The sequence below is a fragment of the Pelophylax lessonae genome (assembly GCF_965119305.1).
Source record: "Pelophylax lessonae genome assembly, chromosome: 7".
Lineage (NCBI taxonomy): Eukaryota > Metazoa > Chordata > Amphibia > Anura > Ranidae > Pelophylax > Pelophylax lessonae.
In genome coordinates this window covers 27,952,929-28,097,107 of record NC_138774.1, presented here as the reverse complement: position 1 = coordinate 28,097,107, position 144,179 = coordinate 27,952,929, and positions in this window count along the sequence as shown.

Below are 144,179 nucleotides of genomic sequence, written 5' to 3'. Positions count from 1 at the left end.
ACACAATGCAGATCTCTTTTAACTCTTTAGAGTTACTTTACTCAAAAGAAAGGCTTAAAAGAGGTATTAATCAACGAGGCCCTAGATAAACCACCAGGACTTAGTTGAAATAATACTAGTGTAATGGATTCCGATGACCCACACTGTACTTGTGGTAAGTAAGTATATGGCTTCCTCGCAGTAATGAACATAGATATCAAATCCCATCCGCCGTCATACAAAGCTAGCCTGACAATTTGTTTGTATACTGGAAACAACTTACTCCATTATTGAACATGGAACAGACTTTAATACACTTGAGAAGAAAGTCAGTCACTACATGATTATTTACCCAAAATATCACACCATGGTTAGATAACGAGGTACAGCTGACTCATGGCTAATCTCCATTAACATGTTAATTAACTCAGTACACTTAAGCCAGCCTGGAAGACCAGACTGCCGGCACCAAGGCTAAAACAAGATACAATACACATATCATAGTGTAAATACTGAGAACCCACCGTAAACAATAGGTGAGAAAATCAGCATAATTTACAATGCGTGGAAGACAGGTGTTTGAGCTGATGACATGCATCTGTTACAAGTCTGACCAACTGAAGCAGTCCAAACCATCAATTTATCTGTCACATTGGTTTTTTTTTTTTTTCAGTCTCAGTGATGGTGCGTACCATCACAACTAGGAAAACAGTTAAGTAACCATTTGCAGTAACAATCAAATAACACCAGTATACACAGTATCAGAAAGTAGTGAATGGATCACTCAGAAAAACTATGAATTGCTTTTAGGAATACTCCTACTAAAGGTGGACCCCAGACCAGCCTATAGTACCTATATCCTAATGGGAGATGAGGTAATCTAGATACAAGCAGCGTGTCCCCTTTAAAAGCAATAAAATAGCAATGTTTAAAGTGCAAGACCTTGCTATTATCTTCACCGGCAGTTGGAGTCCAAAGAACAAAGATTTCCCAAATGTAGCACAGTGTGAGACAAGCAGTGCAAGATAGCTGGATCTGACTAATAATGATCCGCTATTTGATCCAGATGTAGTGTGTTTGTATATCCCGTGTTTAAAGGGATGTAGTAGTAGCTGATAACTTGATTTTGAGTAGGTGCTCTCCCACCGATCCTGTTGACTGTTTTATAACTCCTTGAAGACCAAGCAATAAAGTATACAAGTCATCAGATACATTTAGATCATTTTGATAACAACCCATTAATAGATTACGGACCCACCAAGAAGTGTCAAAGGGTAGGGCAGGGTCATCCTCCAGCAAAGGTTTGGTAGAAGAAGCTGGCACTTGACTAGAACGTTGAGCTGTAGAGATGAGTTCATCAAACTTTCTCCAAGGGTGTCGTATGTTAGTCTCTTAGGTGGACGGATTAGCCGTCTAAGCCTTGAATACATGTCTCCTACAGCTTCAGACTCACGATCGGTATTATTATGTGATAAGCACTGAACAAATTGCCTAATAGTGCTACGTAAAAACTATGTTTTTCAAAATAGAAACAACATGTTAAAATCTTGATGGATTTTCACAATATCTCATATTGTTGTGTCCATTTGTTCAGATGGCAGTGGTAGGGTTGACCGTGTGGCCTAATGGATAAGGCGTCTGACTTCGGATCAGAAGATTGAGGGTTCGAGTCCCTTCATGGTCGATTTTGCACTTCTGCTAGTTATTTGCAATGAACCCACGACTTCTAGATAAAGGAATCATGATTGACTATTAGATATTGTATATGTTGTACAATAAGAAATGCTAATATGTGGTAAAAAAGGATTGAGTCAAACATTCGGAAGTTCACTGAACGTACAAATTTGTCGAGCGCTTGCCCCACCGAACATCTTGCAAGGCACCGGGCACTGCACAAGGCATTCTGCACCCTTATTGGGCAGAGCTTTGCCAAACTAGGGTGCAGTGTAAGCTGGTAGTTAAGCAGTGGCGTTCTTATCAACTGATGGGTCAACAGTTTCGATGGGTTTCCCCGCTTATAGCTGAATTTAAAAAAAATATGCCATTTAAAAAAAAAAACAAAGGCCTGTGGTTGTCCCCAATTCTATATCAGACCCTTCGGGTCTGGTATGGATTTTATGAGGGTCCCCCCAAAAACCATATCAGACCCTTATGCGAGCATTCAGCCCGGCAGGTCTGGAAAGGGGTGGGGGGTGAACAAGCGAGACCGCCCTACTAGGCCACATGCCCTCAACATGGGGGGGTGGTTTGGGGCAGGGGGGCTGTTCTTCCATACCCCACAGCACCTTGTCCCCATGTTGATGGGGAAATGGGTTTCTTCCCTAAAACCCTGAGCTGTGGTTGTCGGGGTCTGCGGGCAAGGGCTAATCGGAATCTGGAAACCCCTTTTATCAAGGGCACTCCCAGATCCCAGCACATTGTTAAGAGTTGTTCACTTCCCAACAGTTGGGTGTTCTGGTCTCTGGTTGGAGGCGTAGGTTCAAATCCCACTTCTGACAGTACACTTTTCTTAAATTGCATTATAATGTATTTATCACATCAACTCTTCAAAGAATGAATCTTGTATATCTAGCACCATACCTCCTATACTTCTATTGTTCAGATTCCATTTGTCTTTGTAGCCTATGTTTGCATGACATGTATGTCCCTGTCAGTTCCACCTAAGCAGCCACCCTTATGTGCATGCTCCCAGAGGGACTATGAAGGTTTGGGTGGAGGAAATATGGGGCATATAGTTCTGACACAAGAGTTCACCTGAGAATAGTGCAAATCCCCTGATTACACTTACTAGTGAATGAGGCTGCCCATATATCACTAGTCAATTGTCAGGATGGCCGAGCGGTCTAAGGCGCCAGACTCAAGAAGTGTGTTCTCTTCTCAACAGTTGGGTATTCTGGTCTCCAAATGGAGGCGTAGGTTCAAATCCCACTTCTGACAGTACCCTTTTCTTAAGTTGCATTATAATGTATTTATCACATCAACTCTTCAAAGAATTCATCTTGTATATACAGCACCATACATCATGCACTTCTATTGTTGAGGTCAAATTTGTCTTTGCAGCCTCTGCATAGCATGTATGTAGTACTGACCCATTAGGAGTTGCTTGAAATTGCATGTTCTTCTGTGCCGCCTTGACCCTGTGAACTGTTCAGTCCTCCTGACACTCTAGGTTCAGACATGTTGTGTATACCTTTAAATGACACAATGCAGATCTCTTTTAACTCTTTAGAGTTACTTTACTCAAAAGAAAGGCTTAAAAGAGGTATTAATCAACGAGGCCCTAGATAAACCGCCAGGACTTAGTTGAAATAATACTAGTGTAATGGAATCCGATGACCCACACTGTACTTGTGGTAAGTAAGTATATGGCTTCCTCGCAGTAATGAACATAGATATCAAATCCCATCCGCCGTCATACAAAGCTAGCCTGACACTTTGTTTGTATACTGGAAACAACTTACTCCATTATTGAACATGGAACAGACTTTAATACACTTGAGAAGAAAGTCAGTCACTACATGATTATTTACCCAAAATATCACACCATGGTTAGATAACGAGGTACAGCTGACTCATGGCTAATCTCCATTAACATGTTAATTAACTCAGTACACTTAAGCCAGCCTGGAAGACCAGACTGCCGGCACCAAGGCTAAAACAAGATACAATACACATATCATAGTGTAAATACTGAGAACCCACCGTAAACAATAGGTGAGAAAATCAGCATAATTTACAATGCGTGGAAGACAGGTGTTTGAGCTGATGACATGCATCTGTTACAAGTCTGACCAACTGAAGCAGTCCAAACCATCAATTTATCTGTCACATTGGTTTTTTTTTTTTTCAGTCTCAGTGATGGTGCGTACCATCACAACTAGGAAAACAGTTAAGTAACCATTTGCAGTAACAATCAAATAACACCAGTATACACAGTATCAGAAAGTAGTGAATGGATCACTCAGAAAAACTATGAATTGCTTTTAGGAATACTCCTACTAAAGGGGGACCCCAGACCAGCCTATAGTACCTATATCCTAATGGGAGATGAGGTAATCTAGATACAAGCAGCGTGTCCCCTTTAAAAGCAATAAAATAGCAATGTTTAAAGTGCAAGACCTTGCTATTATCTTCACCGGCAGTTGGAGTCCAAAGAACAAAGATTTCCCAAATGTAGCACAGTGTGAGACAAGCAGTGCAAGATAGCTGGATCTGACTAATAATGATCCGCTATTTGATCCAGATGTAGTGTGTTTATATATCCCGTGTTTAAAGGGATGTAGTAGTAGCTGATAACTTGATTTTGAGTAGGTGCTCTCCCACCGATCCTGTTGACTGTTTTATAACTCCTTGAAGACCAAGCAATAAAGTATACAAGTCATCAGATACATTTAGATCATTTTGATAACAACCCATTACTAGATTACGGACCCACCAAGAAGTGTCAAAGGGTAGGGCAGGGTCATCCTCCAGCAAAGGTTTGGTAGAAGAAGCTGGCACTTGACTAGAACATTGAGCTGTAGAGATGAGTTCATCAAACTTTCTCCAAGGGTGTCGTATGTTAGTCTCTTAGGTGGACGGATTAGCCGTCTAAGCCTTGAATACATGTCTCCTACAGCTTCAGACTCACGATCGGTATTATTAAGTGATAAGCACTGAACAAATTGCCTAATAGTGCTACGTAAAAACTGTGTTTTTCAAAATAGAAACAACATGTTAAAATCTTGATGGATTTTCACAATATCTCATATTGTTGTGTCCATTTGTTCAGATGGCAGTGGTAGGGTTGACCGTGTGGCCTAATGGATAAGGCGTCTGACTTCGGATCAGAAGATTGAGGGTTCGAGTCCCTTCATGGTCGATTTTGCACTTCTGCTAGTTATTTGCAATGAACCCACGACTTCTAGATAAAGGAATCATAATTGACTATTAGATATTGTATATGTTGTACAATAAGAAATGCTAATATGTGGTAAAAAAGGATTGAGTCAAACATTCGGAAGTTCACTGAACGTACAAATTTGTCGAGCGCTTGCCCCGCCGAACATCCTGCAAGGCACCGGGCACTGCACAAGGCATTCTGCACCCTTATTGGGCAGAGCTTTGCCAAACTAGGGTGCAGTGTAAGCTGGTAGTTAAGCAGTGGCGTTCTTATCAACTGATGGGTCAACAGTTTCGATGGGTTTCCCCGCTTATAGCTGAATTTAAAAAAAATATGCCATTTAAAAAAAAAAACAAAGGCCTGGGGTTGTCCCCAATTCTATATCAGACCCTTCGGGTCTGGTATGGATTTTATGAGGGTCCCCCCAAAAACCATATCAGACCCTTATGCGAGCATTCAGCCAGGCAGGTCTGGAAAGGGGTGGGGGGTGAACAAGCGAGACCGCCCTACTAGGCCACATGCCCTCAACATGGGGGGGTGGTTTGGGGCAGGGGGGCTGTTCTTCCATACCCCACAGCACCTTGTCCCCATGTTGATGGGGAAATGGGTTTCTTCCCTAAAACCCTGAGCTGTGGTTGTCGGGGTCTGCGGGCAAGGGCTAATCGGAATCTGGAAACCCCTTTTATCAAGGGCACTCCCAGATCCCAGCACCTTGTTAAGAGTTGTTCACTTCCCAACAGTTGGGTGTTCTGGTCTCTGGATGGAGGCGTAGGTTCAAATCCCACTTCTGACAGTACACTTTTCTTAAATTGCATTATAATGTATTTATCACATCAACTCTTCAAAGAATGAATCTTGTATATCTAGCACCATACCTCCTATACTTCTATTGTTCAGATTCCATTTGTCTTTGTAGCCTATGTTTGCATGACATGTATGTCCCTGTCAGTTCCACCTAAGCAGCCACCCTTATGTGCATGCTCCCAGAGGGACTATGAAGGTTTGGGTGGAGGAAATATGGGGCATATAGTTCTGACACAAGAGGTCACCTGAGAATAGTGCAAATCCCCTGATTACACTTACTAGTGAATGAGGCTGCCCATATATCACTAGTCAATTGTCAGGTTGGCCGAGCGGTCCAAGGCACCAGACTCAAGAAGTGTGTTCTCTTCCCAACAGTTGGGTATTCTGGTCTCCAAATGGAGGCGTGGGTTCAAATCCCACTTCTGACAGCACCCTTTTCTTAAGTTGCATTATAATGTATTTATCACATCAACTCTTCAAAGAATTCATCTTGTATATACAGCACCATACATCATGCACTTCTATTGTTGAGGTCAAATTTGTCTTTGCAGCCTCTGCATAGCATGTATGTAGTACTGACCCATTAGGAGTTGCTTGAAATTGCATGTTCTTCTGTGCCGCCTTGACCCTGTGAACTGTTCAGTCCTCCTGACACTCTAGGTTCAGACATGTTGTGTATACCTTTAAATGACACAATGCAGATCTCTTTTAACTCTTTAGAGTTACTTTACTCAAAAGAAAGGCTTAAAAGAGGTATTAATCAACGAGGCCCTAGATAAACCGCGAGGACTTAGTTGAAATAATACTAGTGTAATGGAATCCGATGACCCACACTGTACTTGTGGTAAGTAAGTATATGGCTTCCTCGCAGTAATGAACATAGATATCAAATCCCATCCGCCGTCATACAAAGCTAGCCTGACACTTTGTTTGTATACTGGAAACAACTCACTCCATTATTGAACAAGGAACAGACTTTAATACACTTGAGAAGAAAGTCAGTCACTACATGATTATTTACCCAAAATATCACACCATGGTTAGATAACGAGGTACAGCTGACTCATGGCTAATCTCCATTAACATGTTAATTAACTCAGTACACTTAAGCCAGCCTGGAAGACCAGACTGCCGGCACCAAGGCTAAAACAAGATGCAATACACATATCATAGTGTAAATACTGAGAACCCACCGTAAACAATAGGTGAGAAAATCAGCATAATTTACAATGCGTGGAAGACAGGTGTTTGAGCTGATGACATGCATCTGTTACAAGTCTGACCAACTGAAGCAGTCCAAACCATCAATTTATCTGTCACATTGTTTTTTTTTTTTTCAGTCTCAGTGATGGTGCGTACCATCACAACTAGGAAAACAGTTAAGTAACCATTTGCAGTAACAATCAAATAACACCAGTATACACAGTATCAGAAAGTAGTGAATGGATCACTCAGAAAAACTATGAATTGCTTTTAGGAATACTCCTACTAAAGGGGGACCCCAGACCAGCCTATAGTACCTATATCCTAATGGGAGATGAGGTAATCTAGATACAAGCAGCGTGTCCCCTTTAAAAGCAATAAAATAGCAATGTTTAAAGTGCAAGACCTTGCTATTATCTTCACCGGCAGTTGGAGTCCAAAGAACAAAGATTTCCCAAATGTAGCACAGTGTGAGACAAGCAGTGCAAGATAGCTGGATCTGACTAATAATGATCCGCTATTTGATCCAGATGTAGTGTGTTTGTATATCCCGTGTTTAAAGGGATGTAGTAGTAGCTGATAACTTGATTTTGAGTAGGTGCTCTCCCACCGATCCTGTTGACTGTTTTATAACTCCTTGAAGACCAAGCAATAAAGTATACAAGTCATCAGATACATTTAGATCATTTTGATAACAACCCATTAATAGATTACGGACCCACCAAGAAGTGTCAAAGGGTAGGGCAGGGTCATCCTCCAGCAAAGGTTTGGTAGAAGAAGCTGGCACTTGACTAGAACGTTGAGCTGTAGAGATGAGTTCATCAAACTTTCTCCAAGGGTGTCGTATGTTAGTCTCTTAGGTGGACGGATTAGCCGTCTAAGCCTTGAATACATGTCTCCTACAGCTTCAGACTCACGATCGGTATTATTATGTGATAAGCACTGAACAAATTGCCTAATAGTGCTACGTAAAAACTGTGTTTTTCAAAATAGAAACAACATGTTAAAATCTTGATGGATTTTCACAATATCTCATATTGTTGTGTCCATTTGTTCAGATGGCAGTGGTAGGGTTGACCGTGTGGCCTAATGGATAAGGCGTCTGACTTCGGATCAGAAGATTGAGGGTTCGAGTCCCTTCATGGTCGATTTTGCACTTCTGCTAGTTATTTGCAATGAACCCATGACTTCTAGATAAAGGAATCATGATTGACTATTAGATATTGTATATGTTGTACAATAAGAAATGCTAATATGTGGTAAAAAAGGATTGAGTCAAACATTCGGAAGTTCACTGAACGTACAAATTTGTCGAGCGCTTGCCCCACCGAACATCTTGCAAGGCACCGGGCACTGCACAAGGCATTCTGCACCCTTATTGGGCAGAGCTTTGCCAAACTAGGGTGCAGTGTAAGCTGGTAGTTAAGCAGTGGCGTTCTTATCAACTGATGGGTCAACAGTTTCGATGGGTTTCCCCGCTTATAGCTGAATTTAAAAAAAATATGCCATTTAAAAAAAAAAAACAAAGGCCTGGGGTTGTCCCCAATTCTATATCAGACCCTTCGGGTCTGGTATGGATTTTATGAGGGTCCCCCCAAAAACCATATCAGACCCTTATGCGAGCATTCAGCCCGGCAGGTCTGGAAAGGGGTGGGGGGTGAACAAGCGAGACCGCCCTACTAGGCCACATGCCCTCAACATGGGGGGGTGGTTTGGGGCAGGGGGGCTGTTCTTCCATACCCCACAGCACCTTGTCCCCATGTTGATGGGGAAATGGGTTTCTTCCCTAAAACCCTGAGCTGTGGTTGTCGGGGTCTGCGGGCAAGGGCTAATCGGAATCTGGAAACCCCTTTTATCAAGGGCACTCCCAGATCCCAGCACCTTGTTAAGAGTTGTTCACTTCCCAACAGTTGGGTGTTCTGGTCTCTGGATGGAGGCGTAGGTTCAAATCCCACTTCTGACAGTACACTTTTCTTAAATTGCATTATAATGTATTTATCACATCAACTCTTCAAAGAATGAATCTTGTATATCTAGCACCATACCTCCTATACTTCTATTGTTCAGATTCCATTTGTCTTTGTAGCCTATGTTTGCATGACATGTATGTCCCTGTCAGTTCCACCTAAGCAGCCACCCTTATGTGCATGCTCCCAGAGGGACTATGAAGGTTTGGGTGGAGGAAATATGGGGCATATAGTTCTGACACAAGAGGTCACCTGAGAATAGTGCAAATCCCCTGATTACACTTACTAGTGAATGAGGCTGCCCATATATCACTAGTCAATTGTCAGGATGGCCGAGCGGTCTAAGGCGCCAGACTCAAGAAGTGTGTTCTCTTCCCAACAGTTGGGTATTCTGGTCTCCAAATGGAGGCGTAGGTTCAAATCCCACTTCTGACAGTAACCTTTTCTTAAGTTGCATTATAATGTATTTATCATATCAACTCTTCAAAGAATTCATCTTGTATATACAGCACCATACATCATGCACTTCTATTGTTGAGGTCAAATTTGTCTTTGCAGCCTCTGCATAGCATGTATGTAGTACTGACCCATTAGGAGTTGCTTGAAATTGCATGTTCTTCTGTGCCGCCTTGACCCTGTGAACTGTTCAGTCCTCCTGACACTCTAGGTTCAGACATGTTGTGTATACCTTTAAATGACACAATGCAGATCTCTTTTAACTCTTTAGAGTTACTTTACTCAAAAGAAAGGCTTAAAAGAGGTATTAATCAACGAGGCCCTAGATAAACCACCAGGACTTAGTTGAAATAATACTAGTGTAATGGATTCCGATGACCCACACTGTACTTGTGGTAAGTAAGTATATGGCTTCCTCGCAGTAATGAACATAGATATCAAATCCCATCCGCCGTCATACAAAGCTAGCCTGACACTTTGTTTGTATACTGGAAACAACTTACTCCATTATTGAACATGGAACAGACTTTAATACACTTGAGAAGAAAGTCAGTCACTACATGATTATTTACCCAAAATATCACACCATGGTTAGATAACGAGGTACAGCTGACTCATGGCTAATCTCCATTAACATGTTAATTAACTCAGTACACTTAAGCCAGCCTGGAAGACCAGACTGCCGGCACCAAGGCTAAAACAAGATACAATACACATATCATAGTGTAAATACTGAGAACCCACCGTAAACAATAGGTGAGAAAATCAGCATAATTTACAATGCGTGGAAGACAGGTGTTTGAGCTGATGACATGCATCTGTTACAAGTCTGACCAACTGAAGCAGTCCAAACCATCAATTTATCTGTCACATTGGTTTTTTTTTTTTTCAGTCTCAGTGATGGTGCGTACCATCACAACTAGGAAAACAGTTAAGTAACCATTTGCAGTAACAATCAAATAACACCAGTATACACAGTATCAGAAAGTAGTGAATGGATCACTCAGAAAAACTATGAATTGCTTTTAGGAATACTCCTACTAAAGGTGGACCCCAGACCAGCCTATAGTACCTATATCCTAATGGGAGATGAGGTAATCTAGATACAAGCAGCGTGTCCCCTTTAAAAGCAATAAAATAGCAATGTTTAAAGTGCAAGACCTTGCTATTATCTTCACCGGCAGTTGGAGTCCAAAGAACAAAGATTTCCCAAATGTAGCACAGTGTGAGACAAGCAGTGCAAGATAGCTGGATCTGACTAATAATGATCCGCTATTTGATCCAGATGTAGTGTGTTTGTATATCCCGTGTTTAAAGGGATGTAGTAGTAGCTGATAACTTGATTTTGAGTAGGTGCTCTCCCACCGATCCTGTTGACTGTTTTATAACTCCTTGAAGACCAAGCAATAAAGTATACAAGTCATCAGATACATTTAGATCATTTTGATAACAACCCATTAATAGATTACGGACCCACCAAGAAGTGTCAAAGGGTAGGGCAGGGTCATCCTCCAGCAAAGGTTTGGTAGAAGAAGCTGGCACTTGACTAGAACGTTGAGCTGTAGAGATGAGTTCATCAAACTTTCTCCAAGGGTGTCGTATGTTAGTCTCTTAGGTGGACGGATTAGCCGTCTAAGCCTTGAATACATGTCTCCTACAGCTTCAGACTCACGATCGGTATTATTATGTGATAAGCACTGAACAAATTGCCTAATAGTGCTACGTAAAAACTATGTTTTTCAAAATAGAAACAACATGTTAAAATCTTGATGGATTTTCACAATATCTCATATTGTTGTGTCCATTTGTTCAGATGGCAGTGGTAGGGTTGACCGTGTGGCCTAATGGATAAGGCGTCTGACTTCGGATCAGAAGATTGAGGGTTCGAGTCCCTTCATGGTCGATTTTGCACTTCTGCTAGTTATTTGCAATGAACCCACGACTTCTAGATAAAGGAATCATGATTGACTATTAGATATTGTATATGTTGTACAATAAGAAATGCTAATATGTGGTAAAAAAGGATTGAGTCAAACATTCGGAAGTTCACTGAACGTACAAATTTGTCGAGCGCTTGCCCCACCGAACATCTTGCAAGGCACCGGGCACTGCACAAGGCATTCTGCACCCTTATTGGGCAGAGCTTTGCCAAACTAGGGTGCAGTGTAAGCTGGTAGTTAAGCAGTGGCGTTCTTATCAACTGATGGGTCAACAGTTTCGATGGGTTTCCCCGCTTATAGCTGAATTTAAAAAAAATATGCCATTTAAAAAAAAAAACAAAGGCCTGGGGTTGTCCCCAATTCTATATCAGACCCTTCGGGTCTGGTATGGATTTTATGAGGGTCCCCCCAAAAACCATATCAGACCCTTATGCGAGCATTCAGCCCGGCAGGTCTGGAAAGGGGTGGGGGGTGAACAAGCGAGACCGCCCTACTAGGCCACATGCCCTCAACATGGGGGGGTGGTTTGGGGCAGGGGGGCTGTTCTTCCATACCCCACAGCACCTTGTCCCCATGTTGATGGGGAAATGGGTTTCTTCCCTAAAACCCTGAGCTGTGGTTGTCGGGGTCTGCGGGCAAGGGCTAATCGGAATCTGGAAACCCCTTTTATCAAGGGCACTCCCAGATCCCAGCACCTTGTTAAGAGTTGTTCACTTCCCAACAGTTGGGTGTTCTGGTCTCTGGATGGAGGCGTAGGTTCAAATCCCACTTCTGACAGTACACTTTTCTTAAATTGCATTATAATGTATTTATCACATCAACTCTTCAAAGAATGAATCTTGTATATCTAGCACCATACCTCCTATACTTCTATTGTTCAGATTCCATTTGTCTTTGTAGCCTATGTTTGCATGACATGTATGTCCCTGTCAGTTCCACCTAAGCAGCCACCCTTATGTGCATGCTCCCAGAGGGACTATGAAGGTTTGGGTGGAGGAAATATGGGGCATATAGTTCTGACACAAGAGTTCACCTGAGAATAGTGCAAATCCCCTGATTACACTTACTAGTGAATGAGGCTGCCCATATATCACTAGTCAATTGTCAGGATGGCCGAGCGGTCTAAGGCGCCAGACTCAAGAAGTGTGTTCTCTTCCCAACAGTTGGGTATTCTGGTCTCCAAATGGAGGCGTAGGTTCAAATCCCACTTCTGACAGTACCCTTTTCTTAAGTTGCATTATAATGTATTTATCACATCAACTCTTCAAAGAATTCATCTTGTATATACAGCACCATACATCATGCACTTCTATTGTTGAGGTCAAATTTGTCTTTGCAGCCTCTGCATAGCATGTATGTAGTACTGACCCATTAGGAGTTGCTTGAAATTGCATGTTCTTCTGTGCCGCCTTGACCCTGTGAACTGTTCAGTCCTCCTGACACTCTAGGTTCAGACATGTTGTGTATACCTTTAAATGACACAATGCAGATCTCTTTTAACTCTTTAGAGTTACTTTACTCAAAAGAAAGGCTTAAAAGAGGTATTAATAAACGAGGCCCTAGATAAACCGCCAGGACTTAGTTGAAATAATACTAGTGTAATGGAATCCGATGACCCACACTGTACTTGTGGTAAGTAAGTATATGGCTTCCTCGCAGTAATGAACATAGATATCAAATCCCATCCGCCGTCATACAAAGCTAGCCTGACACTTTGTTTGTATACTGGAAACAACTTACTCCATTATTGAACATGGAACAGACTTTAATACACTTGAGAAGAAAGTCAGTCACTACATGATTATTTACCCAAAATATCACACCATGGTTAGATAACGAGGTACAGCTGACTCATGGCTAATCTCCATTAACATGTTAATTAACTCAGTACACTTAAGCCAGCCTGGAAGACCAGACTGCCGGCACCAAGGCTAAAACAAGATACAATACACATATCATAGTGTAAATACTGAGAACCCACCGTAAACAATAGGTGAGAAAATCAGCATAATTTACAATGCGTGGAAGACAGGTGTTTGAGCTGATGACATGCATCTGTTACAAGTCTGACCAACTGAAGCAGTCCAAACCATCAATTTATCTGTCACATTGGTTTTTTTTTTTTTCAGTCTCAGTGATGGTGCGTACCATCACAACTAGGAAAACAGTTAAGTAACCATTTGCAGTAACAATCAAATAACACCAGTATACACAGTATCAGAAAGTAGTGAATGGATCACTCAGAAAAACTATGAATTGCTTTTAGGAATACTCCTACTAAAGGGGGACCCCAGACCAGCCTATAGTACCTATATCCTAATGGGAGATGAGGTAATCTAGATACAAGCAGCGTGTCCCCTTTAAAAGCAATAAAATAGCAATGTTTAAAGTGCAAGACCTTGCTATTATCTTCACCGGCAGTTGGAGTCCAAAGAACAAAGATTTCCCAAATGTAGCACAGTGTGAGACAAGCAGTGCAAGATAGCTGGATCTGACTAATAATGATCCGCTATTTGATCCAGATGTAGTGTGTTTATATATCCCGTGTTTAAAGGGATGTAGTAGTAGCTGATAACTTGATTTTGAGTAGGTGCTCTCCCACCGATCCTGTTGACTGTTTTATAACTCCTTGAAGACCAAGCAATAAAGTATACAAGTCATCAGATACATTTAGATCATTTTGATAACAACCCATTACTAGATTACGGACCCACCAAGAAGTGTCAAAGGGTAGGGCAGGGTCATCCTCCAGCAAAGGTTTGGTAGAAGAAGCTGGCACTTGACTAGAACGTTGAGCTGTAGAGATGAGTTCATCAAACTTTCTCCAAGGGTGTCGTATGTTAGTCTCTTAGGTGGACGGATTAGCCGTCTAAGCCTTGAATACATGTCTCCTACAGCTTCAGACTCACGATCGGTATTATTAAGTGATAAGCACTGAACAAATTGCCTAATAGTGCTACGTAAAAACTGTGTTTTTCAAAATAGAAACAACATGTTAAAATCTTGATGGATTTTCACAATATCTCATATTGTTGTGTCCATTTGTTCAGATTGCAGTGGTAGGGTTGACCGTGTGGCCTAATGGATAAGGCGTCTGACTTCGGATCAGAAGATTGAGGGTTCGAGTCCCTTCATGGTCGATTTTGCACTTCTGCTAGTTATTTGCAATGAACCCACGACTTCTAGATAAAGGAATCATGATTGACTATTAGATATTGTATATGTTGTACAATAAGAAATGCTAATATGTTGTAAAAAAGGATTGAGTCAAACATTCGGAAGTTCACTGAACGTACAAATTTGTCGGGCGCTTGCCCCGCCGAACATCCTGCAAGGCACCGGGCACTGCACAAGGCATTCTGCACCCTTATTGGGCAGAGCTTTGCCAAACTAGGGTGCAGTGTAAGCTGGTAGTTAAGCAGTGGAGTTCTTATCAACTGATGGGTCAACAGTTTCGATGGGTTTCCCCGCTTATAGCTGAATTTAAAAAAAATATGCCATTTAAAAAACAAAAACAAAGGCCTGGGGTTGTCCCCAATTCTATATCAGACCCTTCGGGTCTGGTATGGTTTTTTTGAGGGTCCCCCCAAAAACCATATCAGACCCTTATGCGAGCATTCAGCCCGGCAGGTCTGGAAAGGGGTGGGGGGTGAACAAGCGAGACCGCCCTACTAGGCCACATGCCCTCAACATGGGGGGGTGGTTTGGGGCAGGGGGGCTGTTCTTCCATACCCCACAGCACCTTGTCCCCATGTTGATAGGGAAATGGGTTTCTTCCCTAAAACCCTGAGCTGTGGTTGTCGGGGTCTGCGGGCAAGGGCTAATCGGAATCTGGAAACCCCTTTTATCAAGGGCACTCCCAGATCCCAGCACCTTGTTAAGAGTTGTCCACTTCCCAACAGTTGGGTGTTCTGGTCTCTGGATGGAGGCGTAGGTTCAAATCCCACTTCTGACAGTACACTTTTCTTAAATTGCATTATAATGTATTTATCACATCAACTCTTCAAAGAATGAATCTTGTATATCTAGCACCATACCTCCTATACTTCTATTGTTCAGATTCCATTTGTCTTTGTAGCCTATGTTTGCATGACATGTATGTCCCTGTCAGTTCCACCTAAGCAGCCACCCTTATGTGCATGCTCCCAGAGGGACTATGAAGGTTTGGGTGGAGGAAATATGGGGCATATAGTTCTGACACAAGAGGTCACCTGAGAATAGTGCAAATCCCCTGATTACACTTACTAGTGAATGAGGCTGCCCATATATCACTAGTCAATTGTCAGGATGGCCGAGCGGTCTAAGGCGCCAGACTCAAGAAGTGTGTTCTCTTCCCAACAGTTGGGTATTCTGGTCTCCAAATGGAGGCGTGGGTTCAAATCCCACTTCTAACAGTACCCTTTTCTTAAGTTGCATTATAATGTATTTATCACATCAACTCTTCAAAGAATTCATCTTGTATATACAGCACCATACATCATGCACTTCTATTGTTGAGGTCAAATTTGTCTTTGCAGCCTCTGCATAGCATGTATGTAGTACTGACCCATTAGGAGTTGCTTGAAATTGCATGTTCTTCTGTGCCGCCTTGACCCTGTGAACTGTTCAGTCCTCCTGACACTCTAGGTTCAGACATGTTGTGTATACCTTTAAATGACACAATGCAGATCTCTTTTAACTCTTTAGAGTTACTTTACTCAAAAGAAAGGCTTAAAAGAGGTATTAATCAACGAGGCCCTAGATAAACCGCCAGGACTTAGTTGAAATAATACTAGTGTAATGGAATCCGATGACCCACACTGTACTTGTGGTAAGTAAGTATATGGCTTCCTCGCAGTAATGAACATAGATATCAAATCCCATCCGCCGTCATACAAAGCTAGCCTGACACTTTGTTTGTATACTGGAAACAACTCACTCCATTATTGAACAAGGAACAGACTTTAATACACTTGAGAAGAAAGTCAGTCACTACATGATTATTTACCCAAAATATCACACCATGGTTAGATAACGAGGTACAGCTGACTCATGGCTAATCTCCATTAACATGTTAATTAACTTAGTACACTTAAGCCAGCCTGGAAGACCAGACTGCCGGCACCAAGGCTAAAACAAGATACAATACACATATCATAGTGTAAATACTGAGAACCCACCGTAAACAATAGGTGAGAAAATCAGCATAATTTACAATGCGTGGAAGACAGGTGTTTGAGCTGATGACATGCATCTGTTACAAGTCTGACCAACTGAAGCAGTCCAAACCATCAATTTATCTGTCACATTGTTTTTTTTTTTTTTCAGTCTCAGTGATGGTGCGTACCATCACAACTAGGAAAACAGTTAAGTAACCATTTGCAGTAACAATCAAATAACACCAGTATACACAGTATCAGAAAGTAGTGAATGGATCACTCAGAAAAACTATGAATTGCTTTTAGGAATACTCCTACTAAAGGGGGACCCCAGACCAGCCTATAGTACCTATATCCTAATGGGAGATGAGGTAATCTAGATACAAGCAGCGTGTCCCCTTTAAAAGCAATAAAATAGCAATGTTTAAAGTGCCAGACCTTGCTATTATCTTCACCGGCAGTTGGAGTCCAAAGAACAAAGATTTCCCAAATGTAGCACAGTGTGAGACAAGCAGTGCAAGATAGCTGGATCTGACTAATAATGATCCGCTATTTGATCCAGATGTAGTGTGTTTGTATATCCCGTGTTTAAAGGGATGTAGTAGTAGCTGATAACTTGATTTTGAGTAGGTGCTCTCCCACCGATCCTGTTGACTGTTTTATAACTCCTTGAAGACCAAGCAATAAAGTATACAAGTCATCAGATACATTTAGATCATTTTGATAACAACCCATTACTAGATTACGGACCCACCAAGAAGTGTCAAAGGGTAGGGCAGGGTCATCCTCCAGCAAAGGTTCGGTAGAAGAAGCTGGCACTTGACTAGAACGTTGAGCTGTAGAGATGAGTTCATCAAACTTTCTCCAAGGGTGTCGTATGTTAGTCTCTTAGGTGGACGGATTAGCCGTCTAAGCCTTGAATACATGTCTCCTACAGCTTCAGACTCACGATCGGTATTATTATGTGATAAGCACTGAACAAATTGCCAAATAGTGCTACGTAAAAACTGTGTTTTTCAAAATAGAAACAACATGTTAAAATCTTGATGGATTTTCACAATATCTCATATTGTTGTGTCCATTTGTTCAGATGGCAGTGGTAGGGTTGACCGTGTGGCCTAATGGATAAGGCGTCTGACTTCGGATCAGAAGATTGAGGGTTCGAGTCCCCTCATGGTCGATTTTGCACTTCTGCTAGTTATTTGCAATGAACCCACGACTTCTAGATAAAGGAATCATGATTGACTATTAGATATTGTATATGTTGTACAATAAGAAATGCTAATATGTTGTAAAAAAGGATTGAGTCAAACATTCGGAAGTTCACTGAACGTACAAATTTGTCGGGCGCTTGCCCCGCCGAACATCCTGCAAGGCACCGGGCACTGCACAAGGCATTCTGCACCCTTATTGGGCAGAGCTTTGCCAAACTAGGGTGCAGTGTAAGCTGGTAGTTAAGCAGTGGCGTTCTTATCAACTGATGGGTCAACAATTTCGATGGGTTTCCCCGCTTATAGCTGAATTTAAAAAAAATATGCCATTTAAAAAAAAAAAACAAAGGCCTGGGGTTGTCCCCAATTCTATATCAGACCCTTCGGGTCTGGTATGGATTTTATGAGGGTCCCCCCAAAAACCATATCAGACCCTTATGCGAGCATTCAGCCCGGCAGGTCTGGAAAGGGGTGGGGGGTGAACAAGCGAGATCGCCCTACTAGGCCACATGCCCTCAACATGGGGGGGTGGTTTGGGGCAGGGGGGCTGTTCTTCCATACCCCACAGCACCTTGTCCCCATGTTGATGGGGAAATGGGTTTCTTCCCTAAAACCCTGAGCTGTGGTTGTCGGGGTCTGCGGGCAAGGGCTAATCGGAATCTGGAAACCCCTTTTATCAAGGGCACTCCCAGATCCCAGCACCTTGTTAAGAGTTGTTCACTTCCCAACAGTTGGGTGTTCTGGTCTCTGGATGGAGGCGTAGGTTCAAATCCCACTTCTGACAGTACACTTTTCTTAAATTGCATTATAATGTATTTATCACATCAACTCTTCAAAGAATGAATCTTGTATATCTAGCACAATACCTCCTATACTTCTATTGTTCAGATTCCATTTGTCTTTGTAGCCTATGTTTGCATGACATGTATGTCCCTGTCAGTTCCACCTAAGCAGCCACCCTTATGTGCATGCTCCCAGAGGGACTATGAAGGTTTGGGTGGAGGAAATATGGGGCATATAGTTCTGACACAAGAGGTCACCTGAGAATAGTGCAAATCCCCTGATTACACTTACTAGTGAATGAGGCTGCCCATAAATCACTAGTCAATTGTCAGGATGGCCAAGCGGTCTAAGGCGCCAGACTCAAGAAGTGTGTTCTCTTCCCAACAGTTGGGTATTCTGGTCTCCAAATGGAGGCGTGGGTTCAAATCCCTCTTCTGACAGTACCCTTTTCTTAAGTTGCATTATAATGTATTTATCACATCAACTCTTCAAAGAATTCATCTTGTATATACAGCACCATACATCATGTACTTCTATTGTTGAGGTCAAATTTGTCTTTGCAGCCTCTGCATAGCATGTATGTAGTACTGACCCATTAGGAGTTGCTTGAAATTGCATGTTCTTCTGTGCCGCCTTGACCCTGTGAACTGTTCAGTCCTCCTGACACTCTAGGTTCAGACATGTTGTGTATACCTTTAAATGACACAATGCAGATCTCTTTTAACTCTTTAGAGTTACTTTACTCAAAAGAAAGGCTTAAAAGAGGTATTAATCAACGAGGCCCTAGATAAACCGCCAGGACTTAGTTGAAATAATACTAGTGTAATGGAATCCGATGACCCACACTGTACTTGTGGTAAGTAAGTATATGGCTTCCTCGCAGTAATGAACATAGATATCAAATCCCATCCGCCGTCATACAAAGCTAGCCTGACACTTTGTTTGTATACTGGAAACAACTCACTCCATTATTGAACAAGGAACAGACTTTAATACACTTGAGAAGAAAGTCAGTCACTACATGATTATTTACCCAAAATATCACACCATGGTTAGATAACGAGGTACAGCTGACTCATGGCTAATCTCCATTAACATGTTAATTAACTCAGTACACTTAAGCCAGCCTGGAAGACCAGACTGCCGGCACCAAGGCTAAAACAAGATACAATACACATATCATAGTGTAAATACTGAGAACCCACCGTAAACAATAGGTGAGAAAATCAGCATAATTTACAATGCGTGGAAGACAGGTGTTTGAGCTGATGACATGCATCTGTTACAAGTCTGACCAACTGAAGCAGTCCAAACCATCAATTTATCTGTCACATTGTTTTTTTTTTTTTTTCAGTCTCAGTGATGGTGCGTACCATCACAACTAGGAAAACAGTTAAGTAACCATTTGCAGTAACAATCAAATAACACCAGTATACACAGTATCAGAAAGTAGTGAATGGATCACTCAGAAAAACTATGAATTGCTTTTAGGAATACTCCTACTAATGGGGGACCCCAGACCAGCCTATAGTACCTATATCCTAATGGGAGATGAGGTAATCTAGATACAAGCAGCGTGTCCCCTTTAAAAGCAATAAAATAGCAATGTTTAAAGTGCAAGACCTTGCTATTATCTTCACCGGCAGTTGGAGTCCAAAGAACAAAGATTTCCCAAATGTAGCACAGTGTGAGACAAGCAGTGCAAGATAGCTGGATCTGACTAATAATGATCCGCTATTTGATCCAGATGTAGTGTGTTTGTATATCCCGTTTTTAAAGGGATGTAGTAGTCGCTGATAACTTGATTTTGAGTAGGTGCTCTCCCACCGATCCTGTTGACTGTTTTATAACTCCTTGAAGTCCAAGCAATAAAGTATACAAGTCATCAGATACATTTAGATCATTTTGATAACAACCCATTAATAGATTACGCACCCACCAAGAAGTGTCAAAGGGTAGGGCAGGGTCATCCTCCAGCAAAGGTTCGGTAGAAGAAGCTGGCACTTGACTAGAACGTTGAGCTGTAGAGATGAGTTCATCAAACTTTCTCCAAGGGTGTCGTATGTTAGTCTCTTAGGTGGACGGATTAGCCGTCTAAGCCATGAATACATGTCTCCTACAGCTTCAGACTCACGATCGGTATTATTATGTGATAAGCACTGAACAAATTGCCTAATAGTGCTACGTAAAAACTGTGTTTTTCAAAATAGAAACAACATGTTAAAATCTTGATGGATTTTCACAATATCTCATATTGTTGTGTCCATTTGTTCAGATGGCAGTGGTAGGGTTGACCGTGTGGCCTAATGGATAAGGCGTCTGACTTCGGATCAGAAGATTGAGGGTTCGAGTCCCTTCATGGTCGATTTTGCACTTCTGCTAGTTATTTGCAATGAACCCACGACTTCTAGATAAAGGAATCATGATTGACTATTAGATATTGTATATGTTGTACAATAAGAAATGCTAATATGTTGTAAAAAAGGATTGAGTCAAACATTCGGAAGTTCACTGAACGTACAAATTTGTCGGGCGCTTGCCCCGCCGAACATCCTGCAAGGCACCGGGCACTGCACAAGGCATTCTGCACCCTTATTGGGCAGAGCTTTGCCAAACTAGGGTGCAGTGTAAGCTGGTAGTTAAGCAGTGGCGTTCTTATCAACTGATGGGTCAACAGTTTTGATGGGTTTCCCCGCTTATAGCTGAATTTAAAATGAATTTAAAAAAAATATGCCATTTAAAAAAAAAAAACAAAGGCCTGGGGTTGTCCCCAATTCTATATCAGACCCTTCGGGTCTGGTATGGATTTTATGAGGGTCCCCCCAAAAACCATATCAGACCCTTATGCGAGCATTCAGCCCGGCAGGTCTGGAAAGGGGTGGGGGGTGAACAAGCGAGACCGCCCTACTAGGCCACATGCCCTCAACATGGGGGGGTGGTTTGGGGCAGGGGGGCTGTTCTTCCATACCCCACAGCACCTTGTCCCCATGTTGATGGGGAAATGGGTTTCTTCCCTAAAACCCTGAGCTGTGGTTGTCGGGGTCTGCGGGCAAGGGCTAATCGGAATCTGGAAACCCCTTTTATCAAGGGCACTGCCAGATCCCAGCACCTTGTTAAGAGTTGTTCACTTCCCAACAGTTGGGTGTTCTGGTCTCTGGATGGAGGCGTAGGTTCAAATCCCACTTCTGACAGTACACTTTTCTTAAATTGCATTATAATGTATTTATCACATCAACTCTTCAAAGAATGAATCTTGTATATCTAGCACCATACCTCCTATACTTCTATTGTTCAGATTCCATTTGTCTTTGTAGCCTATGTTTGCATGACATGTATGTCCCTGTCAGTTCCACCTAAGCAGCCACCCTTATGTGCATGCTCCCAGAGGGACTATGAAGGTTTGGGTGGAGGAAATATGGGGCATATAGTTCTGACACAAGAGGTCACCTGAGAATAGTGCAAATCCCCTGATTACACTTACTAGTGAATGAGGCTGCCCATATATCACTAGTCAATTGTCAGGATGGCCGAGCGGTCTAAGGCGCCAGACTCAAGAAGTGTGTTCTCTTCCCAACAGTTGGGTATTCTGGTCTCCAAATGGAGGCGTGGGTTCAAATCCCACTTCTGACAGTACCCTTTTCTTAAGTTGCATTATAATGTATTTATCACATCAACTCTTCAAAGAATTCATCTTGTATATACAGCACCATACATCATGCACTTCTATTGTTGAGGTCAAATTTGTCTTTGCAGCCTCTGCATAGCATGTATGTAGTACTGACCCATTAGGAGTTGCTTGAAATTGCATGTTCTTCTGTGCCGCCTTGACCCTGTGAACTGTTCAGTCCTCCTGACACTCTAGGTTCAGACATGTTGTGTATACCTTTAAATGACACAATGCAGATCTCTTTTAACTCTTTAGAGTTACTTTACTCAAAAGAAAGGCTTAAAAGAGGTATTAATCAACGAGGCCCTAGATAAACCGCCAGGACTTAGTTGAAATAATACTAGTGTAATGGAATCCGATGACCCACACTGTACTTGTGGTAAGTAAGTATATGGCTTCCTCGCAGTAATGAACATAGATATCAAATCCCATCCGCCGTCATACAAAGCTAGCCTGACACTTTGTTTGTATACTGGAAACAACTTACTCCATTATTGAACAAGGAACAGACTTTAATACACTTGAGAAGAAAGTCAGTCACTACATGATTATTTACCCAAAATATCACACCATGGTTAGATAACGAGGTACAGCTGACTCATGGCTAATCTCCATTAACATGTTAATTAACTCAGTACACTTAAGCCAGCCTGGAAGACCAGACTGCCGGCACCAAGGCTAAAACAAGATACAATACACATATCATAGTGTAAATACTGAGAACCCACCGTAAACAATAGGTGAGAAAATCAGCATAATTTACAATGCGTGGAAGACAGGTGTTTGAGCTGATGACATGCATCTGTTACAAGTCTGACCAACTGAAGCAGTCCAAACCATCAATTTATCTGTCACATTGTTTTTTTTTTTTTTTCAGTCTCAGTGATGGTGCGTACCATCACAACTAGGAAAACAGTTAAGTAACCATTTGCAGTAACAATCAAATAACACCAGTATACACAGTATCAGAAAGTAGTGAATGGATCACTCAGAAAAACTATGAATTGCTTTTAGGAATACTCCTACTAAAGGGGGACCCCAGACCAGCCTATAGTACCTATATCCTAATGGGAGATGAGGTAATCTAGATACAAGCAGCGTGTCCCCTTTAAAAGCAATAAAATAGCAATGTTTAAAGTGCAAGACCTTGCTATTATCTTCACCGGCAGTTGGAGTCCAAAGAACAAAGATTTCCCAAATGTAGCACAGTGTGAGACAAGCAGTGCAAGATAGCTGGATCTGACTAATAATGATCCGCTATTTGATCCAGATGTAGTGTGTTTGTATATCCCGTGTTTAAAGGGATGTAGTAGTAGCTGATAACTTGATTTTGAGTAGGTGCTCTCCCACCGATCCTGTTGACTGTTTTATAACTCCTTGAAGACCAAGCAATAAAGTATACAAGTCATCAGATACATTTAGATCATTTTGATAACAACCCATTAATAGATTACGGACCCACCAAGAAGTGTCAAAGGGTAGGGCAGGGTCATCCTCCAGCAAAGGTTCGGTAGAAGAAGCTGGCACTTGACTAGAACGTTGAGCTGTAGAGATGAGTTCATCAAACTTTCTCCAAGGGTGTCGTATGTTAGTCTCTTAGGTGGACGGATTAGCCGTCTAAGCCTTGAATACATGTCTCCTACAGCTTCAGACTCACGATCGGTATTATTATGTGATAAGCACTGAACAAATTGCCTAATAGTGCTACGTAAAAACTGTGTTTTTCAAAATAGAAACAACATGTTAAAATCTTGATGGATTTTAACAATATCTCATATTGTTGTGTCCATTTGTTCAGATGGCAGTGGTAGGGTTGACCGTGTGGCCTAATGGATAAGGCGTCTGACTTCGGATCAGAAGATTGAGAGTTCGAGTCCCTTCATGGTCGATATTGCACTTATGCTAGTTATTTGCAATGAACCCACGACTTTTAGATAAAGGAATCATGATTGACTATTAGATATTGTATATGTTGTACAATAAGAAATGCTAATATGTTGTAAAAAAGGATTGAGTCAAACATTCGGAAGTTCACTGAACGTACAAATTTGTCGGGCGCTTGCCCCGCCGAACATCCTGCAAGGCACCGGGCACTGCACAAGGCATTCTGCACCCTTATTGGGCAGAGCTTTGCCAAACTAGGGTGCAGTGTAAGCTGGTAGTTAAGCAGTGGCGTTCTTATCAACTGATGGGTCAACAGTTTTGATGGGTTTCCCCGCTTATAGCTGAATTTAAAAAAAATATGCCATTTAAAAAAAAAAAACAAAGGCCTGGGGTTGTCCCCAATTCTATATCAGACCCTTCGGGTCTGGTATGGATTTTATGAGGGTCCCCCCAAAAACCATATCAGACCCTTATGCGAGCATTCAGCCCGGCAGGTCTGGAAAGGGGTGGGGGGTGAACAAGCGAGACCGCCCTACTAGGCCACATGCCCTCAACATGGGGGGGGTGGTTTGGGGCAGGGGGGCTGTTCTTCCATACCCCACAGCACCTTGTCCCCATGTTGATGGGGAAATGGGTTTCTTCCCTAAAACCCTGAGCTGTGGTTGTCGGGGTCTGCGGGCAAGGGCTAATCGGAATCTGGAAACCCCTTTTATCAAGGGCACTCCCAGATCCCAGCACCTTGTTAAGAGTTGTTCACTTCCCAACAGTTGGGTGTTCTGGTCTCTGGATGGAGGCGTAGGTTCAAATCCCACTTCTGACAGTACACTTTTCTTAAATTGCATTATAATGTATTTATCACATCAACTCTTCAAAGAATGAATCTTGTATATCTAGCACCATACCTCCTATACTTCTATTGTTCAGATTCCATTTGTCTTTGTAGCCTATGTTTGCATGACATGTATGTCCCTGTCAGTTCCACCTAAGCAGCCACCCTTATGTGCATGCTCCCAGAGGGACTATGAAGGTTTGGGTGGAGGAAATATGGGGCATATAGTTCTGACACAAGAGGTCACATGAGAATAGTGCAAATCCCCTGATTACACTTACTAGTGAATGAGGCTGCCCATATATCACTAGTCAATTGTCAGGATGGCCGAGCGGTCTAAGGCGCCAGACTCAAGAAGTGTGTTCTCTTCCCAACAGTTGGGTATTTTGGTCTCCAAATGGAGGCGTGGGTTCAAATCCCACTTCTGACAGTACCCTTTTCTTAAGTTGCATTATAATGTATTTATCACATCAACTCTTCAAAGAATTCATCTTGTATATACAGCACCATACATCATGCACTTCTATTGTTGAGGTCAAATTTGTCTTTGCAGCCTCTGCATAGCATGTATGTAGTACTGACCCATTAGGAGTTGCTTGAAATTGCATGTTCTTCTGTGCCGCCTTGACCCTGTGAACTGTTCAGTCCTCCTGACACTCTAGGTTCAGACATGTTGTGTATACCTTTAAATGACACAATGCAGATCTCTTTTAACTCTTTAGAGTTACTTTACTCAAAAGAAAGGCTTAAAAGAGGTATTAATCAACGAGGCCCTAGATAAACCGCCAGGACTTAGTTGAAATAATACTAGTGTAATGGAATCCGATGACCCACACTGTACTTGTGGTAAGTAAGTATATGGCTTCCTCGCAGTAATGAACATAGATATCAAATCCCATCTGCCGTCATACAAAGCTAGCCTGACACTTTGTTTGTATACTGGAAACAACTCACTCCATTATTGAACAAGGAACAGACTTTAATACACTTGAGAAGAAAGTCAGTCACTACATGATTATTTACCCAAAATATCACACCATGGTTAGATAACGAGGTACAGCTGACTCATGGCTAATCTCCATTAACATGTTAATTAACTCAGTACACTTAAGCCAGCCTGGAAGACCAGACTGCCGGCACCAAGGCTAAAACAAGATACAATACACATATCATAGTGTAAATACTGAGAACCCACCGTAAACAATAGGTGAGAAAATCAGCATAATTTACAATGCGTGGAAGACAGGTGTTTGAGCTGATGACATGCATCTGTTACAAGTCTGACCAACTGAAGCAGTCCAAACCATCAATTTATCTGTCACATTGTTTTTTTTTTTTTTCAGTCTCAGTGATGGTGCGTACCATCACAACTAGGAAAACAGTTAAGTAACCATTTGCAGTAACAATCAAATAACACCAGTATACACAGTATCAGAAAGTAGTGAATGGATCACTCAGAAAAACTATGAATTGCTTTTAGGAATACTCCTACTAAAGGGGGACCCCAGACCAGCCTATAGTACCTATATCCTAATGGGAGATGAGGTAATCTAGATACAAGCAGCGTGTCCCCTTTAAAAGCAATAAAATAGCAATGTTTAAAGTGCAAGACCTTGCTATTATCTTCACCGGCAGTTGGAGTCCAAAGAACAAAGATTTCCCAAATGTAGCACAGTGTGAGACAAGCAGTGCAAGATAGCTGGATCTGACTAATAATGATCCGCTATTTGATCCAGATGTAGTGTGTTTGTATATCCCGTGTTTAAAGGGATGTAGTAGTAGCTGATAACTTGATTTTGAGTAGGTGCTCTCCCACCGATCCTGTTGACTGTTTTATAACTCCTTGAAGACCAAGCAATAAAGTATACAAGTCATCAGATACATTTAGATCATTTTGATAACAACCCATTAATAGATTACGGACCCACCAAGAAGTGTCAAAGGGTAGGGCAGGGTCATCCTCCAGCAAAGGTTCGGTAGAAGAAGCTGGCACTTGACTAGAACGTTGAGCTGTAGAGATGAGTTCATCAAACTTTCTCCAAGGGTGTCGTATGTTAGTCTCTTAGGTGGACGGATTAGCCGTCTAAGCCTTGAATACATGTCTCCTACAGCTTCAGACTCACGATCGGTATTATTATGTGATAAGCACTGAACAAATTGCCTAATAGTGCTACGTAAAAACTGTGTTTTTCAAAATAGAAACAACATGTTAAAATCTTGATGGATTTTCACAATATCTCATATTGTTGTGTCCATTTGTTCAGATGGCAGTGGTAGGGTTGACCGTGTGGCCTAATGGATAAGGCGTCTGACTTCGGATCAGAAGATTGAGAGTTCGAGTCCCTTCATGGTCGATATTGCACTTATGCTAGTTATTTGCAATGAACCCATGACTTCTAGATAAAGGAATCATGATTGACTATTAGATATTGTATATGTTGTACAATCAGAAATGCTAATATGTTGTAAAAAAGGATTGAGTCAAACATTCGGAAGTTCACTGAACGTACAAATTTGTCGGGCGCTTGCCCCGCCGAACATCCTGCAAGGCACCGGGCACTGCACAAGGCATTCTGCACCCTTATTGGGCAGAGCTTTGCCAAACTAGGGTGCAGTGTATGCTGGTAGTTAAGCAGTGGCGTTCTTATCAACTGATGGGTCAACAGTTTTGATGGGTTTCCCCGCTTATAGCTGAATTTAAAAAAAATATGCCATTTAAAAAAAAAAAACAAAGGCCTGGGGTTGTCCCCAATTCTATATCAGACCCTTCGGGTCTGGTATGGATTTTATGAGGGTCCCCCCAAAAACCATATCAGACCCTTATGCGAGCATTCAGCCCGGCAGGTCTGGAAAGGGGTGGGGGGTGAACAAGCGAGACCGCCCTACTAGGCCACATGCCCTCAACATGGGGGGGGTGGTTTGGGGCAGGGGGGCTGTTCTTCCATACCCCACATCACCTTGTCCCCATGTTGATGGGGAAATGGGTTTCTTCCCTAAAACCCTGAGCTGTGGTTGTCGGGGTCTGCGGGCAAGGGCTAATCGGAATCTGGAAACCCCTTTTATCAAGGGCACTCCCAGATCCCAGCACCTTGTTAAGAGTTGTTCACTTCCCAACAGTTGGGTGTTCTGGTCTCTGGATGGAGGCGTAGGTTCAAATCCCACTTCTGACAGTACACTTTTCTTAAATTGCATTATAATGTATTTATCACATCAACTCTTCAAAGAATGAATCTTGTATATCTAGCACCATACCTCCTATACTTCTATTGTTCAGATTCCATTTGTCTTTGTAGCCTATGTTTGCATGACATGTATGTCCCTGTCAGTTCCACCTAAGCAGCCACCCTTATGTGCATGCTCCCAGAGGGACTATGAAGGTTTGGGTGGAGGAAATATGGGGCATATAGTTCTGACACAAGAGGTCACATGAGAATAGTGCAAATCCCCTGATTACACTTACTAGTGAATGAGGCTGCCCATATATCACTAGTCAATTGTCAGGATGGCCGAGCGGTCTAAGGCGCCAGACTCAAGAAGTGTGTTCTCTTCCCAACAGTTGGGTATTTTGGTCTCCAAATGGAGGCGTGGGTTCAAATCCCACTTCTGACAGTACCCTTTTCTTAAGTTGCATTATAATGTATTTATCACATCAACTCTTCAAAGAATTCATCTTGTATATACAGCACCATACATCATGCACTTCTATTGTTGAGGTCAAATTTGTCTTTGCAGCCTCTGCATAGCATGTATGTAGTACTGACCCATTAGGAGTTGCTTGAAATTGCATGTTCTTCTGTGCCGCCTTGACCCTGTGAACTGTTCAGTCCTCCTGACACTCTAGGTTCAGACATGTTGTGTATACCTTTAAATGACACAATGCAGATCTCTTTTAACTCTTTAGAGTTACTTTACTCAAAAGAAAGGCTTAAAAGAGGTATTAATCAACGAGGCCCTAGATAAACCGCCAGGACTTAGTTGAAATAATACTAGTGTAATGGAATCCGATGACCCACACTGTACTTGTGGTAAGTAAGTATATGGCTTCCTCGCAGTAATGAACATAGATATCAAATCCCATCCGCCGTCATACAAAGCTAGCCTGACACTTTGTTTGTATACTGGAAACAACTCACTCCATTATTGAACAAGGAACAGACTTTAATACACTTGAGAAGAAAGTCAGTCACTACATGATTATTTACCCAAAATATCACACCATGGTTAGATAACGAGGTACAGCTGACTCATGGCTAATCTCCATTAACATGTTAATTAACTCAGTACACTTAAGCCAGCCTGGAAGACCAGACTGCCGGCACCAAGGCTAAAACAAGATACAATACACATATCATAGTGTAAATACTGAGAACCCACCGTAAACAATAGGTGAGAAAATCAGCATAATTTACAATGCGTGGAAGACAGGTGTTTGAGCTGATGACATGCATCTGTTACAAGTCTGACCAACTGAAGCAGTCCAAACCATCAATTTATCCGTCACATTGTTTTTTTTTTTTTTCAGTCTCAGTGATGGTGCGTACCATCACAACTAGGAAAACAGTTAAGTAACAATTTGCAGTAACAATCAAATAACACCAGTATACACAGTATCAGAAAGTAGTGAATGGATCACTCAGAAAAACTATGAATTGCTTTTAGGAATACTCCTACTAAAGGGGGACCCCAGACCAGCCTATAGTACCTATATCCTAATGGGAGATGAGGTAATCTAGATACAAGCAGCGTGTCCCCTAATAAAGCAATAAAATAGCAATGTTTAAAGTGCAAGACCTTGCTATTATCTTCACCGGCAGTTGGAGTCCAAAGAACAAAGATTTCCCAAATGTAGCACAGTGTGAGACAAGCAGTGCAAGATAGCTGGATCTGACTAATAATGATCCGCTATTTGATCCAGATGTAGTGTGTTTGTATATCCCGTGTTTAAAGGGATGTAGTAGTAGCTGATAACTTGATTTTGAGTAGGTGCTCTCCCACCGATCCTGTTGACTGTTTTATAACTCCTTGAAGACCAAGCAATAAAGTATACAAGTCATCAGATACATTTAGATCATTTTGATAACAACCCATTAATAGATTACGGACCCACCAAGAAGTGTCAAAGGGTAGGGCAGGGTCATCCTCCAGCAAAGGTTCGGTAGAAGAAGCTGGCACTTGACTAGAACGTTGAGCTGTAGAGATGAGTTCATCAAACTTTCTCCAAGGGTGTCGTATGTTAGTCTCTTAGGTGGACGGATTAGCCGTCTAAGCCTTGAATACATGTCTCCTACAGCTTCAGACTCACGATCGGTATTATTATGTGATAAGCACTGAACAAATTGCCTAATAGTGCTACGTAAAAACTGTGTTTTTCAAAATAGAAACAACATGTTAAAATCTTGATGGATTTTCACAATATCTCATATTGTTGTGTCCATTTGTTCAGACAGCAGTGGTAGGGTCGACCGTGTGGCCTAATGGATAAGGCTTCTGACTTCGGATCAGAAGATTGAGAGTTCAAGTCCCTTCATGGTCGATTTTGCACTTCTGCTAGTTATTTGCAATGAACCCACGACTTCTAGATAAAGGAATCATGATTGACTATTAGATATTGTATATGTTGTACAATAAGAAATGCTAATATGTTGTAAAAAAGGATTGAGTCAAACATTCGGAAGTTCACTGAACGTACAAATTTGTCGGGCGCTTGCCCCGCCGAACATCCTGCAAGGCACCGGGCACTGCACAAGGCATTCTGCACCCTTATTGGGCAGAGCTTTGCCAAACTAGGGTGCAGTGTAAGCTGGTAGTTAAGCAGTGGCGTTCTTATCAACTGATGGGTCAACAGTTTCGATGGGTTTCCCCGCTTATAGCTGAATTTAAAAAAAATATGCCATTTAAAAAAAAAAAACAAAGGCCTGGGGTTGTCCCCAATTCTATATCAGACCCTTCGGGTCTGGTATGGATTTTATGAGGGTCCCCCCAAAAACCATATCAGACCCTTATGCGAGCATTCAGCCCGGCAGGTCTGGAAAGGGGTGGGGGGTGAACAAGCGAGACCGCCCTACTAGGCCACATGCCCTCAACATGGGGGGGTGGTTTGGGGCAGGGGGGCTGTTCTTCCATACCCCACAGCACCTTGTCCCCATGTTGATGGGGAAATGGGTTTCTTCCCTAAAACCCTGAGCTGTGGTTGTCGGGGTCTGCGGGCAAGGGCTAATCGGAATCTGGAAACCCCTTTTATCAAGGGCACTCCCAGATCCCAGCACCTTGTTAAGAGTTGTTCACTTCCCAACAGTTGGGTGTTCTGGTCTCTGGATAGAGGCGTAGGTTCAAATCCCACTTCTGACAGTACACTTTTCTTAAATTACATTATAATGTATTTTTCACATCAACTCTTCAAAGAATGAATCTTGTATATCTAGCACCATACCTCCTATACTTCTATTGTTCAGATTCCATTTGTCTTTGTAGCCTATGTTTGCATGACATGTATGTCCCTGTCAGTTCCACCTAAGCAGCCACCCTTATGTGCATGCTCCCAGAGGGACTATGAAGGTTTGGGTGGAGGAAAAATGGGGCATATAGTTCTGACACAAGAGGTCACCTGAGAATAGTGCAAATCCCCTGATTACACTTACTAGTGAATGAGGCTGCCCATATATCACTAGTCAATTGTCAGGATGGCCGAGCGGTCTAAGGCGCCAGACTCAAGAAGTGTGTTCTCTTCCCAACAGTTGGGTATTCTGGTCTCCAAATGGAGGCGTGGGTTCAAATCCCACTTCTGACAGTACCCTTTTCTTAAGTTGCATTATAATGTATTTATCACATCAACTCTTCAAAGAATTCATCTTGTATATACAGCACCATACATCATGCACTTCTATTGTTGAGGTCAAATTTGTCTTTGCAGCCTCTGCATAGCATGTATGTAGTACTGACCCATTAGGAGTTGCTTGAAATTGCATGTTCTTCTGTGCCGCCTTGACCCTGTGAACTGTTCAGTCCTCCTGACACTCTAGGTTCAGACATGTTGTGTATACCTTTAAATGACACAATGCAGATCTCTTTTAACTCTTTAGAGTTACTTTACTCAAAAGAAAGGCTTAAAAGAGGTATTAATCAACGAGGCCCTAGATAAACCGCCAGGACTTAGTTGAAATAATACTAGTGTAATGGAATCCGATGACCCACACTGTACTTGTGGTAAGTAAGTATATGGCTTCCTCGCAGTAATGAACATAGATATCAAATCCCATCCGCCGTCATACAAAGCTAGCCTGACACTTTGTTTGTATACTGGAAACAACTCACTCCATTATTGAACAAGGAACAGACTTTAATACACTTGAGAAGAAAGTCAGTCACTACATGATTATTTACCCAAAATATCGCACCATGGTTAGATAACGAGGTACAGCTGACTCATGGCTACTCTCCATTAACATGTTAATTAACTCAGTACACTTAAGCCAGCCTGGAAGACCAGACTGCCGGCACCAAGGCTAAAACAAGATACAATACACATATCATAGTGTAAATACTGAGAACCCACCGTAAACAATAGGTGAGAAAATCAGCATAATTTACAATGCGTGGAAGACAGGTGTGTGAGCTGATGACATGCATCTGTTACAAGTCTGACCAACTGAAGCAGTCCAAACCATCAATTTATCTGTCACATTGTTTTTTTTTTTCAGTCTCAGTGATGGTGCGTACCATCACAACTAGGAAAACAGTTAAGTAACCATTTGCAGTAACAATCAAATAACACCAGTATACACAGTATCAGAAAGTAGTGAATGGATCACTCAGAAAAACTATGAATTGCTTTTAGGAATACTCCTACTAAAGGGGGACCCCAGACCAGCCTATAGTACCTATATCCTAATGGGAGATGAGGTAATCTAGATACAAGCAGCGTGTCCCCTTTAAAAGCAATAAAATAGCAATGTTTAAAGTGCAAGACCTTGCTATTATCTTCACCGGCAGTTGGAGTCCAAAGAACAAAGATTTCCCAAATGTAGCACAGTGTGAGACAAGCAGTGCAAGATAGCTGGATCTGACTAATAATGATCCGCTATTTGATCCAGATGTAGTGTGTTTGTATATCCCGTTTTTAAAGGGATGTAGTAGTAGCTGATAACTTGATTTTGAGTAGGTGCTCTCCCACCGATCCTGTTGACTGTTTTATAACTCCTTGATGACCAAGCAATAAAGTATACAAGTCATCAGATACATTTAGATCATTTTGATAACAACCCATTAATAGATTACGGACCCACCAAGAAGTGTCAAAGGGTAGGGCAGGGTCATCCTCCAGCAAAGGTTCGGTAGAAGAAGCTGGCACTTGACTAGAACGTTGAGCTGTAGAGATGAGTTCATCAAACTTTCTCCAAGGGTGTCGTATGTTAGTCTCTTAGGTGGACGGATTAGCCGTCTAAGCCTTGAATACATGTCTCCTACAGCTTCAGACTCACGATCGGTATTATTATGTGATAAGCACTGAACAAATTGCCTAATAGTGCTACGTAAAAACTGTGTTTTTCAAAATAGAAACAACATGTTAAAATCTTGATGGATTTTCACAATATCTCATATTGTTGTGTCCATTTGTTCAGATGGCAGTGGTAGGGTTGACCGTGTGGCCTAATGGATAAGGCGTCTGACTTCGGATCAGAAGATTGAGGGTTCGAGTCCCTTCATGGTCGATTTTGCACTTCTGCTAGTTATTTGCAATGAACCCACAACTTCTAGATAAAGGAATCATGATTGACTATTAGATATTGTATATGTTGTACAATAAGAAATGCTAATATGTTGTAAAAAAGGATTGAGTCAAACATTCGGAAGTTCACTGAACGTACAAATTTGTCGGGCGCTTGCCCCGCCGAACATCCTGCAAGGCACCGGGCACTGCACAAGGCATTCTGCACCCTTATTGGGCAGAGCTTTGCCAAACTAGGGTGCAGTGTAAGCTGGTAGTTAAGCAGTGGCGTTCTTATCAACTGATGGGTCAACAGTTTCGATGGGTTTCCCCGCTTATAGCTGAATTTAAAAAAAATATGCCATTTTAAAAAAAAAAACAAAGGCCTGGGGTTGTCCCCAATTCTATATCAGACCCTTCGGGTCTGGTATGGATTTTATGAGGGTCCCCCCAAAAACCATATCAGACCCTTATGCGAGCATTCAGCCCGGCAGGTCTGGAAAGGGGTGGGGGGTGAACAAGCGAGACCGCCCTACTAGGCCACATGCCCTCAACATGGGGGGGTGGTTTGGGGCAGGGGGGCTGTTCTTCCATACCCCACAGCACCTTGTCCCCATGTTGATGGGGAAATGGGTTTCTTCCCTAAAACCCTGAGCTGTGGTTGTCGGGGTCTGCGGGCAAGGGCTAATCGGAATCTGGAAACCCCTTTTATCAAGGGCACTCCCAGATCCCAGCACCTTGTTAAGAGTTGTTCACTTCCCAACAGTTGGGTGTTCTGGTCTCTGGATTGAGGCGTAGGTTCAAATCCCACTTCTGACAGTACACTTTTCTTAAATTACATTATAATGTATTTTTCACATCAACTCTTCAAAGAATGAATCTTGTATATCTAGCACCATACCTCCTATACTTCTATTGTTCAGATTCCATTTGTCTTTGTAGCCTATGTTTGCATGACATGTATGTCCCTGTCAGTTCCACCTAAGCAGCCACCCTTATGTGCATGCTCCCAGAGGGACTATGAAGGTTTGGGTGGAGGAAAAATGGGGCATATAGTTCTGACACAAGAGGTCACCTGAGAATAGTGCAAATCCCCTGATTACACTTACTAGTGAATGAGGCTGCCCATATATCACTAGTCAATTGTCAGGATGGCCGAGCGGTCTAAGGCGCCAGACTCAAGAAGTGTGTTCTCTTCCCAACAGTTGGGTATTCTGGTCTCCAAATGGGTTCAAATCCCACTTCTGACAGTACCCTTTTCTTAAGTTGCATTATAATGTATTTATCACATCAACTCTTCAAAGAATTCATCTTGTATATACAGCACCATACATCATGCACTTCTATTGTTGAGGTCAAATTTGTCTTTGCAGCCTCTGCATAGCATGTATGTAGTACTGACCCATTAGGAGTTGCTTGAAATTGCATGTTCTTCTGTGCCGCCTTGACCCTGTGAACTGTTCAGTCCTCCTGACACTCTAGGTTCAGACATGTTGTGTATACCTTTAAATGACACAATGCAGATCTCTTTTAACTCTTTAGAGTTACTTTACTCAAAAGAAAGGCTTAAAAGAGGTATTAATCAACGAGGCCCTAGATAAACCGCCAGGACTTAGTTGAAATAATACTAGTGTAATGGAATCCGATGACCCACACTGTACTTGTGGTAAGTAAGTATATGGCTTCCTCGCAGTAATGAACATAGATATCAAATCCCATCCGCCGTCATACAAAGCTAGCCTGACACTTTGTTTGTATACTGGAAACAACTCACTCCATTATTGAACAAGGAACAGACTTTAATACACTTGAGAAGAAAGTCAGTCACTACATGATTATTTACCCAAAATATCACACCATGGTTAGATAACGAGGTACAGCTGACTCATGGCTACTCTCCATTAACATGTTAATTAACTCAGTACACTTAAGCCAGCCTGGAAGACCAGACTGCCGGCACCAAGGCTAAAACAAGATACAATACACATATCATAGTGTAAATACTGAGAACCCACCGTAAACAATAGGTGAGAAAATCAGCATAATTTACAATGCGTGGAAGACAGGTGTTTGAGCTGATGACATGCATCTGTTACAAGTCTGACCAACTGAAGCAGTCCAAACCATCAATTTATCTGTCACATTGTTTTTTTTTTTTTTCAGTCTCAGTGATGGTGCGTACCATCACAACTAGGAAAACAGTTAAGTAACCATTTGCAGTAACAATCAAATAACACCAGTATACACAGTATCAGAAAGTAGTGAATGGATCACTCAGAAAAACTATGAATTGCTTTTAGGAATACTCCTACTAAAGGGGGACCCCAGACCAGCCTATAGTACCTATATCCTAATAGGAGATGAGGTAATCTAGATACAAGCAGCGTGTCCCCTTTAAAAGCAATAAAATAGCAATGTTTAAAGTGCAAGACCTTGCTATTATCTTCACCGGCAGTTGGAGTCCAAAGAACAAAGATTTCCCAAATGTAGCACAGTGTGAGACAAGCAGTGCAAGATAGCTAGATCTGACTAATAATGATCCGCTATTTGATCCAGATGTAGTGTGTTTGTATATCCCGTGTTTAAAGGGATGTAGTAGTAGCTGATAACTTGATTTTGAGTAGGTGCTCTCCCACCGATCCTGTTGACTGTTTTATAACTCCTTGAAGACCAAGCAATAAAGTATACAAGTCATCAGATACATTTAGATCATTTTGATAACAACCCATTAATAGATTACGGACCCACCAAGAAGTGTCAAAGGGTAGGGCAGGGTCATCCTCCAGCAAAGGTTCGGTAGAAGAAGCTGGCACTTGACTAGAACGTTGAGCTGTAGAGATGAGTTCATCAAACTTTCTCCAAGGGTGTCGTATGTTAGTCTCTTAGGTGGACGGATTAGCCGTCTAAGCCTTGAATACATGTCTCCTACAGCTTCAGACTCACGATCGGTATTATTATGTGATAAGCACTGAACAAATTGCCTAATAGTGCTACGTAAAAACTGTGTTTTTCAAAATAGAAACAACATGTTAAAATCTTGATGGATTTTCACAATATCTCATATTGTTGTGTCCATTTGTTCAGATGGCAGTGGTAGGGTTGACCGTGTGGCCTAATGGATAAGGCGTCTGACTTCGGATCAGAAGATTGAGGGTTCGAGTCCCTTCATGGTCGATATTGCACTTATGCTAGTTATTTGCAATGAACCCACGACTTCTAGATAAAGGAATCATGATTGACTATTAGATATTGTATATGTTGTACAATAAGAAATGCTAATATGTTGTAAAAAAGGATTGAGTCAAACATTCGGAAGTTCACTGAACGTACAAATTTGTCGGGCGCTTGCCCCGCCGAACATCCTGCAAGGCACCGGGCACTGCACAAGGCATTCTGCACCCTTATTGGGCAGAGCTTTGCCAAACTAGGGTGCAGTGTAAGCTGGTAGTTAAGCAGTGGCGTTCTTATCAACTGATGGGTCAACAGTTTCGATGGGTTTCCCCGCTTATAGCTGAATTTAAAAAAAATATGCCATTTATGTCCCCAATTCTATATCAGACCCTTCGGGTCTGGTATGGATTTTATGAGGGTCCCCCCAAAAACCATATCAGACCCTTATGCGAGCATTCAGCCCGGCAGGTCTGGAAAGGGGTGGGGGGCGAACAAGCGAGACCGCCCTACTAGGCCACATGCCCTCAACATGGGGGGGTGGTTTGGGGCAGGGGGGCTGTTCTTCCATACCCCACAGCACCTTGTCCCCATGTTGATGGGGAAATGGGTTTCTTCCCTAAAACCCTGAGCTGTGGTTGTCGGGGTCTGCGGGCAAGGGCTAATCGGAATCTGGAAACCACTTTTATCAAGGGCACTCCCAGATCCCAGCACCTTGTTAAGAGTTGTTCACTTCCCAACAGTTGGGTGTTCTGGTCTCTGGATGGAGGGGTAGGTTCAAATCCCACTTCTGACAGTACACTTTTCTTAAATTGCATTATAATGTATTTATCACATCAACTCTTCAAAGAATGAATCTTGTATATCTAGCACAATACCTCCAATACTTCTATTGTTCAGATTCCATTTGTCTTTGTAGCCTATGTTTGCATGACATGTATGTCCCTGTCAGTTCCACCTAAGCAGCCACCCTTATGTGCATGCTCCCAGAGGGACTATGAAGGTTTGGGTGGAGGAAATATGGGGCATATAGTTCTGACACAAGAGGTCACCTGAGAATAGTGCAAATCCCCTGATTACACTTACTAGTGAATGAGGCTGCCCATATATCACTAGTCAATTGTCAGGATGGCCGAGCGGTCTAAGGCGCCAGACTCAAGAAGTGTGTTCTCTTCCCAACAGTTGGGTATTCTGGTCTCCAAATGGAGGCGTCCCACTTCTGACAGTACCCTTTTCTTAAGTTGCATTATAATGTATTTATCACATCAACTCTTCAAAGAATTCATCTTGTATATACAGCACCATACATCATGCACTTCTATTGTTGAGGTCAAATTTGTCTTTGCAGCCTCTGCATAGCATGTATGTAGTACTGACCCATTAGGAGTTGCTTGAAATTGCATGTTCTTCTGTGCCGCCTTGACCCTGTGAACTGTTCAGTCCTCCTGACACTCTAGGTTCAGACATGTTGTGTATACCTTTAAATGACACAATGCAGATCTCTTTTAACTCTTTAGAGTTACTTTACTCAAAAGAAAGGCTTAAAAGAGGTATTAATCAACGAGGCCCTAGATAAACCGCCAGGACTTAGTTGAAATAATACTAGTGTAATGGAATCCGATGACCCACACTGTACTTGTGGTAGGTAAGTATATGGCTTCCTCGCAGTAATGAACATAGATATCAAATCCCATCCGCCGTCATACAAAGCTAGCCTGACACTTTGTTTGTATACTGGAAACAACTCACTCCATTATTGAACAAGGAACAGACTTTAATACACTTGAGAAGAAAGTCAGTCACTACATGATTATTTACCCAAAATATCACACCATGGTTAGATAACGAGGTACAGCTGACTCATGGCTAATCTCCATTAACATGTTAATTAACTCAGTACACTTAAGCCAGCCTGGAAGACCAGACTGCCGGCACCAAGGCTAAAACAAGATACAATACACATATCATAGTGTAAATACTGAGAACCCACCGTAAACAATAGGTGAGAAAATCAGCATAATTTACAATGCGTGGAAGACAGGTGTTTGAGCTGATGACATGCATCTGTTACAAGTCTGACCAACTGAAGCAGTCCAAACCATCAATTTATCCGTCACATTGTTTTTTTTTTTTTTCAGTCTCAGTGATGGTGCGTACCATCACAACTAGGAAAACAGTTAAGTAACAATTTGCAGTAACAATCAAATAACACCAGTATACACAGTATCAGAAAGTAGTGAATGGATCACTCAGAAAAACTATGAATTGCTTTTAGGAATACTCCTACTAAAGGGGGACCCCAGACCAGCCTATAGTACCTATATCCTAATGGGAGATGAGGTAATCTAGATACAAGCAGCGTGTCCCCTTTAAAAGCAATAAAATAGCAATGTTTAAAGTGCAAGACCTTGCTATTATCTTCACCGGCAGTTGGAGTCCAAAGAACAAAGATTTCCCAAATGTAGCACAGTGTGAGACAAGCAGTGCAAGATAGCTGGATCTGACTAATAATGATCCGCTATTTGATCCAGATGTAGTGTGTTTGTATATCCCGTGTTTAAAGGGATGTAGTAGTAGCTGATAACTTGATTTTGAGTAGGTGCTCTCCCACCGATCCTGTTGACTGTTTTATAACTCCTTGAAGACCAAGCAATAAAGTATACAAGTCATCAGATACATTTAGATCATTTTGATAACAACCCATTAATAGATTACGGACCCACCAAGAAGTGTCAAAGGGTAGGGCAGGGTCATCCTCCAGCAAAGGTTCGGTAGAAGAAGCTGGCACTTGACTAGAACGTTGAGCTGTAGAGATGAGTTCATCAAACTTTCTCCAAGGGTGTCATATGTTAGTCTCTTAGGTGGACGGGTTAGCCGTCTAAGCCTTGAATACATGTCTCCTACAGCTTCAGACTCACGATCGGTATTATTATGTGATAAGCACTGAACAAATTGCCTAATAGTGCTACGTAAAAACTGTGTTTTTCAAAATAGAAACAACATGTTAAAATCTTGATGGATTTTCACAATATCTCATATTGTTGTGTCCATTTGTTCAGATGGCAGTGGTAGGGTTGACCGTGTGGCCTAATGGATAAGGCGTCTGCCTTCGGATCAGAAGATTGAGGGTTCGAGTCCCTTCATGGTCGATTTTGCACTTCTGCTAGTTATTTGCAATGAACCCACGACTTCTAGATAAAGGAATCATGATTGACTATTAGATATTGTATATGTTGTACAATAAGAAATGCTAATATGTTGTAAAAAAGGATTGAGTCAAACATTCGGAAGTTCACTGAACGTACAAATTTGTCGGGCGCTTGCCCCGCCGAACATCCTGCAAGGCACCGGGCACTGCACAAGGCATTCTGCACCCTTATTGGGCAGAGCTTTGCCAAACTAGGGTGCAGTGTAAGCTGGTAGTTAAGCAGTGGCGTTCTTATCAACTGATGGGTCAACAGTTTCGATGGGTTTCCCCGCTTATAGCTGAATTTTAAAAAAATATGCCATTTAAAAAAAAAAAACAAAGGCCTGGGGTTGTCCCCAATTCTATATCAGACCCTTCGGGTCTGGTATGGATTTTATGAGGGTCCCCCCAAAAACCATATCAGACCCTTATGCGAGCATTCAGCCCGGCAGGTCTGGAAAGGGGTGGGGGGTGAACAAGCGAGACCGCCCTACTAGACCACATGCGCTCAACATGGGGGGGTGGTTTGGGGCAGGGGGGCTGTTCTTCCATACCCCACAGCACCTTGTCCCCATGTTGATGGGGAAATGGGTTTCTTCCCTAAAGCCCTGAGCTGTGGTTGTCGGGGTCTGCGGGCAAGGGCTAATCGGAATCTGGAAACCCCTTTTATCAAGGGCACTCCCAGATCCCAGCACCTTGTTAAGAGTTGTTCACTTCCCAACAGTTGGGTGTTCTGGTCTCTGGATAGAGGCGTAGGTTCAAATCCCACTTCTGACAGTACACTTTTCTTAAATTAAATTATAATGTATTTTTCACATCAACTCTTCAAAGAATGAATCTTGTATATCTAGCACCATACCTCCTATACTTCTATTGTTCAGATTCCATTTGTCTTTGTAGCCTATGTTTGCATGACATGTATGTCCCTGTCAGTTCCACCTAAGCAGCCACCCTTATGTGCATGCTCCCAGAGGGACTATGAAGGTTTGGGTGGAGGAAAAATGGGGCATATAGTTCTGACACAAGAGGTCACCTGAGAATAGTGCAAATCCCCTGATTACACTTACTAGTGAATGAGGCTGCCCATATATCACTAGTCAATTGTCAGGATGGCCGAGCGGTCTAAGGCGCCAGACTCAAGAAGTGTGTTCTCTTCCCAACAGTTGGGTATTCTGGTCTCCAAATGGAGGCGTGGGTTCAAATCCCACTTCTGACAGTACCCTTTTCTTAAGTTGCATTATAATGTATTTATCACATCAACTCTTCAAAGAATTCATCTTGTATATACAGCACCATACATCATGCACTTCTATTGTTGAGGTCAAATTTGTCTTTGCAGCCTCTGCATAGCATGTATGTAGTACTGACCCATTAGGAGTTGCTTGAAATTGCATGTTCTTCTGTGCCGCCTTGACCCTGTGAACTGTTCAGTCCTCCTGACACTCTAGGTTCAGACATGTTGTGTATACCTTTAAATGACACAATGCAGATCTCTTTTAACTCTTTAGAGTTACTTTACTCAAAAGAAAGGCTTAAAAGAGGTATTAATCAACGAGGCCCTAGATAAACCGCCAGGACTTAGTTGAAATAATACTAGTGTAATGGAATCCGATGACCCACACTGTACTTGTGGTAAGTAAGTATATGGCTTCCTCGCAGTAATGAACATAGATATCAAATCCCATCCGCCGTCATACAAAGCTAGCCTGACACTTTGTTTGTATACTGGAAACAACTCACTCCATTATTGAACAAGGAACAGACTTTAATACACTTGAGAAGAAAGTCAGTCACTACATGATTATTTACCCAAAATATCACACCATGGTTAGATAACGAGGTACAGCTGACTCATGGCTAATCTCCATTAACATGTTAATTAACTCAGTACACTTAAGCCAGCCTGGAAGACCAGACTGCCGGCACCAAGGCTAAAACAAGATACAATACACATATCATAGTGTAAATACTGAGAACCCACCGTAAACAATAGGTGAGAAAATCAGCATAATTTACAATGCGTGGAAGACAGGTGTTTGAGCTGATGACATGCATCTGTTACAAGTCTGACCAACTGAAGCAGTCCAAACCATCAATTTATCCGTCACATTGTTTTTTTTTTTTTTCAGTCTCAGTGATGGTGCGTACCATCACAACTAGGAAAACAGTTAAGTAACAATTTGCAGTAACAATCAAATAACACCAGTATACACAGTATCAGAAAGTAGTGAATGGATCACTCAGAAAAACTATGAATTGCTTTTAGGAATACTCCTACTAAAGGGGGACCCCAGACCAGCCTATAGTACCTATATCCTAATGGGAGATGAGGTAATCTAGATACAAGCAGCGTGTCCCCTAATAAAGCAATAAAATAGCAATGTTTAAAGTGCAAGACCTTGCTATTATCTTCACCGGCAGTTGGAGTCCAAAGAACAAAGATTTCCCAAATGTAGCACAGTGTGAGACAAGCAGTGCAAGATAGCTGGATCTGACTAATAATGATCCGCTATTTGATCCAGATGTAGTGTGTTTGTATATCCCGTGTTTAAAGGGATGTAGTAGTAGCTGATAACTTGATTTTGAGTAGGTGCTCTCCCACCGATCCTGTTGACTGTTTTATAACTCCTTGAAGACCAAGCAATAAAGTATACAAGTCATCAGATACATTTAGATCATTTTGATAACAACCCATTAATAGATTACGGACCCACCAAGAAGTGTCAAAGGGTAGGGCAGGGTCATCCTCCAGCAAAGGTTCGGTAGAAGAAGCTGGCACTTGACTAGAACGTTGAGCTGTAGAGATGAGTTCATCAAACTTTCTCCAAGGGTGTCGTATGTTAGTCTCTTAGGTGGACGGATTAGCCGTCTAAGCCTTGAATACATGTCTCCTACAGCTTCAGACTCACGATCGGTATTATTATGTGATAAGCACTGAACAAATTGCCTAATAGTGCTACGTAAAAACTGTGTTTTTCAAAATAGAAACAACATGTTAAAATCTTGATGGATTTTCACAATATCTCATATTGTTGTGTCCATTTGTTCAGACAGCAGTGGTAGGGTCGACCGTGTGGCCTAATGGATAAGGCTTCTGACTTCGGATCAGAAGATTGAGGGTTCAAGTCCCTTCATGGTCGATTTTGCACTTCTGCTAGTTATTTGCAATGAACCCACAACTTCTAGATAAAGGAATCATGATTGACTATTAGATATTGTATATGTTGTACAATAAGAAATGCTAATATGTTGTAAAAAAGGATTGAGTCAAACATTCGGAAGTTCACTGAACGTACAAATTTGTCGGGCGCTTGCCCCGCCGAACATCCTGCAAGGCACCGGGCACTGCACAAGGCATTCTGCACCCTTATTGGGCAGAGCTTTGCCAAACTAGGGTGCAGTGTAAGCTGGTAGTTAAGCAGTGGCGTTCTTATCAACTGATGGGTCAACAGTTTCGATGGGTTTCCCCGCTTATAGCTGAATTTAAAAAAAATATGCCATTTAAAAAAAAAAAACAAAGGCCTGGGGTTGTCCCCAATTCTATATCAGACCCTTCGGGTCTGGTATGGATTTTATGAGGGTCCCCCCAAAAACCATATCAGACCCTTATGCGAGCATTCAGCCCGGCAGGTCTGGAAAGGGGTGGGGGGTGAACAAGCGAGACCGCCCTACTAGGCCACATGCCCTCAACATGGGGGGGTGGTTTGGGGCAGGGGGGCTGTTCTTCCATACCCCACAGCACCTTGTCCCCATGTTGATGGGGAAATGGGTTTCTTCCCTAAAACCCTGAGCTGTGGTTGTCGGGGTCTGCGGGCAAGGGCTAATCGGAATCTGGAAACCCCTTTTATCAAGGGCACTCCCAGATCCCAGCACCTTGTTAAGAGTTGTTCACTTCCCAACAGTTGGGTGTTCTGGTCTCTGGATAGAGGCGTAGGTTCAAATCCCACTTCTGACAGTACACTTTTCTTAAATTACATTATAATGTATTTTTCACATCAACTCTTCAAAGAATGAATCTTGTATATCTAGCACCATACCTCCTATACTTCTATTGTTCAGATTCCATTTGTCTTTGTAGCCTATGTTTGCATGACATGTATGTCCCTGTCAGTTCCACCTAAGCAGCCACCCTTATGTGCATGCTCCCAGAGGGACTATGAAGGTTTGGGTGGAGGAAAAATGGGGCATATAGTTCTGACACAAGAGGTCACCTGAGAATAGTGCAAATCCCCTGATTACACTTACTAGTGAATGAGGCTGCCCATATATCACTAGTCAATTGTCAGGATGGCCGAGCGGTCTAAGGCGCCAGACTCAAGAAGTGTGTTCTCTTCCCAACAGTTGGGTATTCTGGTCTCCAAATGGAGGCGTGGGTTCAAATCCCACTTCTGACAGTACCCTTTTCTTAAGTTGCATTATAATGTATTTATCACATCAACTCTTCAAAGAATTCATCTTGTATATACAGCACCATACATCATGCACTTCTATTGTTGAGGTCAAATTTGTCTTTGCAGCCTCTGCATAGCATGTATGTAGTACTGACCCATTAGGAGTTGCTTGAAATTGCATGTTCTTCTGTGCCGCCTTGACCCTGTGAACTGTTCAGTCCTCCTGACACTCTAGGTTCAGACATGTTGTGTATACCTTTAAATGACACAATGCAGATCTCTTTTAACTCTTTAGAGTTACTTTACTCAAAAGAAAGGCTTAAAAGAGGTATTAATCAACGAGGCCCTAGATAAACCGCCAGGACTTAGTTGAAATAATACTAGTGTAATGGAATCCGATGACCCACACTGTACTTGTGGTAAGTAAGTATATGGCTTCCTCGCAGTAATGAACATAGATATCAAATCCCATCCGCCGTCATACAAAGCTAGCCTGACACTTTGTTTGTATACTGGAAACAACTCACTCCATTATTGAACAAGGAACAGACTTTAATACACTTGAGAAGAAAGTCAGTCACTACATGATTATTTACCCAAAATATCGCACCATGGTTAGATAACGAGGTACAGCTGACTCATGGCTACTCTCCATTAACATGTTAATTAACTCAGTACACTTAAGCCAGCCTGGAAGACCAGACTGCCGGCACCAAGGCTAAAACAAGATACAATACACATATCATAGTGTAAATACTGAGAACCCACCGTAAACAATAGGTGAGAAAATCAGCATAATTTACAATGCGTGGAAGACAGGTGTGTGAGCTGATGACATGCATCTGTTACAAGTCTGACCAACTGAAGCAGTCCAAACCATCAATTTATCTGTCACATTGTTTTTTTTTTTCAGTCTCAGTGATGGTGCGTACCATCACAACTAGGAAAACAGTTAAGTAACCATTTGCAGTAACAATCAAATAACACCAGTATACACAGTATCAGAAAGTAGTGAATGGATCACTCAGAAAAACTATGAATTGCTTTTAGGAATACTCCTACTAAAGGGGGACCCCAGACCAGCCTATAGTACCTATATCCTAATGGGAGATGAGGTAATCTAGATACAAGCAGCGTGTCCCCTTTAAAAGCAATAAAATAGCAATGTTTAAAGTGCAAGACCTTGCTATTATCTTCACCGGCAGTTGGAGTCCAAAGAACAAAGATTTCCCAAATGTAGCACAGTGTGAGACAAGCAGTGCAAGATAGCTGGATCTGACTAATAATGATCCGCTATTTGATCCAGATGTAGTGTGTTTGTATATCCCGTTTTTAAAGGGATGTAGTAGTAGCTGATAACTTGATTTTGAGTAGGTGCTCTCCCACCGATCCTGTTGACTGTTTTATAACTCCTTGATGACCAAGCAATAAAGTATACAAGTCATCAGATACATTTAGATCATTTTGATAACAACCCATTAATAGATTACGGACCCACCAAGAAGTGTCAAAGGGTAGGGCAGGGTCATCCTCCAGCAAAGGTTCGGTAGAAGAAGCTGGCACTTGACTAGAACGTTGAGCTGTAGAGATGAGTTCATCAAACTTTCTCCAAGGGTGTCGTATGTTAGTCTCTTAGGTGGACGGATTAGCCGTCTAAGCCTTGAATACATGTCTCCTACAGCTTCAGACTCACGATCGGTATTATTATGTGATAAGCACTGAACAAATTGCCTAATAGTGCTACGTAAAAACTGTGTTTTTCAAAATAGAAACAACATGTTAAAATCTTGATGGATTTTCACAATATCTCATATTGTTGTGTCCATTTGTTCAGATGGCAGTGGTAGGGTTGACCGTGTGGCCTAATGGATAAGGCGTCTGACTTCGGATCAGAAGATTGAGGGTTCGAGTCCCTTCATGGTCGATTTTGCACTTCTGCTAGTTATTTGCAATGAACCCACAACTTCTAGATAAAGGAATCATGATTGACTATTAGATATTGTATATGTTGTACAATAAGAAATGCTAATATGTTGTAAAAAAGGATTGAGTCAAACATTCGGAAGTTCACTGAACGTACAAATTTGTCGGGCGCTTGCCCCGCCGAACATCCTGCAAGGCACCGGGCACTGCACAAGGCATTCTGCACCCTTATTGGGCAGAGCTTTGCCAAACTAGGGTGCAGTGTAAGCTGGTAGTTAAGCAGTGGCGTTCTTATCAACTGATGGGTCAACAGTTTCGATGGGTTTCCCCGCTTATAGCTGAATTTAAAAAAAATATGCCATTTTAAAAAAAAAAACAAAGGCCTGGGGTTGTCCCCAATTCTATATCAGACCCTTCGGGTCTGGTATGGATTTTATGAGGGTCCCCCCAAAAACCATATCAGACCCTTATGCGAGCATTCAGCCCGGCAGGTCTGGAAAGGGGTGGGGGGTGAACAAGCGAGACCGCCCTACTAGGCCACATGCCCTCAACATGGGGGGGTGGTTTGGGGCAGGGGGGCTGTTCTTCCATACCCCACAGCACCTTGTCCCCATGTTGATGGGGAAATGGGTTTCTTCCCTAAAACCCTGAGCTGTGGTTGTCGGGGTCTGCGGGCAAGGGCTAATCGGAATCTGGAAACCCCTTTTATCAAGGGCACTCCCAGATCCCAGCACCTTGTTAAGAGTTGTTCACTTCCCAACAGTTGGGTGTTCTGGTCTCTGGATTGAGGCGTAGGTTCAAATCCCACTTCTGACAGTACACTTTTCTTAAATTACATTATAATGTATTTTTCACATCAACTCTTCAAAGAATGAATCTTGTATATCTAGCACCATACCTCCTATACTTCTATTGTTCAGATTCCATTTGTCTTTGTAGCCTATGTTTGCATGACATGTATGTCCCTGTCAGTTCCACCTAAGCAGCCACCCTTATGTGCATGCTCCCAGAGGGACTATGAAGGTTTGGGTGGAGGAAAAATGGGGCATATAGTTCTGACACAAGAGGTCACCTGAGAATAGTGCAAATCCCCTGATTACACTTACTAGTGAATGAGGCTGCCCATATATCACTAGTCAATTGTCAGGATGGCCGAGCGGTCTAAGGCGCCAGACTCAAGAAGTGTGTTCTCTTCCCAACAGTTGGGTATTCTGGTCTCCAAATGGGTTCAAATCCCACTTCTGACAGTACCCTTTTCTTAAGTTGCATTATAATGTATTTATCACATCAACTCTTCAAAGAATTCATCTTGTATATACAGCACCATACATCATGCACTTCTATTGTTGAGGTCAAATTTGTCTTTGCAGCCTCTGCATAGCATGTATGTAGTACTGACCCATTAGGAGTTGCTTGAAATTGCATGTTCTTCTGTGCCGCCTTGACCCTGTGAACTGTTCAGTCCTCCTGACACTCTAGGTTCAGACATGTTGTGTATACCTTTAAATGACACAATGCAGATCTCTTTTAACTCTTTAGAGTTACTTTACTCAAAAGAAAGGCTTAAAAGAGGTATTAATCAACGAGGCCCTAGATAAACCGCCAGGACTTAGTTGAAATAATACTAGTGTAATGGAATCCGATGACCCACACTGTACTTGTGGTAAGTAAGTATATGGCTTCCTCGCAGTAATGAACATAGATATCAAATCCCATCCGCCGTCATACAAAGCTAGCCTGACACTTTGTTTGTATACTGGAAACAACTCACTCCATTATTGAACAAGGAACAGACTTTAATACACTTGAGAAGAAAGTCAGTCACTACATGATTATTTACCCAAAATATCACACCATGGTTAGATAACGAGGTACAGCTGACTCATGGCTACTCTCCATTAACATGTTAATTAACTCAGTACACTTAAGCCAGCCTGGAAGACCAGACTGCCGGCACCAAGGCTAAAACAAGATACAATACACATATCATAGTGTAAATACTGAGAACCCACCGTAAACAATAGGTGAGAAAATCAGCATAATTTACAATGCGTGGAAGACAGGTGTTTGAGCTGATGACATGCATCTGTTACAAGTCTGACCAACTGAAGCAGTCCAAACCATCAATTTATCTGTCACATTGTTTTTTTTTTTTCAGTCTCAGTGATGGTGCGTACCATCACAACTAGGAAAACAGTTAAGTAACCATTTGCAGTAACAATCAAATAACACCAGTATACACAGTATCAGAAAGTAGTGAATGGATCACTCAGAAAAACTATGAATTGCTTTTAGGAATACTCCTACTAAAGGGGGACCCCAGACCAGCCTATAGTACCTATATCCTAATGGGAGATGAGGTAATCTAGATACAAGCAGCGTGTCCCCTTTAAAAGCAATAAAATAGCAATGTTTAAAGTGCAAGACCTTGCTATTATCTTCACCGGCAGTTGGAGTCCAAAGAACAAAGATTTCCCAAATGTAGCACAGTGTGAGACAAGCAGTGCAAGATAGCTGGATCTGACTAATAATGATCCGCTATTTGATCCAGATGTAGTGTGTTTGTATATCCTGTGTTTAAAGAGATGTAGTAGTAGCTGATAACTTGATTTTGAGTAGGTGCTCTCCCACCGATCCTGTTGACTGTTTTATAACTCCTTGAAGACCAAGCAATAAAGTATACAAGTCATCAGATACATTTAGATCATTTTGATAACAACCCATTAATAGATTACGGACCCACCAAGAAGTGTCAAAGGGTAGGGCAGGGTCATCCTCCAGCAAAGGTTCGGTAGAAGAAGCTGGCACTTGACTAGAACGTTGAGCTGTAGAGATGAGTTCATCAAACTTTCTCCAAGGGTGTCGTATGTTAGTCTCTTAGGTGGACGGATTAGCCGTCTAAGCCTTGAATACATGTCTCCTACAGCTTCAGACTCACGATCGGTATTATTATGTGATAAGCACTGAACAAATTGCCTAATAGTGCTACGTAAAAACTGTGTTTTTCAAAATAGAAACAACATGTTAAAATCTTGATGGATTTTCACAATATCTCATATTGTTGTGTCCATTTGTTCAGATGGCAGTGGTAGGGTTGACCGTGTGGCCTAATGGATAAGGCGTCTGACTTCGGATCAGAAGATTGAGGGTTCGAGTCCCTTCATGGTCGATTTTGCACTTCTGCTAGTTATTTGCAATGAACCCACGACTTCTAGATAAAGGAATCATGATTGACTATTAGATATTGTATATGTTGTACAATAAGAAATGCTAATATGTTGTAAAAAAGGATTGAGTCAAACATTCGGAAGTTCACTGAACGTACAAATTTGTCGGGCGCTTGCCCCGCCAAACATCCTGCAAGGCACCGGGCACTGCACAAGGCATTCTGCACCCTTATTGGGCAGAGCTTTGCCAAACTAGGGTGCAGTGTAAGCTGGTAGTTAAGCAGTGGCGTTCTTATCAACTGATGGGTCAACAGTTTCGATGGGTTTCCCCGCTTATAGCTGAATTTAAAAAAAATATGCCATTTTAAAAAAAAAAACAAAGGCCTGGGGTTGTCCCCAATTCTATATCAGACCCTTCGGGTCTGGTATGGATTTTATGAGGGTCCCCCCAAAAACCATATCAGACCCTTATGCGAGCATTCAGCCCGGCAGGTCTGGAAAGGGGTGGGGGGTGAACAAGCGAGACCGCCCTACTAGGCCACATGCCCTCAACATGGGGGGGTGGTTTGGGGCAGGGGGGCTGTTCTTCCATACCCCACAGCACCTTGTCCCCATGTTGATGGGGAAATGGGTTTCTTCCCTAAAACCCTGAGCTGTGGTTGTCGGGGTCTGCGGGCAAGGGCTAATCGGAATCTGGAAACCCCTTTTATCAAGGGCACTCCCAGATCCCAGCACCTTGTTAAGAGTTGTTCACTTCCCAACAGTTGGGTGTTCTGGTCTCTGGATAGAGGCGTAGGTTCAAATCCCACTTCTGACAGTACACTTTTCTTAAATTACATTATAATGTATTTTTCACATCAACTCTTCAAAGAATGAATCTTGTATATCTAGCACCATACCTCCTATACTTCTATTGTTCAGATTCCATTTGTCTTTGTAGCCTATGTTTGCATGACATGTATGTCCCTGTCAGTTCCACCTAAGCAGCCACCCTTATGTGCATGCTCCCAGAGGGACTATGAAGGTTTGGGTGGAGGAAAAATGGGGCATATAGTTCTGACACAAGAGGTCACCTGAGAATAGTGCAAATCCCCTGATTACACTTACTAGTGAATGAGGCTGCCCATATATCACTAGTCAATTGTCAGGATGGCCGAGCGGTCTAAGGCGCCAGACTCAAGAAGTGTGTTCTCTTCCCAACAGTTGGGTATTCTGGTCTCCAAATGGGTTCAAATCCCACTTCTGACAGTACCCTTTTCTTAAGTTGCATTATAATGTATTTATCACATCAACTCTTCAAAGAATTCATCTTGTATATACAGCACCATACATCATGCACTTCTATTGTTGAGGTCAAATTTGTCTTTGCAGCCTCTGCATAGCATGTATGTAGTACTGACCCATTAGGAGTTGCTTGAAATTGCATGTTCTTCTGTGCCGCCTTGACCCTGTGAACTGTTCAGTCCTCCTGACACTCTAGGTTCAGACATGTTGTGTATACCTTTAAATGACACAATGCAGATCTCTTTTAACTCTTTAGAGTTACTTTACTCAAAAGAAAGGCTTAAAAGAGGTATTAATCAACGAGGCCCTAGATAAACCGCCAGGACTTAGTTGAAATAATACTAGTGTAATGGAATCCGATGACCCACACTGTACTTGTGGTAAGTAAGTATATGGCTTCCTCGCAGTAATGAACATAGATATCAAATCCCATCCGCCGTCATACAAAGCTAGCCTGACACTTTGTTTGTATACTGGAAACAACTCACTCCATTATTGAACAAGGAACAGACTTTAATACACTTGAGAAGAAAGTCAGTCACTACATGATTATTTACCCAAAATATCACACCATGGTTAGATAACGAGGTACAGCTGACTCATGGCTAATCTCCATTAACATGTTAATTAACTCAGTACACTTAAGCCAGCCTGGAAGACCAGACTGCCGGCACCAAGGCTAAAACAAGATACAATACACATATCATAGTGTAAATACTGAGAACCCACCGTAAACAATAGGTGAGAAAATCAGCATAATTTACAATGCGTGGAAGACAGGTGTTTGAGCTGATGACATGCATCTGTTACAAGTCTGACCAACTGAAGCAGTCCAAACCATCAATTTATCTGTCACATTGTTTTTTTTTTTTTTCAGTCTCAGTGATGGTGCGTACCATCACAACTAGGAAAACAGTTAAGTAACCATTTGCAGTAACAATCAAATAACACCAGTATACACAGTATCAGAAAGTAGTGAATGGATCACTCAGAAAAACTATGAATTGCTTTTAGGAATACTCCTACTAAAGGGGGACCCCAGACCAGCCTATAGTACCTATATCCTAATGGGAGATGAGGTAATCTAGATACAAGCAGCGTGTCCCCTTTAAAAGCAATAAAATAGCAATGTTTAAAGTGCAAGACCTTGCTATTATCTTCACCGGCAGTTGGAGTCCAAAGAACAAAGATTTCCCAAATGTAGCACAGTGTGAGACAAGCAGTGCAAGATAGCTGGATCTGACTAATAATGATCCGCTATTTGATCCAGATGTAGTGTGTTTGTATATCCCGTGTTTAAAGGGATGTAGTAGTAGCTGATAACTTGATTTTGAGTAGGTGCTCTCCCACCGATCCTGTTGACTGTTTTATAACTCCTTGAAGACCAAGCAATAAAGTATACAAGTCATCAGATACATTTAGATCATTTTGATAACAACCCATTAATAGATTACGGACCCACCAAGAAGTGTCAAAGGGTAGGGCAGGGTCATCCTCCAGCAAAGGTTCGGTAGAAGAAGCTGGCACTTGACTAGAACGTTGAGCTGTAGAGATGAGTTCATCAAACTTTCTCCAAGGGTGTCGTATGTTAGTCTCTTAGGTGGACGGATTAGCCGTCTAAGCCTTGAATACATGTCTCCTACAGCTTCAGACTCACGATCGGTATTATTATGTGATAAGCACTGAACAAATTGCCTAATAGTGCTACGTAAAAACTGTGTTTTTCAAAATAGAAACAACATGTTAAAATCTTGATGGATTTTCACAATATCTCATATTGTTGTGTCCATTTGTTCAGATGGCAGTGGTAGGGTTGACCGTGTGGCCTAATGGATAAGGCGTCTGACTTCGGATCAGAAGATTGAGAGTTCGAGTCCCTTCATGGTCGATATTGCACTTATGCTAGTTATTTGCAATGAATCCATGACTTCTAGATAAAGGAATCATGATTGACTATTAGATATTGTATATGTTGTACAATAAGAAATGCTAATATGTTGTAAAAAAGGATTGAGTCAAACATTCGGAAGTTCACTGAACGTACAAATTTGTTGGGCGCTTGCCCCGCCGAACATCCTGCAAGGCACCGGGCACTGCACAAGGCATTCTGCACCCTTATTGGGCAGAGCTTTGCCAAACTAGGGTGCAGTGTAAGCTGGTAGTTAAGCAGTGGCGTTCTTATCAACTGATGGGTCAACAGTTTTAATGGGTTTCCCCGCTTATAGCTGAATTTAAAAAAAATATGCCATTTAAAAAAAAAAAACAAAGGCCTGGGGTTGTCCCCAATTCTATATCAGACCCTTCGGGTCTGGTATGGATTTTATGAGGGTCCCCCCAAAAACCATATCAGACCCTTATGCGAGCATTCAGCCCGGCAGGTCTGGAAAGGGGTGGGGGGTGAACAAGCGAGACCGCCCTACTAGGCCACATGCCCTCAACATGGGGGGGGTGGTTTGGGGCAGGGGGGCTGTTCTTCCATACCCCACAGCACCTTGTCCCCATGTTGATGGGGAAATGGGTTTCTTCCCTAAAACCCTGAGCTGTGGTTGTCGGGGTCTGCGGGCAAGGGCTAATCGGAATCTGGAAACCCCTTTTATCAAGGGCACTCCCAGATCCCAGCACCTTGTTAAGAGTTGTTCACTTCCCAACAGTTGGGTGTTCTGGTCTCTGGATGGAGGCGTAGGTTCAAATCCCACTTCTGACAGTACACTTTTCTTAAATTGCATTATAATGTATTTATCACATCAACTCTTCAAAGAATGAATCTTGTATATCTAGCACCATACCTCCTATACTTCTATTGTTCAGATTCCATTTGTCTTTGTAGCCTATGTTTGCATGACATGTATGTCCCTGTCAGTTCCACCTAAGCAGCCACCCTTATGTGCATGCTCCCAGAGGGACTATGAAGGTTTGGGTGGAGGAAATATGGGGCATATAGTTCTGACACAAGAGGTCACATGAGAATAGTGCAAATCCCCTGATTACACTTACTAGTGAATGAGGCTGCCAATATATCACTAGTCAATTGTCAGGATGGCCGAGCGGTCTAAGGCGCCAGACTCAAGAAGTGTGTTCTCTTCCCAACAGTTGGGTATTTTGGTCTCCAAATGGAGGCGTGGGTTCAAATCCCACTTCTGACAGTACCCTTTTCTTAAGTTGCATTATAATGTATTTATCACATCAACTCTTCAAAGAATTCATCTTGTATATACAGCACCATACATCATGCACTTCTATTGTTGAGGTCAAATTTGTCTTTGCAGCCTCTGCATAGCATGTATGTAGTACTGACCCATTAGGAGTTGCTTGAAATTGCATGTTCTTCTGTGCCGCCTTGACCCTGTGAACTGTTCAGTCCTCCTGACACTCTAGGTTCAGACATGTTGTGTATACCTTTAAATGACACAATGCAGATCTCTTTTAACTCTTTAGAGTTACTTTACTCAAAAGAAAGGCTTAAAAGAGGTATTAATCAACGAGGCCCTAGATAAACCGCCAGGACTTAGTTGAAATAATACTAGTGTAATGGAATCCGATGACCCACACTGTACTTGTGGTAAGTAAGTATATGGCTTCCTCGCAGTAATGAACATAGATATCAAATCCCATCCGCCGTCATACAAAGCTAGCCTGACACTTTGTTTGTATACTGGAAACAACTCACTCCATTATTGAACAAGGAACAGACTTTAATACACTTGAGAAGAAAGTCAGTCACTACATGATTATTTACCCAAAATATCACACCATGGTTAGATAACGAGGTACAGCTGACTCATGGCTAATCTCCATTAACATGTTAATTAACTCAGTACACTTAAGCCAGCCTGGAAGACCAAACTGCCGGCACCAAGGCTAAAACAAGATACAATACACATATCATAGTGTAAATACTGAGAACCCACCGTAAACAATAGGTGAGAAAATCAGCATAATTTACAATGCGTGGAAGACAGGTGTTTGAGCTGATGACATGCATCTGTTACAAGTCTGACCAACTGAAGCAGTCCAAACCATCAATTTATCTGTCACATTGTTTTTTTTTTTTTCAGTCTCAGTGATGGTGCGTACCATCACAACTAGGAAAACAGTTAAGTAACCATTTGCAGTAACAATCAAATAACACCAGTATACACAGTATCAGAAAGTAGTGAATGGATCACTCAGAAAAACTATGAATTGCTTTTAGGAATACTCCTACTAAAGGGGGACCCCAGACCAGCCTATAGTACCTATATCCTAATAGGAGATGAGGTAATCTAGATACAAGCAGCGTGTCCCCTTTAAAAGCAATAAAATAGCAATGTTTAAAGTGCAAGACCTTGCTATTATCTTCACCGGCAGTTGGAGTCCAAAGAACAAAGATTTCCCAAATGTAGCACAGTGTGAGACAAGCAGTGCAAGATAGCTAGATCTGACTAATAATGATCCGCTATTTGATCCAGATGTAGTGTGTTTGTATATCCCGTGTTTAAAGGGATGTAGTAGTAGCTGATAACTTGATTTTGAGTAGGTGCTCTCCCACCGATCCTGTTGACTGTTTTATAACTCCTTGAAGACCAAGCAATAAAGTATACAAGTCATCAGATACATTTAGATCATTTTGATAACAACCCATTAATAGATTACGGACCCACCAAGAAGTGTCAAAGGGTAGGGCAGGGTCATCCTCCAGCAAAGGTTCGGTAGAAGAAGCTGGCACTTGACTAGAACGTTGAGCTGTAGAGATGAGTTCATCAAACTTTCTCCAAGGGTGTCGTATGTTAGTCTCTTAGGTGGACGGATTAGCCGTCTAAGCCTTGAATACATGTCTCCTACAGCTTCAGACTCACGATCGGTATTATTATGTGATAAGCACTGAACAAATTGCCTAATAGTGCTACGTAAAAACTGTGTTTTTCAAAATAGAAACAACATGTTAAAATCTTGATGGATTTTCACAATATCTCATATTGTTGTGTCCATTTGTTCAGATGGCAGTGGTAGGGTTGACCGTGTGGCCTAATGGATAAGGCGTCTGACTTCGGATCAGAAGATTGAGGGTTCGAGTCCCTTCATGGTCGATATTGCACTGATGCTAGTTATTTGCAATGAACCCACGACTTCTAGATAAAGGAATCATGATTGACTATTAGATATTGTATATGTTGTACAATAAGAAATGCTAATTTGTTGTAAAAAAGGATTGAGTCAAACATTCGGAAGTTCACTGAACGTACAAATTTGTCGGGCGCTTGCCCCGCCGAACATCCTGCAAGGCACCGGGCACTGCACAAGGCATTCTGCACCCTTATTGGGCAGAGCTTTGCCAAACTAGGGTGCAGTGTAAGCTGGTAGTTAAGCAGTGGCGTTCTTATCAACTGATGGGTCAACAGTTTCGATGGGTTTCCCCGCTTATAGCTGAATTTAAAAAAAATATGCCATTTATGTCCCCAATTCTATATCAGACCCTTCGGGTCTGGTATGGATTTTATGAGGGTCCCCCCAAAAACCATATCAGACCCTTATGCGAGCATTCAGCCCGGCAGGTCTGGAAAGGGGTGGGGGGTGAACAAGCGAGACCGCCCTACTAGGCCACATGCCCTCAACATGGGGGGGTGGTTTGGGGCAGGGGGGCTGTTCTTCCATACCCCACAGCACCTTGTCCCCATGTTGATGGGGAAATGGGTTTCTTCCCTAAAACCCTGAGCTGTGGTTGTCGGGGTCTGCGGGCAAGGGCTAATCGGAATCTGGAAACCACTTATATCAAGGGCACTCCCAGATCCCAGCACCTTGTTAAGAGTTGTTCACTTCCCAACAGTTGGGTGTTCTGGTCTCTGGATGGAGGGGTAGGTTCAAATCCCACTTCTGACAGTACACTTTTCTTAAATTGCATTATAATGTATTTATCACATCAACTCTTCAAAGAATGAATCTTGTATATCTAGCACAATACCTCCAATACTTCTATTGTTCAGATTCCATTTGTCTTTGTAGCCTATGTTTGCATGACATGTATGTCCCTGTCAGTTCCACCTAAGCAGCCACCCTTATGTGCATGCTCCCAGAGGGACTATGAAGGTTTGGGTGGAGGAAATATGGGGCATATAGTTCTGACACAAGAGGTCACCTGAGAATAGTGCAAATCCCCTGATTACACTTACTAGTGAATGAGGCTGCCCATATATCACTAGTCAATTGTCAGGATGGCCGAGCGGTCTAAGGCGCCAGACTCAAGAAGTGTGTTCTCTTCCCAACAGTTGGGTATTCTGGTCTCCAAATGGAGGCGTGGGTTCAAATCCCACTTCTGACAGTACCCTTTTCTTAAGTTGCATTATAATGTATTTATCACATCAACTCTTCAAAGAATTCATCTTGTATATACAGCACCATACATCATGCACTTCTATTGTTGAGGTCAAATTTGTCTTTGCAGCCTCTGCATAGCATGTATGTAGTACTGACCCATTAGGAGTTGCTTGAAATTGCATGTTCTTCTGTGCCGCCTTGACCCTGTGAACTGTTCAGTCCTCCTGACACTCTAGGTTCAGACATGTTGTGTATACCTTTAAATGACACAATGCAGATCTCTTTTAACTCTTTAGAGTTACTTTACTCAAAAGAAAGGCTTAAAAGAGGTATTAATCAACGAGGCCCTAGATAAACCGCCAGGACTTAGTTGAAATAATACTAGTGTAATGGAATCCAATGACCCACACTGTACTTGTGGTAAGTAAGTATATGGCTTCCTCGCAGTAATGAACATAGATATCAAATCCCATCCGCCGTCATACAAAGCTAGCCTGACACTTTGTTTGTATACTGGAAACAACTCACTCCATTATTGAACAAGGAACAGACTTTAATACACTTGAGAAGAAAGTCAGTCACTACATGATTATTTACCCAAAATATCACACCATGGTTAGATAACGAGGTACAGCTGACTCATGGCTAATCTCCATTAACATGTTAATTAACTCAGTACACTTAAGCCAGCCTGGAAGACCAGACTGCCGGCACCAAGGCTAAAACAAGATACAATACACATATCATAGTGTAAATACTGAGAACCCACCGTAAACAATAGGTGAGAAAATCAGCATAATTTACAATGCTTGGAAGACAGGTGTTTGAGCTGATGACATGCATCTGTTACAAGTCTGACCAACTGAAGCAGTCCAAACCATCAATTTATCTGTCACATTGTTTTTTTTTTTTTCAGTCTCAGTGATGGTGCGTACCATCACAACTAGGAAAACAGTTAAGTAACCATTTGCAGTAACAATCAAATAACACCAGTATACACAGTATCAGAAAGTAGTGAATGGATCACTCAGAAAAACTATGAATTGCTTTTAGGAATACTCCTACTAAAGGGGGACCCCAGACCAGCCTATAGTACCTATATCCTAATGGGAGATGAGGTAATCTAGATACAAGCAGCGTGTCCCCTTTAAAAGCAATAAAATAGCAATGTTTAAAGTGCAAGACCTTGCTATTATCTTCACCGGCAGTTGGAGTCCAAAGAACAAAGATTTCCCAAATGTAGCACAGTGTGAGACAAGCAGTGCAAGATAGCTGGATCTGACTAATAATGATCCGCTATTTGATCCAGATGTAGTGTGTTTGTATATCCCGTGTTTAAAGGGATGTAGTAGTAGCTGATAACTTGATTTTGAGTAGGTGCTCTCCCACCGATCCTGTTGACTGTTTTATAACTCCTTGAAGACCAAGCAATAAAGTATACAAGTCATCAGATACATTTAGATCATTTTGATAACAACCCATTAATAGATTACGGACCCACCAAGAAGTGTCAAAGGGTAGGGCAGGGTCATCCTCCAGCAAAGGTTCGGTAGAAGAAGCTGGCACTTGACTAGAACGTTGAGCTGTAGAGATGAGTTCATCAAACTTTCTCCAAGGGTGTCATATGTTAGTCTCTTAGGTGGACGGGTTAGCCGTCTAAGCCTTGAATACATGTCTCCTACAGCTTCAGACTCACGATCGGTATTATTATGTGATAAGCACTGAACAAATTGCCTAATAGTGCTACGTAAAAACTGTGTTTTTCAAAATAGAAACAACATGTTAAAATCTTGATGGATTTTCACAATATCTCATATTGTTGTGTCCATTTGTTCAGATGGCAGTGGTAGGGTTGACCGTGTGGCCTAATGGATAAGGCGTCTGCCTTCGGATCAGAAGATTGAGGGTTCGAGTCCCTTCATGGTCGATTTTGCACTTCTGCTAGTTATTTGCAATGAACCCACGACTTCTAGATAAAGGAATCATGATTGATTATTAGATATTGTATATGTTGTACAATAAGAAATGCTAATATGTTGTAAAAAAGGATTGAGTCAAACATTCGGAAGTTCACTGAACGTACAAATTTGTCGGGCGCTTGCCCCGCCGAACATCCTGCAAGGCACCGGGCACTGCACAAGGCATTCTGCACCCTTATTGGGCAGAGCTTTGCCAAACTAGGGTGCAGTGTAAGCTGGTAGTTAAGCAGTGGCGTTCTTATCAACTGATGGGTCAACAGTTTCGATGGGTTTCCCCGCTTATAGCTGAATTTTAAAAAAATATGCCATTTAAAAAAAAAAAACAAAGGCCTGGGGTTGTCCCCAATTCTATATCAGACCCTTCGGGTCTGGTATGGATTTTATGAGGGTCCCCCCAAAAACCATATCAGACCCTTATGCGAGCATTCAGCCCGGCAGGTCTGGAAAGGGGTGGGGGGTGAACAAGCGAGACCGCCCTACTAGACCACATGCCCTCAACATGGGGGGTGGTTTGGGGCAGGGGGGCTGTTCTTCCATACCCCACAGCACCTTGTCCCCATGTTGATGGGGAAATGGGTTTCTTCCCTAAAGCCCTGAGCTGTGGTTGTCGGGGTCTGCGGGCAAGGGCTAATCGGAATCTGGAAACCCCTTTTATCAAGGGCACTCCCAGATCCCAGCACCTTGTTAAGAGTTGTTCACTTCCCAACAGTTGGGTGTTCTGGTCTCTGGATAGAGGCGTAGGTTCAAATCCCACTTCTGACAGTACACTTTTCTTAAATTACATTATAATGTATTTTTCACATCAACTCTTCAAAGAATGAATCTTGTATATCTAGCACCATACCTCCTATACTTCTATTGTTCAGATTCCATTTGTCTTTGTAGCCTATGTTTGCATGACATGTATGTCCCTGTCAGTTCCACCTAAGCAGCCACCCTTATGTGCATGCTCCCAGAGGGACTATGAAGGTTTGGGTGGAGGAAAAATGGGGCATATAGTTCTGACACAAGAGGTCACCTGAGAATAGTTCAAATCCCCTGATTACACTTACTAGTGAATGAGGCTGCCCATATATCACTAGTCAATTGTCAGGATGGCCGAGCGGTCTAAGGCGCCAGACTCAAGAAGTGTGTTCTCTTCCCAACAGTTGGGTATTCTGGTCTCCAAATGGAGGCGTGGGTTCAAATCCCACTTCTGACAGTACCCTTTTCTTAAGTTGCATTATAATGTATTTATCACATCAACTCTTCAAAGAATTCATCTTGTATATACAGCACCATACATCATGCACTTCTATTGTTGAGGTCAAATTTGTCTTTGCAGCCTCTGCATAGCATGTATGTAGTACTGACCCATTAGGAGTTGCTTGAAATTGCATGTTCTTCTGTGCCGCCTTGACCCTGTGAACTGTTCAGTCCTCCTGACACTCTAGGTTCAGACATGTTGTGTATACCTTTAAATGACACAATGCAGATCTCTTTTAACTCTTTAGAGTTACTTTACTCAAAAGAAAGGCTTAAAAGAGGTATTAATCAACGAGGCCCTAGATAAACCGCCAGGACTTAGTTGAAATAATACTAGTGTAATGGAATCCGATGACCCACACTGTACTTGTGGTAAGTAAGTATATGGCTTCCTCGCAGTAATGAACATAGATATCAAATCCCATCCGCCGTCATACAAAGCTAGCCTGACACTTTGTTTGTATACTGGAAACAACTCACTCCATTATTGAACAAGGAACAGACTTTAATACACTTGAGAAGAAAGTCAGTCACTACATGATTATTTACCCAAAATATCACACCATGGTTAGATAACGAGGTACAGCTGACTCATGGCTAATCTCCATTAACATGTTAATTAACTCAGTACACTTAAGCCAGCCTGGAAGACCAGACTGCCGGCACCAAGGCTAAAACAAGATACAATACACATATCATAGTGTAAATACTGAGAACCCACCGTAAACAATAGGTGAGAAAATCAGCATAATTTACAATGCGTGGAAGACAGGTGTTTGAGCTGATGACATGCATCTGTTACAAGTCTGACCAACTGAAGCAGTCCAAACCATCAATTTATCCGTCACATTGTTTTTTTTTTTTTCAGTCTCAGTGATGGTGCGTACCATCACAACTAGGAAAACAGTTAAGTAACAATTTGCAGTAACAATCAAATAACACCAGTATACACAGTATCAGAAAGTAGTGAATGGATCACTCAGAAAAACTATGAATTGCTTTTAGGAATACTCCTACTAAAGGGGGACCCCAGACCAGCCTATAGTACCTATATCCTAATGGGAGATGAGGTAATCTAGATACAAGCAGCGTGTCCCCTAATAAAGCAATAAAATAGCAATGTTTAAAGTGCAAGACCTTGCTATTATCTTCACCGGCAGTTGGAGTCCAAAGAACAAAGATTTCCCAAATGTAGCACAGTGTGAGACAAGCAGTGCAAGATAGCTGGATCTGACTAATAATCATCCGCTATTTGATCCAGATGTAGTGTGTTTGTATATCCCGTGTTTAAAGGGATGTAGTAGTAGCTGATAACTTGATTTTGAGTAGGTGCTCTCCCACCGATCCTGTTGACTGTTTTATAACTCCTTGAAGACCAAGCAATAAAGTATACAAGTCATCAGATACATTTAGATCATTTTGATAACAACCCATTAATAGATTACGGACCCACCAAGAAGTGTCAAAGGGTAGGGCAGGGTCATCCTCCAGCAAAGGTTCGGTAGAAGAAGCTGGCACTTGACTAGAACGTTGAGCTGTAGAGATGAGTTCATCAAACTTTCTCCAAGGGTGTCGTATGTTAGTCTCTTAGGTGGACGGATTAGCCGTCTAAGCCTTGAATACATGTCTCCTACAGCTTCAGACTCACGATCGGTATTATTATGTGATAAGCACTGAACAAATTGCCTAATAGTGCTACGTAAAAACTGTGTTTTTCAAAATAGAAACAACATGTTAAAATCTTGATGGATTTTCACAATATCTCATATTGTTGTGTCCATTTGTTCAGATGGCAGTGGTAGGGTTGACCGTGTGGCCTAATGGATAAGGCGTCTGACTTCGGATCAGAAGATTGAGAGTTCGAGTCCCTTCATGGTCGATATTGCACTTATGCTAGTTATTTGCAATGAACCCATGACTTCTAGATAAAGGAATCATGATTGACTATTAGATATTGTATATGTTGTACAATAAGAAATGCTAATATGTTGTAAAAAAGGATTGAGTCAAACATTCGGAAGTTCACTGAACGTACAAATTTGTTGGGCGCTTGCCCCGCCGAACATCCTGCAAGGCACCGGGCACTGCACAAGGCATTCTGCACCCTTATTGGGCAGAGCTTTGCCAAACTAGGGTGCAGTGTAAGCTGGTAGTTAAGCAGTGGCGTTCTTATCAACTGATGGGTCAACAGTTTTGATGGGTTTCCCCGCTTATAGCTGAATTTAAAAAAAATATGCCATTTAAAAAAAAAAAACAAAGGCCTGGGGTTGTCCCCAATTCTATATCAGACCCTTCGGGTCTGGTATGGATTTTATGAGGGTCCCCCCAAAAACCATATCAGACCCTTATGCGAGCATTCAGCCCGGCAGGTCTGGAAAGGGGTGGGGGGTGAACAAGCGAGACCGCCCTACTAGGCCACATGCCCTCAACATGGGGGGGGTGGTTTGGGGCAGGGGGGATGTTCTTCCATACCCCACAGCACCTTGTCCCCATGTTGATGGGGAAATGGGTTTCTTCCCTAAAACCCTGAGCTGTGGTTGTCGGGGTCTGCGGGCAAGGGCTAATCGGAATCTGGAAACCCCTTTTATCAAGGGCACTCCCAGATCCCAGCACCTTGTTAAGAGTTGTTCACTTCCCAACAGTTGGGTGTTCTGGTCTCTGGATGGAGGCGTAGGTTCAAATCCCACTTCTGACAGTACACTTTTCTTAAATTGCATTATAATGTATTTATCACATCAACTCTTCAAAGAATGAATCTTGTATATCTAGCACCATACCTCCTATACTTCTATTGTTCAGATTCCATTTGTCTTTGTAGCCTATGTTTGCATGACATGTATGTCCCTGTCAGTTCCACCTAAGCAGCCACCCTTATGTGCATGCTCCCAGAGGGACTATGAAGGTTTGGGTGGAGGAAATATGGGGCATATAGTTCTGACACAAGAGGTCACATGAGAATAGTGCAAATCCCCTGATTACACTTACTAGTGAATGAGGCTGCCCATATATCACTAGTCAATTGTCAGGATGGCCGAGCGGTCTAAGGCGCCAGACTCAAGAAGTGTGTTCTCTTCCCAACAGTTGGGTATTTTGGTCTCCAAATGGAGGCGTGGGTTCAAATCCCACTTCTGACAGTACCCTTTTCTTAAGTTGCATTATAATGTATTTATCACATCAACTCTTCAAAGAATTCATCTTGTATATACAGCACCATACATCATGCACTTCTATTGTTGAGGTCAAATTTGTCTTTGCAGCCTCTGCATAGCATGTATGTAGTACTGACCCATTAGGAGTTGCTTGAAATTGCATGTTCTTCTGTGCCGCCTTGACCCTGTGAACTGTTCAGTCCTCCTGACACTCTAGGTTCAGACATGTTGTGTATACCTTTAAATGACACAATGCAGATCTCTTTTAACTCTTTAGAGTTACTTTACTCAAAAGAAAGGCTTAAAAGAGGTATTAATCAACGAGGCCCTAGATAAACCGCCAGGACTTAGTTGAAATAATACTAGTGTAATGGAATCCGATGACCCACACTGTACTTGTGGTAAGTAAGTATATGGCTTCCTCGCAGTAATGAACATAGATATCAAATCCCATCCGCCGTCATACAAAGCTAGCCTGACACTTTGTTTGTATACTGGAAACAACTCACTCCATTATTGAACAAGGAACAGACTTTAATACACTTGAGAAGAAAGTCAGTCACTACATGATTATTTACCCAAAATATCACACCATGGTTAGATAACGAGGTACAGCTGACTCATGGCTAATCTCCATTAACATGTTAATTAACTCAGTACACTTAAGCCAGCCTGGAAGACCAGACTGCCGGCACCAAGGCTAAAACAAGATACAATACACATATCATAGTGTAAATACTGAGAACCCACCGTAAACAATAGGTGAGAAAATCAGCATAATTTACAATGCGTGGAAGACAGGTGTTTGAGCTGATGACATGCATCTGTTACAAGTCTGACCAACTGAAGCAGTCCAAACCATCAATTTATCTGTCACATTGTTTTTTTTTTTTTTCAGTCTCAGTGATGGTGCGTACCATCACAACTAGGAAAACAGTTAAGTAACCATTTGCAGTAACAATCAAATAACACCAGTATACACAGTATCAGAAAGTAGTGAATGGATCACTCAGAAAAACTATGAATTTCTTTTAGGAATACTCCTACTAAAGGGGGACCCCAGACCAGCCTATAGTACCTATATCCTAATAGGAGATGAGGTAATCTAGATACAAGCAGCGTGTCCCCTTTAAAAGCAATAAAATAGCAATGTTTAAAGTGCAAGACCTTGCTATTATCTTCACCGGCAGTTGGAGTCCAAAGAACAAAGATTTCCCAAATGTAGCACAGTGTGAGACCAGCAGTGCAAGATAGCTAGATCTGACTAATAATGATCCGCTATTTGATCCAGATGTAGTGTGTTTGTATATCCCTTGTTTAAAGGGATGTAGTAGTAGCTGATAACTTGATTTTGAGTAGGTGCTCTCCCACCGATCCTGTTGACTGTTTTATAACTCCTTGAAGACCAAGCAATAAAGTATACAAGTCATCAGATACATTTAGATCATTTTGATAACAACCCATTAATAGATTACGGACCCACCAAGAAGTGTCAAAGGGTAGGGCAGGGTCATCCTCCAGCAAAGGTTCGGTAGAAGAAGCTGGCACTTGACTAGAACGTTGAGCTGTAGAGATGAGTTCATCAAACTTTCTCCAAGGGTGTCGTATGTTAGTCTCTTAGGTGGACGGATTAGCCGTCTAAGCCTTGAATACATGTCTCCTACAGCTTCAGACTCACGATCGGTATTATTATGTGATAAGCACTGAACAAATTGCCTAATAGTGCTACGTAAAAACTGTGTTTTTCAAAATAGAAACAACATGTTAAAATCTTGATGGATTTTCACAATATCTCATATTGTTGTGTCCATTTGTTCAGATGGCAGGGGTAGGGTTGACCGTGTGGCCTAATGGATAAGGCGTCTGACTTCGAATCAGAAGATTGAGGGTTCGAGTCCCTTCATGGTCGATATTGCACTGATGCTAGTTATTTGCAATGAACCCACGACTTCTAGATAAAGGAATCATGATTGACTATTAGATATTGTATATGTTGTACAATAAGAAATGCTAATTTGTTGTAAAAAAGGATTGAGTCAAACATTCGGAAGTTCACTGAACGTACAAATTTGTCGGGCGCTTGCCCCGCCGAACATCCTGCAAGGCACCGGGCACTGCACAAGGCATTCTGCACCCTTATTGGGCAGAGCTTTGCCAAACTAGGGTGCAGTGTAAGCTGGTAGTTAAGCAGTGGCGTTCTTATCAACTGATGGGTCAACAGTTTCGATGGGTTTCCCCGCTTATAGCTGAATTTAAAAAAAATATGCCATTTATGTCCCCAATTCTATATCAGACCCTTCGGGTCTGGTATGGATTTTATGAGGGTCCCCCCAAAAACCATATCAGACCCTTATGCGAGCATTCAGCCCGGCAGGTCTGGAAAGGGGTGGGGGGTGAACAAGCGAGACCGCCCTACTAGGCCACATGCCCTCAACATGGGGGGGTGGTTTGGGGCAGGGGGGCTGTTCTTCCATACCCCACAGCACCTTGTCCCCATGTTGATGGGGAAATGGGTTTCTTCCCTAAAACCCTGAGCTGTGGTTGTCGGGGTCTGCGGGCAAGGGCTAATCGGAATCTGGAAACCACTTTTATCAAGGGCACTCCCAGATCCCAGCACCTTGTTAAGAGTTGTTCACTTCCCAACAGTTGGGTGTTCTGGTCTCTGGATGGAGGGGTAGGTTCAAATCCCACTTCTGACAGTACACTTTTCTTAAATTGCATTATAATGTATTTATCACATCAACTCTTCAAAGAATGAATCTTGTATATCTAGCACAATACCTCCAATACTTCTATTGTTCAGATTCCATTTGTCTTTGTAGCCTATGTTTGCATGACATGTATGTCCCTGTCAGTTCCACCTAAGCAGCCACCCTTATGTGCATGCTCCCAGAGGGACTATGAAGGTTTGGGTGGAGGAAATATGGGGCATATAGTTCTGACACAAGAGGTCACCTGAGAATAGTGCAAATCCCCTGATTACACTTACTAGTGAATGAGGCTGCCCATATATCACTAGTCAATTGTCAGGATGGCCGAGCGGTCTAAGGCGCCAGACTCAAGAAGTGTGTTCTCTTCCCAACAGTTGGGTATTCTGGTCTCCAAATGGAGGCGTGGGTTCAAATCCCACTTCTGACAGTACCCTTTTCTTAAGTTGCATTATAATGTATTTATCACATCAACTCTTCAAAGAATTCATCTTGTATATACAGCACCATACATCATGCACTTCTATTGTTGAGGTCAAATTTGTCTTTGCAGCCTCTGCATAGCATGTATGTAGTACTGACCCATTAGGAGTTGCTTGAAATTGCATGTTCTTCTGTGCCGCCTTGACCCTGTGAACTGTTCAGTCCTCCTGACACTCTAGGTTCAGACATGTTGTGTATACCTTTAAATGACACAATGCAGATCTCTTTTAACTCTTTAGAGTTACTTTACTCAAAAGAAAGGCTTAAAAGAGGTATTAATCAACGAGGCCCTAGATAAACCGCCAGGACTTAGTTGAAATAATACTAGTGTAATGGAATCCGATGACCCACACTGTACTTGTGGTAAGTAAGTATATGGCTTCCTCGCAGTAATGAACATAGATATCAAATCCCATCCGCCGTCATACAAAGCTAGCCTGACACTTTGTTTGTATACTGGAAACAACTCACTCCATTATTGAACAAGGAACAGACTTTAATACACTTGAGAAGAAAGTCAGTCACTACATGATTATTTACCCAAAATATCACACCATGGTTAGATAACGAGGTACAGCTGACTCATGGCTAATCTCCATTAACATGTTAATTAACTCAGTACACTTAAGCCAGCCTGGAAGACCAGACTGCCGGCACCAAGGCTAGAACAAGATACAATACACATATCATAGTGTAAATACTGAGAACCCACCGTAAACAATAGGTGAGAAAATCAGCATAATTTACAATGCTTGGAAGACAGGTGTTTGAGCTGATGACATGCATCTGTTACAAGTCTGACCAACTGAAGCAGTCCAAACCATCAATTTATCTGTCACATTGTTTTTTTTTTTTTCAGTCTCAGTGATGGTGCGTACCATCACAACTAGGAAAACAGTTAAGTAACCATTTGCAGTAACAATCAAATAACACCAGTATACACAGTATCAGAAAGTAGTGAATGGATCACTCAGAAAAACTATGAATTGCTTTTAGGAATACTCCTACTAAAGGGGGACCCCAGACCAGCCTATAGTACCTATATCCTAATGGGAGATGAGGTAATCTAGATACAAGCAGCGTGTCCCCTTTAAAAGCAATAAAATAGCAATGTTTAAAGTGCAAGACCTTGCTATTATCTTCACCGGCAGTTGGAGTCCAAAGAACAAAGATTTCCCAAATGTAGCACAGTGTGAGACAAGCAGTGCAAGATAGCTGGATCTGACTAATAATGATCCGCTATTTGATCCAGATGTAGTGTGTTTGTATATCCCGTGTTTAAAGGGATGTAGTAGTAGCTGATAACTTGATTTTGAGTAGGTGCTCTCCCACCGATCCTGTTGACTGTTTTATAACTCCTTGAAGACCAAGCAATAAAGTATACAAGTCATCAGATACATTTAGATCATTTTGATAACAACCCATTAATAGATTACGGACCCACCAAGAAGTGTCAAAGGGTAGGGCAGGGTCATCCTCCAGCAAAGGTTCGGTAGAAGAAGCTGGCACTTGACTAGAACGTTGAGCTGTAGAGATGAGTTCATCAAACTTTCTCCAAGGGTGTCGTATGTTAGTCTCTTAGGTGGACGGATTAGCCGTCTAAGCCTTGAATACATGTCTCCTACAGCTTCAGACTCACGATCGGTATTATTATGTGATAAGCACTGAACAAATTGCCTAATAGTGCTACGTAAAAACTGTGTTTTTCAAAATAGAAACAACATGTTAAAATCTTGATGGATTTTCACAATATCTCATATTGTTGTGTCCATTTGTTCAGACAGCAGTGGTAGGGTCGACCGTGTGGCCTAATGGATAAGGCTTCTGACTTCGGATCAGAAGATTGAGGGTTCAAGTCCCTTCATGGTCGATTTTGCACTTCTGCTAGTTATTTGCAATGAACCCACGACTTCTAGATAAAGGAATCATGATTGACTATTAGATATTGTATATGTTGTTTAATAAGAAATGCTAATATGTTGTAAAAAAGGATTGAGTCAAACATTCGGAAGTTCACTGAACGTACAAATTTGTCGGGCGCTTGCCCCGCCGAACATCCTGCAAGGCACCGGGCACTGCACAAGGCATTCTGCACCCTTATTGGGCAGAGCTTTGCCAAACTAGGGTGCAGTGTAAGCTGGTAGTTAAGCAGTGGCGTTCTTATCAACTGATGGGTCAACAGTTTCGATGGGTTTCCCCGCTTATAGCTGAATTTAAAAAAAATATGCCATTTAAAAAAAAAAAACAAAGGCCTGGGGTTGTCCCCAATTCTATATCAGACCCTTCGGGTCTGGTATGGATTTTATGAGGGTCCCCCCAAAAACCATATCAGACCCTTATGCGAGCATTCAGCCCGGCAGGTCTGGAAAGGGGTGGGGGGTGAACAAGCGAGACCGCCCTACTAGGCCACATGCCCTCAACATGGGGGGGTGGTTTGGGGCAGGGGGGCTGTTCTTCCATACCCCACAGCACCTTGTCCCCATGTTGATGGGGAAATGGGTTTCTTCCCTAAAACCCTGAGCTGTGGTTGTCGGGGTCTGCGGGCAAGGGCTAATCGGAATCTGGAAACCCCTTTTATCAAGGGCACTCCCAGATCCCAGCACCTTGTTAAGAGTTGTTCACTTCCCAACAGTTGGGTGTTCTGGTCTCTGGATAGAGGCGTAGGTTCAAATCCCACTTCTGACAGTACACTTTTCTTAAATTACATTATAATGTATTTTTCACATCAACTCTTCAAAGAATGAATCTTGTATATCTAGCACCATACCTCCTATACTTCTATTGTTCAGATTCCATTTGTCTTTGTAGCCTATGTTTGCATGACATGTATGTCCCTGTCAGTTCCACCTAAGCAGCCACCCTTATGTGCATGCTCCCAGAGGGACTATGAAGGTTTGGGTGGAGGAAAAATGGGGCATATAGTTCTGACACAAGAGGTCACCTGAGAATAGTGCAAATCCCCTGATTACACTTACTAGTGAATGAGGCTGCCCATATATCACTAGTCAATTGTCAGGATGGCCGAGCGGTCTAAGGCGCCAGACTCAAGAAGTGTGTTCTCTTCCCAACAGTTGGGTATTCTGGTCTCCAAATGGAGGCGTGGGTTCAAATCCCACTTCTGACAGTACCCTTTTCTTAAGTTGCATTATAATGTATTTATCACATCAACTCTTCAAAGAATTCATCTTGTATATACAGCACCATACATCATGCACTTCTATTGTTGAGGTCAAATTTGTCTTTGCAGCCTCTGCATAGCATGTATGTAGTACTGACCCATTAGGAGTTGCTTGAAATTGCATGTTCTTCTGTGCCGCCTTGACCCTGTGAACTGTTCAGTCCTCCTGACACTCTAGGTTCAGACATGTTGTGTATACCTTTAAATGACACAATGCAGATCTCTTTTAACTCTTTAGAGTTACTTTACTCAAAAGAAAGGCTTAAAAGAGGTATTAATCAACGAGGCCCTAGATAAACCGCCAGGACTTAGTTGAAATAATACTAGTGTAATGGAATCCGATGACCCACACTGTACTTGTGGTAAGTAAGTATATGGCTTCCTCGCAGTAATGAACATAGATATCAAATCCCATCCGCCGTCATACAAAGCTAGCCTGACACTTTGTTTGTATACTGGAAACAACTCACTCCATTATTGAACAAGGAACAGACTTTAATACACTTGAGAAGAAAGTCAGTCACTACATGATTATTTACCCAAAATATCGCACCATGGTTAGATAACGAGGTACAGCTGACTCATGGCTACTCTCCATTAACATGTTAATTAACTCAGTACACTTAAGCCAGCCTGGAAGACCAGACTGCCGGCACCAAGGCTAAAACAAGATACAATACACATATCATAGTGTAAATACTGAGAACCCACCGTAAACAATAGGTGAGAAAATCAGCATAATTTACAATGCGTGGAAGACAGGTGTGTGAGCTGATGACATGCATCTGTTACAAGTCTGACCAACTGAAGCAGTCCAAACCATCAATTTATCTGTCACATTGTTTTTTTTTTTTCAGTCTCAGTGATGGTGCGTACCATCACAACTAGGAAAACAGTTAAGTAACCATTTGCAGTAACAATCAAATAACACCAGTATACACAGTATCAGAAAGTAGTGAATGGATCACTCAGAAAAACTATGAATTGCTTTTAGGAATACTCCTACTAAAGGGGGACCCCAGACCAGCCTATAGTACCTATATCCTAATGGGAGATGAGGTAATCTAGATACAAGCAGCGTGTCCCCTTTAAAAGCAATAAAATAGCAATGTTTAAAGTGCAAGACCTTGCTATTATCTTCACCGGCAGTTGGAGTCCAAAGAACAAAGATTTCCCAAATGTAGCACAGTGTGAGACAAGCAGTGCAAGATAGCTGGATCTGACTAATAATGATCCGCTATTTGATCCAGATGTAGTGTGTTTGTATATCCCGTGTTTAAAGGGATGTAGTAGTAGCTGATAACTTGATTTTGAGTAGGTGCTCTCCCACCGATCCTGTTGACTGTTTTATAACTCCTTGAAGACCAAGCAATAAAGTATACAAGTCATCAGATACATTTAGATCATTTTGATAACAACCCATTAATAGATTACGGACCCACCAAGAAGTGTCAAAGGGTAGGGCAGGGTCATCCTCCAGCAAAGGTTCGGTAGAAGAAGCTGGCACTTGACTAGAACGTTGAGCTGTAGAGATGAGTTCATCAAACTTTCTCCAAGGGTGTCGTATGTTAGTCTCTTAGGTGGACGGATTAGCCGTCTAAGCCTTGAATACATGTCTCCTACAGCTTCAGACTCACGATTGGTATTATTATGTGATAAGCACTGAACAAATTGCCTAATAGTGCTACGTAAAAACTGTGTTTTTCAAAATAGAAACAACATGTTAAAATCTTGATGGATTTTCACAATATCTCATATTGTTGTGTCCATTTGTTCAGATGGCAGTGGTAGGGTTGACCGTGTGGCCTAATGGATAAGGCGTCTGACTTCGGATCAGAAGATTGAGGGTTTGAGTCCCTTCATGGTCGATTTTGCACTTCTGCTAGTTATTTGCAATGAACCCACGACTTCTAGATAAAGGAATCATGATTGACTATTAGATATTGTATATGTTGTACAATAAGAAATGCTAATATGTTGTAAAAAAGGATTGAGTCAAACATTCGGAAGTTCACTGAACGTACAAATTTGTCGGGCGCATGCCCCGCCGAACATCCTGCAAGGCACCGGGCACTGCACAAGGCATTCTGCACCCTTATTGGGCAGAGCTTTGCCAAACTAGGGTGCAGTGTAAGCTGGTAGTTAAGCAGTGGCGTTCTTATCAACTGATGGGTCAACAGTTTCGATGGGTTTCCCCGCTTATAGCTGAATTTAAAAAAAATATGCCATTTTAAAAAAAAAAACAAAGGCCTGGGGTTGTCCCCAATTCTATATCAGACCCTTCGGGTCTGGTATGGATTTTATGAGGGTCCCCCCAAAAACCATATCAGACCCTTATGCGAGCATTCAGCCCGGCAGGTCTGGAAAGGGGTGGGGGGTGAACAAGCGAGACCGCCCTACTAGGCCACATGCCCTCAACATGGGGGGGTGGTTTGGGGCAGGGGGGCTGTTCTTCCATACCCCACAGCACCTTGTCCCCATGTTGATGGGGAAATGGGTTTCTTCCCTAAAACCCTGAGCTGTGGTTGTCGGGGTCTGCGGGCAAGGGCTAATCGGAATCTGGAAACCCCTTTTATCAAGGGCACTCCCAGATCCCAGCACCTTGTTAAGAGTTGTTCACTTCCCAACAGTTGGGTGTTCTGGTCTCTGGATAGAGGCGTAGGTTCAAATCCCACTTCTGACAGTACACTTTTCTTAAATTACATTATAATGTATTTTTCACATCAACTCTTCAAAGAATGAATCTTGTATATCTAGCACCATACCTCCTATACTTCTATTGTTCAGATTCCATTTGTCTTTGTAGCCTATGTTTGCATGACATGTATGTCCCTGTCAGTTCCACCTAAGCAGCCACCCTTATGTGCATGCTCCCAGAGGGACTATGAAGGTTTGGGTGGAGGAAAAATGGGGCATATAGTTCTGACACAAGAGGTCACCTGAGAATAGTGCAAATCCCCTGATTACACTTACTAGTGAATGAGGCTGCCCATATATCACTAGTCAATTGTCAGGATGGCCGAGCGGTCTAAGGCGCCAGACTCAAGAAGTGTGTTCTCTTCCCAACAGTTGGGTATTCTGGTCTCCAAATGGGTTCAAATCCCACTTCTGACAGTACCCTTTTCTTAAGTTGCATTATAATGTATTTATCACATCAACTCTTCAAAGAATTCATCTTGTATATACAGCACCATACATCATGCACTTCTATTGTTGAGGTCAAATTTGTCTTTGCAGCCTCTGCATAGCATGTATGTAGTACTGACCCATTAGGAGTTGCTTGAAATTGCATGTTCTTCTGTGCCGCCTTGACCCTGTGAACTGTTCAGTCCTCCTGACACTCTAGGTTCAGACATGTTGTGTATACCTTTAAATGACACAATGCAGATCTCTTTTAACTCTTTAGAGTTACTTTACTCAAAAGAAAGGCTTAAAAGAGGTATTAATCAACGAGGCCCTAGATAAACCGCCAGGACTTAGTTGAAATAATACTAGTGTAATGGAATCCGATGACCCACACTGTACTTGTGGTAAGTAAGTATATGGCTTCCTCGCAGTAATGAACATAGATATCAAATCCCATCCGCCGTCATACAAAGCTAGCCTGACACTTTGTTTGTATACTGGAAACAACTCACTCCATTATTGAACAAGGAACAGACTTTAATACACTTGAGAAGAAAGTCAGTCACTACATGATTATTTACCCAAAATATCACACCATGGTTAGATAACGAGGTACAGCTGACTCATGGCTACTCTCCATTAACATGTTAATTAACTCAGTACACTTAAGCCAGCCTGGAAGACCAGACTGCCGGCACCAAGGCTAAAACAAGATACAATACACATATCATAGTGTAAATACTGAGAACCCACCGTAAACAATAGGTGAGAAAATCAGCATAATTTACAATGCGTGGAAGACAGGTGTTTGAGCTGATGACATGCATCTGTTACAAGTCTGACCAACTGAAGCAGTCCAAACCATCAATTTATCTGTCACATTGTTTTTTTTTTTCAGTCTCAGTGATGGTGCGTACCATCACAACTAGGAAAACAGTTAAGTAACCATTTGCAGTAACAATCAAATAACACCAGTATACACAGTATCAGAAAGTAGTGAATGGATCACTCAGAAAAACTATGAATTGCTTTTAGGAATACTCCTACTAAAGGGGGACCACAGACCAGCCTATAGTACCTATATCCTAATGGGAGATGAGGTAATCTAGATACAAGCAGCGTGTCCCCTTTAAAAGCAATAAAATAGCAATGTTTAAAGTGCAAGACCTTGCTATTATCTTCACCGGCAGTTGGAGTCCAAAGAACAAAGATTTCCCAAATGTAGCACAGTGTGAGACAAGCAGTGCAAGATAGCTGGATCTGACTAATAATGATCCGCTATTTGATCCAGATGTAGTGTGTTTGTATATCCCGTGTTTAAAGGGATGTAGTAGTAGCTGATAACTTGATTTTGAGTAGGTGCTCTCCCACCGATCCTGTTGACTGTTTTATAACTCCTTGAAGACCAAGCAATAAAGTATACAAGTCATCAGATACATTTAGATCATTTTGATAACAACCCATTAATAGATTACGGACCCACCAAGAAGTGTCAAAGGGTAGGGCAGGGTCATCCTCCAGCAAAGGTTCGGTAGAAGAAGCTGGCACTTGACTAGAACGTTGAGCTGTAGAGATGAGTTCATCAAACTTTCTCCAAGGGTGTCGTATGTTAGTCTCTTAGGTGGACGGATTAGCCGTCTAAGCCTTGAATACATGTCTCCTACAGCTTCAGACTCACGATCGGTATTATTATGTGATAAGCACTGAACAAATTGCCTAATAGTGCTACGTAAAAACTGTGTTTTTCAAAATAGAAACAACATGTTAAAATCTTGATGGATTTTCACAATATCTCATATTGTTGTGTCCATTTGTTCAGATGGCAGTGGTAGGGTTGACCGTGTGGCCTAATGGATAAGGCGTCTGACTTCGGATCAGAAGATTGAGGGTTCGAGTCCCTTCATGGTCGATTTTGCACTTCTGCTAGTTATTTGCAATGAACCCACGACTTCTAGATAAAGGAATCATGATTGACTATTAGATATTGTATATGTTGTACAATAAGAAATGCTAATATGTTGTAAAAAAGGATTGAGTCAAACATTCGGAAGTTCACTGAACGTACAAATTTGTCGGGCGCTTGCCCCGCCGAACATCCTGCAAGGCACCGGGCACTGCACAAGGCATTCTGCACCCTTATTGGGCAGAGCTTTGCCAAACTAGGGTGCAGTGTAAGCTGGTAGTTAAGCAGTGGCGTTCTTATCAACTGATGGGTCAACAGTTTCGATGGGTTTCCCCGCTTATAGCTGAATTTAAAAAAAATATGCCATTTAAAAAAAAAAAACAAAGGCCTGGGGTTGTACCCAATTCTATATCAGACCCTTCGGGTCTGGTATGGATTTTATGAGGGTCCCCCCAAAAACCATATCAGACCCTTATGCGAGCATTCAGCCCGGCAGGTCTGGAAAGGGGTGGGGGGTGAACAAGCGAGACCGCCCTACTAGGCCACATGCCCTCAACATGGGGGGGTGGTTTGGGGCAGGGGGGCTGTTCTTCCATACCCCACAGCACCTTGTCCCCATGTTGATGGGGAAATGGGTTTCTTCCCTAAAACCCTGAGCTGTGGTTGTCGGGGTCTGCGGGCAAGGGCTAATCGGAATCTGGAAACCCCTTTTATCAAGGGCACTCCCAGATCCCAGCACCTTGTTAAGAGTTGTTCACTTCCCAACAGTTGGGTGTTCTGGTCTCTGGATAGAGGCGTAGGTTCAAATCCCACTTCTGACAGTACACTTTTCTTAAATTACATTATAATGTATTTTTCACATCAACTCTTCAAAGAATGAATCTTGTATATCTAGCACCATACCTCCTATACTTCTATTGTTCAGATTCCATTTGTCTTTGTAGCCTATGTTTGCATGACATGTATGTCCCTGTCAGTTCCACCTAAGCAGCCACCCTTATGTGCATGCTCCCAGAGGGACTATGAAGGTTTGGGTGGAGGAAATATGGGGCATATAGTTCTGACACAAGAGGTCACCTGAGAATAGTGCAAATCCCCTGATTACACTTACTAGTGAATGAGGCTGCCCATATATCACTAGTCAATTGTCAGGATGGCCGAGCGGTCTAAGGCGCCAGACTCAAGAAGTGTGTTCTCTTCCCAACAGTTGGGTATTCTGGTCTCCAAATGGAGGCGTGGGTTCAAATCCCACTTCTGACAGTACCCTTTTCTTAAGTTGCATTATAATGTATTTATCACATCAACTCTTCAAAGAATTCATCTTGTATATACAGCACCATACATCATGCACTTCTATTGTTGAGGTCAAATTTGTCTTTGCAGCCTCTGCATAGCATGTATGTAGTTCTGACCCATTAGGAGTTGCTTGAAATTGCATGTTCTTCTGTGCCGCCTTGACCCTGTGAACTGTTCAGTCCTCCTGACACTCTAGGTTCAGACATGTTGTGTATACCTTTAAATGACACAATGCAGATCTCTTTTAACTCTTTAGAGTTACTTTACTCAAAAGAAAGGCTTAAAAGAGGTATTAATCAACGAGGCCCTAGATAAACCGCCAGGACTTAGTTGAAATAATACTAGTGTAATGGAATCTGATGACCCACACTGTACTTGTGGTAAGTAAGTATATGGCTTCCTCGCAGTAATGAACATAGATATCAAATCCCATCCGCCGTCATACAAAGCTAGCCTGACACTTTGTTTGTATACTGGAAACAACTCACTCCATTATTGAACAAGGAACAGACTTTAATACACTTGAGAAGAAAGTCAGTCACTACATGATTATTTACCCAAAATATCACACCATGGTTAGATAACGAGGTACAGCTGACTCATGGCTAATCTCCATTAACATGTTAATTAACTCAGTACACTTAAGCCAGCCTGGAAGACCAGACTGCCGGCACCAAGGCTAAAACAAGATACAATACACATATCATAGTGTAAATACTGAGAACCCACCGTAAACAATAGGTGAGAAAATCAGCATAATTTACAATGCGTGGAAGACAGGTGTTTGAGCTGATGACATGCATCTGTTACAAGTCTGACCAACTGAAGCAGTCCAAACCATCAATTTATCTGTCACATTGTTTTTTTTTTTTTTCAGTCTCAGTGATGGTGCGTACCATCACAACTAGGAAAACAGTTAAGTAACCATTTGCAGTAACAATCAAATAACACCAGTATACACAGTATCAGAAAGTAGTGAATGGATCACTCAGAAAAACTATGAATTGCTTTTAGGAATACTCCTACTAAAGGGGGACCCCAGACCAGCCTATAGTACCTATATCCTAATGGGAGATGAGGTAATCTAGATACAAGCAGCGTGTCCCCTTTAAAAGCAATAAAATAGCAATGTTTAAAGTGCAAGACCTTGCTATTATCTTCACCGGCAGTTGGAGTCCAAAGAACAAAGATTTCCCAAATGTAGCACAGTGTGAGACAAGCAGTGCAAGATAGCTGGATCTGACTAATAATGATCCGCTATTTGATCCAGATGTAGTGTGTTTGTATATCCAGTGTTTAAAGGGATGAAGTAGTAGCTGATAACTTGATTTTGAATAGGTGCTCTCCCACCGATCCTGTTGACTGTTTTATAACTCCTTGAAGACCAAGCAATAAAGTATACAAGTCATCAGATACATTTAGATCATTTTGATAACAACCCATTAATAGATTACGGACCCACCAAGAAGTGTCAAAGGGTAGGGCAGGGTCATCCTCCACAAAAGGTTCGGTAGAAGAAGCTGGCACTTGACTAGAACGTTGAGCTGTAGAGATGAGTTCATCAAACTTTCTCCAAGGGTGTCGTATGTTAGTCTCTTAGGTGGACGGATTAGCCGTCTAAGCCTTGAATACATGTCTCCTACAGCTTCAGACTTACGATCGGTATTATTATGTGATAAGCACTGAACAAATTGCCTAATAGTGCTACGTAAAAACTGTGTTTTTCAAAATAGAAACAACATGTTAAAATCTTGATGGATTTTCACAATATCTCATATTGTTGTGTCCATTTGTTCAGATGGCAGTGGTAGGGTTGACCGTGTGGCCTAATGGATAAGGCGTCTGACTTCGGATCAGAAGATTGAGGGTTCGAGTCCCTTCATGGTCGATTTTGCACTTCTGCTAGTTATTTGCAATGAACCCACGACTTCTAGATAAAGGAATCATGATTGACTATTAGATATTGTATATGTTGTACAATAAGAAATGCTAATATGTTGTAAAAAAGGATTGAGTCAAACATTCGGAAGTTCACTGAACGTACAAATTTGTCGGGCGCTTGCCCCGCCGAACATCCTGCAAGGCACCGGGCACTGCACAAGGCATTCTGCACCCTTATTGGGCAGAGCTTTGCCAAACTAGGGTGCAGTGTAAGCTGGTAGTTAAGCAGTGGCGTTCTTATCAACTGATGGGTCAACAGTTTCGATGGGTTTCCCCGCTTATAGCTGAATTTAAAAAAAGTATGCCATTTAAAAAAAAAAAACAAAGGCCTGGGGTTGTCCCCAATTCTATATCAGACCCTTCGGGTCTGGTATGGATTTTATGAGGGTCCCCCCAAAAACCATATCAGACCCTTATGCGAGCATTCAGCCCGGCAGGTCTGGAAAGGGGTGGGGGGTGAACAAGCGAGACCGCCCTACTAGGCCACATGCCCTCAACATGGGGGGGTGGTTTGGGGCAGGGGGGCTGTTCTTCCATACCCCACAGCACCTTGTCCCCATGTTGATGTGGAAATGGGTTTCTTCCCTAAAGCCCTGAGCTGTGGTTGTCGGGGTCTGCGGGCAAGGGCTAATCGGAATCTGGAAACCCCTTTTATCAAGGGCACTCCCAGATCCCAGCACCTTGTTAAGAGTTGTTCACTTCCCAACAGTTGGGTGTTCTGGTCTCTGGATGGAGGCGTAGGTTCAAATCCCACTTCTGACAGTACACTTTTCTTAAATTGCATTATAATGTATTTATCACATCAACTCTTCAAAGAATGAATCTTGTATATCTAGCACCATACCTCCTATACTTCTATTGTTCAGATTCCATTTGTCTTTGTAGCCTATGTTTGCATGACATGTATGTCCCTGTCAGTTCCACCTAAGCAGCCACCCTTATGTGCATGCTCCCAGAGGGACTATGAAGGTTTGGGTGGAGGAAATATGGGGCATATAGTTCTGACACAAGAGGTCACCTGAGAATAGTGCAAATCCCCTGATTACACTTACTAGTGAATGAGGCTGCCCATATATCACTAGTCAATTGTCAGGATGGCCGAGCGTTCTAAGGCGCCAGACTCAAGAAGTGTGTTCTCTTCCCAACAGTTGGGTATTCTGGTCTCCAAATGGAGGCGTGGGTTCAAATCCCACTTCTGACAGTACCCTTTTCTTAAGTTGCATTATAATGTATTTATCACATCAACTCTTCAAAGAATTCATCTTGTATATACAGCACCATACATCATGCACTTCTATTGTTGAGGTCAAATTTGTCTTTGCAGCCTCTGCATAGCATGTATGTAGTACTGACCCATTAGGAGTTGCTTGAAATTGCATGTTCTTCTGTGCCGCCTTGACCCTGTGAACTGTTCAGTCCTCCTGACACTCTAGGTTCAGACATGTTGTGTATACCTTTAAATGACACAATGCAGATCTCTTTTAACTCTTTAGAGTTACTTTACTCAAAAGAAAGGCTTAAAAGAGGTATTAATCAACGAGGCCCTAGATAAACCGCCAGGACTTAGTTGAAATAATACTAGTGTAATGGAATCCGATGACCCACACTGTACTTGTGGTAAGTAAGTATATGGCTTCCTCGCAGTAATGAACATAGATATCAAATCCCATCCGCCGTCATACAAAGCTAGCCTGACACTTTGTTTGTATACTGGAAACAACTCACTCCATTATTGAACAAGGAACAGACTTTAATACACTTGAGAAGAAAGTCAGTCACTACATGATTATTTACCCAAAATATCACACCATGGTTAGATAACGAGGTACAGCTGACTCATGGCTAATCTCCATTAACATGTTAATTAACTCAGTACACTTAAGCCAGCCTGGAAGACCAGACTGCCGGCACCAAGGCTAAAACAAGATACAATACACATATCATAGTGTAAATACTGAGAACCCACCGTAAACAATAGGTGAGAAAATCAGCATAATTTACAATGCGTGGAAGACAGGTGTTTGAGCTGATGACATGCATCTGTTACAAGTCTGACCAACTGAAGCAGTCCAAACCATCAATTTATCCGTCACATTGTTTTTTTTTTTTTTCAGTCTCAGTGATGGTGCGTACCATCACAACTAGGAAAACAGTTAAGTAACCATTTGCAGTAACAATCAAATAACACCAGTATACACAGTATCAGAAAGTAGTGAATGGATCACTCAGAAAAACTATGAATTGCTTTTAGGAATACTCCTACTAAAGGGGGACCCCAGACCAGCCTATAGTACCTATATCCTAATGGGAGATGAGGTAATCTAGATACAAGCAGCGTGTCCCCTTTAAAAGCAATAAAATAGCAATGTTTAAAGTGCAAGACCTTGCTATTATCTTCACCGGCAGTTGGAGTCCAAAGAACAAAGATTTCCCAAATGTAGCACAGTGTGAGACAAGCAGTGCAAGATAGCTGGATCTGACTAATAATGATCCGCTATTTGATCCAGATGTAGTGTGTTTGTATATCCCGTGTTTAAAGGGATGTAGTAGTAGCTGATAACTTGATTTTGAGTAGGTGCTCTCCCACCGATCCTGTTGACTGTTTTATAACTCCTTGAAGACCAAGCAATAAAGTATACAAGTCATCAGATACATTTAGATCATTTTGATAACAACCCATTAATAGATTACGGACCCACCAAGAAGTGTCAAAGGGTAGGGCAGGGTCATCCTCCAGCAAAGGTTTGGTAGAAGAAGCTGGCACTTGACTAGAACGTTGAGCTGTAGAGATGAGTTCATCAAACTTTCTCCAAGGGTGTCGTATGTTAGTCTCTTAGGTGGACGGATTAGCCGTCTAAGCCTTGAATACATGTCTCCTACAGCTTCAGACTCACGATCGGTATTATTATGTGATAAGCACTGAACAAATTGCCTAATAGTGCTACGTAAAAACTGTGTTTTTCAAAATAGAAACAACATGTTAAAATCTTGATGGATTTTCACAATATCTCATATTGTTGTGTCCATTTGTTCAGAGAGCAGTGGTAGGGTTGACCGTGTGGCCTAATGGATAAGGCGTCTGACTTCGGATCAGAAGATTGAGGGTTCGAGTCCCTTCATGGTCGATTTTGCACTTCTGCTAGTTATTTGCAATGAACCCACGACTTCTAGATAAAGGAATCATGATTGACTATTAGATATTGTATATGTTGTACAATAAGAAATGCTAATATGTTGTAAAAAAGGATTGAGTCAAACATTCGGAAGTTCACTGAACGTACAAATTTGTCGGGCGCTTGCCCCGCCGAACATCCTGCAAGGCACCGGGCACTGCACAAGGCATTCTGCACCCTTATTGGGCAGAGCTTTGCCAAACTAGGGTGCAGTGTAAGCTGGTAGTTAAGCAGTGGCGTTCTTATCAACTGATGGGTCAACAGTTTCGATGGGTTTCCCCGCTTATAGCTGAATTTTAAAAAAATATGCCATTTAAAAAAAAAAAACAAAGGCCTGGGGTTGTCCCCAATTCTATATCAGACCCTTCGGGTCTGGTATGGATTTTATGAGGGTCCCCCCAAAAACCATATCAGACCCTTATGCGAGCATTCAGCCCGGCAGGTCTGGAAAGGGGTGGGGGGTGAACAAGCGAGACCACCCTACTAGGCCACATGCCCTCAACATGGGGGGGTGGTTTGGGGCAGGAGGGCTGTTCTTCCATACCCCACAGCACCTTGTCCCCATGTTGATGGGGAAATGGGTTTCTTCCCTAAAACCCTGAGCTGTGGTTGTCGGGGTCTGCAGGCAAGGGCTAATCGGAATCTGGAAACCCCTTTTGTCAAGGGCACTCCCAGATCCCAGCACCTTGTTAAGAGTTGTTCACTTCCCAACAGTTGGGTGTTCTGGTCTCTGGATAGAGGCGTAGGTTCAAATCCCACTTCTGACAGTACACTTTTCTTAAATTACATTATAATGTATTTTTCACATCAACTCTTCAAAGAATGAATCTTGTATATCTAGCACCATACCTCCTATACTTCTATTGTTCAGATTCCATTTGTCTTTGTAGCCTATGTTTGCATGACATGTATGTCCCTGTCAGTTCCACCTAAGCAGCCACCCTTATGTGCATGCTCCCAGAGGGACTATGAAGGTTTGGGTGGAGGAAAAATGGGGCATATAGTTCTGACACAAGAGGTCACCTGAGAATAGTGCAAATCCCCTGATTACACTTACTAGTGAATGAGGCTGCCCATATATCACTAGTCAATTGTCAGGATGGCCGAGCGGTCTAAGGCGCCAGACTCAAGAAGTGTGTTCTCTTCCCAACAGTTGGGTATTCTGGTCTCCAAATGGAGGCGTGGGTTCAAATCCCACTTCTGACAGTACCCTTTTCTTAAGTTGCATTATAATGTATTTATCACATCAACTCTTCAAAGAATTCATCTTGTATATACAGCACCATACATCATGCACTTCTATTGTTGAGGTCAAATTTGTCTTTGCAGCCTCTGCATAGCATGTATGTAGTACTGACCCATTAGGAGTTGCTTGAAATTGCATGTTCTTCTGTGCCGCCTTGACCCTGTGAACTGTTCAGTCCTCCTGACACTCTAGATTCAGACATGTTGTGTATACCTTTAAATGACACAATGCAGATCTCTTTTAACTCTTTAGAGTTACTTTACTCAAAAGAAAGGCTTAAAAGAGGTATTAATCAACGAGGCCCTAGATAAACCGCCAGGACTTAGTTGAAATAATACTAGTGTAATGGAATCCGATGACCCACACTGTACTTGTGGTAAGTAAGTATATGGCTTCCTCGCAGTAATGAACATAGATATCAAATCCCATCCGCCGTCATACAAAGCTAGCCTGACACTTTGTTTGTATACTGGAAACAACTCACTCCATTATTGAACAAGGAACAGACTTTAATACACTTGAGAAGAAAGTCAGTCACTACATGATTATTTACCCAAAATATCACACCATGGTTAGATAACGAGGTACAGCTGACTCATGGCTAATCTCCATTAACATGTTAATTAACTCAGTACACTTAAGCCAGCCTGGAAGACCAGACTGCCGGCACCAAGGCTAAAACAAGATACAATACACATATCATAGTGTAAATACTGAGAACCCACCGTAAACAATAGGTGAGAAAATCAGCATAATTTACAATGCGTGGAAGACAGGTGTTTGAGCTGATGACATGCATCTGTTACAAGTCTGACCAACTGAAGCAGTCCAAACCATCAATTTATCTGTCACATTGTTTTTTTTTTTTTTCAGTCTCAGTGATGGTGCGTACCATCACAACTAGGAAAACAGTTAAGTAACCATTTGCAGTAACAATCAAATAACACCAGTATACACAGTATCAGAAAGTAGTGAATGGATCACTCAGAAAAACTATGAATTGCTTTTAGGAATACTCCTACTAAAGGGGGACCCCAGACCTGCCTATAGTACCTATATCCTAATGGGAGATGAGGTAATCTAGATACAAGCAGCGTGTCCCCTTTAAAAGCAATAAAATAGCAATGTTTAAAGTGCAAGACCTTGCTATTATCTTCACCGGCAGTTGGAGTCCAAAGAACAAAGATTTCCCAAATGTAGCACAGTGTGAGACAAGCAGTGCAAGATAGCTGGATCTGACTAATAATGATCCGCTATTTGATCCAGATGTAGTGTGTTTGTATATCCCGTGTTTAAAGGGATGTAGTAGTAGCTGATAACTTGATTTTGAGTAGGTGCTCTCCCACCGATCCTGTTGACTGTTTTATAACTCCTTGAAGACCAAGCAATAAAGTATACAAGTCATCAGATACATTTAGATCATTTTGATAACAACCCATTAATAGATTACGGACCCACCAAGAAGTGTCATAGGGTAGGGCAGGGTCATCCTCCAGCAAAGGTTCGGTAGAAGAAGCTGGCACTTGACTAGAACGTTGAGCTGTAGAGATGAGTTCATCAAACTTTCTCCAAGGGTGTCGTATGTTAGTCTCTTAGGTGGACGGATTAGCCGTCTAAGCCTTGAATACATGTCTCCTACAGCTTCAGACTCACGATCGGTATTATTATGTGATAAGCACTGAACAAATTGCCTAATAGTGCTACGTAAAAACTGTGTTTTTCAAAATAGAAACAACATGTTAAAATCTTGATGGATTTTCACAATATCTCATATTGTTGTGTCCATTTGTTCAGATGGCAGTGGTAGGGTTGACCGTGTGGCCTAATGGATAAGGCGTCTGACTTCGGATCAGAAGATTGAGGGTTCGAGTCCCTTCATGGTCGGTTTTGCACTTCTGCTAGTTATTTGCAATGAACCCACGACTTCTAGATAAAGGAATCATGATTGACTATTAGATATTGTATATGTTGTACAATAAGAAATGCTAATATGTTGTAAAAAAGGATTGAGTCAAACATTCGGAAGTTCACTGAACGTACAAATTTGTCGGGCGCTTGCCCCGCCGAACATCCTGCAAGGCACCGGGCACTGCACAAGGCATTCTGCACCCTTATTGGGCAGAGCTTTGCCAAACTAAGGTGCAGTGTAAGCTGGTAGTTAAGCAGTGGAGTTCTTATCAACTGATGGGTCAACAGTTTCGATGGGTTTCCCCGCTTATAGCTGAATTTAAAAAAAATATGCCATTTAAAAAACAAAAACAAAGGCCTGGGGTTGTCCCCAATTCTATATCAGACCCTTCGGGTCTGGTATGGTTTTTTTGAGGGTCCCCCCAAAAACCATATCAGACCCTTATGCGAGCATTCAGCCCGGCAGGTCTGGAAAGGGGTGGGGGGTGAACAAGCGAGACCGCCCTACTAGGCCACATGCCCTCAACATGGGGGGGTGGTTTGGGGCAGGGGGGCTGTTCTTCCATACCCCACAGCACCTTGTCCCCATGTTGATGGGGAAATGGGTTTCTTCCCTAAAACCCTGAGCTGTGGTTGTCGGGGTCTGCGGGCAAGGGCTAATCGGAATCTGGAAACCTCTTTTATCAAGGGCACTCCCAGATCCCAGCACCTTGTTAAGAGTTGTTCACTTCCCAACAGTTGGGTGTTCTGGTCTCTGGATGGAGGCGTAGGTTCAAATCCCACTTCTGACAGTACACTTTTCTTAAATTGCATTATAATGTATTTATCACATCAACTCTTCAAAGAATGAATCTTGTATATCTAGCACCATACCTCCTATACTTCTATTGTTCAGATTCCATTTGTCTTTGTAGCCTATGTTTGCATGACATGTATGTCCCTGTCAGTTCCACCTAAGCAGCCACCCTTATGTGCATGCTCCCAGAGGGACTATGAAGGTTTGGGTGGAGGAAATATGGGGCATATAGTTCTGACACAAGAGGTCACCTGAGAATAGTGCAAATCCCCTGATTACACTTACTAGTGAATGAGGCTGCCCATATATCACTAGTCAATTGTCAGGATGGCCGAGCGGTCTAAGGCGCCAGACTCAAGAAGTGTGTTCTCTTCCCAACAGTTGGGTATTCTGGTCTCCAAATGGAGGCGTGGGTTCAAATCCCACTTCTGACAGTACCCTTTTCTTAAGTTGCATTATAATGTATTTATCACATCAACTCTTCAAAGAATTCATCTTGTATATACAGCACCATACATCATGCACTTCTATTGTTGAGGTCAAATTTGTCTTTGCAGCCTCTGCATAGCATGTATGTAGTACTGACCCATTAGGAGTTGCTTGAAATTGCATGTTCTTCTGTGCCGCCTTGACCCTGTGAACTGTTCAGTCCTCCTGACACTCTAGGTTCAGACATGTTGTGTATACCTTTAAATGACACAATGCAGATCTCTTTTAACTCTTTAGAGTTACTTTACTCAAAAGAAAGGCTTAAAAGAGGTATTAATCAACGAGGCCCTAGATAAACCGCCAGGACTTAGTTGAAATAATACTAGTGTAATGGAATCCGATGACCCACACTGTACTTGTGGTAAGTAAGTATATGGCTTCCTCGCAGTAATGAACATAGATATCAAATCCCATCCGCCGTCATACAAAGCTAGCCTGACACTTTGTTTGTATACTGGAAACAACTCACTCCATTATTGAACAAGGAACAGACTTTAATACACTTGAGAAGAAAGTCAGTCACTACATGATTATTTACCCAAAATATCACACCATGGTTAGATAACGAGGTACAGCTGACTCATGGCTAATCTCCATTAACATGTTAATTAACTCAGTACACTTAAGCCAGCCTGGAAGACCAGACTGCCGGCACCAAGGCTAAAACAAGATACAATACACATATCATAGTGTAAATACTGAGAACCCACCGTAAACAATAGGTGAGAAAATCAGCATAATTTACAATGCGTGGAAGACAGGTGTTTGAGCTGATGACATGCATCTGTTACAAGTCTGACCAACTGAAGCAGTCCAAACCATCAATTTATCTGTCACATTGTTTTTTTTTTTTTCAGTCTCAGTGATGGTGCGTACCATCACAACTAGGAAAACAGTTAAGTAACCATTTGCAGTAACAATCAAATAACACCAGTATACACAGTATCAGAAAGTAGTGAATGGATCACTCAGAAAAACTATGAATTGCTTTTAGGAATACTCCTACTAAAGGGGGACCCCAGACCTGCCTATAGTACCTATATCCTAATGGGAGATGAGGTAATCTAGATACAAGCAGCGTGTCCCCTTTAAAAGCAATAAAATAGCAATGTTTAAAGTGCAAGACCTTGCTATTATCTTCACCGGCAGTTGGAGTCCAAAGAACAAAGATTTCCCAAATGTAGCACAGTGTGAGACAAGCAGTGCAAGATAGCTGGATCTGACTAATAATGATCCGCTATTTGATCCAGATGTAGTGTGTTTGTATATCCCGTGTTTAAAGGGATGTAGTAGTAGCTGATAACTTGATTTTGAGTAGGTGCTCTCCCACCGATCCTGTTGACTGTTTTATAACTCCTTGAAGACCAAGCAATAAAGTATACAAGTCATCAGATACATTTAGATCATTTTGATAACAACCTATTAATAGATTACGGACCCACCAAGAAGTGTCATAGGGTAGGGCAGGGTCATCCTCCAGCAAAGGTTCGGTAGAAGAAGCTGGCACTTGACTAGAACGTTGAGCTGTAGAGATGAGTTCATCAAACTTTCTCCAAGGGTGTCGTATGTTAGTCTCTTAGGTGGACGGATTAGCCGTCTAAGCCTTGAATACATGTCTCCTACAGCTTCAGACTCACGATCGGTATTATTATGTGATAAGCACTGAACAAATTGCCTAATAGTGCTACGTAAAAACTGTGTTTTTCAAAATAGAAACAACATGTTAAAATCTTGATGGATTTTCACAATATCTCATATTGTTGTGTCCATTTGTTCAGATGGCAGTGGTAGGGTTGACCGTGTGGCCTAATGGATAAGGCGTCTGACTTCGGATCAGAAGATTGAGGGTTCGAGTCCCTTCATGGTCGATTTTGCACTTCTGCTAGTTATTTGCAATGAACCCACGACTTCTAGATAAAGGAATCATGATTGACTATTAGATATTGTATATGTTGTACAATAAGAAATGCTAATATGTTGTAAAAAAGGATTGAGTCAAACATTCGGAAGTTCACTGAACGTACAAATTTGTCGGGCGCTTGCCCCGCCGAACATCCTGCAAGGCACCGGGCACTGCACAAGGCATTCTGCACCCTTATTGGGCAGAGCTTTGCCAAACTAAGGTGCAGTGTAAGCTGGTAGTTAAGCAGTGGAGTTCTTATCAACTGATGGGTCAACAGTTTCGATGGGTTTCCCCGCTTATAGCTGAATTTAAAAAAAATATGCCATTTAAAAAACAAAAACAAAGGCCTGGGGTTGTCCCCAATTCTATATCAGACCCTTCGGGTCTGGTATGGTTTTTTTGAGGGTCCCCCCAAAAACCATATCAGACCCTTATGCGAGCATTCAGCCCGGCAGGTCTGGAAAGGGGTGGGGGGTGAACAAGCGAGACCGCCCTACTAGGCCACATGCCCTCAACATGGGGGGGTGGTTTGGGGCAGGGGGGCTGTTCTTCCATACCCCACAGCACCTTGTCCCCATGTTGATGGGGAAATGGGTTTCTTCCCTAAAACCCTGAGCTGTGGTTGTCGGGGTCTGCGGGCAAGGGCTAATCGGAATCTGGAAACCTCTTTTATCAAGGGCACTCCCAGATCCCAGCACCTTGTTAAGAGTTGTTCACTTCCCAACAGTTGGGTGTTCTGGTCTCTGGATGGAGGCGTAGGTTCAAATCCCACTTCTGACAGTACACTTTTCTTAAATTGCATTATAATGTATTTATCACATCAACTCTTCAAAGAATGAATCTTGTATATCTAGCACCATACCTCCTATACTTCTATTGTTCAGATTCCATTTGTCTTTGTAGCCTATGTTTGCATGACATGTATGTCCCTGTCAGTTCCACCTAAGCAGCCACCCTTATGTGCATGCTCCCAGAGGGACTATGAAGGTTTGGGTGGAGGAAATATGGGGCATATAGTTCTGACACAAGAGGTCACCTGAGAATAGTGCAAATCCCCTGATTACACTTACTAGTGAATGAGGCTGCCCATATATCACTAGTCAATTGTCAGGATGGCCGAGCGGTCTAAGGCGCCAGACTCAAGAAGTGTGTTCTCTTCCCAACAGTTGGGTATTCTGGTCTCCAAATGGAGGCGTGGGTTCAAATCCCACTTCTGACAGTACCCTTTTCTTAAGTTGCATTATAATGTATTTATCACATCAACTCTTCAAAGAATTCATCTTGTATATACAGCACCATACATCATGCACTTCTATTGTTGAGGTCAAATTTGTCTTTGCAGCCTCTGCATAGCATGTATGTAGTACTGACCCATTAGGAGTTGCTTGAAATTGCATGTTCTTCTGTGCCGCCTTGACCCTGTGAACTGTTCAGTCCTCCTGACACTCTAGGTTCAGACATGTTGTGTATACCTTTAAATGACACAATGCAGATCTCTTTTAACTCTTTAGAGTTACTTTACTCAAAAGAAAGGCTTAAAAGAGGTATTAATCAACGAGGCCCTAGATAAACCGCCAGGACTTAGTTGAAATAATACTAGTGTAATGGAATCCGATGACCCACACTGTACTTGTGGTAAGTAAGTATATGGCTTCCTCGCAGTAATGAACATAGATATCAAATCCCATCCGCCGTCATACAAAGCTAGCCTGACACTTTGTTTGTATACTGGAAACAACTCACTCCATTATTGAACAAGGAACAGACTTTAATACACTTGAGAAGAAAGTCAGTCACTACATGATTATTTACCCAAAATATCACACCATGGTTAGATAACGAGGTACAGCTGACTCATGGCTAATCTCCATTAACATGTTAATTAACTCAGTACACTTAAGCCAGCCTGGAAGACCAGACTGCCGGCACCAAGGCTAAAACAAGATACAATACACATATCATAGTGTAAATACTGAGAACCCACCGTAAACAATAGGTGAGAAAATCAGCATAATTTACAATGCGTGGAAGACAGGTGTTTGAGCTGATGACATGCATCTGTTACAAGTCTGACCAACTGAAGCAGTCCAAACCATCAATTTATCTGTCACATTGTTTTTTTTTTTTTCAGTCTCAGTGATGGTGCGTACCATCACAACTAGGAAAACAGTTAAGTAACCATTTGCAGTAACAATCAAATAACACCAGTATACACAGTATCAGAAAGTAGTGAATGGATCACTCAGAAAAACTATGAATTGCTTTTAGGAATACTCCTACTAAAGGGGGACCCCAGACCAGCCTATAGTACCTATATCCTAATGGGAGATGAGGTAATCTAGATACAAGCAGCGTGTCCCCTTTAAAAGCAATAAAATAGCAATGTTTAAAGTGCAAGACCTTGCTATTATCTTCACCGGCAGTTGGAGTCCAAAGAACAAAGATTTCCCAAATGTAGCACAGTGTGAGACAAGCAGTGCAAGATAGCTGGATCTGACTAATAATGATCCGCTATTTGATCCAGATGTAGTGTGTTTGTATATCCCGTGTTTAAAGGGATGTAGTAGTAGCTGATAACTTGATTTTGAGTAGGTGCTCTCCCACCGATCCTGTTGACTGTTTTATAACTCCTTGAAGACCAAGCAATAAAGTATACAAGTCATCAGATACATTTAGATCATTTTGATAACAACCCATTAATAGATTACGGACCCACCAAGAAGTGTCAAAGGGTAGGGCAGGGTCATCCTCCAGCAAAGGTTCGGTAGAAGAAGCTGGCACTTGACTAGAACGTTGAGCTGTAGAGATGAGTTCATCAAACTTTCTCCAAGGGTGTCGTATGTTAGTCTCTTAGGTGGACGGATTAGCCGTCTAAGCCATGAATACATGTCTCCTACAGCTTCAGACTCACGATCGGTATTATTATGTGATAAGCACTGAACAAATTGCCTAATAGTGCTACGTAAAAACTGTGTTTTTCAAAATAGAAACAACATGTTAAAATCTTGATGCATTTTCACAATATCTCATATTGTTGTGTCCATTTGTTCAGATGGCAGTGGTAGGGTTGACCGTGTGGCCTAATGGATAAGGCGTCTGACTTCGGATCAGAAGATTGAGGGTTCGAGTCCCTTCATGGTCGATTTTGCAATTCTGCTAGTTATTTGCAATGAACCCACGACTTCTAGATAAAGGAATCATGATTGACTATTAGATATTGTATATGTTGTACAATAAGAAATGCTAATATGTTGTAAAAAAGGATTGAGTCAAACATTCGGAAGTTCACTGAACGTACAAATTTGTCAGGGGCTTGCCCCGCCGAACATCCTGCAAGGCACCGGGCACTGCACAAGGCATTCTGCACCCTTATTGGGCAGAGCTTTGCCAAACTAGGGTGCAGTGTAAGCTGGTAGTTAAGCAGTGGCGTTCTTATCAACTGATGGGTCAACAGTTTCAATGGGTTTCCCCGCTTATAGCTGAATTTAAAAAAAATATGCCATTTAAAAAAAAAAAAAAAAAGGCATGGGGTTGTCCCCAATTCTATATCAGACCCTTCGGGTCTGGTATGGATTTTATGAGGGTCCCCCCAAAAACCATATCAGACCCTTATGCGAGCATTCAGCCCGGCAGGTCTGGAAAGGGGTGGGGGGTGAACAAGCGAGACCGCCCTACTAGGCCACATGCCCTCAACATGGGGGGGTGGTTTGGGGCAGGGGGGCTGTTCTTCCATACCCCACAGCACCTTGTCCCCATGTTGATGGGGAAATGGGTTTCTTCCCTAAAACCCTGAGCTGTGGTTGTCGGGGTCTGCGGGCAAGGGCTAATCGGAATCTGGAAACCCCTTTTATCAAGGGCACTCCCAGATCCCAGCACCTTGTTAAGAGTTGTTCACTTCCCAACAGTTGGGTGTTCTGGTCTCTGGATGGAGGCGTAGGTTCAAATCCCACTTCTGACAGTACACTTTTCTTAAATTGCATTATAATGTATTTATCACATCAACTCTTCAAAGAATGAATCTTGTATATCTAGCACCATACCTCCTATACTTCTATTGTTCAGATTGCATTTGTCTTTGTAGCCTATGTTTGCATGACATGTATGTCCCTGTCAGTTCCACCTAAGCAGCCACCCTTATGTGCATGCTCCCAGAGGGACTATGAAGGTTTGGGTGGAGGAAATATGGGGCATATAGTTCTGACACAAGAGGTCACCTGAGAATAGTGCAAATCCCCTGATTACACTTACTAGTGAATGAGGCTGCCCATATATCACTAGTCAATTGTCAGGATGGCCGAGCGGTCTAAGGCGCCAGACTCAAGAAGTGTGTTCTCTTCCCAACAGTTGGGTATTCTGGTCTCCAAATGGAGGCGTGGGTTCAAATCTCACTTCTGACAGTACCCTTTTCTTAAGTTGCATTATAATGTATTTATCACATCAACTCTTCAAAGAATTCATCTTGTATATACAGCACCATACATCATGCACTTCTATTGTTGAGGTCAAATTTGTCTTTGCAGCCTCTGCATAGCATGTATGTAGTACTGACCCATTAGGAGTTGCTTGAAATTGCATGTTCTTCTGTGCCGCCTTGACCCTGTGAACTGTTCAGTCCTCCTGACACTCTAGGTTCAGACATGTTGTGTATACCTTTAAATGACACAATGCAGATCTCTTTTAACTCTTTAGAGTTACTTTACTCAAAAAAAAGGCTTAAAAGAGGTATTAATCAACGAGGCCCTAGATAAACCGCCAGGACTTAGTTGAAATAATACTAGTGTAATGGAATCTGATGACCCACACTGTACTTGTGGTAAGTAAGTATATGGCTTCCTCGCAGTAATGAACATAGATATCAAATCCCATCCGCCGTCATACAAAGCTAGCCTGACACTTTGTTTGTATACTGGAAACAACTCACTCCATTATTGAACAAGGAACAGACTTTAATACACTTGAGAAGAAAGTCAGTCACTACATGATTATTTACCCAAAATATCACACCATGGTTAGATAACGAGGTACAGCTGACTCATGGCTAATCTCCATTAACATGTTAATTAACTCAGTACACTTAAGCCAGCCTGGAAGACCAGACTGCCGGCACCAAGGCTAAAACAAGATACAATACACATATCATAGTGTAAATACTGAGAACCCACCGTAAACAATAGGTGAGAAAATCAGCATAATTTACAATGCGTGGAAGATAGGTGTTTGAGCTGATGACATGCATCTGTTACAAGTCTGACCAACTGAAGCAGTCCAAACCATCAATTTATCTGTCACATTGTTTTTTTTTTTTTTTCAGTCTCAGTGATGGTGCGTACCATCACAACTAGGAAAACAGTTAAGTAACCATTTGCAGTAACAATCAAATAACACCAGTATACACAGTATCAGAAAGTAGTGAATGGATCACTCAGAAAAACTATGAATTGCTTTTAGGAATACTCCTACTAAAGGGGGACCCCAGACCAGCCTATAGTACCTATATACTAATGGGAGATGAGGTAATCTAGATACAAGCAGCGTGTCCCCTTTAAAAGCAATAAAATAGCAATGTTTAAAGTGCAAGACCTTGCTATTATCTTCACCGGCAGTTGGAGTCCAAAGAACAAAGATTTCCCAAATGTAGCACAGTGTGAGACAAGCAGTGCAAGATAGCTGGATCTGACTAATAATGATCCGCTATTTGATCCAGATGTAGTGTGTTTGTATATCCCGTGTTTAAAGGGATGTAGTAGTAGCTGATAACTTGATTTTGAGTAGGTGCTCTCCCACCGATCCTGTTGACTGTTTTATAACTCCTTGAAGACCAAGCAATAAAGTATACAAGTCATCAGATACATTTAGATCATTTTGATAACAACCCATTAATAGATTACGGACCCACCAAGAAGTGTCAAAGGGTAGGGCAGGGTCATCCTCCAGCAAAGGTTCGGTAGAAGAAGCTGGCACTTGACTAGAACGTTGAGCTGTAGAGATGAGTTCATCAAACTTTCTCCAAGGGTGTCGTATGTTAGTCTCTTAGGTGGACGGATTAGCCGTCTAAGCCTTGAATACATGTCTCCTACAGCTTCAGACTCACGATCGGTATTATTATGTGATAAGCACTGAACAAATTGCCTAATAGTGCTACGTAAAAACTGTGTTTTTCAAAATAGAAACAACATGTTAAAATCTTGATGGATTTTCACAATATCTCATATTGTTGTGTCCATTTGTTCAGATGGCAGTGGTAGGGTTGACCGTGTGGCCTAATGGATAAGGCGTCTGACTTCGGATCAGAAGATTGAGGGTTCAAGTCCCCTCATGGTCGATTTTGCACTTCTGCTAGTTATTTGCAATGAACCCACGACTTCTAGATAAAGGAATCATGATTGACTATTAGATATTGTATATGTTGTACAATAAGAAATGCTAATATGTTGTAAAAAAGGATTGAGTCAAACATTCGGAAGTTCACTGAACGTACAAATTTGTCGGGCGCTTGCCCCGTCGAACATCCTGCAAGGCACCGGGCACTGCACAAGGCATTCTGCACTCTTATTGGGCAGAGCTTTGCCAAACTAGGGTGCAGTGTAAGCTGGTAGTTAAGCAGTGGCGTTCTTATCAACTGATGGGTCAACAGTTTCAATGGGTTTCCCCGCTTATAGCTGAATTTAAAAAAAATATGCCATTTAAAAAAAAAAAAAAAAAAGGCATGGGGTTGTCCCCAATTCTATATCAGACCCTTCGGGTCTGGTATGGATTTTATGAGGGTCCCCCCAAAAACCATATTAGACCCTTATGCGAGCATTCAGCCCGGCAGGTCTGGAAAGGGGTGGGGGGTGAACAAGCGAGACCGCCCTACTAGGCCACATGCCCTCAACATGGGGGGGTGGTTTGGGGCAGGGGGGCTGTTCTTCCATACCCCACAGCACCTTGTCCCCATGTTGATGGGGAAATGGGTTTCTTCCCTAAAACCCTGAGCTGTGGTTGTCGGGGTCTGCGGGCAAGGGCTAATCAGAATCTGGAAACCCCTTTTATCAAGGGCACTCCCAGATCCCAGCACCTTGTTAAGAGTTGTTCACTTCCCAACAGTTGGGTGTTCTGGTCTCTGGATGGAGGCGTAGGTTCAAATCCCACTTCTGACAGTACACTTTTCTTAAATTGCATTATAATGTATTTATCACATCAACTCTTCAAAGAATGAATCTTGTATATCTAGCACCATACCTCCTATACTTCTATTGTTCAGATTCCATTTGTCTTTGTAGCCTATGTTTGCATGACATGTATGTCCCTGTCAGTTCCACCTAAGCAGCCACCCTTATGTGCATGCTCCCAGAGGGACTATGAAGGTTTGGGTGGAGGAAATATGGGGCATATAGTTCTGACACAAGAGGTCACCTGAGAATAGTGCAAATCCCCTGATTACACTTACTAGTGAATGAGGCTGCCCATATATCACTAGTCAATTGTCAGGATGGCCGAGCGGTCTAAGGCGCCAGACTCAAGAAGTGTGTTCTCTTCCCAACAGTTGGGTATTCTGGTCTCCAAATGGAGGCGTGGGTTCAAATCTCACTTCTGACAGTACCCTTTTCTTAAGTTGCATTATAATGTATTTATCACATCAACTCTTCAAAGAATTCATCTTGTATATACAGCACCATACATCATGCACTTCTATTGTTGAGGTCAAATTTGTCTTTGCAGCCTCTGCATAGCATGTATGTAGTACTGACCCATTAGGAGTTGCTTGAAATTGCATGTTCTTCTGTGCCGCCTTGACCCTGTGAACTGTTCAGTCCTCCTGACACTCTAGGTTCAGACATGTTGTGTATACCTTTAAATGACACAATGCAGATCTCTTTTAACTCTTTAGAGTTACTTTACTCAAAAGAAAGGCTTAAAAGAGGTATTAATCAACGAGGCCCTAGATAAACCGCCAGGACTTAGTTGAAATAATACTAGTGTAATGGAATCCGATGACCCACACTGTACTTGTGGTAAGTAAGTATATGGCTTCCTCGCAGTAATGAACATAGATATCAAATCCCATCCGCCGTCATACAAAGCTAGCCTGACACTTTGTTTGTATACTGGAAACAACTCACTCCATTATTGAACAAGGAACAGACTTTAATACACTTGAGAAGAAAGTCAGTCACTACATGATTATTTACCCAAAATATCACACCATGGTTAGATAACGAGGTACAGCTGACTCATGGCTAATCTCTATTAACATGTTAATTAACTCAGTACACTTAAGCCAGCCTGGAAGACCAGACTGCCGGCACCAAGGCTAAAACAAGATATAATACACATATCATAGTGTAAATACTGAGAACCCACCGTAAACAATAGGTGAGAAAATCAGCATAATTTACAATGCGTGGAAGACAGGTGTTTGAGCTGATGACATGCATCTGTTACAAGTCTGACCAACTGAAGCAGTCCAAACCATCAATTTATCTGTCACATTGTTTTTTTTTTTTTCAGTCTCAGTGATGGTGCGTACCATCACAACTAGGAAAACAGTTAAGTAACCATTTGCAGTAACAATCAAATAACACCAGTATACACAGTATCAGAAAGTAGTGAATGGATCACTCAGAAAAACTATGAATTGCTTTTAGGAATACTCCTACTAAAGGGGGACCCCAGACCAGCCTATAGTACCTATATCCTAATGGGAGATGAGGTAATCTAGATACAAGCAGCGTGTCCCCTTTAAAAGCAATAAAATAGCAATGTTTAAAGTGCAAGACCTTGCTATTATCTTCACCGGCAGTTGGAGTCCAAAGAACAAAGATTTCCCAAATGTAGCACAGTGTGAGACAAGCAGTGCAAGATAGCTGGATCTGACTAATAATGATCCGCTATTTGATCCAGATGTAGTGTGTTTGTATATCCCGTGTTTAAAGGGATGTAGTAGTAGCTGATAACTTGATTTTGAGTAGGTGCTCTCCCACCGATCCTGTTGACTGTTTTATAACTCCTTGAAGACCAAGCAATAAAGTATACAAGTCATCAGATACATTTAGATCATTTTGATAACAACCCATTAATAGATTACGGACCCACCAAGAAGTGTCAAAGGGTAGGGCAGGGTCATCCTCCAGCAAAGGTTCGGTAGAAGAAGCTGGCACTTGACTAGAACGTTGAGCTGTAGAGATGAGTTCATCAAACTTTCTCCAAGGGTGTCGTATGTTAGTCTCTTAGGTGGACGGATTAGCCGTCTAAGCCTTGAATACATGTCTCCTACAGCTTCAGACTCACGATCGGTATTATTATGTGATAAGCACTGAACAAATTGCCTAATAGTGCTACGTAAAAACTGTGTTTTTCCAAATAGAAACAACATGTTAAAATCTTGATGGATTTTCACAATATCTCATATTGTTGTGTCCATTTGTTCAGATGGCAGTGGTAGGGTTGACCGTGTGGCCTAATGGATAAGGCGTCAGACTTCGGATCAGAAGATTGAGGGTTCGAGTCCCTTCATTGTCAATTTTGCACTTCTACTAGTTATTTGCAATGAACCCACGACTTCTAGATAAAGGAATCATGATTGACTATTAGATATTGTATATGTTGTACAATAAGAAATGCTAATATGTTGTAAAAAAGGATTGAGTCAAACATTCGGAAGTTCACTGAACGTACAAATTTGTCGGGCGCTTGCCCCGCCGAACATCCTGCAAGGCACCGGGCACTGCACAAGGCATTCTGCACCCTTATTGGGCAGAGCTTTGCCAAACTAGGGTGCAGTGTAAGCTGGTAGTTAAGCAGTGGCGTTCTTATCAACTGATGGGTCAACAGTTTCGATGGGTTTCCCCGCTTATAGCTGAATTTAAAAAAAATATGCCATTTAAAAAAAAAAAAAAAAAGGCCTGGGGTTGTCCCCAATTCTATATCAGACCCTTCGGGTCTGGTATGGATTTTATGAGGGTCCCCCCAAAAACCATATCAGACCCTTATGCGAGCATTCAGCCCGGCAGGTCTGGAAAGGGGTGGGGGGTGAACAAGCGAGACCGCCCTACTAGGCCACATGCCCTCAACATGGGGGGGTGGTTTGGGGCAGGGGGGCTGTTCTTCCATACCCCACAGCACCTTGTCCCCATGTTGATGGGGAAATGGGTTTCTTCCCTAAAACCCTGAGCTGTGGTTGTCGGGGTCTGCGGGCAAGGGCTAATCGGAATCTGGAAACCCCTTTTATCAAGGGCACTCCCAGATCCCAGCACCTTGTTAAGAGTTGTTCACTTCCCAACAGTTGGGTGTTCTGGTCTCTGGATGGAGGCGTAGGTTCAAATCCCACTTCTGACAGTACACTTTTCTTAAATTGCATTATAATGTATTTATCACATCAACTCTTCAAAGAATGAATCTTGTATATCTAGCACCATACCTCCTATACTTCTATTGTTCAGATTCCATTTGTCTTTGTAGCCTATGTTTGCATGACATGTATGTCCCTGTCAGTTCCACCTAAGCAGCCACCCTTATGTGCATGCTCCCAGAGGGACTATGAAGGTTTGGGTGGAGGAAATATGGGGCATATAGTTCTGACACAAGAGGTCACCTGAGAATAGTGCAAATCCCCTGATTACACTTACTAGTGAATGAGGCTGCCCATATATCACTAGTCAATTGTCAGGATGGCCGAGCGGTCTAAGGCGCCAGACTCAAGAAGTGTGTTCTCTTCCCAACAGTTGGGTATTCTGGTCTCCAAATGGAGGCGTGGGTTCAAATCCCACTTCTGACAGTACCCTTTTCTTAAGTTGCATTATAATGTATTTATCACATCAACTCTTCAAAGAATTCATCTTGTATATACAGCACCATACATCATGCACTTCTATTGTTGAGGTCAAATTTGTCTTTGCAGCCTCTGCATAGCATGTATGTAGTACTGACCCATTAGGAGTTGCTTGAAATTGCATGTTCTTCTGTGCCGCCTTGACCCTGTGAACTGTTCAGTCCTCCTGACACTCTAGGTTCAGACATGTTGTGTATACCTTTAAATGACACAATGCAGATCTCTTTTAACTCTTTAGAGTTACTTTACTCAAAAGAAAGGCTTAAAAGAGGTATTAATCAACGAGGCCCTAGATAAACCGCCAGGACTTAGTTGAAATTATACTAGTGTAATGGAATCCGATGACCCACACTGTACTTGTGGTAAGTAAGTATATGGCTTCCTCGCAGTAATGAACATAGATATCAAATCCCATCCGCAGTCATACAAAGCTAGCCTGACACTTTGTTTGTATACTGGAAACAACTCACTCCATTATTGAACAAGGAACAGACTTTAATACACTTGAGAAGAAAGTCAGTCACTACATGATTATTTACCCAAAATATCACACCATGGTTAGATAACGAGGTACAGCTGACTCATGGCTAATCTCCATTAACATGTTAATTAACTCAGTACACTTAAGCCAGCCTGGAAGACCAGACTGCCGGCACCAAGGCTAAAACAAGATACAATACACATATCATAGTGTAAATACTGAGAACCCACCGTAAACAATAGGTGAGAAAATCAGCATAATTTACAATGCGTGGAAGACAGGTGTTTGAGCTGATGACATGCATCTGTTACAAGTCTGACCAACTGAAGCAGTCCAAACCATCAATTTATCTGTCACATTGTTTTTTTTTTTTTTCAGTCTCAGTGATGGTGCGTACCATCACAACTAGGAAAACAGTTAAGTAACCATTTGCAGTAACAATCAAATAACACCAGTATACACAGTATCAGAAAGTAGTGAATGGATCACTCAGAAAAACTATGAATTGCTTTTAGGAATACTCCTACTAAAGGGGGACCCCAGACCAGCCTATAGTACCTATATCCTAATGGGAGATGAGGTAATCTAGATACAAGCAGCGTGTCCCCTTTAAAAGCAATAAAATAGCAATGTTTAAAGTGCAAGACCTTGCTATTATCTTCACCGGCAGTTGGAGTCCAAAGAACAAAGATTTCCCAAATGTAGCACAGTGTGAGACAAGCAGTGCAAGATAGCTGGATCTGACTAATAATGATCCGCTATTTGATCCAGATGTAGTGTGTTTGTATATCCCGTGTTTAAAGGGATGTAGTAGTAGCTGATAACTTGATTTTGAGTAGGTGCTCTCCCACCGATCCTGTTGACTGTTTTATAACTCCTTGAAGACCAAGCAATAAAGTATACAAGTCATCAGATACATTTAGATCATTTTGATAACAACCCATTAATAGATTACGGACCCACCAAGAAGTGTCAAAGGGTAGGGCAGGGTCATCCTCCACAAAAGGTTCGGTAGAAGAAGCTGGCACTTGACTAGAACGTTGAGCTGTAGAGATGAGTTCATCAAACTTTCTCCAAGGGTGTCGTATGTTAGTCTCTTAGGTGGACGGATTAGCCGTCTAAGCCTTGAATACATGTCTCCTACAGCTTCAGACTCACGATCGGTATTATTATGTGATAAGCACTGAACAAATTGCCTAATAGTGCTACGTAAAAACTGTGTTTTTCAAAATAGAAACAACATGTTAAAATCTTGATGGATTTTCACAATATCTCATATTGTTGTGTCCATTTGTTCAGATGGCAGTGGTAGGGTTGACCGTGTGGCCTAATGGATAAGGCGTCTGACTTCGGATCAGAAGATTGAGGGTTTGAGTCCCTTCATGGTCGATTTTGCACTTCTGCTAGTTATTTGCAATGAACCCACGACTTCTAGATAAAGGAATCATGATTGACTATTAGATATTGTATATGTTGTACAATAAGAAATGCTAATATGTTGTAAAAAAGGATTGAGTCAAACATTCGGAAGTTCACTGAACGTACAAATTTGTCGGGCGCTTGCCCCGCCGAACATCCTGCAAGGCACCGGGCACTGCACAAGGCATTCTGCACCCTTATTGGGCAGAGCTTTGCCAAACTAGGGTGCAGTGTAAGCTGGTAGTTAAGCAGTGGCGTTCTTATCAACTGATGGGTCAACAGTTTCGATGGGTTTCCCCGCTTATAGCTGAATTTAAAAAAAATATGCCATTTAAAAAAAAAAAAAAAAAGGCCTGGGGTTGTCCCCAATTCTATATCAGACCCTTCGGGTCTGGTATGGATTTTATGAGGGTCCCCCCAAAAACCATATCAGACCCTTATGCGAGCATTCAGCCCGGCAGGTCTGGAAAGGGGTGGGGGGTGAACAAGCGAGACCGCCCTACTAGGCCACATGCCCTCAACATGGGGGGGTGGTTTGGGGCAGGGGGGCTGTTCTTCCATACCCCACAGCACCTTGTCCCCATGTTGATGGGGAAATGGGTTTCTTCCCTAAAACCCTGAGCTGTGGTTGTCGGGGTCTGCGGGCAAGGGCTAATCGGAATCTGGAAACCCCTTTTATCAAGGGCACTCCCAGATCCCAGCACCTTGTTAAGAGTTGTTCACTTCCCAACCGTTGGGTGTTCTGGTCTCTGGATGGAGGCGTAGGTTCAAATCCCACTTCTGACAGTACACTTTTCTTAAATTGCATTATAATGTATTTATCACATCAACTCTTCAAAGAATGAATCTTGTATATCTAGCACCATACCTCCTATACTTCTATTGTTCAGATTCCATTTGTCTTTGTAGCCTATGTTTGCATGACATGTATGTCCCTGTCAGTTCCACCTAAGCAGCCACCCTTATGTGCATGCTCTCAGAGGGACTATGAAGGTTTGGGTGGAGGAAATATGGGGCATATAGTTCTGACACAAGAGGTCACCTGAGAATAGTGCAAATCCCCTGATTACACTTACTAGTGAATGAGGCTGCCCATATATCACTAGTCAATTGTCAGGATGGCCGAGCGGTCTAAGGCGCCAGACTCAAGAAGTGTGTTCTCTTCCCAACAGTTGGGTATTCTGGTCTCCAAATGGAGGCGTGGGTTCAAATCCCACTTCTGACAGTACCCTTTTCTTAAGTTGCATTATAAAGTATTTATCACATCAACTCTTCAAAGAATTCATCTTGTATATACAGCACCATACATCATGCACTTCTATTGTTGAGGTCAAATTTGTCTTTGCAGCCTCTGCATAGCATGTATGTAGTACTGACCCATTAGGAGTTGCTTGAAATTGCATGTTCTTATGTGCCGCCTTGACCCTGTGAACTGTTCAGTCCTCCTGACACTCTAGGTTCAGACATGTTGTGTATACCTTTAAATGACACAATGCAGATCTCTTTTAACTCTTTAGAGTTACTTTACTCAAAAGAAAGGCTTAAAAGAGGTATTAATCAACGAGGCCCTAGATAAACCGCCAGGACTTAGTTGAAATAATACTAGTGTAATGGAATCTGATGACCCACACTGTACTTGTGGTAAGTAAGTATATGGCTTCCTCGCAGTAATGAACATAGATATCAAATCCCATCCGCCGTCATACAAAGCTAGCCTGACACTTTGTTTGTATACTGGAAACAACTCACTCCATTATTGAACAAGGAACAGACTTTAATACACTTGAGAAGAAAGTCAGTCACTACATGATTATTTACCCAAAATATCACACCATGGTTAGATAACGAGGTACAGCTGACTCATGGCTAATCTCCATTAACATGTTAATTAACTCAGTACACTTAAGCCAGCCTGGAAGACCAGACTGCCGGCACCAAGGCTAAAACAAGATCCAATACACATATCATAGTGTAAATACTGAGAACCCACCGTAAACAATAGGTGAGAAAATCAGCATAATTTACAATGCGTGGAAGACAGGTGTTTGAGCTGATGACATGCATCTGTTACAAGTCTGACCAACTGAAGCAGTCCAAACCATCAATTTATCTGTCACATTGTTTTTTTTTTTTTTTCAGTCTCAGTGATGGTGCGTACCATCACAACTAGGAAAACAGTTAAGTAACCATTTGAAGTAACAATCAAATAACACCAGTATACACAGTATCAGAAAGTAGTGAATGGATCACTCAGAAAAACTATGAATTGCTTTTAGGAATACTCCTACTAAAGGGGGACCCCAGACCAGCCTATAGTACCTATATCCTAATGGGAGATGAGGTAATCTAGATACAAGCAGCGTGTCCCCTTTAAAAGCAATAAAATAGCAATGTTTAAAGTGCAAGACCTTGCTATTATCTTCACCGGCAGTTGGAGTCCAAAGAACAAAGATTTCCCAAATGTAGCACAGTGTGAGACAAGCAGTGCAAGATAGCTGGATCTGACTAATAATGATCCGCTATTTGATCCAGATGTAGTGTGTTTGTATATCCCGTGTTTAAAGGGATGTAGTAGTAGCTGATAACTTGATTTTGAGTAGGTGCTCTCCCACCGATCCTGTTGACTGTTTTATAACTCCTTGAAGACCAAGCAATAAAGTATACAAGTCATCAGATACATTTAGATCATTTTGATAACAACCCATTAATAGATTACGGACCCACCAAGAAGTGTCAAAGGGTAGGGCAGGGTCATCCTCCAGCAAAGGTTCGGTAGAAGAAGCTGGCACTTGACTAGAACGTTGAGCTGTAGAGATGAGTTCATCAAACTTTCTCCAAGGGTGTCGTATGTTAGTCTCTTAGGTGGACGGATTAGCCGTCTAAGCCTTGAATACATGTCTCCTACAGCTTCAGACTCACGATCTGTATTATTATGTGATAAGCACTGAACAAATTGCCTAATAGTGCTACGTAAAAACTGTGTTTTTCAAAATAGAAACAACATGTTAAAATCTTGATGGATTTTCACAATATCTCATATTGTTGTGTCCATTTGTTCAGATGGCAGTGGTAGGGTTGACCGTGTGGCCTAATGGATAAGGCGTCTGACTTCGGATCAGAAGATTGAGGGTTCGAGTCCCTTCATGGTCGATTTTGCACTTCTGCTAGTTATTTGCAATGAACCCACGACTTCTAGATAAAGGAATCATGATTGACTATTAGATATTGTATATGTTGTACAATAAGAAATGCTAATATGTTGTAAAAAAGGATTGAGTCAAACATTCGGAAGTTCACTGAACGTACAAATTTGTCGGGCGCTTGCCCCGCCGAACATCCTGCAAGGCACCGGGCACTGCACAAGGCATTCTGCACCCTTATTGGGCAGAGCTTTGCCAAACTAGGGTGCAGTGTAAGCTGGTAGTTAAGCAGTGGCGTTCTTATCAACTGATGGGTCAACAGTTTCGATGGGTTTCCCCGCTTATAGCTGAATTTAAAAAAAATATGCCATTTAAAAAAAAAAAACAAAGGCCTGCGGTTGTCCCCAATTCTATATCAGACCCTTCGGGTCTGGTATGGATTTTATGAGGGTCCCCCTAAAAACCATATCAGACCCTTATGCGAGCATTCAGCCCGGCAGGTCTGGAAAGGGGTGGGGGTTGAACAAGCGAGACCGCCCTACTAGGCCACATGCCCTCAACATGGGGGGGTGGTTTGGGGCAGGAGGGCTGTTCTTCCATACCCCACAGCACCTTGTCCCCATGTTGATGGGGAAATGGGTTTCTTCCCTAAAACCCTGAGCTGTGGTTGTCGGGGTCTGCGGGCAAGGGCTAATCGGAATCTGGAAACCCCTTTTATCAAGGGCACTCCCAGATCCCAGCACCTTGTTAAGAGTTGTTCACTTCCCAACAGTTGGGTGTTCTGGTCTCTGGATGGAGGCGTAGGTTCAAATCCCACTTCTGACAGTACACTTTTCTTAAATTGCATTATAATGTATTTATCACATCAACTCTTCAAAGAATGAATCTTGTATATCTAGCACCATACCTCCTATACTTCTATTGTTCAGATTCCATTTGTCTTTGTAGCCTATGTTTGCATGACATGTATGTCCCTGTCAGTTCCACCTAAGCAGCCACCCTTATGTGCATGCTCCCAGAGGGACTATGAAGGTTTGGGTGGAGGAAATATGGGGCATATAGTTCTGACACAAGAGGTCACCTGAGAATAGTGCAAATCCCCTGATTACACTTACTAGTGAATGAGGCTGCCCATATATCACTAGTCAATTGTCAGGATGGCCGAGTGGTCTAAGGCGCCAGACTCAAGAAGTGTGTTCTCTTCCCAACAGTTGGGTATTCTGGTCTCCAAATGGAGGCGTGGGTTCAAATCCCACTTCTGACAGTACCCTTTTCTTAAGTTGCATTATAATGTATTTATCACATCAACTCTTCAAAGAATTCATCTTGTATATACAGCACCATACATCATGCACTTCTATTGTTGAGGTCAAATTTGTCTTTGCAGCCTCTGCATAGCATGTATGTAGTACTGACCCATTAGGAGTTGCTTGAAATTGCATGTTCTTCTGTGCCGCCTTGACCCTGTGAACTGTTCAGTCCTCCTGACACTCTAGGTTCAGACATGTTGTGTATACCTTTAAATGACACAATGCAGATCTCTTTTAACTCTTTAGAGTTACTTTACTCAAAAGAAAGGCTTAAAAGAGGTATTAATCAACGAGGCCCTAGATAAACCGCCAGGACTTAGTTGAAATAATACTAGTGTAATGGAATCCGATGACCCACACTGTACTTGTGGTAAGTAAGTATATGGCTTCCTCGCAGTAATGAACATAGATATCAAATCCCATCCGCCGTCATACAAAGCTAGCCTGACACTTTGTTTGTATACTGGAAACAACTCACTCCATTATTGAACAAGGAACAGACTTTAATACACTTGAGAAGAAAGTCAGTCACTACATGATTATTTACCCAAAATATCACACCATGGTTAGATAACGAGGTACAGCTGACTCATGGCTAATCTCCATTAACATGTTAATTAACTCAGTACACTTAAGCCAGCCTGGAAGACCAGACTGCCGGCACCAAGGCTAAAACAAGATACAATACACATATCATAGTGTAAATACTGAGAACCCACCGTAAACAATAGGTGAGAAAATCAGCATAATTTACAATGCGTGGAAGACAGGTGTTTGAGCTGATGACATGCATCTGTTACAAGTCTGACCAACTGAAGCAGTCCAAACCATCAATTTATCTGTCACATTGTTTTTTTTTTTTTTCAGTCTCAGTGATGGTGCGTACCATCACAACTAGGAAAACAGTTAAGTAACCATTTGCAGTAACAATCAAATAACACCAGTATACACAGTATCAGAAAGTAGTGAATGGATCACTCAGAAAAACTATGAATTGCTTTTAGGAATACTCCTACTAAAGGGGGACCGCAGACCAGCCTATAGTACCTATATCCTAATGGGAGATGAGGTAATCTAGATACAAGCAGCGTGTCCCCTTTAAAAGCAATAAAATAGCAATGTTTAAAGTGCAAGACCTTGCTATTATCTTCACCGGCAGTTGGAGTCCAAAGAACAAAGATTTCCCAAATGTAGCACAGTGTGAGACAAGCAGTGCAAGATAGCTGGATCTGACTAATAATGATCCGCTATTTGATCCAGATGTAGTGTGTTTGTATATCCCGTGTTTAAAGGGATGTAGTAGTAGCTGATAACTTGATTTTGAGTAGGTGCTCTCCCACCGATCCTGTTGACTGTTTTATAACTCCTTGAAGACCAAGCAATAAAGTATACAAGTCATCAGATACATTTAGATCATTTTGATAACAACCCATTAATAGATTACGGACCCACCAAGAAGTGTCAAAGGGTAGGGCAGGGTCATCCTCCAGCAAAGGTTCGGTAGAAGAAGCTGGCACTTGACTAGAACGTTGAGCTGTAGAGATGAGTTCATCAAACTTTCTCCAAGGGTGTCGTATGTTAGTCTCTTAGGTGGACGGATTAGCCGTCTAAGCCTTGAATACATGTCTCCTACAGCTTCAGACTCATGATCGGTATTATTATGTGATAAGCACTGAACAAATTGCCTAATAGTGCTACGTAAAAACTGTGTTTTTCAAAATAGAAACAACATGTTAAAATCTTGATGGATTTTCACAATATCTCATATTGTTGTGTCCATTTGTTCAGATGGCAGTGGTAGGGTTGACCGTGTGGCCTAATGGATAAGGCGTCTGACTTCGGATCAGAAGATTGAGGGTTCGAGTCCCTTCATGGTCGATTTTGCACTTCTGCTAGTTATTTGCAATGAACCCACGACTTCTAGATAAAGGAATCATGATTGACTATTAGATATTGTATATGTTGTACAATAAGAAATGCTAATATGTTGTAAAAAAGGATTGAGTCAAACATTCGGAAGTTCACTGAACGTACAAATTTGTCGGGCGCTTGCCCCGCCGAACATCCTGCAAGGCACCGGGCACTGCACAAGGCATTCTGCACCCTTATTGGGCAGAGCTTTGCCAAACTAGGGTGCAGTGTAAGCTGGTAGTTAAGCAGTGGCGTTCTTATCAACTGATGGGTCAACAGTTTCGATGGGTTTCCCCGCTTATAGCTGAATTTAAAAAAAATATGCCATTTAAAAAAAAAAAAAAAAAGGCCTGGGGTTGTCCCCAATTCTATATCAGACCCTTCGGGTCTGGTATGGATTTTATGAGGGTCCCCCCAAAAACCATATCAGACCCTTATGCGAGCATTCAGCCCGGCAGGTCTGGAAAGGGGTGGGGGGTGAACAAGCGAGACCGCCCTACTAGGCCACTTGCCCTCAACATGGGGGGGTGGTTTGGGGCAGGGGGGCTGTTCTTCCATACCCCACAGCACCTTGTCCCCATGTTGATGGGGAAATGGGTTTCTTCCCTAAAACCCTGAGCTGTGGTTGTCGGGGTCTGCGGGCAAGGGCTAATCGGAATCTGGAAACCCCTTTTATCAAGGGCACTCCCAGATCCCAGCACCTTGTTAAGAGTTGTTCACTTCCCAACAGTTGGGTGTTCTGGTCTCTGGATGGAGGCGTAGGTTCAAATCCCACTTCTGACAGTACACTTTTCTTAAATTGCATTATAATGTATTTATCACATCAACTCTTCAAAGAATGAATCTTGTATATCTAGCACCATACCTCCTATACTTCTATTGTTCAGATTCCATTTGTCTTTGTAGCCTATGTTTGCATGACATGTATGTCCCTGTCAGTTCCACCTAAGCAGCCACCCTTATGTGCATGCTCCCAGAGGGACTATGAAGGTTTGGGTGGAGGAAATATGGGGCATATAGTTCTGACACAAGAGGTCACCTGAGAATAGTGCAAATCCCCTGATTACACTTACTAGTGAATGAGGCTGCCCATATACCACTAGTCAATTGTCAGGATGGCCGAGCGGTCTAAGGCGCCAGACTCAAGAAGTGTGTTCTCTTCCCAACAGTTGGGTATTCTGGTCTCCAAATGGAGGCGTGGGTTCAAATCCCACTTCTGACAGTACCCTTTTCTTAAGTTGCATTATAATGTATTTATCACATCAACTCTTCAAAGAATTCATCTTGTATATACAGCACCATACATCATGCACTTCTATTGTTGAGGTCAAATTTGTCTTTGCAGCCTCTGCATAGCATGTATGTAGTACTGACCCATTAGGAGTTGCTTGAAATTGCATGTTCTTCTGTGCCGCCTTGACCCTGTGAACTGTTCAGTCCTCCTGACACTCTAGGTTCAGACATGTTGTGTATACCTTTAAATGACACAATGCAGATCTCTTTTAACTCTTTAGAGTTACTTTACTCAAAAGAAAGGCTTAAAAGAGGTATTAATCAACGATGCCCTAGATAAACCGCCAGGACTTAGTTGAAATAATACTAGTGTAATGGAATCCGATGACCCACACTGTACTTGTGGTAAGTAAGTATATGGCTTCCTCGCAGTAATGAACATAGATATCAAATCCCATCCGCCGTCATACAAAGCTAGCCTGACACTTTGTTTGTATACTGGAAACAACTCACTCCATTATTGAACAAGGAACAGACTTTAATACACTTGAGAAGAAAGTCAGTCACTACATGATTATTTACCCAAAATATCACACCATGGTTAGATAACGAGGTACAGCTGACTCATGGCTAATCTCCATTAACATGTTAATTAACTCAGTACACTTAAGCCAGCCTGGAAGACCAGACTGCCGGCACCAAGGCTAAAACAAGATCCAATACACATATCATAGTGTAAATACTGAGAACCCACCGTAAACAATAGGTGAGAAAATCAGCATAATTTACAATGCGTGGAAGACAGGTGTTTGAGCTGATGACATGCATCTGTTACAAGTCTGACCAACTGAAGCAGTCCAAACCATCAATTTATCTGTCACATTGTTTTTTTTTTTTTTCAGTCTCAGTGATGGTGCGTACCATCACAACTAGGAAAACAGTTAAGTAACCATTTGAAGTAACAATCAAATAACACCAGTATACACAGTATCAGAAAGTAGTGAATGGATCACTCAGAAAAACTATGAATTGCTTTTAGGAATACTCCTACTAAAGGGGGACCCCAGACCAGCCTATAGTACCTATATCCTAATGGGAGATGAGGTAATCTAGATACAAGCAGCGTGTCCCCTTTAAAAGCAATAAAATAGCAATGTTTAAAGTGCAAGACCTTGCTATTATCTTCACCGGCAGTTGGAGTCCAAAGAACAAAGATTTCCCAAATGTAGCACAGTGTGAGACAAGCAGTGCAAGATAGCTGGATCTGACTAATAATGATCCGCTATTTGATCCAGATGTAGTGTGTTTGTATATCCCGTGTTTAAAGGGATGTAGTAGTAGCTGATAACTTGATTTTGAGTAGGTGCTCTCCCACCGATCCTGTTGACTGTTTTATAACTCCTTGAAGACCAAGCAATAAAGTATACAAGTCATCAGATACATTTAGATCATTTTGATAACAACCCATTAATAGATTACGGACCCACCAAGAAGTGTCAAAGGGTAGGGCAGGGTCATCCTCCAGCAAAGGTTCGGTAGAAGAAGCTGGCACTTGACTAGAACGTTGAGCTGTAGAGATGAGTTCATCAAACTTTCTCCAAGGGTGTCGTATGTTAGTCTCTTAGGTGGACGGATTAGCCGTCTAAGCCTTGAATACATGTCTCCTACAGCTTCAGACTCACGATCTGTATTATTATGTGATAAGCACTGAACAAATTGCCTAATAGTGCTACGTAAAAACTGTGTTTTTCAAAATAGAAACAACATGTTAAAATCTTGATGGATTTTCACAATATCTCATATTGTTGTGTCCATTTGTTCAGATGGCAGTGGTAGGGTTGACCGTGTGGCCTAATGGATAAGGCGTCTGACTTCGGATCAGAAGATTGAGGGTTCGAGTCCCTTCATGGTCGATTTTGCACTTCTGCTAGTTATTTGCAATGAACCCACGACTTCTAGATAAAGGAATCATGATTGACTATTAGATATTGTATATGTTGTACAATAAGAAATGCTAATATGTTGTAAAAAAGGATTGAGTCAAACATTCGGAAGTTCACTGAACGTACAAATTTGTCGGGCGCTTGCCCCGCCGAACATCCTGCAAGGCACCGGGCACTGCACAAGGCATTCTGCACCCTTATTGGGCAGAGCTTTGCCAAACTAGGGTGCAGTGTAAGCTGGTAGTTAAGCAGTGGCGTTCTTATCAACTGATGGGTCAACAGTTTCGATGGGTTTCCCCGCTTATAGCTGAATTTAAAAAAAATATGCCATTTAAAAAAAAAAAACAAAGGCCTGCGGTTGTCCCCAATTCTATATCAGACCCTTCGGGTCTGGTATGGATTTTATGAGGGTCCCCCTAAAAACCATATCAGACCCTTATGCGAGCATTCAGCCCGGCAGGTCTGGAAAGGGGTGGGGGTTGAACAAGCGAGACCGCCCTACTAGGCCACATGCCCTCAACATGGGGGGGTGGTTTGGGGCAGGAGGGCTGTTCTTCCATACCCCACAGCACCTTGTCCCCATGTTGATGGGGAAATGGGTTTCTTCCCTAAAACCCTGAGCTGTGGTTGTCGGGGTCTGCGGGCAAGGGCTAATCGGAATCTGGAAACCCCTTTTATCAAGGGCACTCCCAGATCCCAGCACCTTGTTAAGAGTTGTTCACTTCCCAACAGTTGGGTGTTCTGGTCTCTGGATGGAGGCGTAGGTTCAAATCCCACTTCTGACAGTACACTTTTCTTAAATTGCATTATAATGTATTTATCACATCAACTCTTCAAAGAATGAATCTTGTATATCTAGCACCATACCTCCTATACTTCTATTGTTCAGATTCCATTTGTCTTTGTAGCCTATGTTTGCATGACATGTATGTCCCTGTCAGTTCCACCTAAGCAGCCACCCTTATGTGCATGCTCCCAGAGGGACTATGAAGGTTTGGGTGGAGGAAATATGGGGCATATAGTTCTGACACAAGAGGTCACCTGAGAATAGTGCAAATCCCCTGATTACACTTACTAGTGAATGAGGCTGCCCATATATCACTAGTCAATTGTCAGGATGGCCGAGTGGTCTAAGGCGCCAGACTCAAGAAGTGTGTTCTCTTCCCAACAGTTGGGTATTCTGGTCTCCAAATGGAGGCGTGGGTTCAAATCCCACTTCTGACAGTACCCTTTTCTTAAGTTGCATTATAATGTATTTATCACATCAACTCTTCAAAGAATTCATCTTGTATATACAGCACCATACATCATGCACTTCTATTGTTGAGGTCAAATTTGTCTTTGCAGCCTCTGCATAGCATGTATGTAGTACTGACCCATTAGGAGTTGCTTGAAATTGCATGTTCTTCTGTGCCGCCTTGACCCTGTGAACTGTTCAGTCCTCCTGACACTCTAGGTTCAGACATGTTGTGTATACCTTTAAATGACACAATGCAGATCTCTTTTAACTCTTTAGAGTTACTTTACTCAAAAGAAAGGCTTAAAAGAGGTATTAATCAACGAGGCCCTAGATAAACCGCCAGGACTTAGTTGAAATAATACTAGTGTAATGGAATCCGATGACCCACACTGTACTTGTGGTAAGTAAGTATATGGCTTCCTCGCAGTAATGAACATAGATATCAAATCCCATCCGCCGTCATACAAAGCTAGCCTGACACTTTGTTTGTATACTGGAAACAACTCACTCCATTATTGAACAAGGAACAGACTTTAATACACTTGAGAAGAAAGTCAGTCACTACATGATTATTTACCCAAAATATCACACCATGGTTAGATAACGAGGTACAGCTGACTCATGGCTAATCTCCATTAACATGTTAATTAACTCAGTACACTTAAGCCAGCCTGGAAGACCAGACTGCCGGCACCAAGGCTAAAACAAGATACAATACACATATCATAGTGTAAATACTGAGAACCCACCGTAAACAATAGGTGAGAAAATCAGCATAATTTACAATGCGTGGAAGACAGGTGTTTGAGCTGATGACATGCATCTGTTACAAGTCTGACCAACTGAAGCAGTCCAAACCATCAATTTATCTGTCACATTGTTTTTTTTTTTTTTCAGTCTCAGTGATGGTGCGTACCATCACAACTAGGAAAACAGTTAAGTAACCATTTGCAGTAACAATCAAATAACACCAGTATACACAGTATCAGAAAGTAGTGAATGGATCACTCAGAAAAACTATGAATTGCTTTTAGGAATACTCCTACTAAAGGGGGACCGCAGACCAGCCTATAGTACCTATATCCTAATGGGAGATGAGGTAATCTAGATACAAGCAGCGTGTCCCCTTTAAAAGCAATAAAATAGCAATGTTTAAAGTGCAAGACCTTGCTATTATCTTCACCGGCAGTTGGAGTCCAAAGAACAAAGATTTCCCAAATGTAGCACAGTGTGAGACAAGCAGTGCAAGATAGCTGGATCTGACTAATAATGATCCGCTATTTGATCCAGATGTAGTGTGTTTGTATATCCCGTGTTTAAAGGGATGTAGTAGTAGCTGATAACTTGATTTTGAGTAGGTGCTCTCCCACCGATCCTGTTGACTGTTTTATAACTCCTTGAAGACCAAGCAATAAAGTATACAAGTCATCAGATACATTTAGATCATTTTGATAACAACCCATTAATAGATTACGGACCCACCAAGAAGTGTCAAAGGGTAGGGCAGGGTCATCCTCCAGCAAAGGTTCGGTAGAAGAAGCTGGCACTTGACTAGAACGTTGAGCTGTAGAGATGAGTTCATCAAACTTTCTCCAAGGGTGTCGTATGTTAGTCTCTTAGGTGGACGGATTAGCCGTCTAAGCCTTGAATACATGTCTCCTACAGCTTCAGACTCATGATCGGTATTATTATGTGATAAGCACTGAACAAATTGCCTAATAGTGCTACGTAAAAACTGTGTTTTTCAAAATAGAAACAACATGTTAAAATCTTGATGGATTTTCACAATATCTCATATTGTTGTGTCCATTTGTTCAGATGGCAGTGGTAGGGTTGACCGTGTGGCCTAATGGATAAGGCGTCTGACTTCGGATCAGAAGATTGAGGGTTCGAGTCCCTTCATGGTCGATTTTGCACTTCTGCTAGTTATTTGCAATGAACCCACGACTTCTAGATAAAGGAATCATGATTGACTATTAGATATTGTATATGTTGTACAATAAGAAATGCTAATATGTTGTAAAAAAGGATTGAGTCAAACATTCGGAAGTTCACTGAACGTACAAATTTGTCGGGCGCTTGCCCCGCCGAACATCCTGCAAGGCACCGGGCACTGCACAAGGCATTCTGCACCCTTATTGGGCAGAGCTTTGCCAAACTAGGGTGCAGTGTAAGCTGGTAGTTAAGCAGTGGCGTTCTTATCAACTGATGGGTCAACAGTTTCGATGGGTTTCCCCGCTTATAGCTGAATTTAAAAAAAATATGCCATTTAAAAAAAAAAAAAAAAAGGCCTGGGGTTGTCCCCAATTCTATATCAGACCCTTCGGGTCTGGTATGGATTTTATGAGGGTCCCCCCAAAAACCATATCAGACCCTTATGCGAGCATTCAGCCCGGCAGGTCTGGAAAGGGGTGGGGGGTGAACAAGCGAGACCGCCCTACTAGGCCACTTGCCCTCAACATGGGGGGGTGGTTTGGGGCAGGGGGGCTGTTCTTCCATACCCCACAGCACCTTGTCCCCATGTTGATGGGGAAATGGGTTTCTTCCCTAAAACCCTGAGCTGTGGTTGTCGGGGTCTGCGGGCAAGGGCTAATCGGAATCTGGAAACCCCTTTTATCAAGGGCACTCCCAGATCCCAGCACCTTGTTAAGAGTTGTTCACTTCCCAACAGTTGGGTGTTCTGGTCTCTGGATGGAGGCGTAGGTTCAAATCCCACTTCTGACAGTACACTTTTCTTAAATTGCATTATAATGTATTTATCACATCAACTCTTCAAAGAATGAATCTTGTATATCTAGCACCATACCTCCTATACTTCTATTGTTCAGATTCCATTTGTCTTTGTAGCCTATGTTTGCATGACATGTATGTCCCTGTCAGTTCCACCTAAGCAGCCACCCTTATGTGCATGCTCCCAGAGGGACTATGAAGGTTTGGGTGGAGGAAATATGGGGCATATAGTTCTGACACAAGAGGTCACCTGAGAATAGTGCAAATCCCCTGATTACACTTACTAGTGAATGAGGCTGCCCATATACCACTAGTCAATTGTCAGGATGGCCGAGCGGTCTAAGGCGCCAGACTCAAGAAGTGTGTTCTCTTCCCAACAGTTGGGTATTCTGGTCTCCAAATGGAGGCGTGGGTTCAAATCCCACTTCTGACAGTACCCTTTTCTTAAGTTGCATTATAATGTATTTATCACATCAACTCTTCAAAGAATTCATCTTGTATATACAGCACCATACATCATGCACTTCTATTGTTGAGGTCAAATTTGTCTTTGCAGCCTCTGCATAGCATGTATGTAGTACTGACCCATTAGGAGTTGCTTGAAATTGCATGTTCTTCTGTGCCGCCTTGACCCTGTGAACTGTTCAGTCCTCCTGACACTCTAGGTTCAGACATGTTGTGTATACCTTTAAATGACACAATGCAGATCTCTTTTAACTCTTTAGAGTTACTTTACTCAAAAGAAAGGCTTAAAAGAGGTATTAATCAACGATGCCCTAGATAAACCGCCAGGACTTAGTTGAAATAATACTAGTGTAATGGAATCCGATGACCCACACTGTACTTGTGGTAAGTAAGTATATGGCTTCCTCGCAGTAATGAACATAGATATCAAATCCCATCCGCCGTCATACAAAGCTAGCCTGACACTTTGTTTGTATACTGGAAACAACTCACTCCATTATTGAACAAGGAACAGACTTTAATACACTTGAGAAGAAAGTCAGTCACTACATGATTATTTACCCAAAATATCACACCATGGTTAGATAACGAGGTACAGCTGACTCATGGCTAATCTCCATTAAAATGTTAATTAACTCAGTACACTTAAGCCAGCCTGGAAGACCAGACTGCCGGCACCAAGGCTAAAACAAGATACAATACACATATCATATTGTAAATACTGAGAACCCACCGTAAACAATAGGTGAGAAAATCAGCATAATTTACAATGCGTGGAAGACAGGTGTTTGAGCTGATGACATGCATCTGTTACAAGTCTGACCAACTGAAGCAGTCCAAACCATCAATTTATCTGTCACATTGTTTTTTTTTTTTTTTCAGTCTCAGTGATGGTGCGTACCATCACAACTAGGAAAACAGTTAAGTAACCATTTGCAGTAACAATCAAATAACACCAGTATACACAGTATCAGAAAGTAGTGAATGGATCACTCAGAAAAACTATGAATTGCTTTTAGGAATACTCCTACTAAAGGGGGACCCCAGACCAGCCTATAGTACCTATATACTAATGGGAGATGAGGTAATCTAGATACAAGCAGCGTGTCCCCTTTAAAAGCAATAAAATAGCAATGTTTAAAGTGCAAGACCTTGCTATTATCTTCACCGGCAGTTGGAGTCCAAAGAACAAAGATTTCCCAAATGTAGCACAGTGTGAGACAAGCAGTGCAAGATAGCTGGATCTGACTAATAATGATCCGCTATTTGATCCAGATGTAGTGTGTTTGTATATCCCGTGTTTAAAGGGATGTAGTAGTAGCTGATAGCTTGATTTTGAGTAGGTGCTCTCCCACCGATCCTGTTGACTGTTTTATAACTCCTTGAAGACCAAGCAATAAAGTATACAAGTCATCAGATACATTTAGATCATTTTGATAACAACCCATTAATAGATTACGGACCCACCAAGAAGTGTCAAAGGGTAGGGCAGGGTCATCCTCCAGCAAAGGTTCGGTAGAAGAAGCTGGCACTTGACTAGAACGTTGAGCTGTAGAGATGAGTTCATCAAACTTTCTCCAAGGGTGTCGTATGTTAGTCTCTTAGGTGGACGGATTAGCCGTCTAAGCCTTGAATACATGTCTCCTACAGCTTCAGACTCACGATCGGTATTATTATGTGATAAGCACTGAACAAATTGCCTAATAGTGCTACGTAAAAACTGTGTTTTTCAAAATAGAAACAACATGTTAAAATCTTGATGGATTTTCACAATATCTCATATTGTTGTGTCCATTTGTTCAGATGGCAGTGGTAGGGTTGACCGTGTGGCCTAATGGATAAGGCGTCTGACTTCGGATCAGAAGATTGAGGGTTCAAGTCCCTTCATGGTCGATTTTGCACTTCTGCTAGTTATTTGCAATGAACCCACGACTTCTAGATAAAGGAATCATGATTGACTATTAGATATTGTATATGTTGTACAATAAGAAATGCTAATATGTTGTAAAAAAGGATTGAGTCAAACATTCGGAAGTTCACTGAACGTACAAATTTGTCGGGCGCTTGCCCCGCCGAACATCCTGCAAGGCACCGGGCACTGCACAAGGCATTCTGCACCCTTATTGGGCAGAGCTTTGCCAAACTAGGGTGCAGTGTAAGCTGGTAGTTAAGCAGTGGCGTTCTTATCAACTGATGGGTCAACAGTTTCGATGGGTTTCCCCGCTTATAGCTGAATTTAAAAAAAATATGCCATTTAAAAAAAAAAAAAAAAGGCATGGGGTTGTCCCCAATTCTATATCAGACCCTTCGGGTCTGGTATGGATTTTATGAGGGTCCCCCCAAAAACCATATCAGACCCTTATGCGAGCATTCAGCCCGGCAGGTCTGGAAAGGGGTGGGGGGTGAACAAGCGAGACCGCCCTACTAGGCCACATGCCCTCAACATGGGGGGGTGGTTTGGGGCAGGGGGGCTGTTCTTCCATACCCCACAGCACCTTGTCCCCATGTTGATGGGGAAATGGGTTTCTTCCCTAAAACCCTGAGCTGTGGTTGTCGGGGTCTGCGGGCAAGGGCTAATCGGAATCTGGAAACCCCTTTTATCAAGGGCACTCCCAGATCCCAGCACCTTGTTAAGAGTTGTTCACTTCCCAACAGTTGGGTGTTCTGGTCTCTGGATGGAGGCGTAGGTTCAAATCCCACTTCTGACAGTACACTTTTCTTAAATTGCATTATAATGTATTTATCACATCAACTCTTCAAAGAATGAATCTTGTATATCTAGCACCATACCTCCTATACTTCTATTGTTCAGATTCCATTTGTCTTTGTAGCCTATGTTTGCATGACATGTATGTCCCTGTCAGTTCCACCTAAGCAGCCACCCTTATGTGCATGCTCCCAGAGGGACTATGAAGGTTTGGGTGGAGGAAATATGGGGCATATAGTTCTGACACAAGAGGTCACCTGAGAATAGTGCAAATCCCCTGATTACACTTACTAGTGAATGAGGCTGCCCATATATCACTAGTCAATTGTCAGGATGGCCGAGCGGTCTAAGGCGCCAGACTCAAGAAGTGTGTTCTCTTCCCAACAGTTGGGTATTCTGGTCTCCAAATGGAGGCGTGGGTTCAAATCTCACTTCTGACAGTACCCTTTTCTTAAGTTGCATTATAATGTATTTATCACATCAACTCTTCAAAGAATTCATCTTGTATATACAGCACCATACATCATGCACTTCTATTGTTGAGGTCAAATTTGTCTTTGCAGCCTCTGCATAGCATGTATGTAGTACTGACCCATTAGGAGTTGCTTGAAATTGCATGTTCTTCTGTGCCGCCTTGACCCTGTGAACTGTTCAGTCCTCCTGACACTCTAGGTTCAGACATGTTGTGTATACCTTTAAATGACACAATGCAGATCTCTTTTAACTCTTTAGAGTTACTTTACTCAAAAGAAAGGCTTAAAAGAGGTATTAATCAACGAGGCCCTAGATAAACCGCCAGGACTTAGTTGAAATAATACTAGTGTAATGGAATCCGATGACCCACACTGTACTTGTGGTAAGTAAGTATATGGCTTCCTCGCAGTAATGAACATAGATATCAAATCCCATCCGCCGTCATACAAAGCTAGCCTGACACTTTGTTTGTATACTGGAAACAACTCACTCCATTATTGAACAAGGAACAGACTTTAATACACTTGAGAAGAAAGTCAGTCACTACATGATTATTTACCCAAAATATCACACCATGGTTAGATAACGAGGTACAGCTGACTCATGGCTAATCTCCATTAACATGTTAATTAACTCAGTACACTTAAGCCAGCCTGGAAGACCAGACTGCCGGCACCAAGGCTAAAACAAGATACAATACACATATCATAGTGTAAATACAGAGAACCCACCGTAAACAATAGGTGAGAAAATCAGCATAATTTACAATGCGTGGAAGACAGGTGTTTGAGCTGATGACATGCATCTGTTACAAGTCTGACCAACTGAAGCAGTCCAAACCATCAATTTATCTGTCACATTGTTTTTTTTTTTTTTCAGTCTCAGTGATGGTGCGTACCATCACAACTAGGAAAACAGTTAAGTAACCATTTGCAGTAACAATCAAATAACACCAGTATACACAGTATCAGAAAGTAGTGAATGGATCACTCAGAAAAACTATGAATTGCTTTTAGGAATACTCCTACTAAAGGGGGACCCCAGACCAGCCTATAGTACCTATATCCTAATGGGAGATGAGGTAATCTAGATACAAGCAGCGTGTCCCCTTTAAAAGCAATAAAATAGCAATGTTTAAAGTGCAAGACCTTGCTATTATCTTCACCGGCAGTTGGAGTCCAAAGAACAAAGATTTCCCAAATGTAGCACAGTGTGAGACAAGCAGTGCAAGATAGCTGGATCTGACTAATAATGATCCGCTATTTGATCCAGATGTAGTGTGTTTGTATATCCCGTGTTTAAAGGGATGTAGTAGTAGCTGATAACTTGATTTTGAGTAGGTGCTCTCCCACCGATCCTGTTGACTGTTTTATAACTCCTTGAAGACCAAGCAATAAAGTATACAAGTCATCAGATACATTTAGATCATTTTGATAACAACCCATTAATAGATTACGGACCCACCAAGAAGTGTCAAAGGGTAGGGCAGGGTCATCCTCCAGCAAAGGTTCGGTAGAAGAAGCTGGCACTTGACTAGAACGTTGAGCTGTAGAGATGAGTTCATCAAACTTTCTCCAAGGGTGTCGTATGTTAGTCTCTTAGGTGGACGGATTAGCCGTCTAAGCCTTGAATACATGTCTCCTACAGCTTCAGACTCACGATCGGTATTATTATGTGATAAGCACTGAACAAATTGCCTAATAGTGCTACGTAAAAACTGTGTTTTTCCAAATAGAAACAACATGTTAAAATCTTGATGGATTTTCACAATATCTCATATTGTTGTGTCCATTTGTTCAGATGGCAGTGTTAGGGTTGACCGTGTGGCCTAATGGATAAGGCGTCTGACTTCGGATCAGAAGATTGAGGGTTCGAGTCCCTTCATGGTCAATTTTGCACTTCTGCTAGTTATTTGCAATGAACCCACGACTTCTAGATAAAGGAATCATGATTGACTATTAGATATTGTATATGTTGTACAATAAGAAATGCTAATATGTTGTAAAAAAGGATTGAGTCAAACATTCGGAAGTTCACTGAACGTACAAATTTGTCGGGCGCTTGCCCCGCCGAACATCCTGCAAGGCACCGGGCACTGCACAAGGCATTCTGCACCCTTATTGGGCAGAGCTTTGCCAAACTAGGGTGCAGTGTAAGCTGGTAGTTAAGCAGTGGCGTTCTTATCAACTGATGGGTCAACAGTTTCGATGGGTTTCCCCGCTTATAGCTGAATTTAAAAAAAATATGCCATTAAAAAAAAAAAAAAAAAAAAGGCCTGGGGTTGTCCCCAATTCTATATCAGACCCTTCGGGTCTGGTATGGATTTTATGAGGGTCCCCCCAAAAACCATATCAGACCCTTATGCGAGCATTCAGCCCGGCAGGTCTGGAAAGGGGTGGGGGGTGAACAAGCGAGACCGCCCTACTAGGCCACATGCCCTCAACATGGGGGGGTGGTTTGGGGCAGGGGGGCTGTTCTTCCATACCCCACAGCACCTTGTCCCCATGTTGATGGGGAAATGGGTTTCTTCCCTAAAACCCTGAGCTGTGGTTGTCGGGGTCTGCGGGCAAGGGCTAATCGGAATCTGGAAACCCCTTTTATCAAGGGCACTCCCAGATCCCAGCACCTTGTTAAGAGTTGTTCACTTCCCAACAGTTGGGTGTTCTGGTCTCTGGATGGAGGCGTAGGTTCAAATCCCACTTCTGACAGTACACTTTTCTTAAATTGCATTATAATGTATTTATCACATCAACTCTTCAAAGAATGAATCTTGTATATCTAGCACCATACCTCCTATACTTCTATTGTTCAGATTCCATTTGTCTTTGTAGCCTATGTTTGCATGACATGTATGTCCCTGTCAGTTCCACCTAAGCAGCCACCCTTATGTGCATGCTCCCAGAGGGACTATGAAGGTTTGGGTGGAGGAAATATGGGGCATATAGTTCTGACACAAGAGGTCACCTGAGAATAGTGCAAATCCCCTGATTACACTTACTAGTGAATGAGGCTGCCCATATATCACTAGTCAATTGTCAGGATGGCCGAGTGGTCTAAGGCGCCAGACTCAAGAAGTGTGTTCTCTTCCCAACAGTTGGGTATTCTGGTCTCCAAATGGAGGCGTGGGTTCAAATCCCACTTCTGACAGTACCCTTTTCTTAAGTTGCATTATAATGTATTTATCACATCAACTCTTCAAAGAATTCATCTTGTATATACAGCACCATACATCATGCACTTCTATTGTTGAGGTCAAATTTGTCTTTGCAGCCTCTGCATAGCATGTATGTAGTACTGACCCATTAGGAGTTGCTTGAAATTGCATGTTCTTCTGTGCCGCCTTGACCCTGTGAACTGTTCAGTCCTCCTGACACTCTAGGTTCAGACATGTTGTGTATACCTTTAAATGACACAATGCAGATCTCTTTTAACTCTTTAGAGTTACTTTACTCAAAAGAAAGGCTTAAAAGAGGTATTAATCAACGAGGCCCTAGATAAACCGCCAGGACTTAGTTGAAATAATACTAGTGTAATGGAATCCGATGACCCACACTGTACTTGTGGTAAGTAAGTATATGGCTTCCTCGCAGTAATGAACATAGATATCAAATCCCATCCGCCGTCATACAAAGCTAGCCTGACACTTTGTTTGTATACTGGAAACAACTCACTCCATTATTGAACAAGGAACAGACTTTAATACACTTGAGAAGAAAGTCAGTCACTACATGATTATTTACCCAAAATATCACACCATGGTTAGATAACGAGGTACAGCTGACTCATGGCTAATCTCCATTAACATGTTAATTAACTCAGTACACTTAAGCCAGCCTGGAAGACCAGACTGCCGGCACCAAGGCTAAAACAAGATACAATACACATATCATAGTGTAAATACTGAGAACCCACCGTAAACAATAGGTGAGAAAATCAGCATAATTTACAATGCGTGGAAGACAGGTGTTTGAGCTGATGACATGCATCTGTTACAAGTCTGACCAACTGAAGCAGTCCAAACCATCAATTTATCTGTCACATTGTTTTTTTTTTTTTTCAGTCTCAGTGATGGTGCGTACCATCACAACTAGGAAAACAGTTAAGTAACCATTTGCAGTAACAATCAAATAACACCAGTATACACAGTATCAGAAAGTAGTGAATGGATCACTCAGAAAAACTATGAATTGCTTTTAGGAATACTCCTACTAAAGGGGGACCGCAGACCAGCCTATAGTACCTATATCCTAATGGGAGATGAGGTAATCTAGATACAAGCAGCGTGTCCCCTTTAAAAGCAATAAAATAGCAATGTTTAAAGTGCAAGACCTTGCTATTATCTTCACCGGCAGTTGGAGTCCAAAGAACAAAGATTTCCCAAATGTAGCACAGTGTGAGACAAGCAGTGCAAGATAGCTGGATCTGACTAATAATGATCCGCTATTTGATCCAGATGTAGTGTGTTTGTATATCCCGTGTTTAAAGGGATGTAGTAGTAGCTGATAACTTGATTTTGAGTAGGTGCTCTCCCACCGATCCTGTTGACTGTTTTATAACTCCTTGAAGACCAAGCAATAAAGTATACAAGTCATCAGATACATTTAGATCATTTTGATAACAACCCATTAATAGATTACGGACCCACCAAGAAGTGTCAAAGGGTAGGGCAGGGTCATCCTCCAGCAAAGGTTCGGTAGAAGAAGCTGGCACTTGACTAGAACGTTGAGCTGTAGAGATGAGTTCATCAAACTTTCTCCAAGGGTGTCGTATGTTAGTCTCTTAGGTGGACGGATTAGCCGTCTAAGCCTTGAATACATGTCTCCTACAGCTTCAGACTCATGATCGGTATTATTATGTGATAAGCACTGAACAAATTGCCTAATAGTGCTACGTAAAAACTGTGTTTTTCAAAATAGAAACAACATGTTAAAATCTTGATGGATTTTCACAATATCTCATATTGTTGTGTCCATTTGTTCAGATGGCAGTGGTAGGGTTGACCGTGTGGCCTAATGGATAAGGCGTCTGACTTCGGATCAGAAGATTGAGGGTTCGAGTCCCTTCATGGTCGATTTTGCACTTCTGCTAGTTATTTGCAATGAACCCACGACTTCTAGATAAAGGAATCATGATTGACTATTAGATATTGTATATGTTGTACAATAAGAAATGCTAATATGTTGTAAAAAAGGATTGAGTCAAACATTCGGAAGTTCACTGAACGTACAAATTTGTCGGGCGCTTGCCCCGCCGAACATCCTGCAAGGCACCGGGCACTGCACAAGGCATTCTGCACCCTTATTGGGCAGAGCTTTGCCAAACTAGGGTGCAGTGTAAGCTGGTAGTTAAGCAGTGGCGTTCTTATCAACTGATGGGTCAACAGTTTCGATGGGTTTCCCCGCTTATAGCTGAATTTAAAAAAAATATGCCATTTAAAAAAAAAAAAAAAAAGGCCTGGGGTTGTCCCCAATTCTATATCAGACCCTTCGGGTCTGGTATGGATTTTATGAGGGTCCCCCCAAAAACCATATCAGACCCTTATGCGAGCATTCAGCCCGGCAGGTCTGGAAAGGGGTGGGGGGTGAACAAGCGAGACCGCCCTACTAGGCCACTTGCCCTCAACATGGGGGGGTGGTTTGGGGCAGGGGGGCTGTTCTTCCATACCCCACAGCACCTTGTCCCCATGTTGATGGGGAAATGGGTTTCTTCCCTAAAACCCTGAGCTGTGGTTGTCGGGGTCTGCGGGCAAGGGCTAATCGGAATCTGGAAACCCCTTTTATCAAGGGCACTCCCAGATCCCAGCACCTTGTTAAGAGTTGTTCACTTCCCAACAGTTGGGTGTTCTGGTCTCTGGATGGAGGCGTAGGTTCAAATCCCACTTCTGACAGTACACTTTTCTTAAATTGCATTATAATGTATTTATCACATCAACTCTTCAAAGAATGAATCTTGTATATCTAGCACCATACCTCCTATACTTCTATTGTTCAGATTCCATTTGTCTTTGTAGCCTATGTTTGCATGACATGTATGTCCCTGTCAGTTCCACCTAAGCAGCCACCCTTATGTGCATGCTCCCAGAGGGACTATGAAGGTTTGGGTGGAGGAAATATGGGGCATATAGTTCTGACACAAGAGGTCACCTGAGAATAGTGCAAATCCCCTGATTACACTTACTAGTGAATGAGGCTGCCCATATACCACTAGTCAATTGTCAGGATGGCCGAGCGGTCTAAGGCGCCAGACTCAAGAAGTGTGTTCTCTTCCCAACAGTTGGGTATTCTGGTCTCCAAATGGAGGCGTGGGTTCAAATCCCACTTCTGACAGTACCCTTTTCTTAAGTTGCATTATAATGTATTTATCACATCAACTCTTCAAAGAATTCATCTTGTATATACAGCACCATACATCATGCACTTCTATTGTTGAGGTCAAATTTGTCTTTGCAGCCTCTGCATAGCATGTATGTAGTACTGACCCATTAGGAGTTGCTTGAAATTGCATGTTCTTCTGTGCCGCCTTGACCCTGTGAACTGTTCAGTCCTCCTGACACTCTAGGTTCAGACATGTTGTGTATACCTTTAAATGACACAATGCAGATCTCTTTTAACTCTTTAGAGTTACTTTACTCAAAAGAAAGGCTTAAAAGAGGTATTAATCAACGATGCCCTAGATAAACCGCCAGGACTTAGTTGAAATAATACTAGTGTAATGGAATCCGATGACCCACACTGTACTTGTGGTAAGTAAGTATATGGCTTCCTCGCAGTAATGAACATAGATATCAAATCCCATCCGCCGTCATACAAAGCTAGCCTGACACTTTGTTTGTATACTGGAAACAACTCACTCCATTATTGAACAAGGAACAGACTTTAATACACTTGAGAAGAAAGTCAGTCACTACATGATTATTTACCCAAAATATCACACCATGGTTAGATAACGAGGTACAGCTGACTCATGGCTAATCTCCATTAAAATGTTAATTAACTCAGTACACTTAAGCCAGCCTGGAAGACCAGACTGCCGGCACCAAGGCTAAAACAAGATACAATACACATATCATATTGTAAATACTGAGAACCCACCGTAAACAATAGGTGAGAAAATCAGCATAATTTACAATGCGTGGAAGACAGGTGTTTGAGCTGATGACATGCATCTGTTACAAGTCTGACCAACTGAAGCAGTCCAAACCATCAATTTATCTGTCACATTGTTTTTTTTTTTTTTTCAGTCTCAGTGATGGTGCGTACCATCACAACTAGGAAAACAGTTAAGTAACCATTTGCAGTAACAATCAAATAACACCAGTATACACAGTATCAGAAAGTAGTGAATGGATCACTCAGAAAAACTATGAATTGCTTTTAGGAATACTCCTACTAAAGGGGGACCCCAGACCAGCCTATAGTACCTATATACTAATGGGAGATGAGGTAATCTAGATACAAGCAGCGTGTCCCCTTTAAAAGCAATAAAATAGCAATGTTTAAAGTGCAAGACCTTGCTATTATCTTCACCGGCAGTTGGAGTCCAAAGAACAAAGATTTCCCAAATGTAGCACAGTGTGAGACAAGCAGTGCAAGATAGCTGGATCTGACTAATAATGATCCGCTATTTGATCCAGATGTAGTGTGTTTGTATATCCCGTGTTTAAAGGGATGTAGTAGTAGCTGATAGCTTGATTTTGAGTAGGTGCTCTCCCACCGATCCTGTTGACTGTTTTATAACTCCTTGAAGACCAAGCAATAAAGTATACAAGTCATCAGATACATTTAGATCATTTTGATAACAACCCATTAATAGATTACGGACCCACCAAGAAGTGTCAAAGGGTAGGGCAGGGTCATCCTCCAGCAAAGGTTCGGTAGAAGAAGCTGGCACTTGACTAGAACGTTGAGCTGTAGAGATGAGTTCATCAAACTTTCTCCAAGGGTGTCGTATGTTAGTCTCTTAGGTGGACGGATTAGCCGTCTAAGCCTTGAATACATGTCTCCTACAGCTTCAGACTCACGATCGGTATTATTATGTGATAAGCACTGAACAAATTGCCTAATAGTGCTACGTAAAAACTGTGTTTTTCAAAATAGAAACAACATGTTAAAATCTTGATGGATTTTCACAATATCTCATATTGTTGTGTCCATTTGTTCAGATGGCAGTGGTAGGGTTGACCGTGTGGCCTAATGGATAAGGCGTCTGACTTCGGATCAGAAGATTGAGGGTTCAAGTCCCTTCATGGTCGATTTTGCACTTCTGCTAGTTATTTGCAATGAACCCACGACTTCTAGATAAAGGAATCATGATTGACTATTAGATATTGTATATGTTGTACAATAAGAAATGCTAATATGTTGTAAAAAAGGATTGAGTCAAACATTCGGAAGTTCACTGAACGTACAAATTTGTCGGGCGCTTGCCCCGCCGAACATCCTGCAAGGCACCGGGCACTGCACAAGGCATTCTGCACCCTTATTGGGCAGAGCTTTGCCAAACTAGGGTGCAGTGTAAGCTGGTAGTTAAGCAGTGGCGTTCTTATCAACTGATGGGTCAACAGTTTCGATGGGTTTCCCCGCTTATAGCTGAATTTAAAAAAAATATGCCATTTAAAAAAAAAAAAAAAAGGCATGGGGTTGTCCCCAATTCTATATCAGACCCTTCGGGTCTGGTATGGATTTTATGAGGGTCCCCCCAAAAACCATATCAGACCCTTATGCGAGCATTCAGCCCGGCAGGTCTGGAAAGGGGTGGGGGGTGAACAAGCGAGACCGCCCTACTAGGCCACATGCCCTCAACATGGGGGGGTGGTTTGGGGCAGGGGGGCTGTTCTTCCATACCCCACAGCACCTTGTCCCCATGTTGATGGGGAAATGGGTTTCTTCCCTAAAACCCTGAGCTGTGGTTGTCGGGGTCTGCGGGCAAGGGCTAATCGGAATCTGGAAACCCCTTTTATCAAGGGCACTCCCAGATCCCAGCACCTTGTTAAGAGTTGTTCACTTCCCAACAGTTGGGTGTTCTGGTCTCTGGATGGAGGCGTAGGTTCAAATCCCACTTCTGACAGTACACTTTTCTTAAATTGCATTATAATGTATTTATCACATCAACTCTTCAAAGAATGAATCTTGTATATCTAGCACCATACCTCCTATACTTCTATTGTTCAGATTCCATTTGTCTTTGTAGCCTATGTTTGCATGACATGTATGTCCCTGTCAGTTCCACCTAAGCAGCCACCCTTATGTGCATGCTCCCAGAGGGACTATGAAGGTTTGGGTGGAGGAAATATGGGGCATATAGTTCTGACACAAGAGGTCACCTGAGAATAGTGCAAATCCCCTGATTACACTTACTAGTGAATGAGGCTGCCCATATATCACTAGTCAATTGTCAGGATGGCCGAGCGGTCTAAGGCGCCAGACTCAAGAAGTGTGTTCTCTTCCCAACAGTTGGGTATTCTGGTCTCCAAATGGAGGCGTGGGTTCAAATCTCACTTCTGACAGTACCCTTTTCTTAAGTTGCATTATAATGTATTTATCACATCAACTCTTCAAAGAATTCATCTTGTATATACAGCACCATACATCATGCACTTCTATTGTTGAGGTCAAATTTGTCTTTGCAGCCTCTGCATAGCATGTATGTAGTACTGACCCATTAGGAGTTGCTTGAAATTGCATGTTCTTCTGTGCCGCCTTGACCCTGTGAACTGTTCAGTCCTCCTGACACTCTAGGTTCAGACATGTTGTGTATACCTTTAAATGACACAATGCAGATCTCTTTTAACTCTTTAGAGTTACTTTACTCAAAAGAAAGGCTTAAAAGAGGTATTAATCAACGAGGCCCTAGATAAACCGCCAGGACTTAGTTGAAATAATACTAGTGTAATGGAATCCGATGACCCACACTGTACTTGTGGTAAGTAAGTATATGGCTTCCTCGCAGTAATGAACATAGATATCAAATCCCATCCGCCGTCATACAAAGCTAGCCTGACACTTTGTTTGTATACTGGAAACAACTCACTCCATTATTGAACAAGGAACAGACTTTAATACACTTGAGAAGAAAGTCAGTCACTACATGATTATTTACCCAAAATATCACACCATGGTTAGATAACGAGGTACAGCTGACTCATGGCTAATCTCCATTAACATGTTAATTAACTCAGTACACTTAAGCCAGCCTGGAAGACCAGACTGCCGGCACCAAGGCTAAAACAAGATACAATACACATATCATAGTGTAAATACAGAGAACCCACCGTAAACAATAGGTGAGAAAATCAGCATAATTTACAATGCGTGGAAGACAGGTGTTTGAGCTGATGACATGCATCTGTTACAAGTCTGACCAACTGAAGCAGTCCAAACCATCAATTTATCTGTCACATTGTTTTTTTTTTTTTTCAGTCTCAGTGATGGTGCGTACCATCACAACTAGGAAAACAGTTAAGTAACCATTTGCAGTAACAATCAAATAACACCAGTATACACAGTATCAGAAAGTAGTGAATGGATCACTCAGAAAAACTATGAATTGCTTTTAGGAATACTCCTACTAAAGGGGGACCCCAGACCAGCCTATAGTACCTATATCCTAATGGGAGATGAGGTAATCTAGATACAAGCAGCGTGTCCCCTTTAAAAGCAATAAAATAGCAATGTTTAAAGTGCAAGACCTTGCTATTATCTTCACCGGCAGTTGGAGTCCAAAGAACAAAGATTTCCCAAATGTAGCACAGTGTGAGACAAGCAGTGCAAGATAGCTGGATCTGACTAATAATGATCCGCTATTTGATCCAGATGTAGTGTGTTTGTATATCCCGTGTTTAAAGGGATGTAGTAGTAGCTGATAACTTGATTTTGAGTAGGTGCTCTCCCACCGATCCTGTTGACTGTTTTATAACTCCTTGAAGACCAAGCAATAAAGTATACAAGTCATCAGATACATTTAGATCATTTTGATAACAACCCATTAATAGATTACGGACCCACCAAGAAGTGTCAAAGGGTAGGGCAGGGTCATCCTCCAGCAAAGGTTCGGTAGAAGAAGCTGGCACTTGACTAGAACGTTGAGCTGTAGAGATGAGTTCATCAAACTTTCTCCAAGGGTGTCGTATGTTAGTCTCTTAGGTGGACGGATTAGCCGTCTAAGCCTTGAATACATGTCTCCTACAGCTTCAGACTCACGATCGGTATTATTATGTGATAAGCACTGAACAAATTGCCTAATAGTGCTACGTAAAAACTGTGTTTTTCCAAATAGAAACAACATGTTAAAATCTTGATGGATTTTCACAATATCTCATATTGTTGTGTCCATTTGTTCAGATGGCAGTGTTAGGGTTGACCGTGTGGCCTAATGGATAAGGCGTCTGACTTCGGATCAGAAGATTGAGGGTTCGAGTCCCTTCATGGTCAATTTTGCACTTCTGCTAGTTATTTGCAATGAACCCACGACTTCTAGATAAAGGAATCATGATTGACTATTAGATATTGTATATGTTGTACAATAAGAAATGCTAATATGTTGTAAAAAAGGATTGAGTCAAACATTCGGAAGTTCACTGAACGTACAAATTTGTCGGGCGCTTGCCCCGCCGAACATCCTGCAAGGCACCGGGCACTGCACAAGGCATTCTGCACCCTTATTGGGCAGAGCTTTGCCAAACTAGGGTGCAGTGTAAGCTGGTAGTTAAGCAGTGGCGTTCTTATCAACTGATGGGTCAACAGTTTCGATGGGTTTCCCCGCTTATAGCTGAATTTAAAAAAAATATGCCATTAAAAAAAAAAAAAAAAAAAAGGCCTGGGGTTGTCCCCAATTCTATATCAGACCCTTCGGGTCTGGTATGGATTTTATGAGGGTCCCCCCAAAAACCATATCAGACCCTTATGCGAGCATTCAGCCCGGCAGGTCTGGAAAGGGGTGGGGGGTGAACAAGCGAGACCGCCCTACTAGGCCACATGCCCTCAACATGGGGGGGTGGTTTGGGGCAGGGGGGCTGTTCTTCCATACCCCACAGCACCTTGTCCCCATGTTGATGGGGAAATGGGTTTCTTCCCTAAAACCCTGAGCTGTGGTTGTCGGGGTCTGCGGGCAAGGGCTAATCGGAATCTGGAAACCCCTTTTATCAAGGGCACTCCCAGATCCCAGCACCTTGTTAAGAGTTGTTCACTTCCCAACAGTTGGGTGTTCTGGTCTCTGGATGGAGGCGTAGGTTCAAATCCCACTTCTGACAGTACACTTTTCTTAAATTGCATTATAATGTATTTATCACATCAACTCTTCAAAGAATGAATCTTGTATATCTAGCACCATACCTCCTATACTTCTATTGTTCAGATTCCATTTGTCTTTGTAGCCTATGTTTGCATGACATGTATGTCCCTGTCAGTTCCACCTAAGCAGCCACCCTTATGTGCATGCTCCCAGAGGGACTATGAAGGTTTGGGTGGAGGAAATATGGGGCATATAGTTCTGACACAAGAGGTCACCTGAGAATAGTGCAAATCCCCTGATTACACTTACTAGTGAATGAGGCTGCCCATATATCACTAGTCAATTGTCAGGATGGCCGAGTGGTCTAAGGCGCCAGACTCAAGAAGTGTGTTCTCTTCCCAACAGTTGGGTATTCTGGTCTCCAAATGGAGGCGTGGGTTCAAATCCCACTTCTGACAGTACCCTTTTCTTAAGTTGCATTATAATGTATTTATCACATCAACTCTTCAAAGAATTCATCTTGTATATACAGCACCATACATCATGCACTTCTATTGTTGAGGTCAAATTTGTCTTTGCAGCCTCTGCATAGCATGTATGTAGTACTGACCCATTAGGAGTTGCTTGAAATTGCATGTTCTTCTGTGCCGCCTTGACCCTGTGAACTGTTCAGTCCTCCTGACACTCTAGGTTCAGACATGTTGTGTATACCTTTAAATGACACAATGCAGATCTCTTTTAACTCTTTAGAGTTACTTTACTCAAAAGAAAGGCTTAAAAGAGGTATTAATCAACGAGGCCCTAGATAAACCGCCAGGACTTAGTTGAAATAATACTAGTGTAATGGAATCCGATGACCCACACTGTACTTGTGGTAAGTAAGTATATGGCTTCCTCGCAGTAATGAACATAGATATCAAATCCCATCCGCCGTCATACAAAGCTAGCCTGACACTTTGTTTGTATACTGGAAACAACTCACTCCATTATTGAACAAGGAACAGACTTTAATACACTTGAGAAGAAAGTCAGTCACTACATGATTATTTACCCAAAATATCACACCATGGTTAGATAACGAGGTACAGCTGACTCATGGCTAATCTCCATTAACATGTTAATTAACTCAGTACACTTAAGCCAGCCTGGAAGACCAGACTGCCGGCACCAAGGCTAAAACAAGATACAATACACATATCATAGTGTAAATACTGAGAACCCACCGTAAACAATAGGTGAGAAAATCAGCATAATTTACAATGCGTGGAAGACAGGTGTTTGAGCTGATGACATGCATCTGTTACAAGTCTGACCAACTGAAGCAGTCCAAACCATCAATTTATCTGTCACATTGTTTTTTTTTTTTTTCAGTCTCAGTGATGGTGCGTACCATCACAACTAGGAAAACAGTTAAGTAACCATTTGCAGTAACAATCAAATAACACCAGTATACACAGTATCAGAAAGTAGTGAATGGATCACTCAGAAAAACTATGAATTGCTTTTAGGAATACTCCTACTAAAGGGGGACCGCAGACCAGCCTATAGTACCTATATCCTAATGGGAGATGAGGTAATCTAGATACAAGCAGCGTGTCCCCTTTAAAAGCAATAAAATAGCAATGTTTAAAGTGCAAGACCTTGCTATTATCTTCACCGGCAGTTGGAGTCCAAAGAACAAAGATTTCCCAAATGTAGCACAGTGTGAGACAAGCAGTGCAAGATAGCTGGATCTGACTAATAATGATCCGCTATTTGATCCAGATGTAGTGTGTTTGTATATCCCGTGTTTAAAGGGATGTAGTAGTAGCTGATAACTTGATTTTGAGTAGGTGCTCTCCCACCGATCCTGTTGACTGTTTTATAACTCCTTGAAGACCAAGCAATAAAGTATACAAGTCATCAGATACATTTAGATCATTTTGATAACAACCCATTAATAGATTACGGACCCACCAAGAAGTGTCAAAGGGTAGGGCAGGGTCATCCTCCAGCAAAGGTTCGGTAGAAGAAGCTGGCACTTGACTAGAACGTTGAGCTGTAGAGATGAGTTCATCAAACTTTCTCCAAGGGTGTCGTATGTTAGTCTCTTAGGTGGACGGATTAGCCGTCTAAGCCTTGAATACATGTCTCCTACAGCTTCAGACTCATGATCGGTATTATTATGTGATAAGCACTGAACAAATTGCCTAATAGTGCTACGTAAAAACTGTGTTTTTCAAAATAGAAACAACATGTTAAAATCTTGATGGATTTTCACAATATCTCATATTGTTGTGTCCATTTGTTCAGATGGCAGTGGTAGGGTTGACCGTGTGGCCTAATGGATAAGGCGTCTGACTTCGGATCAGAAGATTGAGGGTTCGAGTCCCTTCATGGTCGATTTTGCACTTCTGCTAGTTATTTGCAATGAACCCACGACTTCTAGATAAAGGAATCATGATTGACTATTAGATATTGTATATGTTGTACAATAAGAAATGCTAATATGTTGTAAAAAAGGATTGAGTCAAACATTCGGAAGTTCACTGAACGTACAAATTTGTCGGGCGCTTGCCCCGCCGAACATCCTGCAAGGCACCGGGCACTGCACAAGGCATTCTGCACCCTTATTGGGCAGAGCTTTGCCAAACTAGGGTGCAGTGTAAGCTGGTAGTTAAGCAGTGGCGTTCTTATCAACTGATGGGTCAACAGTTTCGATGGGTTTCCCCGCTTATAGCTGAATTTAAAAAAAATATGCCATTTAAAAAAAAAAAACAAAGGCCTGCGGTTGTCCCCAATTCTATATCAGACCCTTCGGGTCTGGTATGGATTTTATGAGGGTCCCCCTAAAAACCATATCAGACCCTTATGCGAGCATTCAGCCCGGCAGGTCTGGAAAGGGGTGGGGGTTGAACAAGCGAGACCGCCCTACTAGGCCACATGCCCTCAACATGGGGGGGTGGTTTGGGGCAGGAGGGCTGTTCTTCCATACCCCACAGCACCTTGTCCCCATGTTGATGGGGAAATGGGTTTCTTCCCTAAAACCCTGAGCTGTGGTTGTCGGGGTCTGCGGGCAAGGGCTAATCGGAATCTGGAAACCCCTTTTATCAAGGGCACTCCCAGATCCCAGCACCTTGTTAAGAGTTGTTCACTTCCCAACAGTTGGGTGTTCTGGTCTCTGGATGGAGGCGTAGGTTCAAATCCCACTTCTGACAGTACACTTTTCTTAAATTGCATTATAATGTATTTATCACATCAACTCTTCAAAGAATGAATCTTGTATATCTAGCACCATACCTCCTATACTTCTATTGTTCAGATTCCATTTGTCTTTGTAGCCTATGTTTGCATGACATGTATGTCCCTGTCAGTTCCACCTAAGCAGCCACCCTTATGTGCATGCTCCCAGAGGGACTATGAAGGTTTGGGTGGAGGAAATATGGGGCATATAGTTCTGACACAAGAGGTCACCTGAGAATAGTGCAAATCCCCTGATTACACTTACTAGTGAATGAGGCTGCCCATATATCACTAGTCAATTGTCAGGATGGCCGAGTGGTCTAAGGCGCCAGACTCAAGAAGTGTGTTCTCTTCCCAACAGTTGGGTATTCTGGTCTCCAAATGGAGGCGTGGGTTCAAATCCCACTTCTGACAGTACCCTTTTCTTAAGTTGCATTATAATGTATTTATCACATCAACTCTTCAAAGAATTCATCTTGTATATACAGCACCATACATCATGCACTTCTATTGTTGAGGTCAAATTTGTCTTTGCAGCCTCTGCATAGCATGTATGTAGTACTGACCCATTAGGAGTTGCTTGAAATTGCATGTTCTTCTGTGCCGCCTTGACCCTGTGAACTGTTCAGTCCTCCTGACACTCTAGGTTCAGACATGTTGTGTATACCTTTAAATGACACAATGCAGATCTCTTTTAACTCTTTAGAGTTACTTTACTCAAAAGAAAGGCTTAAAAGAGGTATTAATCAACGAGGCCCTAGATAAACCGCCAGGACTTAGTTGAAATAATACTAGTGTAATGGAATCCGATGACCCACACTGTACTTGTGGTAAGTAAGTATATGGCTTCCTCGCAGTAATGAACATAGATATCAAATCCCATCCGCCGTCATACAAAGCTAGCCTGACACTTTGTTTGTATACTGGAAACAACTCACTCCATTATTGAACAAGGAACAGACTTTAATACACTTGAGAAGAAAGTCAGTCACTACATGATTATTTACCCAAAATATCACACCATGGTTAGATAACGAGGTACAGCTGACTCATGGCTAATCTCCATTAACATGTTAATTAACTCAGTACACTTAAGCCAGCCTGGAAGACCAGACTGCCGGCACCAAGGCTAAAACAAGATACAATACACATATCATAGTGTAAATACTGAGAACCCACCGTAAACAATAGGTGAGAAAATCAGCATAATTTACAATGCGTGGAAGACAGGTGTTTGAGCTGATGACATGCATCTGTTACAAGTCTGACCAACTGAAGCAGTCCAAACCATCAATTTATCTGTCACATTGTTTTTTTTTTTTTTCAGTCTCAGTGATGGTGCGTACCATCACAACTAGGAAAACAGTTAAGTAACCATTTGCAGTAACAATCAAATAACACCAGTATACACAGTATCAGAAAGTAGTGAATGGATCACTCAGAAAAACTATGAATTGCTTTTAGGAATACTCCTACTAAAGGGGGACCGCAGACCAGCCTATAGTACCTATATCCTAATGGGAGATGAGGTAATCTAGATACAAGCAGCGTGTCCCCTTTAAAAGCAATAAAATAGCAATGTTTAAAGTGCAAGACCTTGCTATTATCTTCACCGGCAGTTGGAGTCCAAAGAACAAAGATTTCCCAAATGTAGCACAGTGTGAGACAAGCAGTGCAAGATAGCTGGATCTGACTAATAATGATCCGCTATTTGATCCAGATGTAGTGTGTTTGTATATCCCGTGTTTAAAGGGATGTAGTAGTAGCTGATAACTTGATTTTGAGTAGGTGCTCTCCCACCGATCCTGTTGACTGTTTTATAACTCCTTGAAGACCAAGCAATAAAGTATACAAGTCATCAGATACATTTAGATCATTTTGATAACAACCCATTAATAGATTACGGACCCACCAAGAAGTGTCAAAGGGTAGGGCAGGGTCATCCTCCAGCAAAGGTTCGGTAGAAGAAGCTGGCACTTGACTAGAACGTTGAGCTGTAGAGATGAGTTCATCAAACTTTCTCCAAGGGTGTCGTATGTTAGTCTCTTAGGTGGACGGATTAGCCGTCTAAGCCTTGAATACATGTCTCCTACAGCTTCAGACTCATGATCGGTATTATTATGTGATAAGCACTGAACAAATTGCCTAATAGTGCTACGTAAAAACTGTGTTTTTCAAAATAGAAACAACATGTTAAAATCTTGATGGATTTTCACAATATCTCATATTGTTGTGTCCATTTGTTCAGATGGCAGTGGTAGGGTTGACCGTGTGGCCTAATGGATAAGGCGTCTGACTTCGGATCAGAAGATTGAGGGTTCGAGTCCCTTCATGGTCGATTTTGCACTTCTGCTAGTTATTTGCAATGAACCCACGACTTCTAGATAAAGGAATCATGATTGACTATTAGATATTGTATATGTTGTACAATAAGAAATGCTAATATGTTGTAAAAAAGGATTGAGTCAAACATTCGGAAGTTCACTGAACGTACAAATTTGTCGGGCGCTTGCCCCGCCGAACATCCTGCAAGGCACCGGGCACTGCACAAGGCATTCTGCACCCTTATTGGGCAGAGCTTTGCCAAACTAGGGTGCAGTGTAAGCTGGTAGTTAAGCAGTGGCGTTCTTATCAACTGATGGGTCAACAGTTTCGATGGGTTTCCCCGCTTATAGCTGAATTTAAAAAAAATATGCCATTTAAAAAAAAAAAAAAAAAGGCCTGGGGTTGTCCCCAATTCTATATCAGACCCTTCGGGTCTGGTATGGATTTTATGAGGGTCCCCCCAAAAACCATATCAGACCCTTATGCGAGCATTCAGCCCGGCAGGTCTGGAAAGGGGTGGGGGGTGAACAAGCGAGACCGCCCTACTAGGCCACTTGCCCTCAACATGGGGGGGTGGTTTGGGGCAGGGGGGCTGTTCTTCCATACCCCACAGCACCTTGTCCCCATGTTGATGGGGAAATGGGTTTCTTCCCTAAAACCCTGAGCTGTGGTTGTCGGGGTCTGCGGGCAAGGGCTAATCGGAATCTGGAAACCCCTTTTATCAAGGGCACTCCCAGATCCCAGCACCTTGTTAAGAGTTGTTCACTTCCCAACAGTTGGGTGTTCTGGTCTCTGGATGGAGGCGTAGGTTCAAATCCCACTTCTGACAGTACACTTTTCTTAAATTGCATTATAATGTATTTATCACATCAACTCTTCAAAGAATGAATCTTGTATATCTAGCACCATACCTCCTATACTTCTATTGTTCAGATTCCATTTGTCTTTGTAGCCTATGTTTGCATGACATGTATGTCCCTGTCAGTTCCACCTAAGCAGCCACCCTTATGTGCATGCTCCCAGAGGGACTATGAAGGTTTGGGTGGAGGAAATATGGGGCATATAGTTCTGACACAAGAGGTCACCTGAGAATAGTGCAAATCCCCTGATTACACTTACTAGTGAATGAGGCTGCCCATATACCACTAGTCAATTGTCAGGATGGCCGAGCGGTCTAAGGCGCCAGACTCAAGAAGTGTGTTCTCTTCCCAACAGTTGGGTATTCTGGTCTCCAAATGGAGGCGTGGGTTCAAATCCCACTTCTGACAGTACCCTTTTCTTAAGTTGCATTATAATGTATTTATCACATCAACTCTTCAAAGAATTCATCTTGTATATACAGCACCATACATCATGCACTTCTATTGTTGAGGTCAAATTTGTCTTTGCAGCCTCTGCATAGCATGTATGTAGTACTGACCCATTAGGAGTTGCTTGAAATTGCATGTTCTTCTGTGCCGCCTTGACCCTGTGAACTGTTCAGTCCTCCTGACACTCTAGGTTCAGACATGTTGTGTATACCTTTAAATGACACAATGCAGATCTCTTTTAACTCTTTAGAGTTACTTTACTCAAAAGAAAGGCTTAAAAGAGGTATTAATCAACGATGCCCTAGATAAACCGCCAGGACTTAGTTGAAATAATACTAGTGTAATGGAATCCGATGACCCACACTGTACTTGTGGTAAGTAAGTATATGGCTTCCTCGCAGTAATGAACATAGATATCAAATCCCATCCGCCGTCATACAAAGCTAGCCTGACACTTTGTTTGTATACTGGAAACAACTCACTCCATTATTGAACAAGGAACAGACTTTAATACACTTGAGAAGAAAGTCAGTCACTACATGATTATTTACCCAAAATATCACACCATGGTTAGATAACGAGGTACAGCTGACTCATGGCTAATCTCCATTAACATGTTAATTAACTCAGTACACTTAAGCCAGCCTGGAAGACCAGACTGCCGGCACCAAGGCTAAAACAAGATCCAATACACATATCATAGTGTAAATACTGAGAACCCACCGTAAACAATAGGTGAGAAAATCAGCATAATTTACAATGCGTGGAAGACAGGTGTTTGAGCTGATGACATGCATCTGTTACAAGTCTGACCAACTGAAGCAGTCCAAACCATCAATTTATCTGTCACATTGTTTTTTTTTTTTTTCAGTCTCAGTGATGGTGCGTACCATCACAACTAGGAAAACAGTTAAGTAACCATTTGAAGTAACAATCAAATAACACCAGTATACACAGTATCAGAAAGTAGTGAATGGATCACTCAGAAAAACTATGAATTGCTTTTAGGAATACTCCTACTAAAGGGGGACCCCAGACCAGCCTATAGTACCTATATCCTAATGGGAGATGAGGTAATCTAGATACAAGCAGCGTGTCCCCTTTAAAAGCAATAAAATAGCAATGTTTAAAGTGCAAGACCTTGCTATTATCTTCACCGGCAGTTGGAGTCCAAAGAACAAAGATTTCCCAAATGTAGCACAGTGTGAGACAAGCAGTGCAAGATAGCTGGATCTGACTAATAATGATCCGCTATTTGATCCAGATGTAGTGTGTTTGTATATCCCGTGTTTAAAGGGATGTAGTAGTAGCTGATAACTTGATTTTGAGTAGGTGCTCTCCCACCGATCCTGTTGACTGTTTTATAACTCCTTGAAGACCAAGCAATAAAGTATACAAGTCATCAGATACATTTAGATCATTTTGATAACAACCCATTAATAGATTACGGACCCACCAAGAAGTGTCAAAGGGTAGGGCAGGGTCATCCTCCAGCAAAGGTTCGGTAGAAGAAGCTGGCACTTGACTAGAACGTTGAGCTGTAGAGATGAGTTCATCAAACTTTCTCCAAGGGTGTCGTATGTTAGTCTCTTAGGTGGACGGATTAGCCGTCTAAGCCTTGAATACATGTCTCCTACAGCTTCAGACTCACGATCTGTATTATTATGTGATAAGCACTGAACAAATTGCCTAATAGTGCTACGTAAAAACTGTGTTTTTCAAAATAGAAACAACATGTTAAAATCTTGATGGATTTTCACAATATCTCATATTGTTGTGTCCATTTGTTCAGATGGCAGTGGTAGGGTTGACCGTGTGGCCTAATGGATAAGGCGTCTGACTTCGGATCAGAAGATTGAGGGTTCGAGTCCCTTCATGGTCGATTTTGCACTTCTGCTAGTTATTTGCAATGAACCCACGACTTCTAGATAAAGGAATCATGATTGACTATTAGATATTGTATATGTTGTACAATAAGAAATGCTAATATGTTGTAAAAAAGGATTGAGTCAAACATTCGGAAGTTCACTGAACGTACAAATTTGTCGGGCGCTTGCCCCGCCGAACATCCTGCAAGGCACCGGGCACTGCACAAGGCATTCTGCACCCTTATTGGGCAGAGCTTTGCCAAACTAGGGTGCAGTGTAAGCTGGTAGTTAAGCAGTGGCGTTCTTATCAACTGATGGGTCAACAGTTTCGATGGGTTTCCCCGCTTATAGCTGAATTTAAAAAAAATATGCCATTTAAAAAAAAAAAACAAAGGCCTGCGGTTGTCCCCAATTCTATATCAGACCCTTCGGGTCTGGTATGGATTTTATGAGGGTCCCCCTAAAAACCATATCAGACCCTTATGCGAGCATTCAGCCCGGCAGGTCTGGAAAGGGGTGGGGGTTGAACAAGCGAGACCGCCCTACTAGGCCACATGCCCTCAACATGGGGGGGTGGTTTGGGGCAGGAGGGCTGTTCTTCCATACCCCACAGCACCTTGTCCCCATGTTGATGGGGAAATGGGTTTCTTCCCTAAAACCCTGAGCTGTGGTTGTCGGGGTCTGCGGGCAAGGGCTAATCGGAATCTGGAAACCCCTTTTATCAAGGGCACTCCCAGATCCCAGCACCTTGTTAAGAGTTGTTCACTTCCCAACAGTTGGGTGTTCTGGTCTCTGGATGGAGGCGTAGGTTCAAATCCCACTTCTGACAGTACACTTTTCTTAAATTGCATTATAATGTATTTATCACATCAACTCTTCAAAGAATGAATCTTGTATATCTAGCACCATACCTCCTATACTTCTATTGTTCAGATTCCATTTGTCTTTGTAGCCTATGTTTGCATGACATGTATGTCCCTGTCAGTTCCACCTAAGCAGCCACCCTTATGTGCATGCTCCCAGAGGGACTATGAAGGTTTGGGTGGAGGAAATATGGGGCATATAGTTCTGACACAAGAGGTCACCTGAGAATAGTGCAAATCCCCTGATTACACTTACTAGTGAATGAGGCTGCCCATATATCACTAGTCAATTGTCAGGATGGCCGAGTGGTCTAAGGCGCCAGACTCAAGAAGTGTGTTCTCTTCCCAACAGTTGGGTATTCTGGTCTCCAAATGGAGGCGTGGGTTCAAATCCCACTTCTGACAGTACCCTTTTCTTAAGTTGCATTATAATGTATTTATCACATCAACTCTTCAAAGAATTCATCTTGTATATACAGCACCATACATCATGCACTTCTATTGTTGAGGTCAAATTTGTCTTTGCAGCCTCTGCATAGCATGTATGTAGTACTGACCCATTAGGAGTTGCTTGAAATTGCATGTTCTTCTGTGCCGCCTTGACCCTGTGAACTGTTCAGTCCTCCTGACACTCTAGGTTCAGACATGTTGTGTATACCTTTAAATGACACAATGCAGATCTCTTTTAACTCTTTAGAGTTACTTTACTCAAAAGAAAGGCTTAAAAGAGGTATTAATCAACGAGGCCCTAGATAAACCGCCAGGACTTAGTTGAAATAATACTAGTGTAATGGAATCCGATGACCCACACTGTACTTGTGGTAAGTAAGTATATGGCTTCCTCGCAGTAATGAACATAGATATCAAATCCCATCCGCCGTCATACAAAGCTAGCCTGACACTTTGTTTGTATACTGGAAACAACTCACTCCATTATTGAACAAGGAACAGACTTTAATACACTTGAGAAGAAAGTCAGTCACTACATGATTATTTACCCAAAATATCACACCATGGTTAGATAACGAGGTACAGCTGACTCATGGCTAATCTCCATTAACATGTTAATTAACTCAGTACACTTAAGCCAGCCTGGAAGACCAGACTGCCGGCACCAAGGCTAAAACAAGATACAATACACATATCATAGTGTAAATACTGAGAACCCACCGTAAACAATAGGTGAGAAAATCAGCATAATTTACAATGCGTGGAAGACAGGTGTTTGAGCTGATGACATGCATCTGTTACAAGTCTGACCAACTGAAGCAGTCCAAACCATCAATTTATCTGTCACATTGTTTTTTTTTTTTTTCAGTCTCAGTGATGGTGCGTACCATCACAACTAGGAAAACAGTTAAGTAACCATTTGCAGTAACAATCAAATAACACCAGTATACACAGTATCAGAAAGTAGTGAATGGATCACTCAGAAAAACTATGAATTGCTTTTAGGAATACTCCTACTAAAGGGGGACCGCAGACCAGCCTATAGTACCTATATCCTAATGGGAGATGAGGTAATCTAGATACAAGCAGCGTGTCCCCTTTAAAAGCAATAAAATAGCAATGTTTAAAGTGCAAGACCTTGCTATTATCTTCACCGGCAGTTGGAGTCCAAAGAACAAAGATTTCCCAAATGTAGCACAGTGTGAGACAAGCAGTGCAAGATAGCTGGATCTGACTAATAATGATCCGCTATTTGATCCAGATGTAGTGTGTTTGTATATCCCGTGTTTAAAGGGATGTAGTAGTAGCTGATAACTTGATTTTGAGTAGGTGCTCTCCCACCGATCCTGTTGACTGTTTTATAACTCCTTGAAGACCAAGCAATAAAGTATACAAGTCATCAGATACATTTAGATCATTTTGATAACAACCCATTAATAGATTACGGACCCACCAAGAAGTGTCAAAGGGTAGGGCAGGGTCATCCTCCAGCAAAGGTTCGGTAGAAGAAGCTGGCACTTGACTAGAACGTTGAGCTGTAGAGATGAGTTCATCAAACTTTCTCCAAGGGTGTCGTATGTTAGTCTCTTAGGTGGACGGATTAGCCGTCTAAGCCTTGAATACATGTCTCCTACAGCTTCAGACTCATGATCGGTATTATTATGTGATAAGCACTGAACAAATTGCCTAATAGTGCTACGTAAAAACTGTGTTTTTCAAAATAGAAACAACATGTTAAAATCTTGATGGATTTTCACAATATCTCATATTGTTGTGTCCATTTGTTCAGATGGCAGTGGTAGGGTTGACCGTGTGGCCTAATGGATAAGGCGTCTGACTTCGGATCAGAAGATTGAGGGTTCGAGTCCCTTCATGGTCGATTTTGCACTTCTGCTAGTTATTTGCAATGAACCCACGACTTCTAGATAAAGGAATCATGATTGACTATTAGATATTGTATATGTTGTACAATAAGAAATGCTAATATGTTGTAAAAAAGGATTGAGTCAAACATTCGGAAGTTCACTGAACGTACAAATTTGTCGGGCGCTTGCCCCGCCGAACATCCTGCAAGGCACCGGGCACTGCACAAGGCATTCTGCACCCTTATTGGGCAGAGCTTTGCCAAACTAGGGTGCAGTGTAAGCTGGTAGTTAAGCAGTGGCGTTCTTATCAACTGATGGGTCAACAGTTTCGATGGGTTTCCCCGCTTATAGCTGAATTTAAAAAAAATATGCCATTTAAAAAAAAAAAAAAAAAGGCCTGGGGTTGTCCCCAATTCTATATCAGACCCTTCGGGTCTGGTATGGATTTTATGAGGGTCCCCCCAAAAACCATATCAGACCCTTATGCGAGCATTCAGCCCGGCAGGTCTGGAAAGGGGTGGGGGGTGAACAAGCGAGACCGCCCTACTAGGCCACTTGCCCTCAACATGGGGGGGTGGTTTGGGGCAGGGGGGCTGTTCTTCCATACCCCACAGCACCTTGTCCCCATGTTGATGGGGAAATGGGTTTCTTCCCTAAAACCCTGAGCTGTGGTTGTCGGGGTCTGCGGGCAAGGGCTAATCGGAATCTGGAAACCCCTTTTATCAAGGGCACTCCCAGATCCCAGCACCTTGTTAAGAGTTGTTCACTTCCCAACAGTTGGGTGTTCTGGTCTCTGGATGGAGGCGTAGGTTCAAATCCCACTTCTGACAGTACACTTTTCTTAAATTGCATTATAATGTATTTATCACATCAACTCTTCAAAGAATGAATCTTGTATATCTAGCACCATACCTCCTATACTTCTATTGTTCAGATTCCATTTGTCTTTGTAGCCTATGTTTGCATGACATGTATGTCCCTGTCAGTTCCACCTAAGCAGCCACCCTTATGTGCATGCTCCCAGAGGGACTATGAAGGTTTGGGTGGAGGAAATATGGGGCATATAGTTCTGACACAAGAGGTCACCTGAGAATAGTGCAAATCCCCTGATTACACTTACTAGTGAATGAGGCTGCCCATATACCACTAGTCAATTGTCAGGATGGCCGAGCGGTCTAAGGCGCCAGACTCAAGAAGTGTGTTCTCTTCCCAACAGTTGGGTATTCTGGTCTCCAAATGGAGGCGTGGGTTCAAATCCCACTTCTGACAGTACCCTTTTCTTAAGTTGCATTATAATGTATTTATCACATCAACTCTTCAAAGAATTCATCTTGTATATACAGCACCATACATCATGCACTTCTATTGTTGAGGTCAAATTTGTCTTTGCAGCCTCTGCATAGCATGTATGTAGTACTGACCCATTAGGAGTTGCTTGAAATTGCATGTTCTTCTGTGCCGCCTTGACCCTGTGAACTGTTCAGTCCTCCTGACACTCTAGGTTCAGACATGTTGTGTATACCTTTAAATGACACAATGCAGATCTCTTTTAACTCTTTAGAGTTACTTTACTCAAAAGAAAGGCTTAAAAGAGGTATTAATCAACGATGCCCTAGATAAACCGCCAGGACTTAGTTGAAATAATACTAGTGTAATGGAATCCGATGACCCACACTGTACTTGTGGTAAGTAAGTATATGGCTTCCTCGCAGTAATGAACATAGATATCAAATCCCATCCGCCGTCATACAAAGCTAGCCTGACACTTTGTTTGTATACTGGAAACAACTCACTCCATTATTGAACAAGGAACAGACTTTAATACACTTGAGAAGAAAGTCAGTCACTACATGATTATTTACCCAAAATATCACACCATGGTTAGATAACGAGGTACAGCTGACTCATGGCTAATCTCCATTAAAATGTTAATTAACTCAGTACACTTAAGCCAGCCTGGAAGACCAGACTGCCGGCACCAAGGCTAAAACAAGATACAATACACATATCATATTGTAAATACTGAGAACCCACCGTAAACAATAGGTGAGAAAATCAGCATAATTTACAATGCGTGGAAGACAGGTGTTTGAGCTGATGACATGCATCTGTTACAAGTCTGACCAACTGAAGCAGTCCAAACCATCAATTTATCTGTCACATTGTTTTTTTTTTTTTTTCAGTCTCAGTGATGGTGCGTACCATCACAACTAGGAAAACAGTTAAGTAACCATTTGCAGTAACAATCAAATAACACCAGTATACACAGTATCAGAAAGTAGTGAATGGATCACTCAGAAAAACTATGAATTGCTTTTAGGAATACTCCTACTAAAGGGGGACCCCAGACCAGCCTATAGTACCTATATACTAATGGGAGATGAGGTAATCTAGATACAAGCAGCGTGTCCCCTTTAAAAGCAATAAAATAGCAATGTTTAAAGTGCAAGACCTTGCTATTATCTTCACCGGCAGTTGGAGTCCAAAGAACAAAGATTTCCCAAATGTAGCACAGTGTGAGACAAGCAGTGCAAGATAGCTGGATCTGACTAATAATGATCCGCTATTTGATCCAGATGTAGTGTGTTTGTATATCCCGTGTTTAAAGGGATGTAGTAGTAGCTGATAGCTTGATTTTGAGTAGGTGCTCTCCCACCGATCCTGTTGACTGTTTTATAACTCCTTGAAGACCAAGCAATAAAGTATACAAGTCATCAGATACATTTAGATCATTTTGATAACAACCCATTAATAGATTACGGACCCACCAAGAAGTGTCAAAGGGTAGGGCAGGGTCATCCTCC